Source organism: Urocampus carinirostris, chromosome 18, assembly GCF_059441175.1.
Source record: "Urocampus carinirostris isolate Australia breed hairy pipefish chromosome 18, RoL_Ucar_1.0, whole genome shotgun sequence".
Classification (NCBI taxonomy): Eukaryota; Metazoa; Chordata; class Actinopteri; order Syngnathiformes; family Syngnathidae; genus Urocampus; species Urocampus carinirostris.
In genome coordinates, this window is record NC_142366.1 from 15112115 (window position 1) to 15251999 (window position 139885).

The 139885-nt window shown below is 39.6% G+C and overlaps 4 protein-coding genes across 6 annotated transcripts; all 4 read right to left on the minus strand.

Annotated features, from left to right (window-relative positions):
- Positions 1–23606: 23606 nt before the first annotated feature.
- Positions 23607–34281, minus strand: prdm14 (PR domain containing 14). The gene is made up of 7 exons (XM_088322659.1): positions 33771–34281; positions 33185–33232; positions 31903–32406; positions 31638–31840; positions 30449–30550; positions 24520–24742; positions 23607–23749 (listed from the first exon to the last, which is right to left on the minus strand). Exons 1-7 carry the CDS (start codon positions 34279–34281, stop codon positions 23607–23609), a joined length of 1734 nt encoding a protein of 577 aa, XP_088178785.1.
- Positions 34282–43064: 8783 nt separating this feature from the next.
- Positions 43065–107138, minus strand: ncoa2 (nuclear receptor coactivator 2). 3 transcript variants are annotated; one of them, XM_088322204.1, is made up of 22 exons: positions 106805–107138; positions 82022–82100; positions 73827–73928; positions 73355–73527; positions 69199–69302; positions 64435–64612; positions 61262–61453; positions 60454–60555; positions 59388–59528; positions 59164–59311; positions 57931–59089; positions 50387–50585; positions 48591–48791; positions 48355–48525; positions 48156–48288; positions 47910–48084; positions 47534–47836; positions 46663–46740; positions 46121–46595; positions 45354–45534; positions 45133–45283; positions 43065–43566 (listed from the first exon to the last, which is right to left on the minus strand). In XM_088322204.1, exons 3-22 carry the CDS (start codon positions 73913–73915, stop codon positions 43555–43557), a joined length of 4365 nt encoding a protein of 1454 aa, XP_088178330.1. In that variant the 5' UTR covers positions 73916–73928; positions 82022–82100; positions 106805–107138; the 3' UTR covers positions 43065–43554. The 3 variants fall into 3 exon arrangements, with proteins under 3 accessions (XP_088178330.1, XP_088178331.1, XP_088178332.1); XM_088322205.1 differs by having other exon boundaries at positions 46382–46595; positions 106805–107132; XM_088322206.1 differs by having other exon boundaries at positions 46388–46595; positions 106805–107130.
- A 7111-nt stretch (positions 107139–114249) lies between these two features.
- tram1 (translocation associated membrane protein 1) lies at positions 114250–126952 on the minus strand. Its single transcript, XM_088322438.1, has 11 exons — positions 126678–126952; positions 125668–125731; positions 123769–123887; positions 123588–123704; positions 121804–121862; positions 121646–121730; positions 121432–121502; positions 121246–121350; positions 117369–117512; positions 117136–117287; positions 114250–114946 (listed from the first exon to the last, which is right to left on the minus strand). Exons 1-11 carry the CDS (start codon positions 126798–126800, stop codon positions 114876–114878), a joined length of 1110 nt encoding a protein of 369 aa, XP_088178564.1. The 5' UTR covers positions 126801–126952; the 3' UTR covers positions 114250–114875.
- Positions 126953–130186: 3234 nt separating this feature from the next.
- On the minus strand, positions 130187–138311 carry hccsb (holocytochrome c synthase b). The gene is made up of 7 exons (XM_088322220.1): positions 138168–138311; positions 135528–135688; positions 135331–135464; positions 132272–132420; positions 132077–132196; positions 131916–132002; positions 130187–130717 (listed from the first exon to the last, which is right to left on the minus strand). Coding segments are annotated over exons 1-7 (852 nt in total). The 5' UTR covers positions 138170–138311; the 3' UTR covers positions 130187–130518.
- Between the last annotated feature and the right edge of the window lie 1574 nt (positions 138312–139885).

Here is a 139885-nt window from a genome sequence, read left to right on the forward strand (position 1 = left end):
ATGGCTAAATACTAATGATTCTTTTTTTTTTAAATGTGCATTTTTACCTGAAATTTAGACATTTTGAGTTGCGCACCGTGTTGTTTGGAGGCTTTACGGTAGCGCCCCTCCTCTGCTCCGTGTGTGAGCGTGTGTCTGCGCAGCGCCGAGGAGCGGAGGAAAGATCTGTGTATTAACCCAGCCAACTAAACACAGGCGTGCTATAAATAAATAAATCACGTCAGCTCCTCCAGCGAAAAAATGTCGTTCTTTTCAGCCAGCGTGGACAGATGACTGGGGCTTTGTGCAGAAAAAAATCACCGTGCTGTTGGTGCATTATGCCTTGAGAGCGTTGTACCTCGCACATCAAGTTTTAAACATGATTACGAGACAAAACCTAAACATGAATTCAAGGATGAGTCTGACAAGGCGGAGACCTTAAAACGCGCTGTGTCCAGGTACGGCAAACAAACACGGACCCTGAAACCCTTTGTCACTACTAAAAACACCACCACTGAAGCAAGCTATCATATTGCTCATTGCATGGCAAAGCACGGAAAACCATTTAATTATGGCGAGTACTTTAAAGACGTTTTGATATTTTTTGCAATAGAGTTTCATTGATGAATGGTATGGTTAGCTGTCCATATCACTTGTTTTTTGATTGTAGTTCATTGTTGATGAATAATGGTTGATTCTTGTGGTCAAAAGTTGAAGTCATGGATGTCTACAGGCCTTTCCACATGTTGCTCACATTAATTTTTTAGTTTATTAATGAAGAAGAATAGTGGAAGATAAATTGGTCAGTTATACGAATACAGTGTCCATGTTTTATATTTGGAATGGTGAAAAATTACAGCTCTGTCGGATACAAAAAAATTGTTGTGCGAGTCATTAATCTTGGTGTGGCACACTGATTTACAAGGACATTTGAAAGTGGCACTCCGCACCGAAAAGGTTGCTGACCCCTAATCTACACTGTTTGTCTGTCTGTCGGTCTGTCTTTCTGTCTACCCACCCACCAATCTAGAATTTAAACTCAAATATAAAAAAAAAATCAAGTAAAACATGTCACAAAAGCTTTTATCCTAATGCAGCAGGTCTCACAAAAACCTTGCATTATATACACCGTAAATTCAGGCAAAAAAATGAAATTTTAAAATATGCTAAACTAGCTAGAAATATCAACTCTTCTTCTTGCAGCTGCAATTTTTTATCTAGGATGGAGTTTCACAGCGCGTGCACACGCGTGTCCGTGCACAGAACACACATTAATGATTGCCGGGCTTAAACAAAACCCTCTGTGGTTGCTGGCCATCGACCCGCTTATCCACCGTTCACGAGCAGCTCACAGAGGCCAGGCGCCGTAATTGACTCGCTCTTTGGGACTTCACATACACAAGCCGGATTAGCGGCTTCTATTAGCCACGCCTGTGTTGTTCTTTTTTTGTGTTGGGCAATCACGAGTTGCAGATTGCGGTCGTCGGTTGGAATCCCAGAGGAAATCGGGGGCTGCCTTTTGCACTGCCTGCAGAGAAAAGTATTTCTTTTGACAAAAAAAAAAATAATGAACCCCTGCTATTCACACCGATTGCTACTTCAATGCTAACATACAATGGGGAACCTTACAGTTAATTTGCATTGTTCTTTTGTACATGTTTGTGTCGTGTCCGGATCTAGCACACCCTTTCCCTGGGGGGAGTGGCTGGGGAGCACCCACCTGCGCCTAACGCCACACCTGAAGTGCATTTTTTTTTAGACTTTTTATCTTGACTGTGCCCGACAGCAGAGGTTGTCGGATTACTGACATGTTAGGTTGGTTTATTGCTTTTTTTTGTTAGTTTTTTTTTCCTGTTTTGACACAAGGTTTTGAGATGACTTGCTTTGTTACTCCGTACATTGTTTTCGTTATCAAACAATTATGCTTTTTTGAGCCTGCTTCTTCGTGAATTGGGTCCACCCCGAAATGTAATAGATAGCTAGCGGCAGACTAGTATGGATTTTGTACACATTATTCTTTTTCAAGATCAGCTCCTTAAAAAAAAAAAAAAAAAAAAACTAAAAAGGCAGTTATATATCGTCTTTTTAACATTAAGGTTAGCATACAAAAGCAAAAAAAAAAACAGATGCACAAAGTTAGCATCTTGCTATCATGCACGACAGCTTTGGGTGAATCCTTTAACCACTCCTAGGGGCACTACTTCCTGTGGTGTGTCTTGGGCATGCCCATCCCGCTCCAGGCCAACATATGTTTCCACCTAGTCTCAAACCTGCTGATCAATAAAAGAAAGCAAAGACGCTGAACAATGTCATGCTTTTTGATAAAGTCGGGCAATTTCCTGCGGCACACAGTTGAAAAACACTCTTCCGGCTTATTTGTGCGCAGAATATTCTGTTATAATACTTTAAAGGAACTGCTTATGTCAGTTTTATTTTTACCGTCTCACAACAAAATACAAAAAAAGCCCTTCCTTCTTCATTTAGAAGTTAGCTTTCGAGCTAACCGCCACCGTGACCTCTCTGTCATTTCACCCCAAATGAGCTCATCCTCTTTGTCTTTGCCCCATGAAATATGGCCGCCACTCTGAGTTTATTGTCCCATTAAGGAGGAGAAAGAGCGCCTCGTTGTTTATCCAAACGGATGTCCCGTCACGATCTCTCCGATCGGATCGTAATTCCCGACTTAACCCGAGCCAATTAAAAAAAAACGGACGTTCTCTATCTTCCCTTCCCTTCTCCTCGTTCCCTTTTTCGTGATTTTCTCCCCCGTTTTTAATTACCGTCGTCACGGCGACTGACGTCTTGATTAAGGCCCGTTCCAGTCTCTACCTCGCTGATGGATGACTCCCGAGCTTATTAACTCGGCCCCGTCGATCGATAACGTACCGGACCTCGAAAGAAAAAACGTAAAGACGGAGAGACGCATGATTAGCTTGCGTCGCCTATACGGGGAACGGAGTACAGGTGTATTGATCGGGATGGATTAGGCTCAGTTGTAAAGGCTTTAAAAGCTTCCCTCCCCTCCCTTACGTCTTCCTTTGTAATCGGACCTGCGACACCGATACTGTTCCCGTTTGGGTTCAAAACGGCGGGATTTCGATGCCTAGTAGCACAAAAAAACACAAAGGGAAGTAACTGAGATACCATCATTTCCGGACTTTAAGGCGCACTAGAGTATGAATGAATGAATGAATGAAAACTTTATTTGAACATCAAAATAAAAACAGAACAAAAACAATAATTTAACAACCAAAAAACGTTACGTAATACAGTGGAACCTCGGTTTTCGACCGCCTCTCAGTTCGAACAAATCGGAGTCCAAACAAAAATTTTGAGAAATTCTTGCTTCGCTGTTGGGTCAAAAAATCGGAGTTCGAACGCCGGTAATGCGTGAGTGCGTACGCTAGGGTGCGATGCTGAGCGGCGTACGGGTGTGATCGCTCTTTTCCTGACCAACTGTTATCGCGTGCGGACGTACTTCGTTTTGCTTTCGCTTTTAATATAGGTGTACAAAGTGTTTTAGCCCCTAATTATGCCTCCGAAGAAAGTCAGTGCAAGCAGAAAAGTTGCTACAGGTGAAAAAAGAAAAGTAGTGCGTACAACTATTGCATTTAAGAAAGAAATAATAGCTCCACCGTCCACCTGCGCCTTCTGCTGACCACCACAAAGGTAAGAAATCCTATTCATAATTCTTTTCTTTATCCTTTTATTTTTACACGTTCATGTTAGCGTAATCTTTCGTACGGAAGATTACGCTAACGCGAACGTACGATTAGCCTGGGTTAGCTTCATGTTTATGTTAATATTTAGGGTGTTGGAACGGATTAAAACGATTTACATTATTTTTAATGGGAAAAATGATTTCGGTGATCGAACAGGTTTTCGAACAGGGTTCTGGAACGGATTATGGTCGAGAACCGAGGTTCCACTGTATGTTCGAAAAGGGGTAGAAGAAGCAAATGCTTATATTACCTACGCCTTCATCTTCCCCACCAAATATACCAAATATATAACAACAAATGTAATGATATTAATAATAACATTTTTGATATAAGAATAGCAACAATAACGCAAAGTTAACTAGACGCACTATTCCCAATCTCCTGCACCACTCATACCCCATCCTCCTCATCTCTGTATTCCGCCAGGAATGTTCCATTGTATCTAAACCTGTACAAATGAATAGTTGGACACCATTTGATCTTGTCTTGCAATCCGTTCCAAAGCTACACTCCACACACAGACACACACATACTTTTCCTGGTGGTTCTCACCTTTGGGATTATGAATTCACTACAGTATGAACACAGACTTTGGAATTTCTGGCAAATTTTTAGGTGCGCCTTATAGTCCAACAATTTAGTATTTCAGTAATTTTCCATTGTCGTTTTTGCTCTACCAGGCATCAAAATCCTGCCATTTTTAATGCCAACGTAAAAAGTATCTATGTCGCAGGGGTCTGATTACAGAGAGGGGGTTGTTGTATTTGCTCATAGAAGTTTTTTAAATCCAGGAAATAGTTTCATAGAGGTATCAGTCGTCTATATCTGCAAGTACTACACTGAAGAGTTGAGTACTAAAAAATAAATTGTATCAAACTTCTCTTATATTCTTACTATTAAGGATGGGACAAAAAATAATGTATATATATCATGATTTTATTATTGGTGTTTTCTAAAATAGACTTTTCTCCCTGTAATCGATTTTTGTGACATCATATCTGGTACTTAAAAAATGCAGGAAAACAAAAGGAAGTATGAGTGATAGCTTACATTAGTGATGTTATTTCCTTTTTGTCATGGTTATTGATTGCACTCACCTGTGCCTGCTCGTTTGGCACCAGTTACCGCTAGTTACCTGATTGGTTCCCCCTCCTATTTAGGCTCAGTGCTTTCACTCGCCCTTTGTCAGTCCGTCTGCGAACCTCTGTTCGCATTTTTTTACTCTGACTCCAGGCGGTTCCGTTTTGTCACCCGTTTTCCACTCGTCCGTTCCCGATTTCTCCATTTTTCTTCTGCTATAACCCGTTGTTTGACCCAGACCACGTTTTGATCTCCCGTCCCGGCAAACGACCCGTTTTTTTGACCCCGACCACCTTCTGATCTCCCGTCCCGACTTACGACCTGTTTTCCATCTAACTACGCTACGATCTCCCGCTCCGGAAGATCCACTTCCGCATTTCGAACACGATCCGATCCCGTGAGCGGCTTGCTTCCCGGGTCCAGTGAGCACCAGATCGCTGGCGCTGAGTTTCCTCTATATTTCAATAAACTTGTGAGTAAACATTACGCGATTGTGTCTACCTTCTGTTCTGAACGTGACACTTTTAGTGCCTTTATTTTATTTTATCATCTTACAGCGCTAACTGTAAATAAGCTCACCTTTTTCCAGTACATCCTGCTTTCCAAGGTTTGTTTTGTTTGTTTTTGTAGCTCAAAAGAGATGGCATTTAATAACAAAATTGTCACAAGCCAGAAACGGAGACAGGACCCAGTAGCGTTCGTTTACTCAGTTTTATTGATAAAAAGAGAGAGCAGTGCTTGCTTCCACGATCCGATGATCGACGGACACAGGTTGCAGGTGGCAGGAACCCGGAAGTGGCACTTCCGTGTCAAGCGAGGATAATCGTAGGCAGCAGGGATACTGGTCGATAGCCGGGACGGGAGAGCAAGGGCTGTATCGAGTCCGGAAAAGAGGTCGGCAACAGGTATCGGGCAGGAAACAGGGCAAAACAGGTCGATGGTCGGGACGGAAGAGCAGGGCAGAACGGGTCCAGAAAAAGGTCGGCAACAGGTATCAGGCAGGAGAAAACAGGGCAGGAAAATGTCGGAAGGTAAGCTTACCTAGCTGGGAGAATAGGTTCGCAAACGGTCTGACGCCGGTAACAGGGAGCCGGGGGGTTTAAAAAGTGGCAAGGAGCCAATCAGCGACAAGGCCTATTGGCGCCAACGGGGCAGCCATAGGTGCCCCGAATCAGTAATCATGACAAAAATAACAGTCAGAAGCAACAAAAACAAACCTCACAAATCAGGATACCATTGGAAAAAGTGATGGTAGAAAACATGTCAGAAATGAAAATCCCCCAACAATGGGTGCTGTTCAAAATGTCCTTATAAAAGGTCAGGCTATTTAGGGACAGGTGAGGGGTGTCCTATTTACAAATTGATTGGGCGCCCTCTTCTGGACGGAGGTGCTTCAGACCTCAACAAATACAAAAAGCAAAATACGGTAAATATCTTCCATTGATCTAAGTGAAACAAAGATAAAGTGTTGGGAAAATCACAGAAGAGTTTATCACTGGAAAGAAGAGATTTTAATTTAGTCCAGGGGTGTCAAACTCATTTTAACTCCGGGCCACACAATAGAACAAATATCCTGTCGGGGGCCGGACTAGTAGATTAAAGAGAAAGAAAAAGAGATAAAGAAATAAGAGAGAGAGGGAGGGAAAAAGAGAGAGGGCGGGACAAAGAAAGGAAAAAAAGGGAGAGCGGGAGAGAGCGTGAGAAACAAAAGAGATAAAAAGAGTCGTCAGAGAGGGGAAAAGAAAGGGAGAGGAAGAAAGAAATCCAAAGAGAAATGGAAAGACAGAAGGAGAGAAAAGAGAAAAGAAAGCGCGACGGGTGGGAAGAGAAAAAGAGAAAAGAGAGAAAAGGAAAAAAGGAAGTTAGAGCAAATTAAGTTAAAAAGACACAGAGAGAGAAAGAGACAAAGAGTGGGAGAAAAGGGGTGGAAAAAAGAGAGAGAGAGAGAGAGAGAGGTAAATAAATACAAGTGCAGTGTCTTTGTGAGAGCCACCTGGCTTTGGCAACATCAAGTGGACATATTTCAACCTGCAACTTGTTTTTCTCTTGCGCTTCTCTAGGTGTTGTTTCGCGGGCCGTATTCAATCCCTTAGCGGGCCTGATCTGGCCCGCGGGCCACCTGTTTTGCACCTGTGATTTAGTCCTTGGAATTTGCTGAAGTTATGTAGAGGGTTGTCAAATCTGGGGTAGGGGGTTTACTGTATGCAAAAATTTTCAATATTTTAAATATTTTCATCACAAAGTCAGATCTTTTGATGGGATCTCACCAGCTAATGGTCAATATTTACTTTCCATTAGTACAAAGTAATGACTAAAGTTTGCGTCCGATCAAAACAAATGACTTCTGTTCTCCCGGGACCGAAAGAAAAAAAAATCCTTTCAAGGTTTCGGGTCAAACTCCAAAAAAACCCGTCCGTCTCCTTTTACTTGCGAGACCACCAGGCGACGCGGCAGATGAGGAAAGGTCACAAAAAAGCTTTATTCCCCACGGGGCTTTTTTTCTCCGCTCTACTGGGGCTTTTCAGGAATCGGCCCTCATCATTGGAGATCATTTGCCGGCCAATGGGAGCGTTCGGAAGGTGACATCCATGTCATACTACATAAAGTCTCCTCTTAAAACGACACAATATAACACACTATCCCGTTTTTTGTTTCTCTCCAGTTGTGATATTGACGAATCTACTGAGTACATTCATCTTAAACTGGACAGAATTCACATTTGTTCCTGTTTCTTTTGTTTACCGCAATATAAAATGTTTATTAAAGCTTTCTTTTCGCGATTTTATCCCACATGTTGTTGATTCTCTTAAACTATTTTTCTTATCTTTAATGTTTGAAATACAGACACTCCCCTACTTACGACCAATGTTTCCTGTAATTTTCCACGGATCTGAGCGTTCACACAAAGTCGGTGAGCAACGCTTGAAACAACAGTGAGCAACCATAATCCCGAGTGTGGCAAGATAATTAATGATCAAACATGTCCAAAACTTGACATAACGTTACATTTTGCTGAGTTTCTCTTTTGAATGAATTGACTCATGTACTATTGCAAAGGTTGTGCGGCCTACAAATGTCGTTTGTTCTTACAATTCTTTCACAAGATATCCATTTCCTTTTATTTCCTGACATTTTGTCGCATAATATCAACATTTTTGGGGGCTTATTTAGTCGGTTGCACGATACACAACTGTGTTTAATCACATTTTTTAGTGGAAGTAAAATATTGATTGACTTGGTATAATTGGAAATTATTTGAATGCCACACAAAAAAAAATCTTCTTTTTCCCTGTTTTTTTTTCTTTTCTTTTTTTTTATTCCTTTAAAAAAAACTCATTGTGTTTATTTTTTCCCAGCTGTTACTTTTTTCTTTTTGTTCTCTATTTACTTTTCTTCCTTTGTTTCTTTCTTTTCTTTTTTTCTGGCTTTTTTCTGAATTTTCCTTCTTTTTTCTTTTCCTTTTGTTTTTTTTTCTCAGTTGTTCACTACTTTTTCATTCCCTCTTCCTTTAAGTCGTTTTGTGCATAATTTTACATAATATTTGGTCATATAGGTATGAAAGAAGCAAAAACAACCCGAGGAGCCGCTTAGGACCCGAAAGAGCCGGTTCCTTTTAGTGAGCCGAGCCGAAGAAGCCGGTTCTCGAAAAACTCTACTGACTTTACTCAACTTCGTTCTACTTTGACATTGACATCAAAATACCGCAATTAGAACACAGCGTCAGGGAACCCCGTGTATTTTTACCTTCATGCACTGTAACTTTGACTTAATTCGCTTCTTAATTAGCAATTTTGAGCCCTCATTTTTGTGAGCTGGCAAGATTTTCTTGTGCGCGGAAAAGCTCTGGGTAGTGCGCAATTGCGCACATACGCAGCTTAGAGGGAACATTGCGCTGGATAGATTTTCTTGTACGCTGAGAATGTGCGGGGAGTGCGCGATTGCGCACGCACGGAGCTTAGAGGGAACATTTCTTACGACCATTCGAAATACGAAAAACGGTAGGTACAAACATTTTTTTCGGGATGTCGAAAAATATCCGGACATTGCTGTAAGTTAGATATCGTTTTATGTGCACCTTTTTCCGAGTACAGGACATTACTGTAGTGCTTCTTTCCGCCGCTACCAGCGTGTGGCGCTGTGAGAGGTCACCCAGCATCCACCCCGAAGAAGAAATCAGTCTTCTAATTCCTAGTTCGTGTGTAAACATTCTATACTGTATCTCCAGTGCGCTAAGAACTTTGACGTTTTTAATTGTTTAATATCGCGTGCATCCATTCAATATGGTTGGTGTAAAGTGTAAAGAAGAGGCAAGCTGTTTCATTTGAAATCAAAGTGGAATAAGAAAGCTTGATGCGGTTGAGAAAATGCTTGGAGGAACTCTCGAAGCCCATCTTCCAAAAGTAAGTAAAACTTTACTTTATTTATCTTTATAGTCAAGTCAAGTCCTGTCTATTTGTGATGCCCTTAATCACAAGCAGTCTCAAAGGGCTTCAGAGACCACAGAATGTCAATGCCTAATGTGTAGCTTTGTTTTTCAGTACTATGACAATATACCACGATCCACGGGACGCGGGACGCGGGGTGCAAGACGCTCTCGTACTCTGATTGTGATCGGAACACGGAAGTGGATCTTCCGTAGCGAGCAATGGCGATGTCAGGGACGGAAAAACTGGTCGGTAGCCAGGACTGGGAGAGCAAGGCGTTGTCGGGGTCGGAAACGAGTCGTAATCCAGAACGGGAGAGTAGACGTAGTCGGGGACAAAAAGACGTCGTAAGCCGGGACGGGAGAGCAGATGTGGTCTGTATCAAAACAGGTCGTAGCCGGAGACAGAAGGGAGCAAAAACGGGACAGGTGGGAGTCAGGACCGAAAAAGGCTTGCCTAGTATACACTAAGGTTCGCAGACGGACTGACAACAGGGGATTGACAGGACTGGGTTCAAATAGTGACAGGAAGCCAATCATAACCTGCGGCAGTTGGCACCAAATGAGCGGGCACAGCTAAGTGACATCAGTAATCATGACAATTCAATAAATATTAATCCTGTTTGGCCTGCATCCTTTTGTCCATACGTCTGTGAATCTCTGTTTTTACACAGCAAGCCCCTTTTCGCCTGTCCTGTTTTTTTGCTCCTGTTTGTCTCCCGCTACGAACTGTTTTGATCTCGACCACGTCTGCTCTACCGTCCCGAATTACGACCTATTTTGATCTCAACCACGTCTGCTTTTTTGTCTCAAATAACGATCCGTTTTTTATCTCGACCACGTCTACTCTCCTCTCCTGGCTTTCGACTCGTTGCTGATCTCGACCACGTTTTTGGCTCTCCTATCCCGGCTACTGACCCATTTTTTTGTCCCCGACACTGCCAACGCTCGCCACAGGAGTGCCACTTCCGCGTTCAGAGCGACCCACTCCCTGTGACCAGCGATCACCGGATCGTGGGCGCAACCCTTTTTCTTTCTTCCAATAAAACTTGTGAGAAACGCAACGCAAGTGGGTCCTGACACAGAATGTCAACGCCTAATGTGTAGTTTTGTTTTTCAGTACTATGCTTTATCATTCAGTGTGACTTTTAACGTTATAGAGCATATTATTTCATCAACCTTTTTTTTTTGTTTCAAAACAATACAGTGTCTGAATGTCAATAATCAGGGTTGGGTAGGGTTACTTTACCTTGATTACTTTCAATTACTTTTGGATTACTCCAATACCAAATATGCTAATAAAAGACAAAAGAAACTAAATATGAATAAAATGATGACTCACAACACGTGGTAAGCTTTCTCTCCTGGCTTTGATCTCTTTGATCTCCGGCAAAACCAACATAAAATGCGACAGAAACAAAATGAAACAGCTTGCCAACATCATTTTTGCTGTTCCATATATTCCGTCACTCCCCAAGCCTGCACAAAATTTAGTCATTTTATTCATATTTAGTTTCTTTTGTCTTTTATTAGCGTACAATGTCAAAAATTTCTTAGGGGAGAGGGGGCAATACTTTTGCAAGGCACTATACTTTCCCAACTTCCGAAGCCATTAAAATTCAAGGTTACCACACTCCTTATCCCCACTTAGCGGCCCCATTAAATCCTCCGCAAGCCAAACTTGTCTGAAGTGCAGAAAACAAACGCCGACCTCTGCAATTTTTCCCTCTTTTTTCCCCTCTCGTCCGCGACATTATGAGAAATACCGAACGGCTTTTACCGTACTTCGCTTCTATTAGCTCGCCGCTCGATAGCAGCGCTCTCGTCCTTGGATGTATCGTTTCTATTCGCTTCTTTACCTCCCTGCTTTGTTTTAATTAAGAGTGCTGATGGAGTCCTTTTCTCGAGAAAGCGGGGGGTGCAGATGTCAAAACAGCGCTAATGAATTGACGCCATGTCCGGCCGATGAATCGATGCCGACTGTCTGCGTGAATCAGATCCTTAAAAAAAAGAGAAGAAAAAAAAGTAAACAGGTCGATGGCTGAGAAAACTTGAGAACGGAGCGCGTGTGGCCGCTTTGCAACCGGAGCTGTAACGCTAGCGCTTTTAGCATATGGCATCTTTAGCTTCAACTAGCGCTGCACATTAGCGCGCACATGCCACACACTAAGCTTCTTTATGACCCTTTCAAATGGATTGACAAGAATGTAGGTTTGTGGGGAAAAGCCGAGGCTTGTGGGGGATATTCTACGGTAGGGGGTCTTTGTTTTGTTACAGATTAGCACAAAGAGACGTCAGATTGTTCGTACGTTTTCCAGCTATGTTATTTTAATATTCAATTGACAACAAGCGAGAAAATAGTTTTCTTTGATTCATACATGCTCCGATTACTTATCCAAGGCCGCAGGAGTGCTCTACTCAGTGATCAGGAAGATGTTTTATAGCGAATTAGGGTTCACCATCAAGTTGACATATAAGGGACTGCACAATACACAAAGAGGTAAGTATTAGTTTCAGGAGCGAGCAGCAGCAAGTCAACTGAAGGAGAGAGAGTGGGAAAGGTGAGATGGCACAACATTCATTTGGACAGGTAACTTAAAATTAGTTTTACCTGGTTATATCAGTATCAGAAATTATTTTCCCCCCATTTTATTAACACTCCACTTATTGAAACATGAATATTTTGTTTGTTTGTACATGATTCAATTGTTTGTTTGTTTGTACATGATTCAAATTGAATCTTTTCTTCCGGCGCCGTCACGAATGGCAGCCACTCCAGCAGCTCCCGTGTTATTTTCGATTGTTCTCGATTGTTTTCAGCTCAGGGATGCTGCTGGAAATGTGAATTTCCCTTCGGGGATGAACAAAGTATCTATCTATCTATCTATCTATCTATCATCACATCATGATGTTGAGAACTATTCATTTAGTAGTGTTCATTTCATATTTCAATGTATCCTTTCGTTCAGTACTATCCCAGCAATGTTCCTCAGTGGTGTTCTGATGAGTCTGCCCTTGAGCCTGCTTAACCTTATCATACCAGCTGCAGAATTCAGTTAGATCCAGTCTAGAGGTAAGATCTTGGGCCCAGGCCTGAACCCCATCCAAACCCACCCCGAAATTTGGGTTGGGTTCAGGCTTAAAATGTAAATTATAAAAGTCAGGCTGGTCTTGCCATTTTTAATTTTCCTTCCTTCCTTTTTTCTGCCCTTCCTTCCTTCCTTCCTTCCTTCCTTCCTTTTTTCTGCACTTTCTTCATTCCTTCCTTCCTTGCTTTTTTCTGCACATCCTTCCTTCCTTCCTTCCTTCCTTTTTTCTGCACTTTCTTCATTCCTTCCTTCCTTGCTTTTTTCTGCACATCCTTCCTTCCTTCCTTCCTTCCTTCCTTTTTTCTGCACTTCCTTCCTTCCTTCCTTCCTTCCTTTTTTTCTGCACTTCCTTCCTTCCTTTTTTCTTCACTTCCTTCCTTCCTGCACTTCCTTCCTTCCTTTTTTCTTCACTTCCTTCCTTCCTTCCTTTATTTAGATAAAGAAAATTCTTACCACACTTTAACTTCAAGTCCAACTCCAAATCACTAAATCCCCCAAAATGTTCATCCTCAGTGTTGGGGTAAAAGACGCGCGGCTTCCTCCTAACCAAATACAGCCAAATTTATATAGCAGGGGCTAGAAACATACGGTAATTATGATCCACAAAACATTTAAAAATATATATATATATATATATATATATATATATATATATATATAATAAAAAAACAATATTTACTCGACTATACTATTGTATGTGTTAAATACATACATGTGATTAGATAACATTCTAAATAAATATAAGTGTAAAAATTTTTTTTTAATCTGATTTACCTTTGGTGTGACGTGAGTTGAGCTGGTACAGTGGAGTAGCAGGCGGATGCAGATAGGGGCGAGGGACGGCGGATTAAAAATGAAACCGATTTTGAAACTTTCAATTACCCTTAGAGGATTTCTTTGCCCTAAATAGTCTCCTTGTTTTACATTCTAGTCCCACTCCTCGGTCGGTTACGGCCATGCAACTTAACCAGGGTAGCCATTTGGAAGATTTCTTTGTATCCGGCAAACTATAATAAACCAGGCTACGTTTCTTTTAGCTTGGTCAGACACCAGAAAATTGGAAGCTAGCTAGCTAGCTAGCTAGCAGGAGGTGACGACAGCCTCTTAAACAGGCTGTTGGGCTGCATCATGAATTTTTTAGATAAGTAAGGATGGGAAGGGGGTCCTTAAACACATCACGAGCACTTCAGGAGACTCTCAACTTTGACCTCTGCTCTCCCTTGGGTCCGGTGGTCACGGTCAACAGGATCACGCGGGGGTCAAGTGGATCTGTTTTTACTTCCTGGGTCATTAAAAGGGGAGAAATGATTTGACGGATGGGAGCAAGCACAATTACATCATCATTTAAATCCCGGGGATTTTTTTTAACAAATGTTGGATAAAATTGACAGAATTAAGTAAAAAAAAAAAAAAAAAATCTTAATTTAAAAAACATTTTTTGAAAAATATAATTACATATTCAATAAAATCGAGAATTTTTTAAGAAAATACTAAAAATTAGACGAAACAAAATATTAACCTAGCATTAAAAATAGTCAAAAAGTACTAAAAAAGTGTCCATTTTTTTGCTTAAAATGGGCAGCTATTGCATTATTTTACCCTAATCATGAAAACAACAAAAAATACTACAGAAACACAACAAACATACAACAACAGTAATACTACAAAACCAAATACTATTACGGACATATTACAAAAATATCACAAACAATACAACAGAACTAAATAGTCTCAAAGGGCTGCACGGACTAGGGAAATACAAAAAATAATACCACTGAAATAAATACTACAAAAAATACTATTATGATGCTATAATCGTAAAATGTAAAAATACTACTATCGTAATACTATAAAACAAAAATAGAAAAATAATAGTACAGAAATAAATGCTGCAATACTATTACTACAGAAATATAACACAAAATACTACAGAAACACAACAAATATTCTACAACAGTAATACTACAAAACCAAATACGTTTACAGACATATTACAAAAATATCATAAACAATACTACAATACTAAAATCCCAAAGGGCTGCACAGACTACAGAAATACAAAAATAATACTACAGAAATAAATACTAAAAAAAAACTATTATTGAGATACTATAATACCAAAATACTACTACTCTAGTACTATTATTCAAAAATTAAAAAATAATTGTACAGTAATATCGGCTGCAATAATATTACTACAGAAATCCAACACAAAACATTACAGAAAAACAACAATAACACTACAACCTAAATACTATAATATAAAATACTACTACAGACATATTACAAAAATATCACAAACAATTCTGCAAAACTAAAATCCCAAAGGGCTGCACAGACTACAGAAATACAAAAATAATACTACAGAAATAAATACTACAAAAAATACTATTATTGAGATACTATAATACCAAAATACTACTATTGCAGTACTATAATACAATAATAGAAAAATAATTGTACAGTAATATCTGCTGCAATACTATTACTACAGAAATCCAACACAAAATACTACATAACACAAAAAACATAGTACAACAGTAATACTACAAAACCAAATACTATTACAGACGAATTGCAAAAATATCACAAACAATATTAAAAAACTCCCAAAAGTTCCAAAGGGCTGCAGAGACTACAGAAATACCAAAATAATACTACTGGAATAAATACTACAAAAAATACTAAAATTGAGATACTATTATACCAAAATACAGTACTACTATTCTAGTACTATATAATACAAAAATAGATAAATAAAACACAGTAATAAATGCTGCACTACTATTACTACAGGAATGCTACACAAAAGACTACAGAAAACAACAAAAATACTACAACTTAAAGACTACTAATACAGTATTTTACAAAAATATTAAATACTACAAAAATACATTAAAATACAGTAATACAACAAAAACACTTCGGTAAATCTCCAACAGTAATCTTACTAAAATAGAACTACAGAAATATTACAGAAATGTTACCACAGAAATACTACAGAAATATAACCAAAGTAATGTGACAAAAATACTACATTATTTCTTTTTTATTTCAAAATATAATTATAAAAATATCCTTTTAATGTTATAGTTATTCTCTGGATTCATTAAGTATTGTAATTCATTTAAAAACAAGTTTAATTTAAAATGTACTATTATGTAATTTATTTGTTTGTAGTGAAAAGGACTTTTGTCTTTACTTCAAAAGTGTGTATGTTGGAATAATAAACGTTCAAAAAAGTACTCGAAAAATTAAATCAATTTATATTGAATATTAAAACATAATTTAAAAAAAACAAAAAAAACTTTAGCAAATTATTTTTCAAACTCAAAAAACAAAAAATGTTCTTTGTACATCGAGAAAATACACAATACATATATAATTTAAATGAATGGAATAGTTTTCAGGATGCAGACGCAATTGAACTTTGTCCACGTCTACTCTGCTTCCTGGCTTACAACTCGCTTCCGACCCCGACCACGTTTTATTCTCCTGTTCCGGCTACTGACCTGTTTTCCCTTCCCGATACTGCCGTTGCTCACCATGGAAGATCCACTTCCACGTTTAGAGCGACCTGCTTCCCGCCCTCAGCAATCACCGGATCGTGGACGCAATTATTTCTCTTTCTTCCAATAAAACTTGAGAAACGCAACGCGAGTGGGTCCTGTCTCCGTTCTGGTCCTGACAAATTCACCTGAATTATTCTCAGTATGATACGCAACTGGTATTACCGAAAATAGATCTAAAAAAAAAATGTGAAAATAAAACTACATTAGAAAATCAAATAAAAACATGAAATAAAAATAGAAATACATAATAACAATAAAAAATAAAAGAAACTAAAGAATAAGATCACAATACAAAAAACTGAAAGATATATTTTTTGGGGGTATGTATTTAGTTCACCAATATGAACAACTGAGGTGCCCGAGGACCTGTTCTGAAAATATTTCAGTGTTGGGATATTGAGATTTTTGAGAAAAATTATTTTGTTTTAGTGGTTGACTTAATCTATTCAACCTTACTTCCAAAAATTAACCTGGTAATAACATAGTAATAACATGGGAATAAAATGATACATTGGAACAGTGGTACAGACGCTGCACTACTTACAAACGAGTTCCGGACGATCGTTCGTAAGTAAAATTTGTTTGTAAATGGCTTTAGTGCGATATTTTGTATGTTTAAGGCCTGTATAAGTAACCTGTATTGTTTTGTGCTAAAAAAAATAAACATTTCATAAAATAATGTGCTCCATGAAGATAAATAAAGTTAAGTGTAACTTACTTTTGGAAGGTGCGCTTCAAAAGGTCCCCTTACGGAGTAAAAAGTGGCCGAAAAAAAGCGTTCCGACCATTTTCTCAACCGCATCAAGCTTTCTTATTACACTTTCATTTGAAATGAAACAGCTTGCTCTTTCTTTAAACTTTACACCAACCATATTGAGTGGATGCACAAGAGATTAAACAATCAAAAAAAAAGTTCTTAGCACGCTGGAGATATAGTATAGAATGTTTACACACGAACTAGGAAGAGGAAGCCGGATTTCTTCTTCGGGATGCTGGGTGACCTCTCACAGCGCCACCGCACGCTGGTAGCGGCGGAAAGAAGCACTACAGTAAAAAGTACAATACAAAATCTAACTTACAGCAATGTCCGGATATTTTTCGACATCCCGAAGAAAATGTTCGTATCTACCGTTTTGCGTAAGTCGAATGGTCGTAAGTAGGGAAGTGTCAGTACCTCAACTTACGAATTGAATTCGTTCTTGGGTTGGCTTCGTAACCTGAAACATTTGTAAGTAGAGACGCCTTATGAATGTAAATGGGCTTATCTGTTCCAATCCCCGCAAAAGTACGGTATTTTTTTAAATGAATCATAAAAAAGCATCAAAACATGTAACAAATTCGTATTAGAATTAAATTACCGCTCAATAAACATAAAACGAGAGGCATATAATGTAAAACAAAACAAAGAATAAAGAAAATCATAAAAACATTAGTCTACCTTATTACCTGGCCTTTTTTGAAAAACTGATCCAATGACGTCTGCTTTTGCAGGCAGACGTCATCATAATGAGCGATAACCCGACCTGTCAAGACTTTTCTGAGTGATTTCTTGCACCGGGTTGCCAGGTGTTTACAGAGCGGAAACGCGAAGAGCATGCCAGGATTCATGCATACGCACCGAGTCGCCAGGTAGAACTCTGGGAACGGCGAATAGCATCACTGTACTGTATTTTTCATTTTGTATCCTGAAATGCTTTTGTAGAGGCAATATTTTCCCTTTCGGGTACTTTGTAACCTGAAACCTTCGTATATAGAGACATTTGTTGGTAGAGGTATGACAGTATTTTGGAACCTCACATTAAACTGGGTGGCCTTTGCTCTAATTAGCAACAAAAAGTAGCTTTCAGCTTGAAAAAAAACCTAATGATAGGGAAAAACACGGCATGGGGAGGGTATGTTTGTTTTGTGTTTTCTCCTGAAAAGCGTGCGTGAGCACGTGTGTGCAAACAGACTTAGTCAAAAAAGGATTAGCTTTGCTAAGTGTGGCAGACGTGCGCGGTGGGAGTGTCAAAATGCTGAAAAAAAATACAATAAATACCCTCAGGGACACACGCCTGCCCCACTAAACGTTAACTAGCTTAATGCTAACACGTCACATTGACTGTTTTCGGAGTTCGTACGGGTGCGTGAAATCCTTAAAATGCTTGAATTTTAATATTGTTTTCCAAGGTCAGGAAAATACACGAATTTTGGGTGAAGTGCTTGAAAATTTTTAGAATATTTTCCTGTGTTTCCCCATGCTTTTAAATGTTGTAACATTTTAAAAAGTGCATAAAAATGACGCAGATGGTGGCCCTAGTCAGCATTATGGAGTTGCATTACTTCCCCCTATTGTCGCATCGAGGACAGGTTTATCGGACTATTCATAGGAAATCTGGCTCTTTCTTGAGAACTGGCTATTTCGGCTCGGCTCACCGAGAGGAGCCAATTCTTTTGGCTCCCTAACAGCCCCTCAAATTTTTTGATTTTTTTTTGTGATTATCAATAGTTATAATAAAACCTTGTGCACCAAATTATTTAGTAAAAAGTTATTTCATTATAAATATAAAATAAATGTAAATTAGAATATTTACGATCTACAAAAAAAGTGTATGAAACAATTTTAGCTTTTTACACACTGAACAGATTTAAAGTCGTACAACAACACAAAATCCCTGAAAATGAAAAACAATAAAATATAAATGAAAAATATGAAGTATTCGATGCTATAAAGAATTGCTAAAATGAAAAAATAAAATTATTTACTATTCTATTATAACAAATTTAGACTCTTATCTTCTGAAATACATGCAAAAATACACATTAAAACAAGTGAAAATAAAAAGCAAGATTTGCTCAAAGGCCTTCTGACTAACAGAGAGAGAGAGAGAGAGAATGGAGGGATGATGAGAGAGTGAGAGAGAATGGAGGGATAATGAGAGAGAGAGAGAGAGAGAGAATGGAGAGATAATGAGAGAGAGAGAGAGAAAGAGAATGGAGGGATAATGAGAGAGAGAGAGAAAGAGAATGGAGGGATAATGAGAGAGAGAGAGAGAAAGAATGGAGGGATAATGAGAGAGAGAGAGAAAGAGAATGGAGGGATAATGAGAGAGAGAGAGAGAGAAAGAGAATGGAGGGATAATGAGAGACAGAGAAAGAGAATGGAGGGATAATGAGAGAGAGAGAGAGAAAGAATGGAGGGATAATGAGAGAGAGAGAGAAAGAGAATGGAGGGATAATGAGAGAGAGAGAGAGAGAAAGAGAATGGAGGGATAATGAGAGACAGAGAAAGAGAATGGAGGGATAATGAGAGAGAGAGAGAGAGAAAGAGAATGGAGGGATAATGAGAGACAGAGAAAGAGAATGGAGGGATAATGAGAGAGAGAGAGAAAGAGAATGGAGGGATAATGAGAGAGAGAGAGAGAGATTCTCATGCTGCATTCAAGTAAGCTGGGAAGTTGTGACTCTTAGTGGAAAATGTTGTACAGATACTGGAGAGAGAGAGATAGATAGATCGATAGATACTGGAGAGAGAGAGAGAGAGAGAGATACTGGAGAGAGAGAGTGACAAAGAGAGAGAAAGAGAAAAAGAAAGAGAGAGAGATGACCCTTCAGCGGCACGACGAAGGCGCAGGACACAAATTCTTCTCAGCCAGATGCAGAAAGCGCAGAGCAGGTGACCCCTCACAATGCAGTATGAAAGACGCTACGATATGAATTGGCCAATCGGCTTAGTCGAGGGGTGCTGGCAGATAGGCGTGAATTTTGTTGAGGGGGTCTACGTATTTCTGATGAACAATCAATTATTAACTCTTCTGCCCCCGGTGGCCCAAGAGAGCCACTACCACCACCACATTTCTCTCGTGTACCTCAAACCGTTTAGCACAAAAGAGTTTTTGTGAGGCGCATGTGGCACGTCGAATGACAAAAGACAAAAAACAAAACGAGAACAGACCCCACCTCGCATGTGAATGTACCCCCCTATTGTACAAGAGCACAGTGGGTCCCCCGTGGAGCGGCTTGACGCCATCTGCCTCCTCCTCCGGACTCGATCCTACTTTTTTTGAAATTAGCTTTACTGCCGCTACGATTATCAATAGAGACGTAAACTGTAAATGGGCCAATCAGTGACCTGGAGGGGCGGGACAAGCGCGTGGATGATCTCCCTGTGTGATCTTTATTCTCTCTCTTTCCTTTGACTCTTTTTTTGGGGGGTCTTTTTTTCACGGGGACCCTCCAGGGGGTCGTATAGATGGCAGAGTGGGAGGGGCCCCTCCGATCATGTACTTGTTTGAGTCTCCTTGTTGTCTTATTTGCAGGTGACCTTTCACCCCCGGCTTAAGCCCGCCGTCAGGTCGGCCATTTGTCATTAGGTAAAGTGGGTTTACGCTTGTTTATATAATAGACTTTGAGCTTTCAAAATAAGAGACATAAGGTAGATGCAAACTCTACATGCCCTTATTTAAATGAGACTTTCGATAAGTCATAAGGCAAAATCAAGCACACAACTACTTCAAATACCAGATGTCGAGATTTCAAAATAAGAGAAAAAAGCTTGATTCTGAATTCGCACAGACTTTTTCAAATACCACTTTTTTAGATTTCAAAATAAGACACAAAAGGTGGAGGGAAAACGTGCAAATTTTCCTTTCAATACCAGTCTTTGTGATTTCAAAATGAGACCAATAAGATAGATGCAAAAAGAGCAAACTGTTATTCAAATACAAGACTTTGAGCTTTCAAAATAAGAGAAATAAGGTGGATGCAAAACGAACACACCCTTATTCAAATGTGAGACTTTGTGATTTCTGAATAAGACATTTTAAGGCAAAAGTATGCAGACAACCAGTTCAAATACCAGACTTTTTGATTTCAAAATAAGACCCATAATGTAGATGCAAATAGTCTAAACCCTTATTCAAATACAAATCTTTGAGATATCAAAATAAGATTTAAAAAGAAATAGATGCAGAATGTGCACACCCTCGTTCAAATACCACACTTTGTGATTTCAAAATAAGACACATAAGGTAGATGGAAAACGTGGAAACCAGTTTTCAAATACCAGACCTTGTGATTTCAAAATAAGAGCCATGAGGTAAATGCAAAAGTGCAACCATTATTCAAACCAGACTTTGAGATTTCAAATTAAGAGAAAAAAAAATCTTGATAGAAAATGGGCACACCATTGCCCAAACACCACACCTTATGATTTCAAAATAAGACGCTCATATAAAAAGTGGAAACTCTTTTTTTAAATATCAGACTTTTTGATTTCAAAATAATACCTATAAGGTAGATGCAAAATGTGCAAACTCTTATTCAAATACAAGACTTTGAGAATTCAAAATAAGAGAAAAAAAGCGCTAGGGGCCAAATATGCACACCCTTGTGATTTCAAAATAAGACACATAATCTAGATGCAAAAATTGCAAACCCTTATTTAGAAACAAGACTTGATAACAAAAATAGGGGAAAAAGGTTGATGCGAAATGTGGACACCTTATTAAAACACCAGGTTTTGAGATTTCAAAATAAGAGTCCTAAGCTAGATGCAAAATGTGCACACCCTTATACAAATCCCAGACTTTTCAAAATAACAAACATATTTTGGTTGAAAACATAGGCAGACCCTTGTTCTGATACCAGAATTTTTATTTCAAGCGTTGCAAACGTGCACAGCCATGCCTAAATAGTAGACTTTATGATTTCAAAATAAGAGCCATAATGAAGATTCAAAATGTGCAGACCTTTGTTCAAAAACGAGACTTTGTCATTTCAAAATAAGAGCCGTACTGTCGTTGTAAAATGTGCACACCCTCGTTCAAATACTGCATCAGACTTTGTAATTTTAAGACACTTAATCGAGTTGGAAAATTCTGCACGCCTCCCTACCTTTAAAGCGCTCGGCTATTCTGATTGGCTTTCTCTGCCATTTTTTTTTTCAAAATTTGTTTTCCATTTTATCTTTCAGAGTGTTCAGAGAGCATTAGTGTGATTTTATTTGTTTTGGGGTTTTAGGGGGCCGACCCCCATGTGTCCATCAGACAGTGGACATGTGGTGACAGGGCAGGGGCCCAGATGTCATTCAGACCTCCATCATTGTGTGGCGCACACTTTCTCCTCGGGGAGTTGTTGAGTTTACACTCAACTCACCGTTAATAAAAAAAAATGGATTTTTGCGCAAAAACGAGGATAATGGAAACACACATTTCCTCACCGGGTTAGTCTTTGCCTTGCCCTTGTGTTTTTTATTCATTTTTTTACTTCATTTTTTTTTTTATATTGAGAAAACAAACTAGTTATCTGGAAATTTCCACTCTATCTTTTAGTTTTTTTCTGTATAAAAATGATCTTGTTCTTTTTTGAAAACACATTCATGCCCAGAATATTCTGTAAATAAAAGGGGGAAAAAAAGACAACATAAATTTAAAAGTGCTTTTCAAACAAATACAATTAACAAATTGTGATTTATAATTTTTAATGACTTCATAAATATGTTTTCGGCCCATCAATCTCTAGCACAACAAATCATGCTTTAATCCGTTTTAGAAATGTTTTTCAAAGTGATAAAGAAGTGATTTTTATTTGGCCACGCAATATAAATTAGGTGATTTGTTGGCATTAAATAATACAAACAATTATGAGAGGGAAACAGGAACACTTTCAACGGTTACCAATCAAAGTAAGCCAAAGAAACAAGAAATAAAAGAGAAAAAAACAGCCAAGAAACAAGAAAGAAATGACCAAGATGAAAAACGTTAAACGGGTAGAAAAACAACCCCAAAAAAAACAGACAAAAACTGCCGAGAAAATAACAAGATGCACTGAGACAACAACCATAAAACGAGCAAGAAATAACCAAATAGAACAAAAAACGACAGAGGAACTACTAAGAACGACCCCTCAAAAAACAGGAAAAAAGAAGAAAAATAAACACAACAAGACAACAACCAAAAATAAGAACAACCTATAAACGGCCAACTCACACCCAAGAAAGAAAAAAAACAAGAAACAACCACAGAAAAAAAGAAAAAGAAGAAAACAAGAAAAAGAAGACACCCCCCCGAAAAACAAAGAAATTACCCCCCCCAAAAAAAAACAAGAAACAACCGCAAGAAAAACAAAAAAAAACAACAACAAGAAAACAACCCCCCAATAAAACAAAGAAACGACCAAGAAAAAAAAACCAAGAAACAACCAGAAAACAACCAGAACACAACCCCCCAAAAAATAAAAAACAACCAAGAAAAAAAAAATAAACAACCAAGAAACAACCGCGAGAAAAAACAACAACAACAACAACAACCCCCCAATAAAACAAAGAAACGACCAAGAAAAAAACAAGAAACAACCAGATAACAACCCCCAAAAAATAAAAAACAACCAAGAAAAAAAAACAAGAAACAACCAAGACACAACTGCAAGAAAAACAAAAACAACAAGAAAACAACCCCCCCAAACAACAACAAGAAAGCAACCACCTGATGAAACATTGAAACGACTAAAAAAATTACAAAAAGAAAACAACCCCAAAAACAACAAAATAAACGACAAAAAAAACACCCAGGGCACACCCCAGGGGGAAAAAAAGAAGAAGAAAAAAAGAAACAACTGAGAAAAGACCGCAAAAAAAACAAGAATTAAAAAAAAAACAACAAGAAAACAACCCATAAAAAGCAATCAAGTTAACGACCAAGAAACAAGCAAGAAACCAAAACTTTTCAAGATAATATAAATAACATAATAAACACCTTTGACTTTAATTCCACGGACGATAATCCGGATTTAAAAGATTGATCCCAGTATAAGGTTGATAACTTGGATTGTTTGCACCGTCCATATTTGATTCCCCTGTTTGTCTGCATCCCGGAGTCACAATAGGGCTGCCCGGGATTTGCCTGTCTGAAAAACAAAAACAGGAACATTACAAACCTTTCTGAGGAAAAATCATGTCATTGTTGGTGTATTATTTATTATTTTTTACAACTTTCAAACAAAATTCAATTTTAATGTTAGGAATTCTGGCTATTTTTTGACTGCTTTGGCTATTCCGCTTGCATTTGTTTCCTTAATACGCCCATTAAGAATTATTACGTAACACTCTGCACGAAATTGCTTAAAAAGGGGAATACATTTCAAAAAATAAAGAGAAAAATATGATAAAAGTGAGATAAAAGTAAAAAGCTAGAAAAAATGAAATGAGAGAAAAACACAAAAAATAAATAAAAAAAGAAAAGAGAAAAACGAAGAAAAAGAAAGCAAGAAAACGACAAAAAGCTAAAAAAAGACGTTTTTATAATGATTTATTATTATATTACCAATAATAATGTAACATTACGCAAAAAATAATTAATAATTTAAACAAAGCTTTGATTCCACTAAATTATGATAGCATTTATTTTTTCACGATATACTGAACTTTAATCGCTTAAACGTTTTTATAGTAATTGACTTAAAAGTCAAACAACTCAAAATTTTGGAAAATCACATCAAAAACAAAAAACTATACAACAAAATAGAATATCTTATATTCAATCAACAACTTTATTGCAGCAACAACATTGAAGAAATGCATATGAACCAATCACAAGTCTCGAAGGGATCCAACACCGAACGCGTGGGGAGCCGGCCCCCTCCACGTTCACTCAAATAAATAACCGAAATCTCCTTACTTTGATGACTGTTGGCGTGGAATCGAAGCTCGTGTTCGGCGTGGAACGAAGCTCCGCACTTGTCGCAGGGGAAAGCGTTCTTTGGACGGGAGTGGGTTCGCCGCACGTGGCTGTCGTGGGCGGCGTGGGAGGCGAAGGCCTTGCCGCAATGCGCGCACTTGAAGGGCCGCTCGCCCGAATGTTGTCGGATGTGCGTGCGTAAAATGCTCGAGGCGGTAAAAGCCTGGATGGAAAACACAATTCGACGAAAATAACAGTCAAAAACATTCTTACTGGACCCAAAATTCCTTCAAATGTCTCAAAACATGAGAATTAAACACACGGCGGTAATCTATTTCCTTATTCTAAGAGAAATGTGACAAATTCAATTGATGATTCACGGATCCCTTAAAACCTCCTGTGGTGCGTCTTGGGCAAGGAGAGCCTGGCAGTGCCCATCCCTTTCAGGGCTGTTTTTAGGAGTACGGGTTTGCTCCCCCATGAAACAGACAGTACTGGTTTCCATCTGATTAATAGCTTTCTCATCTCATCTCATTAGCCGTACCGCTTATCCTCATTAGGGTCGCGGGGGGGCTAGAGCCCATCCCAGCCATCTTCGGGCAGTGGGCAGGGGACACCCTGAACTGGTTGCCAGCCAGTCGCAGGGCACACGGGGACAGACAACTCATTCGCTCATTCACACCTAGGGACAATTTGGACGGGCCAATTCACCTGAAATGCATGTTTTTGGAACGTGGGAGGAAACCGGAGTGCCCGGAGGAAACCCACGCAAGCACGGGGAGAACATAAAAACTCCGCACAGGAAGTCTGGAGCTGGATTTGAACCCACGACAGGTTCCCATGACATGAACTGTGCCGCACAAGAGCTAACCACTGCGCCGCCGTGCTGCCCTTTCAATCAATTATATTTATACATCAAATTTATCAGGGTTGGGTAGGGTTACTTTAACTGGATTACTTTCAATGACTTTTGGATTACTCCAATACCAAATATGCTAATAAAAGACAAAAGAAACTAAATATGAATAAAATGACTACATTTTGTGCAGACTTGTGGAGTAACGGAATACATGGAACGGCAAAATTGATTGAATTTCTTTTCATTTTGTTTCTGTGGCATTTTATGTTAGTTTTGCCGGAGATCAAAGAGATCAAAGCCAGGAGAGAAAGCTTACCACGTGTTGTGAGTCACCATTTTATTCATATTTAGTTTCTTTTGTCTTTTATTAGCATATTTGATATTGGAGTCATCCAAAAGTAATTAAAAGTAATCGAGTTAAAGTAACCCTACCCAACCCTGAAATGTATATATTATGTAGGACAAAAAACAGTCAAAAATGTCTTGATTGTCATTTTCTTTCGCCCAAACATAATAATTTCACAAAAAGTAGAACACAAATTATTCCCCCACTAACATAGCTATCTGGATACTTGTTTAGCTTTGAAGCTATCTCTCTGCCTAGCTTTTTACATTTTTTGCATGCTATCAAGCAAAGATTTTATCTTTTTTTGCTAGTTATCAAGATAAATTTTAGCCTCCTTTCTGGCTAGCCAACTAGCTTTCCGTCTGGCTATTTAGATCATGCACAGACTTGCTCCCTCATATCTTTCAGATTTCATTTCCCTCTATGTTCATGCTAGGAGCCTTTGCTCGGTAAATGCTGGTCTACTTGGGATCCCAAGAGCCAAGAAGAAATTTGCAGGTTGGAGAGAGTTCTCCATTCGGGCCCCGGTGCTGTGGAATTGCTCTTCTCATGAGATTCGATCTGCAACCCCAGTGGAACTGTTTGAATCTAGGGTTAAAACACACTTCTATTCTATAGTTTATGAATGACCAATAATTTATTTTGGTGAAATATGTGTATTGCAACATCCATTGCAGCCCGGTCATCCTGTAAGGGGGATGACTTCATACCTTCATTTTCCTCATGTTGAGGTTTTTGAGTTTTTCATTTTCCTCATGTAGGTTTTAGATCAGGGGATGGTGTAATAATAGTCTGTAGTTTGCAATAATCTGTGGTCTGTGCAGCCCTTTGAGACACCTCGTGATTAATAATCATGACTTGACCTATTTTTTTATCCTTTTCGTGGTTCAGTATGTTTTTAGATTCGGCATTCTCTCAGGAAGTAGAGCGCTCGTCTTGGGATCAAGAGGTCTCAGGTTCGATCCCAGCTCCTCAGTGTTATGTCAAAGTGTCCTTGGGCAAGACACTGAATCCCTAATTTTCCCAAAGCAGGTAGTTGCCTTGCATGGCTGACACTGCTATCGGTTGGTTAGTGTGTAAAAGGGAAAAGTGTGAAGCACATTTTAAAGCGCTTTGGGAGGTATTCATTGACTTGAAATACGCTACATAAATGCAGACCATTTACTATTGAAACGTGTTCTCAAAACAAATTTGTATTAAACCATGTACAATTTTAGTATTTTGTGTCATACATTGAAACACATTTAACACTAATAGGAGTGAGTATTTAAACAAACAGTTTTGAATAGGTTTTACACTGCACACGTTACTATATTACCTCGTATTAATTCCTCAGGGTGTGACTTTTCGTACAATGCAATTGTGGTGACGCTTATTTGGTCAGTGTGGTGTAAAATAATAAGTCTTATTAGAGTCAAATTAACTCTTCATTTAGTGTTAATTTACAGTCGGGGGGAAATAATATGCATTCACTGGGAAGTTAAATTTATACTGGTTATTTTACTGCGCAATCTATGAAATTCTTTCCAATGATAAGTGCTGAATTTTATCATTAATCATCCATTATATTTAAAAACAAATCATGAACGATTTAAATACAGTAAAAAAAACGACTTTAAAATAATTATAATGTCACCAAATAGCTCATAATATCATATTTAAAACACATAGCGGTAATCTGTTTATTTTACCATTAAGGGCACAATTTTTAATTGCTATTTACCTATCAAATAAAAATATTGATATCCTAAAAGACTGGAAGGTTTTTATTTACAAAGGATAAAATAATTATCATTTTTATGAGGCCCACAAAGTCGCTATAATGTCTCCAAATATCTTACAATAGTATAATGAAACACCCAACAATAATTTGTTTAATTCTCTTTAACGAAAATAGCGAAATGTAATCGTTAATAACCTATTTATCTAAAAACCCTCATTTTTATTCGCCCCTAAAGTCGCAATGATATCTAAAAAATACCTTTTAAGATCACAATGAAACATTTTAAGGTCATTTATCTAATTACTTCAACAAAGTTTCATCGTTAATGATTTATCCGTTAAAAAAAATTTAGTATGTAAACTAAGAAACTCTCAGAATGATTATTATTATTTTAGAAAATAGTTCTGCGTATAAAAATACCACAATGTCAATTAAACACGCAACGGTAATTTGTTTAATTCCGTTAAAAACGAAATACGCCGGTTCAAATTGTTAACTATTTATCACTTAAAATAAATACATCATTATAAACTAAAGAATCTACCTTTAGATTTTTTAAATGAGTTCTGCACAAATAAATATCATGATATCATCATTAAATGCGCAACAATTATCCGTTTAAAACGGTTCAACGAAATGTGCCACAATTAGTTGTTAATTATGAAATCAAATAGATCATGAAAGTCAACGAAACTTCATAATATTCCTGAAATTCTTACTCATTATTATTCAAGAAAGTATTTCCACACAATTATGTAAAAGAGGATGGAACTAGAAATTGATGAATTAAAAAAATAAACAATTTAATGTAGAGTTTTTCCCACCTTAACCGATACCAGTTTAATGTATTATATTGAGTCGGCCCTAATATTCTCAATTAGATAATAAAGTAGTTAGATCCGCTTTGTACAAATATTTATATTATCTTTGAAAAGTATTAGCTATAAAAAATAAGGTCCTTGACACCATTAAATAAGTTATTTGAGTTATTCTGTGTGTTAAATATTTTAAAACCCCGAAAAAATAGTTATTTAACTAAATAGAAGTTTTTCACTCAATATTATTTACTGATAATTAGCTCCCCATTATTCTGATCTTGGGGAAAAAAAAGCAATTTTCATAATTTACTACATAACATTATTTGAATAATTTTGTCAGTGAAATATTTCAGAAACGAAATCCATGTTTTACATTGAAAGTGAATTGAATGATTAAAGAATTGCATAATGAATTATAATTACTTTTTCTAATCCAAAAAAACTGCTAAAGAATTCGTATTTATTTACAATAAAGTCAATTTATTCAAACAACAAAAACAATATTAACCACGATAATATATTAAAATAAAAAAATCAAATGTTTTTAAAGCCTAAATCTTTGTGTGCATTTTTCAATGAAAAGAATAAAAACAAAACACTCTAATTCTGATTTTTTTTAAATGATTAGAAATGATTTACAATATTTGAGGCGAAAATAAGGAATAATAATCACGAATGTGTTTCTTTTAACGGTTTTGTGCATTTTTTAATAAAAGGACTTTAGAAAAAGATAAAATAGATGGAATTTAAAATATTTCGGGAGTTTTTTTTTTTTCATTATTCCTGTAAGATAATGAAATTCTATTTGCAATACGTTTCACTACACTGTTATATAATTTTTTTGTAATAATGAATCATTTTCATGTTCATGTTCAAAATTAACTTAAATATTAACCCCTGAAACATGAATTAATTCGGGCTCCGTCTTAATTCCTATTTTATTGTTTCAAGTCATTTATTTGGATGTTGTGCTGAGAAAAGAAAAACAGGAAAAAAACAAAAGGGCCAAAACAAAAATAAATGAAAGTAGTTCCTCGGATATTACCTTAAACACAACCTAGCGTGTTTGTTAAAAAGAAACGCGTCGTGAAAGAAAAAGAAGAAAAAAAGCACGTTGCGTGATCCTGTCGTTGTAAAGTGGAGGAAACAAAAGAAGAAGGGTCGAGGGGGGCTCTTAGGGGGTGCGGGGGTATACATCTGCCCATCATTAGCATGGAAGTGTGTCGTTGGAGTGCGCCCGCGGAGGGACACAAAAGCCTGGAGCACAATGCGGCTCGCGTGTAGTAAAAACCCAACACGTGTCTACTTCTTGCAATTCCCAATACAGTTAAAATGTATTGCTTTCTTCCTTTTTCAATCTCTTTTCCTCTTATTCTTCCTCTCCTCCTTTCTTTCTCACTACTTTTTTCTATCTTTTTCTCACTTCCTTTCCTTTAATTTCTCTTTTTTTCTCACATTCTCTTGTATTTCTCTTTTTTTCTTGGATTTACTCTTTTCTTTCCCCCTCTCTCTCTTCCGTTCTGTTTCTTTTATTCTCTCTTTTGTTCTTACTGTTTCTCTCATTCTTTCTGCTGTTCTTTCTGTTTCTCTCATTCCGCCATTCTGTTTCACTGTTTTTTTCTCTTATCTTTGTCTCTTTCTTTGGTTCTTTCTGTTTAGCTCACTCTTTCTTTCATTCCTTTCGTTTCCCCCATTCTCTTTCTTTCTTTCTCACTACCCTTTTTCTCACATCCTCTTGTATTTGTCTTTCTCTTATTTACTCTTTTCTTTCTCTCTCTCTCTCTCTCTCTCTCTCTTCTGCTCTTTCTGTTTATTCCATTCTCTCTTTTGCTTTTTATGTTTCTCTCATTTTTAATTTCTTTTGTCCTTTCTGTTTCTCTTATTCTCTCTTTTTCATTCCTTTTGTTTACCCCATTCTCTTTCTTTTTTTTCTGTTTCTCTCATTCGTTCTTTCTGTTACTCCGTGTCTCTCGCTTGTGCTTTCTCCCTCTCTCCCACACACATTCTCTCTCTCTCTCTCATTTTAACTTTATTTCTCCGTCGTGCACCTCTCCCTCTCACTTGTTCTCTCGTTTTCTTTCTTTCCTCTCTCTTTCTCTCCCTTTCTTTTAAAAAAAAATAAAATAAAGTATTTCGGTAGACATTTAACTGAATAAAACATGAAGATTGGCTATTTTTCTGACCTTGTTGCAGTAGACACACTTGTAGGGCCGTTCTCCGGAATGAACTCGCATGTGTTTGTTGAGGCTGGACGACTGAGAAAAACTTTTGCCGCAAACTGTGCACTAAAAAAAATAGCATCACAACAGTTTATTATTTTCCCTGATCGTATAAAAAATGATCTAATTAATACAATAAATAAATAAAATGAATTTGCAATGACGAAGATTCCGATAAACAAGGAATATTCCAGACAAAAGAACACGTGATTACTCTCGTCCATTATCGGCTCTGAAAATGAACATATATTCTGCAAAAAATAGGAAAATAAATACATTTGAAAATGTAGAGAATAATAATTCTAAAAAGATAGAAAAAAATGACAAAAGTACGTCAAAACTAGAAAAGAAAAATCAGAAAAAATAACATTCTCAGGAATTTATAAGGGAAAAATGAAAATATTCTTAAAAACAGAATAAAAATATAAAATATATAAAAATATATAAATAAAAAAAACTGAAAAACAAACTATACTAGAAGAAAATCCAAAAGAGCAGAAGCAAAATCATCCTGAACAACAACAACAAAATATTCTATATATGAAACTATAACTACAAAACAAATAAATCAGAAATAGTAAAAAAATGAATTTTATTTAAAAAAAATAGAAATAACAAAACTAGGGAGAAAACGATCTGAAAAAAACCAAATAGAAAGAATAATCCAAAAAAATACAAAACTACCAAAATTATCCATTATCAAAACAGGAAAATAAAATGTATTTAAAATAACAGGAACAAGAAACAATTATGAAAAAGTAAAAGATATTCCATAAAAGGTAAAAAAAATAAGCAAAACTACCTTAAAAAACAAAAATGAAAAAAATCTGAAAAATTAGGTAAAAGTTACAAAAAATATATAGAAAAACTACTTAAAAACAGCGAAAATATATATATATATATTTTAAAAAAACCTTATATCTTTTTAAAAAACGGAGAAACTAGAAAATACAGCAATAAACATGCTGAAAAACAAAAAATCTGAAAAGAAATTCTCAATAACAGAGAAACTTATTCAATAAAACAGAACACTAAAAATACTACGAAAAAAAACACAGAACTGCTTAAAAAAATAGAGAAAAAAAAAACATTTTTTCCAATCTGCTTCTAAAATGTCATCTTGGTTTCTTAAGTTGATGTATGTGTGAAGTACCTTGTGGGGCCGGTGTTTCTCATGCACGTGTAGTACATGTATGCGCAAGCGGTCTCGCTTTTCGAAAGATCGGCTACAGAGATGGCAGGGGAACTTGCGGTCCCCCCGGTCCACGCAGCGTGTGTACTTTAAGTGCTTGTCTCTGTAGTACTTGTAAGCGAAAACCTTCCCGCAACGGTCACATTTGAAACCTTCTCCGACATCTGCTGGGGGGAAAAAGGTGATCAAGTCTCTCTTGGCAGAGGATCAAGAACATACGCCTCACCTTCGGCAGGGGGCAGTGGATCGTTCTCCCGGTCAGGACCCCTGAGGGCGAGCGGGATGCCCAAAAACTGCACGTATCCCTCCCCGTACCACACCAGGAGCTCCTGCTCGCTTGCGATCTCCTTGCAGGCCTCGTAGAAGATCTGCCCATTGACCTGAACCGCCGCCAGGTTCTGCTCCTCGGCAAAACGGGCACACTTGACCAGGGACATCCAGTTACCCGAACCACCTCGCCCGTCCACGAAGTGGCTCAGGCGCCCGTTCTCAAACACCTTCGAAAAGAACAAAAATGTGATGGTTCTTCTTCGCTGAGGATAAAGAATATATGTTTTTTCCCCTACCTCCCACATGAGGGTGTTGTCGTCGTATGTTTTCATCTCGCTGGTGTTGACCAGTTTTCCCAGGAAGGGTCCGAATCGGGTTCCTTTGGGGACGCTGCTTTTGGCCTGGGTAAAGACGCCACAGTGGGACACGCCCCCCCACCACGCCTGCACGATGCTTAGACCTGTAAGCAAGAACATAGGATTTTTCTTTGAAACAACGAAAAAAATGAAAAAATGAAAACATTCCAAAAAAACTAGAAACAAATATTCCCCAAGAAATCTGAAAGAAAAAAATACTAAAAACTTAAAAAAATATATGAAATACAAAAAAAAATGTAAAAACAGAATTCAGAAAAACAGGGAGAAAATTAAAGAAAAAAATCTGAAAACATACAACATAAATTATGATTAGATGGGGAAAAAAAAAAACCTTTAACCAGAAAAAAAATCTGAAAACAGGGGGAAACATATCCGAAACACTAGGCTCTATTGACTTACTCATGAATGAGTTTAATACTACCCTGGCTAGTGTCCTGGATTCCATACTGCCCCTACGCCTTACCTCATTGTGCGGTCCCTTCTCAAGGTTTCTTCATTTTCCTCATGTTGAGGTTTTTGAGTTTTTCCTTGCCCTCATGTAGGTTTTGGATCAGGGGATGGTTTAATAATAGGCTGTGGTTTGCAATCATCTGTGCAGCCCTTTGAGACTCTCTGTGATTAAGGGCTATCCAAATAAACATGACTTGACTAGAATAAACAATAAAAAACACAGAACAAATAATATTCCCCAAATGGCCGTAAAAATACTCTAAAACTATAAAAAAATAAAGGAAAAAAACACAAAAAATATTACAAGAAACGAGGAAAAATTTGTATACAAAGCATTCAGAAAAAATACAAAAAGTATTCAAAAAACTGAAAAATGGAATAGAATATATTCAATAAATCTTCGTTACTGACCTTCAGGAAGGTCCAGAGTTTCCTTGTCCAGGGGGAGGATGTGACAATCTGAAAGGAAATCAGAATTACAAAAAATATTGTGATAACAGGAGTTTGCATGTTCTCCCCGTGCTTGCGTGAGCTGCATTTCAGGTTGGATTAGAATTACGGTTCAAAAATACAATATCCTGTCAATTATATTCACCATTTCTCTCAAAATATGTCTTTTATATTTTCAAAACATTTCAAAGTAAATGTAAACAACACACTAAAATCGTTAAAAGTTATGATTAAAAATGCTTATTTAAATTAATATGTTGACCATCCCGCGACCCTACTGAGGACAAGCGGTGTAGATAATGGATGGATGGATGTTGACCATTGTATTCGGAATATTCACAATATTATACCTTGTATCTTAAAATGTACAGTATAATTTTAATAAAACATTTTAAAGAAAAATAAAAACGAATTTATCTTGTCAAACTGGAATTCTATACTATATTGACGGAAAAAAATGATTGATTCTTCTTAATGTAACAAAAAAATAATAAAATAGCTCAAATATATATATTTAGAGCTAAATATATGTATATTTCTGTCTTACCTGGTTTATCCGGCAAGGCGACCCCAGAAATGGCGTGTCCACCCCCGCCAGCGGCCGTCGCGTACCCGTACAGCACCGCGCGTAGTTCGGCCTCGCTGAAATAAAAGCGGCCTCCTTTCTCCGGGGATGGCGGCCCGCTCCGGGGCGACCTTTTCGGGGCAGGCGATCCGGAAGCGTCGGAGGAAAAACTTCCAGTGGCGGGGCTGCCGCCAGTTGAATCCGAGAGAGACACTGTCCCTACGGCGGCGACGTGCTCCATCTCCGGCGGGGGTCCCAGGTAAGGCCACCCCCGGCCGGCGAACATATGGTAGGGGGTGAAGCCCGGAGCGGGTGGAGACTTGAGCGGGTGGAGGAGGTTGTGGCTGCGGGGGAAGAGATCCAGGGGCCACGGGTGGTGTGGATGGTGGAGCCCGGCGGGGTAGAAGCCCCGGGCGGGGCTGGCCTTCAGCATGCCCACTTGGGGGTGTCCGGCCTCGGGCACCAGGGGGAGGTTGGACACTGTGAGGAGCATCGGAGGGTCACTTGAAAGAGATGTTTGAGTTATTATATATATATATGTATATATATATATATTTGTCGTTTATGGTTACAAAGTGTTATTTATATATTGTTATATTTTTCTATTTTTAATCAGCGCATTCTAAAAATCGATAGTTTCTTATGCATCATTTTCGGAAAAATAATTTAGAAAGTTAACAATATTTAATTTTTACACTTTATGAAAAAAATGTTGAACAATATTAAGTTTTGTTTAAAAAAATCATGAAATAAATGTAAATCGAACCAAGTTTGACTTAAACATTGACACCTTTACATTTTTTATAAAAAAATAATTGTGAGAAATTGAACAATATTCATGTTTAATTAAACTGCTTAAAAAACCGTTTCTTCACCCATGTTTTTTCCCCTATAATTTGTGACTATTTAACGGTGAGTTAATACTTTTTATGAAGTTTTATGAAAACATATTGTGAATAGGCGAACTTTATTCCGGATTTTAGATAAAAGTAGACAATATTGGAGTTTTCTGAAGAATTGTGGAAAAAAATTGTATTAAAAAAGCCGGCCATCTTTATCCGCATGTTTTTCCTCTCAATAATAACTGCAAGTTGATAGTGATCTGTTTAAGGCCATACCACTCTAAGAACACCCGGTCTCGGAAGCTAAGCGGGGTCCGACCTGGTTAGTACTCGGATGGGAGACCGCCTGGTAAAACTAGCTGTAAATAAGTCATTTTGCGCACGCTCTGCTGCGACAGCACTGAGTGAAAGCTGGTCACTTATTATGTCTGATAAAAGACCAAAATGATAGTGGACCATTCTAGTGTTTTATGACAAACATAACAGTGAAAATAAATGCTAATAAATTTGGTAGAAGAAATATTTTTTTCAATTATTTTTTTTTTTTACATGTTACATTATATCCCCAAAAAACGTTTTCTTTTCTTAATTATTCTTCTTGACTTTTCTTTTTTTCCTTTTTCTTGTGTTCTTGCCAGTTTTTTCCAAGCTCTTTTCTTTTTTTTTTTCCTTTTTCTTTTTTTTTCCTTATTCTTGTTTTTTTCCTGTTGTTTCTTACTTTTTATAGCCTTTTGTTTCTTTTTTCTCTAGCCTTTTACTTCTTTTTTTTCTTCCATTTTCTGTATTTTATCCTTTTTTATTCATTTTGTTCCCTCTTGTTTTTCCTTTTTTGGTGTAATGATAGTCTGTAGTTTGCAATAATCTGTGGTCCGAGCAGCTCCTTGAGACTCCCTGTGATTAAGGGCTATAGAAATAAAGACTTGAAAATCAAATGTTGAAGCACATACAGATTCCATTATTTTAGGAGTTTTAATGTGATTAGCCAAATTATCGTAAAATCAGTCATTGTAAATCAGTGTTTGTGGTCAGTAGTTGATTAAAGTTGTTATTCATATGTTAAGCCTTGTAAAATGGTAAACTGTCACATACATGTACATCTTCTTTCCTTTTGTGTGATTACACATTTTATGGCATCCTAGTTTTAATCTTCGTCCACATTGTACACCGGGGTCGCAGAGAAAATTTCAGTGACATTTTATGTAAATGGCATTAAAGACAATCTTGAATATTGTCGAAAATCTAATAATATATATGCTGTAAAATTAACAAAAATACGGAACTATCAAAGCAGCATTCAGGAAAAAATATAGAAAATCCTCACCTTGAAACTCTTCAAATACAAAAGACTGCATTAAATTATAAACAAAAAAAAAACAATAAGCAAGAAATCTTACCTTGTCTCAATAGCGTCGTTTTTGCATTGAAGCCTTTTTGTCCCAATTCCCCCTCAAGTACAATTCTATTTGAGCATCCGCTAAGAAATGTTTTCTTCCTCCCAATAGGCTGCAAAACATTTCCACGCACCTTCCTTTCTCTCCGGGAACATCCCACCCTATTAACTCACGAGTCATTTACATAATGAACCACCAACCCCAAAACACTTTAGATTCTATCTCCAGTAAGGGCAAAAGCCCCCACCTAATACAAACGGAAGGTTTCCACAGTTAAAGTTGTTTTAACTGACGACCAATAGTTTCATTGGACCCCCAAAAACTTGAAGCGACCCCCAACTTTCCCAAAATTAATTAACCTAAACAATTTACCAATGTGAAACAATACCCTAAAATTGATGCCTAATACTTGCACTAATTCACATTTCACAGAGTCCTGTTTCTGTGTAGCATGCACCTGTGCCCTTGGGTGCAACTCGGGCGATGACCATACAAACTAATGCTAGATGCCGTTAATCATGAGGAAAGAAGAAATGCGGTGGCAAAGTCACCAGAGAGAACTTTCAGTGTCATTTTTAAGCAGACTTGTTGAGAAGCATGGCAACAAATTTGAACACTTTTCAAACCTTGATAGTGCCACTTTGAAATTTGAGCATTAAAGGATTTTAAGCACCCGTACAAACCCTGAGTAATGTATGAAAGATGAAAATAATTTTCACAAAAAGCCAGACTAAAACAATTCGAATTTGTCTGAAATAGATGGTTCCACATATGCTCTAAAAAAGGTGATATTTTTGGCAGTGTTAATTTGGTTCTTTGAAAAACGTAACATTTTTATCACCAAACTGATAATGCTCCATCTCTAAAACACAGGTAATTATATATACAATTAATTTGAAAACAAATAATCACTAAAAAATAAAATCCCACCACATACTTTTCTTTTCCTGTCCTTTCCAGAAGCCTGGTTGGTGGTGAAATGAGGGAGAAGATGAATCTCGACGAATCAGTGGACCAGCGCCTGGACCCGAAGCATGTCAACGTCTGCATGGACCAGCTGGCAAAGATGGGAACCTGCGTCGTTTCTGTCATGGAGTTGTTGGACAATTTTTACATATTACCTATATTTTTTTTTAATTGATGTTCTGTTTTGTGTACAGTTACCCAACGCTAAATCTATTGTACCATGGTCATCCTGGAAGGGGGATTACCACTTGTGAGGCCCCTTCTCAAGGTTTCTTTATTTCCTGAGGTTTTTGAGTTTTTCCTTGCCCGCATGTTGGTTTAAGATCAGGGGATGTGTCATTGTAGCCTGTGCAGTCATTTTAGACATTTTCTGATTAAAGACTATACAACTTGTAAAAAAATATATTAGGAAAAACGTGGATAAAAAAAATACTCTCTCAAAATAAAATATACATACAACTAAAACCTGTTATTCTGAAAGAAAAAAAATACAAAAATTGAGAATAAAAATCGAATTATTTTTTTCTCTGAGTAATATAGAAAAAGGGAAGAAAGACAAAAGAATTTTAATACTCACAAAAATATGTAAAATGTATTTTAAATCTTTTTGTCACGCATATTTCACTTTGTGTAGAACACAAAATAAATCATTATATGTTATTTTTTTATTATTATCAGAATATTGTTTTCAACATAGCGGCCGAGTGGTTAGTGAATCCATGGCACAGTTCTGAGTTCATGGGATCAATTCCAGCTACCAGCCTTCCTGTGCAGAGTTTGCATGTTCTCCGAGCTTGCGTGGGTTTCCTCAGAGCATTCCACTTTCCTCCCACATTCCAAAAACATGCATGTCAGGTTAATTGGCCGGTCCAAATTGTCCCTAGGTGTGAATAAGCGAATGTGCCCTGCGACTGGCTGGCAACCAGTTCAGGGTCTCCCCTGCCCACTGCCCGAAGACTGCTGGAACGGGCTCCAGCACCCCCGCGACCCTGCTGAGGATAAGCGGTGCAGATATTGGATGGATGGATGTTTTCAACATTTGAATTTGCATAGGCCAAATTATTTTAAAAATATATACACACATCATTTTTATAGTTGGATCTCCTTTTGCAATGATGAAAAAGAAAGTTGTGGACAAGACAATAAAAGACATCATGAAAAGTCTCAATAACAGAATTGTTTTTATTTACAAGGCAAAAATAGCATCAAGCGAAGCCATATTAGTTTGACATCTTGCATAACTGTGGGTTGTTGTTTTTTCACATCACTTTGCATAAAACTCACGCTCGGGGGTGGAATAGGGGTGGTTCGGGTGGGTTTCATCATGTGAATTAGGGGTGCAAGAGGGTGGGGTAGGTGTTTTCATCATTGACTTCTCGTGAACAAAACACACACACACTCACTCACTGCAGCTGTGGAAAAGCAGAAAAGCGTCGCCGGGGAAAACAATGTCCGATATTCCGATACGCGGAGTGCTGGCGCCCCCTGGTGGGCGCTAAACGTCACGTCCGCTTTTATACAATTTATAATACAAACGCGCCAGTTAATATACAGTACAAGAGCGGGCAATATCTAAGGCATTTTTTCAATATATATAACCTTTTTATGTTCTATAGCAGGGGTGGGCAACATTTGGAGTCAGGGGCCACGTTGGGTTAGAAAATTTAGCCAAGGGGCCAATGCTGGAGACTTATCCGATTTCACACACAGACATCTACATGTTATATCGCTTTAAATTTGTTTTTAAATAGATTAGTTGAATCAAATAGGGTTTGAAATGCTCATAAGTAAAACAATGCATCAGGTCCCTGTTCAAGCACTAAATTTGGATATTTAATTTTGTCGTATCACTTAAAATTGATTTTATTTAGGATTTTTTGGAGTCATATTTAAGTTGTATTTTTGTTGCATTTCTGTAGAATTTCAATTGTAAAATGTTTGTAGTATATCTGTAGTTGTATTTTTGTATTATTTCTGTTGTACTATTTTTTCACAGTATATGTCTTAATACTTCTGTAGTAGTATTTTTGTATTATAGTTTACTGTAGTGGTATTTTTTGAAGTATTTCCTTTCTAGCATTTTTGTAGCATTTCTATAGTATTTTTCTAATAATACTGTTGTTGTATTTTTTAGTATTTCTTTAGAAGTTATTGAAGTATTTCCACTCTAGTTTTCTGTTATATTTATGTATTTTGGGAATTTAGTATTAATGTGGTATTTTGTTGTATTTCTACCCCATTTTTTGTATTTTTCAGAATGGAAGGAAAATAATACATTAGGTCACTGTTATTAGGCACTAAGTTTGATTTTTAGTTTTGGAGTATGATTTCCGGAGTAGTATTTTTACTGTAGGCGCACAAATGGACAATGTGAGCAAAGATGGCACCCAAATAAAACAATTTATCAGCAGTGCTTTATTTACTAATACATAATTATATATATATATATATATATATATATATATATATATATATATAAAAGTCATTAATTTTTGACCATTTTCCTTTCGCGGGCAAGACAATAAAAGTCTGACGGGCCCCATGTGGCCCGCGAGCTATACTTTACCCACCCCTGCTGTATGGGAAATCAGCAGACGTTACAAAAGGGTAGGAAAAGCTGTTTTGGGGGCGGGGCTTGGGAAGTGACAGGTGCACATGGCTTCTCCACGCCTTCTTTGGAAACAATTTTATTTCTCTCTCGATTATAAATGGCTCCGGAAGGACTCGTTCGATACAATCGGGAAAGGGTGTTGGTAGAGTAAATCGTAAAAAGGATCCTGGGACATAACGCAGTGTCGGATTGGACCCTGTTGACCTGACATCATCGGTGTGATCAGAAAAAAAAAATCAAATATTCAAATTGAAGTTTGATTTAATTTTGAAAGGAAAACGGTGATTAAAAATGTGGTTCGTGTGATCTATACCGTTGTTTGTCTTCACGTGTTGCTGCGGCCGTTGTGTTCCAATAGGCTTAAAGGGCATAGCGACATGGAGGCTTTTTGTTAGCGATAGCTTTTAGCATTGGCCTTATGCTAGTAGGATTTTCCAAGACTATATGCAACGCCGTACACGGCGAAATCGCTTGGGTTGGATTAACACCAAAAAAGGGCGAGTTTGGCAAATGTTACATTAATTTTTGTACATTTTTACACAGCAAAATGAACACTCAGAGTGCTTATATTTACACACCCATTAGTGTTATCATATTCATCACTAGACTGATGTTGCTCCAACTTTATATGTTAAAATCAAGTTTAAAAAAATAACCAAAGAAGTACAGTATTCCAGTATAAAACTAATTTTTAGTGCTCATATTCAGCCACACCAATTAGTGTTTATTTAAAAAATGTTCAAAGTGTTCCCGTTTAAACCACTTAAATTGTGTTACTCTAACTCTGAAATGTTTCATTTTAACACTGTGCAAAACATGTTAGTAAAATATGTTACTGTCTGGTGTTAAAATCAACACTTTTCAGTGTTAAAAAACATTATAGAAAATGTTACATTATGACTCATGGGTGTGGATATAAACTAACTCAAGACTTGCAGATTTGCTGTGCAAAAAACATGTACCGTTCATTGTTAAAAAAAACAGCTGTACTTGAAAGATTTGCTTATTTTCTTGATAAAATCTACACTTCTAAGTGTTAAACGTAAACTGGTGCTAACACACAGTCACACCAATCAGTGTTAATATGTCACTTTGAAAAGTGTTCAATTATTTGTTTCACTTAACCGATGTTTCTCCAACATCCTACCTAGAGTGTAAAATCAATGTTACTCCATCTATGTAGGGTGTTAAAATCCAGACTTTTAAGTGTTACAAAGTTAAGCTAACACTCTTGGGCAAGGACATTAATTCTTTTCTAGTGTCAATCTTAAAATTATCCGTGTTTAGTGTTAAAAAAGAAGCCTGATAAGTGTTAGATTAACACCCATGGGAGCCGTTTTCTATCATTTAACAATTTTTGCAATGTAAAAATGTACAATTTTCAGTGTTGGAAGTATTCTCTCGTTTCAAGGTTTGATTCAAGGCATTAAATATTTGCTATGTGTAAAATAAAACCTCACTTTTAGGTGTTAAAAAAATGAACATTGCAAGAAGCATTAACACTTTTCAGGGGGTTAAAACAACGCGACTGCCATTTCGGCTATAGATGTCGAAGAACCGTTCTCATAAGAGTGAAAATGACTGATTGAAAGCAATTTTTTTTTGCTTATGTTATCAAAATAAGGGGCAAAGTCTTTTTTTCCAATAATAAATATTTCAAAGTTCGTCAAGTCTTCGTTAAAAATATGCAAATACGCCAAATATGCAACGGCGGAAGGCACTGGCGAATACATTTTGAAAAAAGGGGGCGGGGCCAGAACCTCCGACACGTAACAATGCACTTTCAGTTGATTTCCGACTAATCCGACCCAGAAAATGGAACCGATATAAAAAGGTGGGACGTTTTTTTTTTTTTGCTGAGTCACCGCCTGAGGACATTTCAATATGGCTGTCATCTATGGTTTGCCAGTGCTGCATAATTGAAAAATGTGGGTTACAAACACAAAAACAAATTCATCTTTTTACCAAACTGTACAAACATTACAAAATGAAAATTATTGCTCGTTTATTCGACGTCGAAAACGCACCTTGCGGCTAGCATTTTTTTGTCCTTTCAATCTTCACTTCGAGACAACATACAGTGCCTAACTAAAATATTGCCCCCCTCATAAGAACTTTTTGTCATACCGCCACGTAGCAGGGCTTCAAATCTAAAGCCAAAAAGCTAAAAATAGTTTCTAAGAATCAACAACATGTGACACACAATCGTGAGGTCTAACCATATTATTTCAACATTTTACATATTTACTTTGAAAAAAAAAATCAAAAGTAGTGCCCCCTGTTCTCTCAGCTTAGCCAACTGACTCCAGAAGTTCCTTGATGACTTCTGAATGATCCAATGTCGACCTAAATGACTAACAATGATCATCAGAGCTGATACATTAGAATTGTTCTAAACTAACAATATAAAGGTGTTCAAATGGACAATTAGAAGTCCAGACCTAAATCCCATAGAAGAAAAAAAGGAAAGTTGACTGTGAGGGCCGCCACTTTCAGGACAAGAGGGAAATTGAGTCATTTTTCACCGAAATCCAAAACAACTGCTTCTGCCTAATTCGCTAAGATGCACTGCCAGATGAAACGAGTACAAAAAGCTAACTGGAAACGAACACTGTGAAAAGGTGAAGCAACTGGAAGCAGCGCTTTTTCACAAGACCCCGCGAGTTAAATGAAAATACTACAAAGGCGAGCTACAAGGTCACGACACCGATCGCCAAGCACTGCAAACTCTTAACAGAGGGTGAATTTATTAGACTGTTCAAAGAACGTCAGGCTGAACAGTCAGCCTTCACACATTTTCTGCTTACCAAATCTGGACACTCCTAGAGAGCATTTTGTGTAAACATCTGAAAAATACTCTGCACCAACTATTCATCAAACCATAAGGAACTTGACCGGTTTTCTAAAAAATGATAAGCATTTCTGTTTTAAGACGCGCAAAACTTTAAATACATGCCCAAAAAGACTTGTGGCTGTGATCGAAGCAAAAAGAAGTTGCACCAAGTATTAACTCAAAAGGGGGCCTCCATTTTTGCAACACCTACTCTTCAATTTTTTCACGTGTTCGCATAATCTAAAATGTTGATTACACTTGGTTTCTTTTCACGAGTGTGTCTAACATCTAAATTTTCAAAACAATGTTCTCAGTTTTTGATCTTTAAGCTTCAAACGTGAAATATGTCAATCTGTCAAAAAATTCTCAGGGGGTCAATACTTTTGCAAGGCACTGTAGAAAGCACTTTCCCCCCCCAGAAAGGGAAGATTACCGTATGGCTGTGTGGATTTGACGCGTCTCATTTTGGTGCGCTACGCTAAAGGCAAGAGAAGCGAGAAGCTAATAATTTTCTGTACACTCGTATAGGCCCCGCCCACTCCGTACCGGAAAGCATAGGGTGCGCCCCCCACCACACACACACACACACACAAAAACAATTGAATAAATAGAAGAAAAAATAAACACAATTACTTATTGATATATACAATTCATTCAATTTGGACATTATTATTCTTTTTTCCCCCCTCTCAAAATTAAATTAGAGTCTCTGCTGCTACAAGGATAAAGCCATCTACAGGAATTAATTATTCTCGTTAAAACTATACAGAAAAATAAAACTTAATTTAATACACTATATCATTCTTCTCCTCACCCCAAATATCGGCATCCAAAAGGCAAACCGGGCTAAAGTCCGTCAGGTTTTCTTTTCGAGATGAGATTGTAAAGAGCCGCAGTCCGCTGAGAGGATTACATTCGTGGGGAAGGGGTTGAAATGTTTTTTTCTTCCTCACCTCAAGCCCCCAGGTACCCAGGGAGTGGGGGTCTACAGTAAGTCACACTACGGTGAATGCAGACAAAAAAGCCTGGCTTGTATATTTTTTGGGGGGTGGTGGGGGCTCACTTACGTGTTTGTACACTTTTTGTTTTGGTGGCTCCGGTTGAGGTCCCGACTCGGATGGAGTCAACAGTATTTCTGGAGGGAAGTTGCAATAAAAAGGGGTTAATCGTCCACATCATCTAAGTGCCGATATGTTGCTATTGTCTGGTGGCCTGCTGAAATATTGATGAGCTCTTATTGGCCCCTGAAAGCATTGTGGTTAACGGCACCTGCAGGGACAGGGCCACCCGGTGTGTGTGTGTTATTTTACTACTTTCCTATTAAGAGACCAGATAAAACTAGCACAGAAGTGTGTTTTTGTGTTGAAGTGCACAGGGTTCGCACACATGACTCAATTTAAGCACATTTTGAGGAATTTTGAAGCCAATTTTTCCCATTCCTTCTGTGCCATTAAAAAGAAATCCGGTGGTAGTCATGTATTTTTCTGATCCACAATTTTTTCCGTGTTTTACCAGTGTCTGAAATAACGTCTGCCCGGACATTTCGAATCAAACGTTTGCTTTATTCCGATTTCGAAATCTTCGTTCGGTTTGGAAATTTCAGAATTTCGGTTGGTTCGGCAATTTGCATACTCGGCAGCCAATCAGAAGACCGCATCGAATAACTTCGTGCTTCTGGACTTTCCTGAGCGTTATAAGGTCGTGCATTTGCATATCATTTTCCAAAGTGGAGGAAGATGTGTTTAGTGGCGGTTTAATGACGATTTACTTGGATGCTTTTGGGAGGCCACAATGCATGAATTTGTTTCCAATTATTTTGTACCGGGAACATTCGCGTGTTACACGAGGAATTTGGCATGCAAGCACAATCATGGAAGGAATTAAGTTTGTATCTACTTACGAATGTTTCTAGATACGAAAGTTTCAGGTTGCAATGTACTTTATCTGGAAAATATTGCCTCTAGTTACAAAGGTGATTCAGAATACGAAGAATAAAATACAGTACTCTAGGCTCTTCTATTAGCCTTTCCCAAAGGTAAACAAGCTGGCTATCCCCCCAAAACTGCCTGGCAACCCAGTGCGCATGCGTGCTCCCAGCATGCTCTTCGTGTCATTGTCACAGTTTAGAGTTGGCGAGGAGTTCCAGCGGGATAGCGGGGAAGAGGCCGCAGCAATCATTCAATCAGCCCAAATTAAAGCAATTTTAGCAAAATTCCACAAGGTCTCAGAATTTGTGAAAAGGAATCACCTAGGAAAAGTGGAGACGAGTCGTGCTATCGCTACGTCTACCTTGCACATTTCCTACTGATTGTCCAAAGCAGAGGACATTGGATAAGTTTTTTAAGGAACGCAAGGCGAAAAGTTAAATAACTATTTTTATTATGGCCTTTGTTTTTTTTTTAACATTACGTGCCTCACATTTTGTTTTTTAGACAATTGTTGGATTTCAAAATGTATTTGTTCCATGTTCTGGTGCTCTTTTATGATTTTAAAAAATGTATATCATACTGTAGTTTTGCGGGGCTTGGAGCGGATTTGTGCATTTACATTCAAAATGCGTCTCTACTTAAAGTTTTCAGGTTACGAAGCTAATTCTAAAATTATTAAATTCGTAAGCAAACTTACGACTATCCCGATTTTCTATGCGATATTTTGAAGGCGACCACTAATTCTAATGGCTGTGGTGAACAATTTCAATTACCTGCTCTTGTCCCATAGAGGGCAAGCCAGGCGAGGTCATGGAGGCCACACCCATTTGGCCCATTTGTGGCATGCCGTTGTACATGCCTCCATTATTCTGCTGCTGTGTCTGTTGAGTGAACTGAGACGATGCTTGCTGCTGGGAGAACATCCTGCAAAGTGAAGCGTCGTATTTCCTTAAAATGTCTCCCCTTCCAGATTTAACCCGGCTCCTGTGCCTACCCGCTGCCCGCCACGTTGCCCTGCGTCCAGCCGTTGATCTCGGGCGAGCCCTGGAAAGGGCCGGCACCCGGACCCTGCTGCATCATTGACGACGGCTGGGCGTGCGCCACTCGGGGTGACATCAGAGGGCTAGAAGGGGCACCGGGACCCCCGAAGCCCCCTTCCGCCTGCTGGCTCATACCTGTGGCGACAGGTCGGAAAGTGAAGGACATAATATAGCAATAATAGTTTAAAAAAAGAAAAAAAAAAGGAATTCGGGTAGCCATTGTGTATGTTTACTGTAAGCAAGGAAGGAAGCGATGGTGTCATTAGAGAGGAAAAAAAAGTTTGGATATTTTTGATGTGTAATAAAAGAACACATCAAGCTTTACGGATTTCAGTCGTTGTCAAATTCTATTATGATCCTCATTATTAGTAATGGAGCTTGATGTCCGTTCCTAGGACACCCTTCTGGTGGACACAAAGTTAAACTACAAGTTTGAAATACAAAAATTGTTATTTTGCATTTCATTTGTGGTAATAAATTACAATGTTTTACAATTTAAGTCGCTAATGTTTTCTTGGGGATAATATTCTATTGCAATAAACTCAAAAACTGAAAAATAAAGTTCCTTAAAAAATTACCTTCTCCCCATGTTCCCCCTTTTTTGGAATGGAAATAGAATAACCTCAGTGATGGGATGGCGCAGACACACACATGCACAACAGGGATTTGAGGTGGGGTGTGCGTGAGTGCGTTGGGGGCCTAGGGGTGGCGGGGGCAGTACCTGAGTTGGGAAACTGAAAGGCACTGTGCTGCATTTGGGGGCTGAGTACGGCCCCGTACTGTCCGCCCATCATGTTTGTATTTCCCACCATCATCAGCTGGGAGGAGGAGGAGGAAGAGGAGGTGGAGGAGGAAGAGGAGGACGTGCCATGCAAGTGCAGCTGAGGGTTGGTGGGGAGAGACGGCGGCAGGCTGGGGGAGGACAGAGGCGAGGAGGAGGAGAATGGGCTGCTAGGGGGAGGTGGCGAGGCCAGGCCTGTACCGGTACCGTAGCTGGGCGGGTAGGGGAACTGCTGAGGGTTGGCCTGGGGGATCCGTGGGCTGCTCATGCTAGGGGCCATGCTGAGGCCCTGCCCCCGCATGGCCATGCTCCGCTGCTGCTGCTGGACCTGCTGGTGCTGCTGCTGACGCTGCCGCAGGTGGTTGCTGAGAAGCTCGCGCTGGCGCTGGGCAAGCATCTGGGCGTTGATGGTCCCCTGAAGAGAGAGGAGGAATGGCAGTTAGGGGAGTATCTATAGCGGGAGTGCAGGACGGGAGGTTTACCTGATTGGGAGCGTTGGATCGAAGAGGTAGGTTTACATTTGACACGCTACTCATCTGAGTCATCATCGGCTGTCGGTTCTGAGAATGAGAAAGCTTGGCATTATTTTTTAGACCACATGGTGCACCCAAAAACCTAAAAATTACACAGAAATTTAAATGTACACCTTATGCACGGAAAAAAATAGAAATGCATACTAGTATATGCAATTATATTTTTTAATTTATTGATGGGTCGCGAGTTATCACTGCTCACAATTGCAATGGTGGAAACAGGGATTGAACTCGGTTAGCGACGGAAAGGGCGCCGAATCCAACCGCCAGACAACTAGGGGGAGCAATGACATAGGAAAAGGCACTAGGTCGCATACTGTTATCTCACTATTTTTAGTCACAGTACTAAATACAAATGTTTGAGAAATGAGAAAACAGAAAGTGATTAAAATCAGTATTTCTTTTCACTTTTCCTTAGCTCAAACACAGCATTATAAGTTATTGAATACGTGCGGCTATGCGTTTATTTATATCTTTCAAAATGTATGTATCCCTAGTATTCCAGTGGATTTGATCCTGCGCTCTCCCGACAGCGATCCAGGTTTGATTCCCATTACATCCAATTTTGCAATGATAGTCAGCCAGATATGTTGCCTGATCAATCAATGCACAAATATGGTAATTAATTTTAGTCCAACCCTTTCACTTATTGTAGTTTTAATTCCTTGCGCCTTATATACGGAAACAAAATATGACAAAAGACTAATTTTTGGCGATGCGCCTTATAATACAGTGCGCCTTATATTACGGAAAATACATTCCTTTTTTTTTGACATAAATAGCCATCTGTAGCACTAAACGAGTGGATTTATTTTTTAACCTGCTGCGACTGTAGCCTGTGTTGCAGCTGTAGCCGCAGCGTGTTGGGCTGATTGGGCACCACCCCAGTGGGCCGGAGTCCCGCCCGGGTGGGCATCCTCATCATGGGGTACCCAGGCCTTGGCGCCATCTGGCCAGCCATGGGGTGGAAGCCAGGCTCCTGCATGGAGGCGCCGGGGTAGCCCCTCTGCGCCATATGGGATGGGGGCGGCCCGAATTGCTGCTGGCCATACATGGGGGGCTTCTGCTCCAGCATCATAGACGAGGGGTCCTGCGGGAACTGGTCCTGGTCTATCGGCTGGTTCTGGAGAAGACGTTTTGATAAATGCTGCAATTTCACTTTTAGTCACTTTCGCATAGGCCTGAGGGGGATTTACCTGCTCCATCAGCGCAGGAATTCCCAGCGCCCGGTCCAGCTCCTCCAGCCCGTCGAAATCCTTCAGTGCCGTGTAAAGTTGAGACATAAGGGCCCCCTCGTCCACCGGGCCCCCTTCACCACCACCTAGGCCGATGCTACACAGCAAGTCCTCCTGGGTACTCGGATGAAGCGACCTGGACACAAGATAATGATACAAATATGAGGATATCTACCAATAATACAAATGTTTCTTGTATTCGCGCACCTGTTCTGGTTGACGAAAGCAGTCTGCTCAATTGGCATCATGCTGTCCGGCCATGGTGCCGTCTGATTGGGCGGGGCCTGATGCTGTTGCTGGGAGAAGTGGCCCACCATGCCTATGTCCATTTCTGGTTGGGCTGATGGAGAGACCATTAAATGTGACTTCTGACTTCTTTGCACGTTCGGTTATATGCTTTCCTCACCGTTGGGCATCATAGAGGCCTGGAGCATTTGCCGAGGTACCGGCTGTCCTCCGGGTCTCATGGCGGCACCGCCAGCCCCCATCCGAGCCTGGGCAAGCTGTGCAGCAGAGGCTGGGCCGGCCCAGCCTTCCTGCTGCATGCCTGGCCGAGGGCCGCCTGGACCCATGTGTCCTAGGTTAAGATAATAATCAGTTAATATTAATTCTTATAAAAGTCTATAATCATTAAACACTCACCTGAGGTGACCATGTTGGCCTGGCTCGCCATCATGCCTGCGTGTCCTCCCACCATGCTCTGCTGCTGCTGCTGTTGTTGTTGGAGAAGCGCGTACGGGCTGGTGGTCCTAATAGGGTACTGCGGCGATGCGGTCATCTCCAGCGACACACTCCTTGCCGGCCCACTCCTACCCGGCAGCCCTGGTCGCACTCCCCCAAAACCTGTGACGGGAGGGAAATGAATGACAACGCCCAGGACTTTGACTACATAACATATATTACACTCTTGAAATGGCCCTCTTGAAATCTGATTAATTGTCCAGTTCTCACACTTATCACTTACTAGTCTCAGCAAATCATAATGAAAAGTGTCATTACATTTGTCCACTAGATGGCGCTGCAACTTTAATCTTTGCATCCTTGCTGGAGCTTTCGACAAACTGCATTCTTAAATGCACAATAATTACCCCAGATATCCTATCTATTTCGCACATTAATATTTTATATTGAAGGAAAAATTTGAGCAAAACAGTGGGATGTTATATTTTCATATTTTTGTAGAAAGGAAAACAATTTATTGCAACTTTTTTCTTCCGTTTTTGGCTTAGGTTTTCATTCCTACGCATCGAGACGTCCTTTCACATTTATAAATATTACTTTAATTTGAATTTATTCTTTGGTTTTTTGGTTATTCTTCAAATCAAGATTTGGATATTTACATAAATACCTAATTTTGCCATCAATAAATAATCATGTATACTAATTCTGGTTTTATTTAAATAAAAACATAATAGTAAGTATTAATCTGTTGTTTTGTGAATTTTAGCATGAAACAAGAGACAAAAGTTGGTGTCAATGCCCGCAAGCGATAACAATAGTGAAATGGATAGTGGATACACTTGGAGTGGCCGAAAAGAGTGACTACTTGGAGTCAGAGCTCCGGTAAGTGGCTAACTTTTGCAGCTAGCAGGAGAAGTCACTAAAGAGGCTAGTAAAATATTGCAAGAGCAAGCTTTATTTACATGATACGGCTAAATACTGTATATGGGCTAGCCGAGAACCATAGCTTGCAGTCAAAATGGAATTGATATTGCGATGTGATGCAGTTTGATTGTGTAATTGCAAGACACTGCGTTATTTTTCCCAAGGATTTATAGTTCCATGTTTGTGTTTTTTTTCGTTTGTTATTTGAGTGATTGAGTGTTTGGCCAACCAAAATTGTCACAGTTGGTGATTATTATGAAAATTGTGGAGACTATCGATTATTTTAATGAGCTCGAGATGCTATCTATTGCATTTCATAGGTAAATAGGTACTAACATAATTTGAGGAATCAAATAGTAAATAACGGTCAGCAGACAGCAACGATAACATATCTCCTGAGAAGAGAGCGCTGTTTTCTTTAGGTTAAAAGCATGGCACTATGATTTCATGCTGACAAAAACTAGCAAAGTAAATGCGGGTTTCTTTTAAAAAAACGAAAATTGCATCAAAATTGCAATACTAGTCAAAAAATTGCAATTGTTTTTTTATCCAAAACCATGAAACCCTACAAGCCACCTTTGCAAAATGGTCATTCTGGCTTCAGTGGTGGTAAGATAGCGGCCAAACATTTCAGGCTCTTCAAAGGCCATCTCAATTTGTGTAAAACAATTAACAACTTTTAACCCTAAGACAGTGTTTATGAGAAAGTAAAATTGTTTTCCTTCTTAATTGAATCAATAATGTTTTATTGAAATTCACAACCCTAGAAGTCGCTATATAATACACACAAGGCCTTTACCAGCATTTGGAATTGGCTTTTTTATGGTACTCACTGGTTGGGCCCACACCTCCAGGGACATTTTTGTGCTGCGGATGCGGCGTTGCCCCTTGGTTGTTTTCGGACATCTGCAAGATGTCGTTGATGATGTTCTGCTTGTCCATGGGGCTGGGCAGCGAGACGGGCCGCGGCTCGCAGAAAAGTTGCGGCTGAGCATTTTGCAGGTCGTTCAAGATGTCGTCCAGCTCTGAAGACTGCACATGCACAAGAGAAGGAAATGGATGACACTTGAGATATTTGGAAGACGTACAGGCCAGGGAGATACACGAGCACACTCGAGTAAATAAGTTGCGAGCTTTGCTAAAAGCCACAAGAGGGCAGCAACAAATGAAGGCTCACAAAGCAGCGGTTAGAAATGGATGGGTAATGAACAGTGATGGGCAAAAAAAACGTTGGAGTTATGGTTATAAAGTGCTTTTCCCAAAAAGCGTCATTAAATGAGCCCGATTCGAGTATTATTTTCAGGAATTCAGGATTATTTTCACCTTTGTGTTAAAAATGTCTTTTAAAGGCATCAGATTAATGGCAACGTTTTCAACATAAATTTTGGTTACCCTTATTTTCACACTGACCAATTTGTCGGTTGTTTTTTTAAATGTACAATTTTTGACTATTTAATTTTGACTATTTTTTATACATTTCATTATAGTATTATTTATTAACTATACATCTATTTATTTGAGGATTCTTTGACCTAAAAAATATGATATTTAAAAAATAGTTCAGATTATTATAAGCAGGTGGATGGCAGATAATGGAATATTATTGAATTTAAATACAAGAAAAATATTATCTAATACAAAAAGAACTGCTTTTGACAGACTAAAATATAGTTTACAAATCCGCAAAATTAGCACGGATGAGATTTTTTTTCTTTAATTATATATTTTAAATATATTTTTTAATGTACTCTTTCTATATTTATCATTTTTTATTCATTATTTTACAAAATATTTAAACCTACTTCAGCTAATATATTTTTTAATATATTATTTGGAGGCTTTGACATAAATAAGTATTTTTAAAAATGTGATTTTTAATAAGAATATAATGCATAAAATTAGTCCAAGATCTTCCGTGACAAATAAAAAAAATCACATGAAAATAAAAAGTATTGTTGACGCCATAAAAATAATTTATAAAATAAGCAAAATATAAAAGCAAATCAATTTGCCCATTTCGACTAAGATTGATCTTGTTTTACTTGAAGAAAATGGACAAAAATATGGTGAAATAATTTTTAGGAAAAGAAAAAGATCTCCATAATAAACAAAATCTTCTGCCTATGGGGGCACCACTGCAAACACAGGGGGGCATCAAGGTAACCTTATTTTAAACACTTTCAATTGGAGGCGAGTGTAGGGCATACATCGGTACACTACATTCAGTGAGTGTTGAGACAGTGAAAAAGCCCTAATGAGGTCAGGAATGATGTAATGCTCCTGTACACTCTCACTTGCATCCCCCTCCACTTTCTATCCTCCCGGCCACACCGCCTTGCTTTTACACTTAATGGCTTCTCTTTCTATCAATCACTGGACGTTTTTAAGGCAGCGGTGAAACGCGATCCGCATCCTGTGCGGGAACAACGAAGGACAGGGAAAAACAATCATGCTAGGATTTATAATAACGTTGCAGCTGATGTGTGTGCTGACTATGTTTGTTGTTGTTTAAGAATCCTAATGGAAAAAAAATGAGGCCAATAATCATTGATAAGAAATGGAGGTCTTTGCTTTCTTTTGCCGTGAGTGGCACTTCATTCAGTGCCATTGACAATCAGCAATTAAGTACATACTTCTCGGAATTACGGCGTCACTTTACAAGCGCCTTTAAACGCTAACACATCTGATAACTTATCTCTCTCCTGGGTGCTGATAGTATCAATCTGAATGAATCGTTTTCGAAACTAGTGACAATTGAATAGCGTTTGCAAGCAATCCGATTGGAAGGCATTTAAATTTATACTTTATTTATATATATGATGGATGATTTCATTCATGTCACTCACAAAAATTGACAAAGTCCACTGTTTGCTGCAAAAGTCTGCTCCCTTGCTGCATTCTGTCTATTTACAAGTTGTGCTCATACTCTGCTTGGCCGATGTGTGGACTTACTTACACAATATGAATGGACCCAATTGAGGCATATTGCCGTATAGTGCAGAAATTAAAATGGAAATTTCCCATAAAAACCCACTGATACACATGCAACTCTTATACAGAGTCAACTGTAGTTTGTGTCTTTGTACTACAAGTCCAGAGTGCTTTAGGGCATATAAATGTCCTGGACAAGGAAATCTGTACAAAAAAATTGATTATTTTCATTAGGTTATATAATATATATTATATACGATTCCTTCTTTGCGGATACGAGTGGATTAACCGTAAAAATAGAGGCAATACGGTATACAGTGATCCCTCGTTTTATGTTTGGGTTGCGCTCTTAAAACAACCCGTGATAGTCAAAACCTACAAAGTAGAAACCTTTATGTATTACTCAAAAATAAACCCAATATACAGCCTCAAGTATACGTTTAACAAATGAATCAACTGTTTTTTTTAATTCTGTACTGTAAATATATGATTTAAAAAAACAATCTCGTCTCCCACCCACAGTTACTGAAGATCATCGAGGCTCATTTTGACCTTCCTTATTACATTAACAACGATTTCAAAACAAGGTGCAAGCAGAGTTCTTTTGTCAAAATGTTGCAAAAAAATGCTATACAAACGAATGCGGGTTGCAGTTAAGCGAGAGGGAAAAAAAATGCAATGGAAAAGCCAAGCCACCAGAGAGCGGTGTGTCATTTTTACACACTTATTGAGAAACATGGCCAATGTTTTAAGCATTTCTGAACACTTCTCCCAAAATTGAAGTACTTTTCAACCCTTGAAAGGATTTCAAGCACCTTTAAGAACCTTGGGAGAGTCTGTTTAGCAGATCAGAACACCAAAAACAAAGCACGGGGCAAATCAGTGTAGTGGCGTTACAGCGAGGGTAGACTATTATTTTTAAATGACCCAACATGGAGAAATATCTTGATTTATAAAGATGACAAAACAAACACATATTTCGTTTTGATTCAAGATATTAATCAAATTAGATTTTAAAAAAAGAATTTCAGGCATTCAGGCCGTGTCATGGGGAAGAAAAAGGAAGTGCCGTTCTCTCATGTCGGTCAAAGTTGATGACGGCGGAAAATTAGCGCACACACACACACACACACACACACACACACACACACACACACACACACACACACACACACACACACACACACACACACACACACACACACACACACACACACACACACACACACACACACACACACACACACACACACACACACACACACACACACACACACACACACACACACACACACACACACACACACACACACACACACACACACACACACACACACACTACGACCCACAGCTTTTCGCCACAAGTCAACTGTGCTCTGATTTCACATGTAGTCCTGCATCAATAATTCAGCCCTCAAACAATCAGCGCGGTTCATGAGGGAGTGTGTGCATGTTGTGACACAAGTGGGAGAAAGATCAGCGGGCGAGGTTAGACTGATTTTTTTTCCCTCCTGAATCGAGCGGTCATCGTTCACACATGGCAGAGCAGCAATTCACCAGCAACCCACTCCCTAGATAATGAAGTCGTCGCAGCGGCCGTCACGAAAGACTACACGCACACAGCCGGAAATTCTGACTCTTTTAAACAAAGTGTATTATTTAGTGCCACCTGGTGGTAAAATACATAATTTGAGAAAACAAAACCAATATTGATTTGAATAATAAGAAAAACGATATGAACTATAAATGTAAAGATGCACTTTTGAAATACTTGGCAGTCAAGAAATTAGCATTTATTTGACACAAGATGATCCTAACCGAGAGGAAGCCGACATGATTGGCCGACATCTTGATGCCAAGGCTACTCTCAAAACATACCTTTTTTTATGCTTTTCTTTTTTGCAGATATATTCTTTTAACGAAAAAAAAATGGAAAAACAATTATCACGACGTAGTAAGAAATGTTCCACTGTAATTTTTCCTTTTTCATAACTACTTTTCATCTTTTTTCTTCAGTTTTCATATTTTGCTCTTTTTCCCATTTTTTTTTTTTATTTGTAGTTTTTTCTTAGGAAAAGAAAAAGAAAACCTTTTTTTTCTCTTTTATATTTCTGTTCGTAGTAAACATCCAGGCAAAAAGGTGAGGGAAAATATGGCTGTGTTTTGGGCACTTTGAGCTTCCATAGTTTATAGTCATCCCCTTGCACTTAGCTGTTTTCAGTTGCACAACACCATACAGAGACATCTAGTAGTCAAATACTACACACTGTACCTTTAAGACACGAAGAAGAAAAATGATAAATGTCGATTGATCATTGGATATACAACTATTCCCTTCTAAGTAGAACATCAGGTCAAAAATAAAAATAAAAGGGAAAACCAATTTGTATCTTCTTTAAAGATTTTCAATAGGGTAGAGGTCAGGGCAGGAGCAAGTAACCCCCCCCCCCTTCCCATACCCGTCGCAGCATAAAACAAAATCGTGGCCGCCGGCCTTATTTCTAAGTGCTTCCCTCCTTGCTGCTATCACCATGGCAGCGGCGAGCAAACGCGGCAGCATATGGCTCATCGTGTTCACTCCTCCCGCAGAGGCTGGGCTCTCCTGGGGCGATGCACGCTTCCCTGTTACCCTCTTCTCTTTGTTCCTATGCTACCAGTCTAATCCTCATTTTTACACACTGGACATTATAGTGTGATGTGTATAAGATGTAAATGTACAGAAAAATGAATGTGTGCTTTTTGCGGTACACGTTTTGTAACCGCCTTAGAGAGCCTAGGCTTGGAAAGGTGTTATCGGCAAATCTGCATGTGAGTGTGGGCAGTGGCCCACAGTAGAGGGTCATAGTGTCTATGTTTTAGCATCACATTATGTATTGTATTGATTAGAAACATTTTCACTGTATTTTCTGGAATATAAGGCACACTTAAAAACTCAAATTTAAAAACCCCAAAATTTGAAAGTGTCCAGGGTTATACAAAGCAGACAAGATTGAAAATGTATATACATTACCATAGAAAGTTTGGCGATACACTATCGTATTTGAGAAATGATTGTGCAATGATTGATCAACCAATAAACATTAATGACATTGTATGCAACAGGAATCGAACACGAGTAGTGGCAGTGAGAGCACCGCCACTTTACCACGTGACCTCCAGTGGTACAGAAGACATATGGAAAGGCATTGGAACTTCTTATCGTTACACTACTTTAAAAAATGTGCCAAAAACACTGATTTGCAAAGTAGACTTTGATAGGTTAAACACTCACTTATTTACCATTGAATGTTAAGAGAATAGAAAAAATAGGGTCAGCAAAATACTATAAAATTTATTTTACTTAGGTATACGTATTAAAACGAGAGGTTATTGAAAAATAGGTGAAGAAGTGGAAACTGTTTAACCTAACCAGAATGCAGAACAGAATGCTTTAAAGGTAAGATTTTAGGCCGGCCTGAGCTCTACCAATAGTTGGCCAAAAACACCCTTCCTCTGCCCAAGTCCTCACAAATAACGTTTGAAAATTCAGGTTTGCTTTGGGGACACCACCGCGGATGAGTGGTTAGCACATCCGCGGCACAGTTCTGAGGTCCTGAGATCGAACCTTCCTGTGTGGAGTTTGCATGTTCTCCCCGTGCTTGTGTGGGTTTCCTCCGGGCACTCCGGTTTCCTCCCACATTCTAAAAACATGCATGTCAGGTTAATCGACCGGTTCAAATTGTCTGTCTCCCTGTGCCCTGCGACCGGCTGGCAACCAATTCAGGGTGTCCCCCTGCCCAAAGATGGCTGGGATGGGCTCCAGCACCCTTGCGAGCCTACTGAGGATAAGCAGTGCAGATAATGGATGGAAGGACGGGTTTGCTTCGGGCTTTGTCCCTCAAATCAAGTTACTTGGCCGTGTTCAGGCGGGGCTAGGCTTTAATACCCGGGGGTCGGGTCGGGCTGGATTTTTTTGCAAAATCAGCATTTCTGGCACCGTGAGTAATAATAATGTGATAATGAGATAAGCTTTAATGCCTTTTCCTATGTCATCTGTACCACTGATGGTCTTGTAACCTGTCTTCGCTCTCACCGCCACCACTCGGATTTTATTCTTGTAGCATACAAAGTTTTGCGATTGAAGCCAGCGACACATATCGAATGATCAAACATTGCATATAAACTGCAAGTGTATAAAGAGCCCAGTGGTTATACATAAATGGTAATTCTGTTTTAATGCACATTATAGTCCAGTCTATCTTATGCATGAAAAATATATGACAAAAGACTGCTTTTGGGGCGCGGGTGGTATGCGTTTTATAATAAAACGTATTCGTATTTTTTCTTTGGAGTTCTACCTCAAATTTTTGTAGCCCTAGCCGGTTCGTTTTGCTGTGGCGCTTTTAAGCCCGGGGGCTCAAACCAATGGCACTATTTCAGCGCGGCTTTTTCTATCTACTTGGGCTCAATCAATGCGGCGCATGATCTGACCTGATTTTAAGACCCTCCTCCACACATCAGCCACCGGAAAACACTCTGCAAATCTTGTTTGTTCTACTTCTGAACACAATTAAAAATACTATTATTCTTGCATATCAGAGAAATCAAGAGATTTCATGAGTCATTTATATATATATATATATATATATATATATATGTTTATTTTATTCTAAAGGAGTTTTTTTAATAATACTCGTTCACGAAGTAAAACTTTTAAAATGAACACATTTAAAGAAAAAGAAATATTGAAAAAAAATAAACGTCACGCCAGGCCACACTTTGTCCACGTTTGTTGCAGAAGACATCATTTGAAATTTCCTGTCCATCCCGACTCCTCCTCCCTTCCTCTCATTCCTCACTTCTTCCTTTTTTTGCGGTGCCAGCCGTGACCTGAACTGGCTGCCAAAGCCGCAGATTGCCGCGCCAAAACGCGAGCAGGGATCAAATGGCCGGAGCATCGCGGGGGAGCTCCTTCCAAATGTCGCAGTCGTTTGAAGCAAGTACTACGCGGCTTTCCAATGCGGGCGCCGCCAAATAGTCTTTTAAGATATTTTGCTTTTTGGCCAGAGACACCTGTGGCTAAAGAAAAAAAAGTGACAGGAACTGGCAGAAAAGTGTGTTTTTTGCCGTGATTGGCGCACGTCCTTGCCGCTATGGGCATTCAGTCATCTGACTGCCCGGGCTGAGTACTTGCAAACAATGTGAACGGGAATCAGCAGGCTGTGTAGGAAGCACATTTGGAACTTGGCATCCTAACTAAGTAATTAGCTGTGGCCGCTAGTCCAGTTTACAAACAGATTTGACGGTCTTATTTGCTTGACCTTGGGATGACTCAAGTTTTTAATTCAGCTTGTTTTAATTAATTTTGATATTTGAATGATTTATCTATCTATTTTGAACATTTGAACATCGCAATTTTAGGAAAAGAATTGCCATAACATTATCAAGGACACACAAAGTAACTGACCTGTTCAGCGTGATCGTACCCAACGTCCGGCTTCTCCGTTTTGACGAGCGGGTGCTTCCCTCCTTCAGTCTTCACCTCCCCAGGTTCCAGCTTGGGCGCTTTGTCCTTCAGACCGCCATCATCTTTGTCCAGCAGATAGCGCAAGAGAGCGTTTTCCTTCTTTTTGGGGCTGAGGGGCTCCTGCTTGGATCCACCAATCACACCAGCCTGGCCTTGCTCCTGGCCCAGCTCCTTCCCGGTGGCCTCGGCAGTGAGCTTAGCCAGGTCCACTGGAGACGGGTTGTTCTGAAGCAGCTGGTGGAGGATCTTGTGTTTCTCCTTGAGGGACGTGGCGTGCGGCGTAGCCCCGCCGCGGGCCCCGACTCCTTCTTTACAGTCACCCCCCGCGTTGGGAGACAGGGGCGTTTCCAGGGGCTCGGGCTTGGTGGTGAGCAGTTGCAGAAGCTTAGTGTGGCCCTTGTCGTGAAGGCGAGCATGAGCGTCCTCTTCACACTCCTCTTTTGGGTCGTTTTCCGTCGGGCCCGCCGCCTGTCCCTCTTCAAAAGAGTCCGAGGGACCGGCTCCCACTCTCGACATGGGGTGGGGCCCCGCCGACGGGGACCCTAATCTCCGATCCGGAGAGCCCAGCGCATGCCCGTGACCGACTCCATGACACTCGCTGAGCGCCTGCAGAGCTGACAGAGAACTACTGGTGTAGCTGTTGCCACCGCCACCCATCCCCACTGGAGAGGGAGAGTGGAGGCCGACACGCGGGCTGCTGGCACCCCCGGGGCTGCCGCGGTGCCTGGGGGAAAGCATGCAGTTCTGTTGAGGCGGATGCGGGCCGCCCACTGGGCTTGGGCTGGCACGCGACGGGCTGTTCATCCTCCAGTTCTGGCCCTGCTGTGGCGGCTGCATTCCGCCGGCATGACTGTGCGGCGGGGGGCAGCCGTAGCGGTAGCCCTGCATTTGGCCCCCCATGGCTGCAGGCTCCCTTGGTCCAGGCGGAGAGAAAGGTGTGCTGTTGCCGATGTCCTGGCCCTGAGGTCCCGCGCCTGGCAGACTGCCCGGTGTCGGAGGAGTCATGGAGGGGGTTGAGGGGTTCATAGGCTTGGGGGCCATGCCTGTGGCCTGGGCGCCAGGACCCATATCCTGGCCCATGCCACACACAGTCTGCTCCCTGGAGAGCAAACAAAAGACAACAGTGTTTATTCTAGCAGCCATCGGCAGGAAAGTTCTGACTTTCAGACGTACCTCTGGAGAACGTGAAATGACATGTAAAGCTGGGGTTCGTTGGTGGCATGGGAACGCACCAATTTGCTTTTGGTGTGGGCTGACACGATGGTTCCGTCCGAGAGGGAGAAGCGGTAGATCGGACTGAGTGCATGGCCGTGCCGAAGCACTACAACAACAAAAAAGATGAAGACGTGCAACAAACTGGTAAAAAAAAAAAAATCAACAGAAACAGCGTCGCTTACCATCTTGCTGATGTCGCTTCGCAAAGGACATCTCGCCATCGTTTTGCAAGTGAAAGCGTTGTATGCAACGACGCACCAGGTCTTCCCAGCCAGGCTTCATGGACGCCCGCAGCAGGCTGGTGTCAAGGGAGGTTATCTTGCCTTGAAAAGGGCAACAAATATTAAAAGGTTTCTATGTAAACAGAGTCAAAGGAATCAAAAGAAGGGTTTCAATAATGGTGAAGGGATGACAATTTGATTCATCCCGCGACAATGCTAAATGTAAAAAGTCAAATTATAAAACTGAGGGGAAAAAATATGAAGAAAATCAAATGATTTCATCATGATAATTGCCATTTTAGGAAACACTAAGTAAAATAAACAAAAACAATATACATATGTATACATTAGTTAAAATACTTGTAAAATAATATGTCAGATAAATTAACTCATTTTAAGTATTCATTATACGTACTTGTTGTAAAATATTAAAAACATAAAATGAGCAAATTTACTTTATGAAATGCATTTTGACTTAGTGAAGAAACATGAATACTGTGACGACTCAAAAAATGTATTCTTATCCTTATTTTGCACTGAGGATTAAGGCTTACAGTAAGTCAAGGAGTAACTTCATTTACTTATTATTTACAGATTAGAGTAATTAAATCAGGTCAGCTAAAATTAAATAACTAAGGTTATTTTATCAATACAATATGGTAAAATAATATATTTGTGTCATGTCAGAAATTGCTTGTATTTGCAATATCATTTAGCTTTCCTGAAGGCACGATGGATATCCAATTTAAGTGTTTTATAGTTCATGGAAGGATATTTATGAGGCTACGCGTTCCCGCTTTATTATTTCCTGAAATGGCAACAAGACTTTCAAGCTTTCACAACACAAGACACACCTGGTTGGTACTAATATGCCTAAAGTAAGAAACAAGGTCAGGCCATCTGTCAGGCTAATGGATCTCGTTAAAACAGCGCCTGCATACCCGCTGCAGCCGTAATTGGACTAGTGCGTTAGGGTAGCTTGGGCAGTCCAGAATGGATTCGGTACCACGTTGCTCTCTTTCAGTACCTTGTAGATCTTGGCGTGTGGTGAAGCTCTCATGCGTGGGCATCACAGGCCTCTCCTTCATGGGGACCCGGCGGGCCACACAGATCAGGCACGATTGGAAGTCTGGTGGAGGGAAGCCAGGGATGTGGATGATGGAGGGCAGGAAAATGATATGCACGTTATTCCCAGGCAGGATCATTAATAGGGTTATTAATGAGGACGGGGAGCATGGAGCAACCCCCCAACCCCACTCCTCGCCATCCTTCGTCTTTCATGTAGAGGAGCTTTAGTGATGACCTTTGAGCATGTGTGCGTGTGAACTTGCAGCTTTTTATCTCACATGTTTCACCTTCAAAAGGTATTCCCAAATTCTAAAACTAACAAAATGTGAGGCTGGCCGACTAAAAACACACTTTTTTTTGCTCTTGATTCCCTATTAAACGTCTTAGTTTTGTTTTCATTCTCCATCGGTCTCCAAACGGTCAACAGGCACGTACTTACATGCATCATAAAAGTGCTGACTGAGACTGCAATGATGACACACGCCAAAGGTGGCAGCCGTGAGAAAAACAAGTTTCAAATTTTGTACAGCTATTTTAAGGTATTGTGATAAAATCAAGATTGTAGTTTTGTCTTTAAAAGATTAGATGTTATTTTCACCGTTTCAGACACCTTTAGCTCCAAAGTTAATTTAGCAAGCAGGAATAAACCATTACAAGACTTCAAACTAATTTCTTATCATTGCAAATTCCAATTAACCAATTACATTCTCTCTGCAACATTAATCACATTTGCTCATCATTGATTCATCAGGTGTGCACCATCGTACCGTCGCCTTCCTCCTTGATGGACTTGGGCTCCGACACAGCGAAGCACTGCATCGTTTCGTACTTCTGTTGCTGTTGCGGTTCGTGCTCGTGGGCCTGCTCCGGGCTCTCGCTGTGCGGGTTGACCAGCATCCGGCAGTTGAAGGTGTGGCTGTTGCGTCTCTGGCCTTCACTGGACCACGGCACGCCGTTCACTGGAGGCACAGAGAAATCAATTCATGAGTGGAAAACACATGCATGAGTTTTTTTGTTGTCATCCATACATTCTACAGTGTATTATAAGAGCTGGGGAATATTACTTTTGGTTTTAGGTAGGTCATAAAGTGGATCCCGGAGATAAAGCAGCATGACAAGTTTCACAAATTGAGGTTCTAAAATCTGAATTTTTTCAATCCGACGTCTCCTACCCTAATCTGCATCCACCTACTACTTCAATGGACAAGCTCGAAATGTGTAGCTCCAAAGGTAATTTTTTTCATTTTCTTTACATGTATATTTATTTAAAATGTTAATTAATCATACGCATGGATATTGCACAGGGTATAGAGTAAGTAATACTTCTTATTTTACGTGGGCTTAGGAGCTAATTGCTTTGACTTAGTTTTTATCCCCCACTACACCGCAATTTCACTTAGAAATTCCCACCGAAGTATGCAGCTTCTGTGAATTACTACTTATGGCTTTAGCAGTTAGCCATTTAGCAGTGGCAGTCTACACTAAGGTGTTAATTTTTGGTGATGACAAAGTCCAGCCTGGATCCACAAAACTTAACACGTGTAGCTCCTGGAAAATGCACTCCTACACGAGCAAACCCGACTTGTTTCTCTCCAGCAAAGTCGCATCCCACTCCATCTGCTGATCTCGTTCGCTGCATTGATGATAATCTCCCAGTTATCTGGGACACAGCCCTGCGCTTGATGCTTTTTTTCTCCCCCTTTCCTTCCCGGGTGCTGCTTCTTCTCCTCCTCAACACTCGCTTTCCCGCCCAGATGGCCAGGCACTCGTCAGACCTCAATCCTGAGCGTCCAAGAGGGGGGAAGGGACTGACATAGATTAAAGAAGCAACCTCTTGATTAGCAGCGAAAAGCAGAGGATGTTGATTCATTAATAAGAATTGTTTTTCTGTTCAAGTTATGGAAACTTCTGACATACATCAATATAAGATCAATTTTACCAGGGCTCTGCCCGACAAAGCAGAGGTCTGGCTCATCTCTGAAGAGCAGGAGGACGCTTTACACCAACAACGGTAACCAGAAAATGAAGGTGCTATATCTGAGTCAAATCAAAGGTTTCGTCTGCAACTGGTTAACCATGAAAACAGTACTATCTGTTTCATCCGGGGAAACAAACCACTTCCCCCAAAAACGGCCTGAAGATTGATGGGCAACACCAGGCTGTACTTGCCCAAGACACCACAGGAAGTGGTGCCCCAGCAACCAAGAGATCCATGAATGTGAGCATTATTATTTCAACTGCTTTGGTAAGAGCATTAGCAAAGCCAATGAAGCTGCTAGCATTAGCGGCTTCAATTAAGAGTTAATAAAATGCGGTCATTTATTTATTTTTGTATTCCACTAAAAATCTAAAATAGGTTTTGTGTCTCCTGAATTTAAAAGTTACTAATAGATATCTAAATTAAAAATATTGTATACAAATTATATATATATATATATATATATATATATATATGTATGTGTGTGTGAGAGGACTCTTTATATAAATTGTTTACTTTTAAAAGTAGATTGTAATTGTGGTTCAATTATAAAACATTGCGAAAGTTTTATATGAATTCTTTCCGAACCATAAAACACAAAATTGTTGTCTTGTTCCTTTGGAAAATGAAAAGATGAGATTATATATATATATATATATATATATATATATATATATATATAGATTTTTTTTCCATTGCCTTTTTTCTCAATAAAATGCCAGTTTTCTTTACAAGTTTTAAATAATCTTCTAATAAACCTAGAAGATACATTATTCTGCCAATTTTTTTGCTTTATTTTTGGATTGTTCTCAGCGAAGGGATGCTGCTGGAAATGTGAATTTCCCTGCGGGGATGAATAAAGTATCTATCTATCTATCTATCTATCTAGTACTTGAAAAGCAAAGTCATTTTTTTCTTCCCACGACATGAACAAAATAAAAAAGAAATGGCAGAAATAATAAAGTAACACCCTTGACATGACAGAAGGACAGGAATACAGGAAGGGAGCGTAGCTGACAGGGGAGAGAACCTAAAAAGAAATCTAATTAGCTGAGAATAGGGGGTTGGCAAATGAACGTTCATGGTGGGGCAGAGAAGAAAATTAAAAATTGTATACTTTATGACCTTAAAAAGTGCAACACCATCATCATGCCTGTTAAATGATCCTTGATGGCTGGGTTCGGGGGCGTATGGCTCAAAAGCAAAGTATGTCTCATTTCATTAGTAAATCTGTCTCGGAGATAATATAATGGACATGGTGATCTTCTCTGTACCTTTCCTATTTTAATGTTTGCGAAACTGAAGCAGCACAAAAAACTGTTCAGTCCAACATATACAGGTCAAAGTATCAACTACAGTTTACACTCACAATGTTACACCTAAAAACCCTGTTTTGGCTGTACGTCTCTATGGAATCCCATTTAAGGAAGCTCATTAAACGATGTTGTGACATTTTATGATGAAAAAACTGTAAACACCTGAAAGTGCCAGCCAAGCACTCAGAGCCATTTGATTGAGTGAGCAGATCTCTGTACACATAGCACACTCACCGAAATACTATTCTCTGACATTTTTACAAAAACTCACACCTCGTTTTGAAAACCATTATTCACGACAAAAATGACGGCAAAAATGGGGGTGAACAAGCTTACGTAACAGCATGAGAGACACAATTTTAAGTGGTATATTTGTTAAAATGGGACACAGCCTCTAGCAATATTAAATTTAATATTTTAGGTCACGTAGTGAAAATAAATGTGCTGAAGAATAAGCTTTTGTCTAGAGAGGGTCGAGCAGTGTGTGGCCAAAATAAAATTTAATTTAAAACAAAATCTTTTTAAAGAATCGGAATATTTTGCTTACTAGGCTTTTTGAATCAAAAAGGTTCCCCACCCCTGCTCTGCATAATAGATAAAACAAAATTGAAATCAGAACCAATAGAGAAGAAGTGAAGCGAGTCACCGAGGGACTTAGGCAGCAGATTCTTGATGAACTCGGCATGGTCTCCAACGTGCAGCACGCTGTAGACGCTGGTGTTCATCAGTTCCTCCTGGTTGTAGTGCAGGTACTGTGTCACGTTCTCCGATACAAAGACGATGTTGCCCTCCATGTTCACCACGAAGAAGAAGCCGTCCAGGGCCTGTGCCGAACAAGATTAGAATGACAAAGGCTGTTTAAATTTCCCAACAGGAAAATAAAAAGCATCTCAATATCGTTTCGTACATCCCTATATTTGTTTGAAATTGGTTGTGAATCGAAACAAGAGCATGCAGCCACAAATGCGTCTCAACCCTGGAGAACCCAAGAACCTTTAAGGGGGGGAGGGGGGATTATAACCCAGGGGTTCTCCAGGGTTTTAAGTGGAAAGAATAGTGTAAATTTTTAGTCATTTATTTGCATAATTATTGATGATAATTACTGTTAGTACTACTAAGCGGTGCAAATAATGGATGGATGGACTACTATCCTTGAAATTGTGACACCTGCTAAATGTTATTGTATAAATAAGTCTTTTTTGACTCAAATTATTAACAACAAATTCATATTGTTTTACTCATGTGATGAATAGGGATGTTTTTCTGATGAAATTTAGAATTCAACAGTCTTTGTCGTCATTTATTACAACGTAGTGTACAATGTACACATCAATTAGAAGTGGCGCTCCAGGATGAACTAAACATACAATTTTCAAAGAATTAAAACAAACAAAAATATAACAATAAGAGTATTAACAATGTAGTTATATTTCTTATGTGCTTGAAATTGTGAATACATGCCCTGAAATTACGATTTTAGTTTCAAATACATTATTTTTGGGGGGCTCAAATGATTAACACTGATTTAATAATAGAAGAATAATAGAACGGTCTTTATTGTCATCAATATCAACGTGGTGAAATATCCTATGCAACTATATTAGACATGGCACTCCAGGCTAAACATGTAGTAAAGACTAAAGAGGAAAAAAGACTGCCAATGAAATACGCAAAATATTTACAACGTATTCTTAGAGACTGGCCCAAGTTATAATAACAGAGCAATGAAAACTAGAGCAAGATCACTAGCACAACAAAAAATAAATCGCAAGATATACATATTGTTTTTCTTATGTAACAAATAGGGCTGTTGAAATTGTGAGAAAGTGGATTAGTACATGTGTGTCTTAGTTATTGATAGAACAAAGCAATAACATCAATACAAAACAGCCCATTGACAGAATAATTTCATTTTAAGGGATATTCTCATCAAGTATATTTTTCTTGCCCCTTTATCTAGTAAAAAATATTTTTAAAAAAAGTAAAAAAAATTAAATGAGCAGATTTTTCAGAGATCTGCATTATCAGACCATTTTAAGTATTCTTTTCCATTTTTTAACTAGTTGAAACAAATAGTAAAAAAAAGCAATACCTAATATCAGCAAAATTATATGCTGACGGGGAAAGATCTATTTTAGCAGTGTATGAAAAAGAAAAACACAAAATTACTCCCCTCAAAGAGCTTTTCATGAAAATCCAATTTCAACTAATGGCTGGATGACTTTGTTTAATACAATGCAAAAAAATAAACGAAAGTCTGTGTCATATGCTTCACATTATAGATTGATTTTGATTTTCTCCGTCCGCAGTATTTACCGAGCAATTCCATTTGTTACGTGCGCATGTTCAGTAATTATCTACAGTATTGACAAAGCACAAGCTGTACCAACACGGCCAAACAATTACGCAATATTGCTCCGGCCATCCGCCCGTCAGTCGCTCGTCCTCCACAAGAGCATGAGAGCAACCGATGAACTAGGAAGAGCGTTTAATTGAAAGGATACAGCCCCAGGTCAGCCATTACGCACAAGATGGTGGCAATTAGGCCAGCAAATCACCTGCAGCCCAGAAGGGGGAAGGGAAGGATTCTGCTGCTCGTCAATGTGAGAAGGTGTTTCCTTTCCCGAGATGAGGATAATCGTCATTAGACTAATTGCTTTGCACCGGCGCGCGTTCATTTTTAATGCACGGGAATACGGGCGGTCGTTTTCCCAAAGTCGAACCCGTCTGAAAATAGAGCGGTGGCGGCTCTCATCAATCGCGGCGGCGCATTCCGTGTGTAGGAAGGCCACGTCTCAGACAAGTAGGGCAGGCAGAAACGGAGCCAGCATCCTCTCAGACAGGGCTAGCGGCAAGTCGCTAGGTCGATGCGCTCCAGTGTCAAATTTCACAATTCAATACAGAGACCCCTCGCTACTTCGCGCTTCAGTTAACGCTGGTTTACTGCTTCGCAGATTTTAAATTGAATTGTCTTGTCGTGTAATCGATATTAATGTATCCAACTTTCATTGTGGTCAACAGAGCACATAGTAAATGCTACGCAGGGCAGATTATGTGGGTGTGTCTTGGGTGGGCGTAGCTGTGTGCGCGACTGTGATTGAAGGATTGCATACAACAGCCTAACAGGTGGGCTGGCGCACACCTGGCCACCAAAACAAAGAGCGAGCATTGCGACAGGTAATAGCCTTAGCGCAGACCTGGGCACTCCGGTCCTGGAGGGCCGTATGTTCTGCATGATTTTTGAGGTTTCTCTGATCTAATACAGGTGATTCCAATCACCAGTATCGTTAACAAGCACTTGCTAGCTTGCTAACAAGGTTATAATTTGTATCACCTGAGTTAAAGAAGAGCAAACTTCAAAATCTGGCAGGACGTATGGCCCTCCAAGACCGGAGAGCTCAGGTCTGCCTTAGCGGCTCTTTACATTCAAAAGAAATTCATCAATTAAAAAGACTCCGAGGAGAGTCAGAAGAGCGCGAAGAAATGTTGATCACCAGCAGGTTCTCTGAGGATTGCTATCGTGTCCGGGAATCGAGTGATGCAGCGTCAGGAGAGAAAGCAATAGCGAGACTGCAGGTCCGGCCTACTACTGAGGCTAGGCTTACCAACTTTTACAAGACACCCTAATGCCCCCGATAAGCAGGTAGGCACCTTGCATGGCTGACTCCTGTATTGGGAAGTGAGTGTGTGTTCGAATGGGCAAATTGTAAAGTCTACTGTAAAGTGTTTTGGAGGTCCCAGAGACTTGTAAAGCGCTATATAAATGGAGTCCATTTAACACTGCCAAGCCTATATCTAATGAATGCCAGATCCATTGCCCATAAAACAGATGACCAGGAGCTAAAACTCGGGGGAAACAGCAATGGACCCAGAGAATAAAATGTTACTGTATTACAAAAGGCGCACGCCCCAAAAAAGTTTTTGGTAGAATAGTTTTTTATACATAAGGCGCATGAAACTACACTACACTAACATCTACAGTGTTTATTGGTGTATAAAAGTGCAAAAATCGATCAGGTAAAGTCGCTGATTAATATTGCAAAACATTGTTTAAAATTGAATGGAATATTCGTTCTAATACAAAAAAGCTACAAAAATTCTGGGGAAACAAAGAAGAAAATGTACGCTATATCAATAGGCACAATTTGATACCTGATATCGTTATTAGTTTTCCATGCCCACTGGTGGCTCTTTCAAAATTAGGAGGTAAAAAAATGATTAAATTACCATGATGTGATATTAGGGAAATATTATATTGTATGTATCTTTTAGGTATAGCAGTCTTTTTGAGGGGATGAAACGTCTGGAGGTATCGGTGCTACAAGTGTCGGTGTCTGGTGTGAGTATTATCTTAGTAGTACTATATTAATATAATCAGGATTATTATAGTCAAGTCATGTTTATTTGTAAAGCTCTTAGTTGCAAGAAGTCTCAAAAGGCTGGACAGATTGTTAGTATTAGTATGAAAAGAGTGTTCGTGAACATCCCCAATTACAAGCGATAAACAAAAAGTTTTGTTGCGAGAAGAGACCGTTATCCTCGACAATGGTGGGTGAACTATCGAAAGAAAAAAGCAGTTTAAGAAACTGTATGCATGTTGTGATAAAAAACAGTCACAATTAAAACATAAAAATACTTTTACTGCCTTCAAAACGTTTTTCTCCAATGGCACTAAAAATGACTACTTCCATCCCTATATAAACTGCAAAAAAATCAGGTAAGAAATTGAACAAAATGAATAAAAGTTTGAGTAAAAATTATATTTCTAGAATGAAAATAAATCAGGATGTAAAAAAACAAAAGGAAAATAATACTAGTGGAATAAGACTTTACTTTTTGCTGTCTGCAGATTAATTGAAATATATTCTGAAAAATATTGTCCGGACCAAATTGCCATACGTGGCTGAAAAAAGTCATCATGACATCAGAGCCGGTATACAGTTTCACAGCGCAGTTAAGTATGTCAAGCACGACAGGAGGGGCCCAGTTACTTTTCTCGCCTATACGCTCCTCTCTACGCGCATCCTCTAAACCAACACAAGCTAAATTTAGTCCCCGCGAGTCAGTATGTCGATTCGGTGACGCCGGATCGGGAGAGCTATAAATAGCCCTGGACGGGACATATCTGAAGGCCGCATGAGAGAAAAAGTAAAACGAAGAGAGAGATGGCGAGAGGTTGACGGAATAGGGAATGATTCACCGCAGCCGGCTGTTGCTTGCTTTTGCCATTGTGCAAGTGAGCGTTTTATTGCTGTCGCATGAAGCCGTTTGAATGACGGCCAATCGGGGGGCGCACACCGCAACATTTGAGCTCGGCCTATTCATGTTTAAGAATCCTGGATTGAAGTCCATTTACAAAAACTTTTAACATGCACCTCGAGAACAAAGAACACACATTCGGTACACTCACCTCCAGCATCATGGGTCCCAAGGCATCCTTGTCAATCACGCTCTGGCCCGTGGAGGAAATGTCGGCCTTCTGCACCTCCTCCTCGTTGGCTGCGGCCGCTTTCTCTGAGTGTCGACAAAGTTGCAATGTTGCAATCAAATAAATGAAAGTAAATGTTGAAATATGAGAAAAGTTGTTAATATGATTATATTAAAGTGTGTTAAAATAGAGGTGACGCGCGTGCACACCACAGAAGTCAAAGGATACCATTAAGCAACATTAGGAAGGCTACTGAGCATGGACAAAGTAGGAGCAGATAATAAAAACAATAGCGGCTACCCATAGCCTACAGTAGCTTACATTATGAATATAGAAGTAAACATTAGGAAAAAAACGTCCAAAATACTTTAATAACAGACCTCTGTGACTATTATATGCATTTTTGTCCCCAATGTATCCATCAATCCATTATCTGCACAGCTTATCCTCAGTAGGGTCATGGTGGTGCTGGAGCCCAATCCCAGCTATCCTTGGGCAGTGGACACACAGAGACAGACAACACACCCGTCCATTCACACCTATGGACAATCAAATTAACCTGAAATGCATTTTTTGGGGAATGTGGAAGGAAATCCAAGGGGAGAACATGCAAACTCTGTCCAGGAAGGCTGGGAGATGGATTTGGACCCATGACTTTAGAACTGTGCATCCCTGACCGCAAACAGATTAAGATTTTTGAGGAGTTTTTGTGGTTCTTTAGCATGAGAAAGTTGACAAATTGTGCCACAAAAAATGCATTAGGCCTATTTGTCATTACAAAAATCTTTATTTAGGTATGGATATTTTTATGTGTGAAAATGTCAAAAACGTCTAATTTTGTATATCATAGAAAAGTCAATATATAGAAAAACCAAAAGCCATGTTTTGATGATTAGGTAACTTATCATAATTATTTTTTAAGGTATTTTCACATGTCCAAAACTATCATTTTAAAAAAAGGTGTTGCCTGAAAATAATAAAGTAAATTCGTACACAATTACTTTTCAGCATTTCATCCGCATAAAGTCATACTAAAGATCAAATGTATCCTCAAATCATAGTGTGACTAGAACATAAATAATAAGGGAAATTAATAAAATGCATAAAAGAAAACTTTTTGTAGGATAAGAGTACAGTTCCTTTATTAAGAAAATGACATTTTGTGGGTGGTGATGGTCAGGATTAGGTATTAATCCTCAGACTATTCAGAATATTTTTATATACTTAACGATAAAGTGCATTTAATAGTGAATGCTTTTACCATTTTACAGAAGATTAACAGGCTTAGAAAGTTTATTCCCAAGGGTCATTACCACCCTAAACATCGTGAAAATGTATATCATGCAACTTATTTGGGAATCTTTTTCTTTTTCTAAATGTTACTACACTTCTTTTCATTGCGCAACTGCTACGATGCACTATTCTTTAATTTCACAATTATTATAAAGATCAAAGGACATGTATAAATTAAACCATTCTCTAAGCACTACCTTTTAAATATGTTTGCCTTTATTACACGTTTACACTGGAGTGCCATGTCTAATCTCTTTGCATACAATGTATTTCAACGTTGAAATCAATGACAAAATAAAAAATTGTTTATTCTTTCATTAATCATTTGCATTTGTGACTATTTGCAGTCTATTTTATATTTTTGAATATAAAAGTGTTACAATGCTCTGTTTTTATGACAGCCTAAAAGACTTTTTTTTTTAATAGTTTTCGTTCACACTGGTGCCGCTTGTCGGTCCCAACACTCGCCACCTTCATTAAGCCGCCCTGTTTACGGATGATTTTTATCCGTCCCGAGAGGCAGCTCTTTCGATCGCTTCCTCCCTCCGTCTGAGGAGCGCTTCTTCTTGTGAGGGGCCTCACAGACATTGAGTGATGGCTCTGTATAGCTAAGGCGGGGGGCATTTGGCCCGGAGAGGTCCCCGCTGATTGCAAACATCATAAAAAGCAGACTAAATGAATTCACCGGTCTGTGCGCTGTTGCACAAATTTCAAGCAGGTGAATTGCAGAGTTTTTCTCCTCTAATTGTGTCTAGCTCAAAAAGTAGGTGAGGACACCTACAAAAACATATTTTTTTTTTATTTACTATCCATCTATCTATCCATCTACCCTGGTCATATCCCTCGAGAGGGGTGACAAAAATAAAAAAGGGGAAAAGTAGCAAAACACACACAAAAATTTGGGCCCATGGCCAACTCAAATGCACAAACAAGTTAAGCACCTCGGCACCCAAGTTGGTCTTGCTTTCGTCCCTCCAGATGAACAGGACACGAGAAAGCGGTCATGTCACTCGGGTCAGGGTGACACAACACACTCTTCTGTTCAACAGCATGGCCCGACAGCTTTCACTGCTTTACCCCTGCCGCATCATACGGGTGCCCTGCCCATCCCTTAGAAGATGTCTAAACATCCCACTATCCTTTGACAACACCTCTCCACTCATTCCTATCACCAACAAGAGCTCTAGCTTCCACTATATCTAGACTTCTTTCATGCAGTGCACTCATAACACCTTTTTCTATTTTAAAACCACAAATTCACATAATAGCTACAGCCAATACCAGGCAACGATACTCTTTGCGATTTAATGAAAAATAAACTTTTTTTAACTTCATTCTTATATTTCTTGCTCCAAATTGTATATATCGTTAATATTATATCTTACTTCAGGGTTTCCATAGGTGCTTCATGAGCCTGGCGGTCTCACAGGATTTCATTACCTAAAATTTCACCCAGTAAAATTTCCAAGAAGCCCTCCTTTTATATGAAATTATTTGTAGTAACACTGACGCTTTTTATCTTCTTAAGATTTTCCTTCAGGCACTCCGGTTTCTGCCTACATTCCAAAAACATGGATGTCGGGTTTATTGTCCCGTCCAAATTGTCCCTAGGTGAGAACGAGCAAGTGAGTTGTCTGTCCCTGTGTACCCGAGGATAGCTGGGATGGGGACAAGCAACCGCGCGACCTTAGTGAGGATAAGCGACGCAGAAAATGGATGGAAATGGATGTTTTTCTTATTTCATATATAAAAACATTGCTTACGACCTGTTGTATAAATCAATAGTACTTAATAAAACAATATTCTAAATTTTAACAAACTTCAACACTAAAAGGATTTCTTAACAATGTTGCCATTGCCAAATTTTTGTCAAATATGCTATATGCACAACATACAGCACAAATGAAATTACTTCTTTTGACCCAGGAAAACGCAATAAATGAGACACAAAATACAAATAACAGAGGTTAAAGGAGTACGCAGATAAATATATATAAAGTTTAGAATCAAAGGTTTCAATGTATAATTCAGAATCCTAATAGTGCAGAACTGCAATGATTTGGCAGAAAAAAAGGAGCAGGAGGGGAATGGCAGGGATCAAGTTCAGAGTCCTGACAGCCTGATGCAATATTAGCCTATGCTAATAAAAAAACCTCAGTTTAGGTTCTTAGATAGAGTTGAAAAAAATCCAAATAAAGACGTTTAATTCCATCAATAGATGACAATGAAGTCAAAATAAAAATTCTACAGGTGCTAAAACTATGATAAGATCTTGATAATGGTTTGAAAAGAGTGGTGCAAAATGATTAAGGTACATTCAAAAGTGATAAACAAATCCTCAAAATGTATCGTAATTCATCATTTTATCTAAAATCCTTTGGGTTGACTTTAACTTTAAAACCGCCTGGAGATGCAGTCTTATTTTCTTTATATTAAACTGTTCATCTTCCGTAACAGAGCCTCTCACATAAAACAAGATGAAATCCACGTTAACGTATATAATTAGAGAGCACCGCATCAAGCTCGGTCTAAAGTTCCTCAAACCATCCAAAACAAATTCAAAGTACATTTGGAATAAAAGACTTACTATTAGTTTGGATTAGTGGATAGGAAAAGCACTTTTACGGGTGATTTAACAAGTAAGGTAAAGAAAACAGAACCCCCATAAAAGGGCTTTAAGAGTGAACATCTGCAAACAATTGGTCAGTTCTGATTTCAGTGCCTGATGTTTTGGCCCGGGACAGTGATCATTGGGGATTATGCTCGTGAGATGACGACGTAATGGGAGGAACTTTAATAAATTGTCCTTCCCGTAATGATCTTTTTGAAAAACGTAAGCGCGTACCTTGCTCCTTGATCTGCCTGATCTGCTTGACCGTTTCCTTCAGGATGGCGCATTTGTCTGGCTTGACGTTGAAGTTGTCGATGTCATTGAAGTTGGCGAAAATCAGCTCGGCGAGCTCCTCGATGTACTTATTCTCGTGCTCGCGGTTGCGCTTCTCGTTGCTGCGCTTGGGGCTGTGACATTTTGGGGGGGAGAAAAAAAACAAAAAATTAAATCATAATATACCAACTCTTTGCCAAAGATCCATTTATGTCGTTCCATTATTTTATTTTTCCTGATCTCAGATGAGGATTACTCTCGTTTTCCCAGGTGAAAGTTGAATTTATTGCATCATGGAAATTGTTAAAATTCTCGACTGGTGCGACATGTCTTTTAAAATATGTAGTGAATGAGTTAATTAGCAATTCCAGAAATGTAGATGCTTCCAATACAATAGCCGCGGAGCTGACTGGTTTACATTAAGAAGCCTTACCTGGGTCCAAGAAGTTCAGCAGAACATTCTTTACGTTTTCGAGCCTCTGCCCAGGCAGGGTCCGATGAGTTTTCCCCGATGCCGCTCATCCTCAATGCATATCTGCAAATGCAAAAAAAAAAGTGGTAGGAGTGGGTGAAATGATGATTAGATTGAGATGGACTTAAAGATCTCAAAAAGCGTAAAAGACTGTTACATTGTCTATTCGATTGCGGGAATCCTTGGTCTGGATTTAGGGTATACTAACACGTTAGCAAATAGCCACTTTGGCGGCTAGTTTTATTCAAGTCAAGTTGTTTTTATTCGTATGGCCCTTAAACACAGTCTCCAAGGGGTGAACAGACCACCATTACAACATCCCTTGATCTGAAACCTGCATGATGGCAAGGAAAAACTCAACCCCAGAATGAGGAAGAAGACACCTTGAGAAAGGGTAGATAGATAGATAGATACTTTATTCATCCCCGTACGGAAATTCACACTCCAGCAGTCTACCCTGTTGTTTATTAACAGATGAACATGATGCCCTAGGGGTGCTTGTAGCGGAGTGGATGACGTCACACACCAGTCTAAAAGTTCGACATCCCTGCGGCAGATGGAAATCTCTTCTTTGTGAAAAATCCAGGGATACACCACCTCGTGTTAGCGAGTCCGCCTCCTCTCCGATTCCCGTAGGCTTTCGTGTCTCTGTATAGCGGCGCTGAAGCCGGATAGCTCCGGGTGGCTACAGGTTAGCGTCCGGGGTGCTAAACGTGAGCCACATTTCCGCAAAACACAGCAACTGCGCTCCCTGTGCGCTTCGATGTTTTCCACCAGCACTCATTGGTCTTATTTGGTAGTGAGTTCACATTTACCATGATTACGGACAGTACCGAAGACTTATAACGCCGCTAGCCGCTTAGCTAGCTCCGGCTCTTCTTCCACAATAGCTAAACATATAACGCTAAACAATTAAATAGCTAATGTTAGTGTCACAGCCCTTTACTACAAATACTAGCAATGTACACGCAATAAATAGCTGCCAATAAGAGTATTTGCATTTATTCCTTAACCCGACAAAAATTTGAAAAATGTCAATTCAGCCCTGTCCAGAAACTAGATACATTTACTAAGCTCTCAGATATTTTCTTTTAGTAAAACATAGGGGAAAAAAAGGTCAGAAAAGTGCTCGTGAACGAAGGAGTTTCAAGCATGAGAAGCTCCGAGCAAATATTCCATATGTATAAACGAAAAACTCAGAGTTGCAACAAATCACAGTGCAGCTGGAATGTTTGAGCAGAACTAACCGACCATGCCTTGACAAAACTGGATCACATATTCCATGCAAATAAGTTCATATTGATCCTTTGCTCGTAAATTGAATTTTAACAAAAAAAACCTAATCACTTCCAAAGAAAGCAATCCTGAGTACCGAGATCCAGTTCAGGAAACATGACAACCGCACATGCTTACTTGCCGATGACTCCTTTATTACATAAGGAGCGACCGGCACAGGAGCAGTGGCTGCGAGTAGCTAAGGAAAGCAGGGAAAAACATACACAGGCTTCTGGCCCGGAATGACCCACTTAGGAGGCAGGAAAAGGTGATTAGACACTCAATGCAAAAATGTGCATGACATACGACTTCATTTTCAGCGCCTTCTTATGGTGTTGTTCATTCCCCTCAACAGAATCCACAGAAAGACCAGCAGATCTCAGATTTAAGTGGCACAAGTAATTCCTAGTGGTTGCCCTAGTTACCGAGGGGATCTTGGCCGCTGATTGGCCGCGTCCTGTCCCGCCGTATCCCAGGGATACGATTGGGCTCCTCGTCGTTTCTCCTTGACACGGCGGGTCACTGTATGTTAGAGAGCCGATACGAGAGGGGCGTACCAGCCTGGCACGTCTCAATGACAAAATGTCCAGACTGTCTGCAACGAGGGAGGGGGTCGAGTCCTGACGATCGCTAGAAAATCCGGCCAGATTGACTATAAGGCCTTCAAAGACAGGTTCTGTCGTCCTCGGTTCTGAACGGCAAATACATTTTATCAGTTAACCTTCTTTTGACAGACCACAGCCTCTGAAAGCAGGATGGGATGACAGGGAACACTTGAACCGGCGCTCAGGACACAACTTGAGCCGTCCCGTCTAGCGATAGAGAGGCCACGAGGAGCGAAAGATAAGGAGCTTGGATTTTAACGCAGTCTTTTGGATTGTTAGGCAGTACACAAGGAGTTTGAGGGACATATGACTGATCACCATAAGCGAGCATCATTAGTTGATTTAATGAACAACTATCATAATTGGCTGCCACGTCAATCAAAACTAAATTCCCTTATTGTGTTTTCCAGTTGCATTTTTTGGGGAGATTTCAGTCTTCGGTGTATTTGACATTTTTGTGCAAGTGCAAAAGTTGTGTTCTGATAGGTTGGTCGTTTTGGTTGTAACATTTCTCAGAATTCACTGTGTGAATAAAACTTGTTTTTATATTCCTAAATATAAAAACAATCTTTCACACACACACATGAAGTAACGTTTCAATAATCAGTCTAATTGCATCACTTGTACGTTTATCAGTCTTGTACTCTTTTATTTTGAAGTCACATTTCCGGTGTATTTTTCTGTTTCCTGTGTGAATAAAGTTAACTACACACACGGGAGGGGCCAGTGCTGCCGAGGTCGTGGCGAGTACGGGCCACTGGACAGTGCTCTTCCGCTTGGAAATTTATTTACCTTAATGCTTGTTTTTATTTGAGTAATTCTGCCAACATAGAGTTTAAGTTTTAACTTTAACAGTTCAAAACTGGAAGCAACCATTTAAATGTGTAATAATTCAATCTTCACTGCCTCATTGTTTTAGAGTTTGTGTTTCTGTTTTTTTGTCCAGTTGTCTTTTCTTTTAAATATGATTGATAAAAACTGGTTGGGAGGAATTTCATTATAAGACTTAGCTTTTACCAACCTGGTTTCATTTGGGGTGTAACAACTGTATTTAAGGGTTGCAGTAATGCTAAAGGGAGAAGAAAAAAAAACAACCATGGAAAGGAAGCTTGTGGTTATTAAGAAATACAAAGAAGGCATGCGGACGGCTACCAGTGCCAAGTTGCATGCCTTGACCAGTTGACAATCGGGACTATTATTAAATACAAGAAATAAGCCAGGATTAGCTCAAGAGGTAGAGCGCTCATCTTGGGATCAAGAGATCAGAGGTTCGATTCCCGGCTCCTCCGTGTTACATGTCGAAGTGTCCTTGGGCAAGACACTGAATCCCTAATGCCCCCAATAAGCAGGTAGGCGCCTTGACTCCCTATTGGTGTGTGAGTGTGTGTGTGAATGGGTGAGTGTGAAGCACATTGTAAAGCTGACTTGAAAAGAGCTATATAAATGCAAACCATTTACCATTTATATCTTCTGAGAGAACACTTTCTGCAAGTGGAGGTCTTAAAATCAGTTTCTTTGTAATCTGCCCCAGACACCTATTGGCATTAACCCTTTTACTCCCCTGGACTAGCTCAAGTTATGTCGCAATACAATTTTCTTCCCTTTAAATGTGTATCTACTTGTAATCAGGGTTCTTACACCTTTTCAAGGTTAATTCGAGCACATTTAAGGGGACATTCAAAGCCAATTTTCCAATTCCTCCAGTACTGTTAAAAGATGAATCCCAGTGTGAATCTTGAATTTTGCAGAGACACAAATGTATCAGGTACCAATGTTTGGAAACGTACCGGTTCAAATGCAAATTGTACCGGTCTCTGCCGAGAGACACAGTGACGATTCATCCATTCTTGTGTTTTAATAGCTCGGGGGAAACTCTCGTTTCACACGGACTGAAACAACTTCAATTGTCAACCGATGGAAAATGGCGGCAATTGTGTCTCGTTGCATCCGTTTCTGAATGTGCCACTGTGCTTGAGCCAGATAAGATTTCCATCAGCTTATGCAACCTTCTGAGAAAGTCGTCAAGAGGGTAATGTTTATTAATAATAGAGGATATTGATTGAGCGCCGCGGAGGAACACTCAATGGGTTCACTGGTTTCGGCCAAGCGTCATTCGATGCGTTTTGGAGTTTAAAAAAATTCAGCTGATACGACCGCACTAATTAGTATCAGTAGCATGCGAAGCGAGCTCACCCATAGTAAAGAATAGGAGGAAACCTCAGGCATGGGAGAGAAAGGGGAGGGGGGTAGGAGTTCCAGCTCTACAATTAAGTGGGCGAGCCTGGCTTTTATCATAAAGACATGTCCTCTCTCTGATGCTTTAAAAGCTACACGATCATCATCAGGCATTAAAATGGGTCGGTGGTTAAAAAGGTGAGAAGAGTGTGGAGGAGATATGCTCTGGTACACTATAGGACCCCCCCAAAATTTTGATATGTTCATTATCTGAATTTAGCCTCAAGTCAGTTGCATAGAAGTAGGTTAAATATAGCTCAGCGGTGGTGATTTATTCTCTACAGCTAGCCTGCTCTTGACTAGGCTAACAACCAGGCTAAGATTATCCCCAGAGTTACACCTGGCATTTCTACAGTCCATCATGTGAACAATTACTGGGTCTTATAGGATTTCCATGGACTTTCTTGATATGTTGATACCCTGCATTCAAAATTTTACATGTAACCCATTTTGTCATTTCACTAACCTCTTTTGACTGTATTATTGCAACAGCAGTCCGACAGCCAAAGATGCAGGAAATGTATGCCAATTACGGCTCATTTTGTCCAGGAAGGAACACTAGGGAAGGACCAAAGGACTCCAGCTTCTAGCTTACATCCAAATATTTTTATGGCGATACGAGAAGAAAGGTGCGAGGAACCAGAACACACAGAAACCATGTCTGAAAGGGAGTCAATGGGAGGGGGTGGGCCAGGGTCTTAAAAGCAACTTGAGTACAAGTCCAAAACTCTACTGCTGCAGTTACCTTGAAGCAGATGTTTTCAATTTAAGGTTGAAGATGAAGGATACAAAAACAACTACTTGAAGGTGAATAACATTAGTCTTCCTCTACACCCTCATGTGCGAACAGTAAGTATTGATAGTTGCAGGATTAACAGTAATTAACCATTGTGGCATGAGTTTCTTTGGGTGACACGATGCTTGTCAGTGTACATTGTTTGGACGTGAACTTAAGAGTGCAATAACTCATCAATGTATGAATATTTTTTGGACTTCCAACATCTCAAAATGTTAAGTAGCAAAAACCCCATCATACATATGTGTAGAAGACCGGCAATCACTGTCAAGCGTCATGGAGCCGTAGTAAGACTTCATTCCTGCAGTCAGTGGTTAGCAGGCAACATTATAATTTGGGTCCTGTGCGCCACCAATAGGTGCATTGTTGTAAACACTCAACAAAATGTTTTATCTTTCAGATTTATTTCCCCCGATGTTCCGGTCTGGAGCCTTTGTTCTAAAAATGCTGGTCTACTAGTGATCCCAAGAGCCAAGAAGAGAACCACAGAATCGAGAGCATTCTCTATTCGGACCGCGGGGTTTGTGGAATGCTCTGGCCCCTGATATTCGATCTGCAACCTCATTGGAACGGTTTAAAACTAGATCTAAAACACAATTATATTCTATAGCTTACAAATGACCTATATTTCATGTCTACAATATTTGTGTATTATTTGTTTTTGCAACATCCATTGCAGCCCGGTCATCTGGAAAGAAGTTTACCTCTTTTGCGGTCCCTTCACTTTTGTCATGTTGAGGTTTTTGAGTTTTTCCTTGCCCTCATGTAGGTTTTAGATGAGGAGATGGTGTAATAATAGGCCGTGTTTTGCAATAATGTGTGGTCTGTGCAGCCCTTTGAGACTTTGTGATTAAGGGCTATAAAAATAAACATTACTTGACTTGGCATAGGGCAGCACGGCGGCGCAGTGGTTAGCACGTGTGTGGTTCTGAGGTCATGAGATCAAACCTCCGGTGCGGAGTTTGCATGTTCTCCCCATGCTTGCGTGGGTTTCCTCCGGGCACGCCAATTTCCTCCCACATTCCAAAAAAATGCATGTTAGGTTAATTGGCCGGTCCAAATTGTCCCTAGGTGTGAATGAGCGAGCGAATTGTCTACCTCTGTGTGCCCTGAGACTGGCTGGTAACCAGTTTAGGGTGTCCCCTGCCCACTGCCCGAAGATAGCTGGGATGGGCTCCAGCACCCCCGTGACCCTGCTGAGGATAAACGGTGCAGATAATGGATGAATGGATGGATGACTTGGCATACAATTGACTCCACGGCACAGAATTAAAAAAAAAACACCTAAATTCGATGAAAATGCATTGAAGTACACCGGGTTTATGATGCACCAAAGATTACAAATTACAAAAAAATGTCTATACGTTCACACATTGTACATAGCATGTTTTGTGTAGAGTATGTGGTTGGCTTCCAAATACAATAACATGGAAATCACACCACCATGCCATTTTGAACAGCTGCACACTTTCACAACCCGGGGCAAATTCGGGCTCTCAAGCATTTACTTTTCAATGCTGGCCTTTTGATTAAAAATACAAAAAAACATGAAATGTACATAATATGTACCTGCATGTGGGTTAAAGTAACAGTATGTAATATTTCTCCACTAGAGGTCATTGTAGCTTAGAATGGAGCTGAAGCGTGCATGTTCAAAAAAGACACTATTGAAGCCTGAAAGATAATACTTGGAAAAATTATGAAGCCTACTTCCATATTTACTAGCGAGGACAATGATGAATATCAGCCAGCGCCTGGACATGAAATTTCAAACAAATAGAGAGCGGCTGTTAAGAGATAATAGCTGGAGTGGGTCAGAGCTGGTCCAAGTGGCCTGTATGACCAGCTCACAATAGAAGCAAGCTAGTGGCGAGTTATGGCCTGCAGCCAGGTGGCTAACACCAGTGGCTGAAGAAGAAAACAATGGAAACGAAGCAGAATTTGCCCGAGTCACAGTTCTTGGCGCACATCGCATGCAGGGCTAAGCTGTTGAAGGTGAGTGCTAAGGGCACCGGCGGGACAAGCTACCATCACAAGATGTTCATTATGGTTTCTGTACTAGTAAGATGGCTGCCAAATACGTCAATTTCTTCAAAGGGTATCTCAAGCGGTGTTATACAATTACAAATTGCTAAACCTTTGAGTTTTGTTTTTTATATAGTATCAATTTGTTATGCATATTATTTGAATCAATAGTGTTTTATTTTTAAATCAGGGGTATCAAACTTAATTGAGTTGAGGGTCTCTGAAGTTAGGATTGGGCCAAATGGGGTTTTCCACAAAAGCAGCGCTGATAAAAACATTACTGATCTGAAAGGAAAAGTGTTTATTTTTTGTCCACTAGATGTCGCTGTAATGTGCAGTAAAGCGACAGCAGCCCTTATCTTCCAAACTTTACCCAGCCTTTCACAAATAACGAAAAGGATTGGAAATGTTTTTTTAAAAGAAACGAAAAGTAGAAAGAATGTGAAAAAATAGGCAAAAAAGGAAATGGGAATAAATATAAAATTAGGGGAATAGAAGAAAAATTGATTCAAGATAAAAAAAAGACCAAAAAAAGACATTTTCTCTGTTGCTTTTTATATTTTATTTTTATTTATTTTTTCTTGAATAACTTTTTGTCTTTTGCTTCTTATATTTTATTTTTCTGGGTTTTTTTCTTGAATAACTATTTGTCTTCTTTTTTTTTATTTTTCTATTATTTTGTCCTCTTTTCTTAATTTTCTTTTCAAAAGTAAAACGCATCTTGGTCACTCCGAATCTCCGTAGTTTGTCTCCTTCCAATTGTGGTTTTAGCATACGTTTACAGTGGCACAACAGAATACAGTGACATCCGATGGGAAAACAATACAGGCCGACCCTTACAATTTCATATTGAGGTGGGGGCCTGAAATGATTATCCTGGGAGCCGCAATTGGCCCATGAGCTGTGAGTTTAAGACCCCTGATTTAAAACAAAACTGGGTGTTGCCATATATTGCATACTGGGGCTTTGAGCCTTCACAGGAGAAAAAAACCTATACAGCTCATTTGCTAAACACAGCATGAAAACAATTCAGAGAATCTTCTCGTCCTCACGTTAACTTTGAATCGGGAAACAACAACAAAATAATGTCAAGCGAAGCAAAAGAAGAAACAGAGCAGGCGTTATACGTTTTAAAGACACAAATGAGTAAAAATTAGCGATAAGCACAAGTTCTTCTTGCCTCTCTTTTTTGCCCTAGTTTTACCCCTTCCCTTTCTTACCTTGGTTTCAGTGCGCAGGGTCCTTCAGGCCATCACCGCAAGTCCACAACATCGGGAACGCTCCAGTCGTCGTCCAATTCTGCAAGAGGAATTAGGATGATCACCTTTGGGTATTGCCTGTTTTCTTACCCCATCATTTATTTAGCAAGCATTTATGTTATTTGATGTCATTGAGTCAGAAGAAAATAACAAGGAAAAACAGCACAGACAATTCTAATTGGTTTGGATTTGATATGATCTAATATTTAAACCCTTCAAACAATAACAGCTGCCGCGGTTAGTTATTCATATAACAATTAGCGTTAAAATGCATTATAAATACAGAAGATTCAAAACAACACATCTACTTGAGAACAAAAACAGTCTGGGTATTGGTTTTAGATAACAGACACTGATGCTAGCTCATATGTCACCAGCTGCTAATGTTAAAAGGAAAAAAGCAAATCGGGTGTGCAAAATTGGAAGTGTTTTAGGCTATATTCACACAGCAGAGCTTAATGTTCAATTCCCATTTTTTGGTACGATCCGATGTTTTTGTGAGATCGTTCACATTACCAAGTAAATGTGACTTGATATTTCCATGTGCACGCGCCACAACTATCACGCATATAGGGCATGTGACGTCAAACGCAATGCCCTCATGTTTGCGGGGGTATAGATGTTAACAGCGGAGCGTTGTACCCCAAATAATAACTATACCAAAACCTCACTTTCTCTCATTAAATGCTGTCTGTATGGTGGGATTTGAATGTAAATATTGTTAACCAACACGAAAAGATACTATCGATTTATGAATAAACTCGAGTGACATGTGAATCCACCAAGCGAATAAACAAGTGTTCATCTTTCATGACGCTCTGTGTTTTCGTCCGCCGTGGTTGTTTATTACTCCTTTTCCCCCCACCTGGTTGAAGACAGAATAGTGACATCTGCAACTCATGGATGATGTGCCATGTCAAAATTAGGACCACAGATGTAAGTGGCCTGGGGCTGCTGTGAAAAAAGCGGATTTGTTCTGTTCTGACAGACTTCAACAGATCGGATAAGGGACGCGCGCCTGTGCAATAAATCTAATTTCCCTGCGATGTGAACATATATTCATTTTTCTGTAGCATAAAAAATGAATTATTTAGAACAAAAAAAGGATATGTTACCCAAGTTGACACATTGCACCACCAAATAAATTAACTCATTCATGCCAAAACATAAAAATATTTTTTGGGGTTTTATTTCAAAAAAAACAAAGGCTTTGGCGCTGCTCATCATCAAATATCAAGTCACTGGGAAAGATTTTAGTATGATAAATCACATTTATGTGGCAGGAGTGGCTGTAATCGGACATTTGTCCACACATAGAGGAGCCCTCACTTCGTTGTGTTGCCGCCTGTATCCAGTGATTGAGAGTGTGCAGGCAACTTTAGTCCCTGAAAATGTTTGACCACGTCACCAGAAAAATCTGGGGCTGAAAAGTTCTCGCATCCCTAAATTCTAAGTTCTGGATTCTTTCAATAAAATGTTATTTTGTAGATAAAGTGCCCATGTGTGTATGGAAAGCATTGTTTAGATTTGAGGTATAACAAATGCAAAAAAAAAAATCACAGAACTGAAAGTTCTGTTTGAAATACATCCTTTCTCAAAATCCATTTTCATCTGAATTTTTCTTGGAAGCGAGTATTTTCAATCAACGTAGCCATGTTCAACTGTTGTTAATTAAAAATAATAAAAACAAGAAACATCCTTTTTTTTTTAATGAAAATGAGCGTTAAAGCTTTCTTTTATGTCCTGTGTCTTTATAGCTAAAAAACTAAAATTTCGGAAGGCTTTCAAAAATAAAAAGGCAAAAATTGGCTGCCAGTCACACTTTTTTTTAATTAGAGAGAAACCTCTGGCATTGAATGCGTTATCAAAATACATCACTAACCAAGTTAATAGTATTTTTTTCATTAATCGAGTATATTTTGAGACAAAGGCAAGTGTCTGCAGCGATATAGCGAGATTCGTGCACAATCAGGATGATGTCAGGCAGATATAAAGCCAGAAAACTTGGCTCTGCGTTTTCACAGCCATCTCCTGTCTGGTTTTACTAGCGTGTTAACGTCAAAATGTCTACAGGCTCTTGTCTTCTCCCAAGAGGGCTGGAAAAATTACATTGCTTGTGCCTTTCTAATCACCGGGCACAATTAATTAGACACATGGAGAAGTCATGTTCCCCTTTAGATAATTAGAAAATACAACTTAACAACCGGTAAGAGCTCCGCGGGAGCTCTCGGATGCCATTATCGCACGGGCTAATTAAGCAACGGCCTCTCGTATAATTCTGCATTTCTCTGACTTCTTTTTTTTTTTTAATTTTGCAACTTTTCTGCTGGGTGCTAAAGTTCTCATCCTGCAGAGGAATTTCCTCTGAGCTCTAAGGCTGTCACATGCTAGCGCCCGATCGGCGGATCGAGTGACAGGACAAAGAGGGTGTGAAAAAAGGAAAGGGGAGGCTAGCTCAACTTAGCAATTTTCCTTCTCAGGAATTGTATTGGAGTTTTAAAAAGGCGGGAACGGACTTGTGTTGCTTTGGATGAAATTACACTTTGTGGAAATGAAAACTGGGGATGCAACGGCATGTTTGAAAGAAATAATCGAAAATGATAAATTGATAACTCAGGGTCTGTACAATTTTTCTTTGCCAAATTCAAGCACTCCAAGAACTTTCAAAGCCTATTTCTCCAGGACCAATAAGAGGAAAAAAATCTTTCCACATATAGGTTTTGGGTAAAATGAATAATAAGTAGCTTACATTTACAGTTGCAGGAAGTTCTTCACAACACAATGTACCAATGGGAAACGCTACTTTAATTTTTTCATCGCCCGTAAGAAATGTCCATGGTGCCCTGTTTAGGTGTATTATGCACCTGTCCCGCAGGGGACGATGACGCTTGCCGTTTTGATCTTTCAAAATGAAAAATATGTCCACCTGATGTTGCCATAGCTAGGTGCCTTTCACAAACGCTGTACTAGTATGTATTTATTTCTCTCTCTCTCTCCCTCTCTCCAACTCGCTCTCTGTCTTTTTTCCTTCTTTTTCGCTCTTATTTATCCCTCTCGCTTTCTCCTGTCTTTCTCCCCTTCTCTCTTTTTGTACTTCTTGAATTTTGCTCCTTCTCTCCCTTTCTTTCCCCCTCTCTCACTATTACTCTTTTTATCTCTATTGTTTCTCACACTCTCTTTATCTCCCTTTTTGTCCCACCCTCTCTACTTTTCTCTCCCTCTCTTTCTCTTATTTCTTTCCTTCTCATCTACTAGTCTGGCCCCAGAGAGAATGTTTGTTCAATCGTGTGGCCCTGGACTTAAAATGAGTTTGACACCCCTACTTTAGACCAAATTTTGACTTGAGATTATTTAGGCTCAGATACAGCAGAATCTTTCTCTCCATCTCTCCTGCCTTCGGTCTCACACGCTACCCCAAGCACCATCCAATTGGATAAGCGACAGGGATGAAGCCACTGAAGCAGGAAGAATAACGTTAGAGCAAAGTAAACAGCGGCAGCTCTGCTAAGTCCCAACACGCCTGTAAATTAAGAGAGCTGATAAAGTTGAGATTTTAAAAGTCTGTGGCAGAAAAGCGTGTGTGTGTGATCAAGAGATAGCGTAAAGAGTGTAATTAACTTGTTTTAGGAAAGCAGTTCAGCAGGAGGCTGATATTATTTCTTATCATAACATTAGATCGTCAATCAAGCGTTTGTGTTTGTGATTGAGAGAGAGAATAAATTGCACGCTAAAGTGGAAAGCTAAGTGATAAGCAGTTACCACAACATTAGTTTGTCAATCTGGCTCCAAAACCCCCACTTTTCAATTCTCAAGCTCCGTTAAAGTTTTAATGCATTTCTAGTTTAATTTAAGTCATGTGGGTTGCACTATTTTCATTTTTATACTGTAAAAAGATTCAGGAAGCTATTCAAGTTTTTAAGTGCCTCTATAAGAGTTGCTACTAGGCAGAAATTCTTATTTACTGTAAAAGGTTTATAGAGCTATTGAAGTTGTATTCAAATCTATAAAATGTATTTGTTTCTTTTAGCATTATTAAAACTGTCTTACGCCAGTTTTTAAGCTTAACAGCAAATAAATATCAGCTCCAAATATCGGTTCCCGGGCCTACTCTTGATACTAATAATCGGTATCAGCACTGAAAATCCCATATTGGTTGATCCTTACTTTCAAGTGACATTACCACAACATCGTTCTTTCCAAAGTTTGTTGACTGCTTTACCATTTCTGTGTCCGAAGCTGAAAATGCAGTTTTGCCCATTTACAGCAGCGAAAGATTAAGGCTGAAATTTCAGTGCACCCCAAAAAAACATTTGTCCATGTTTGACACCCAGTTGGGGATAACAATGTTAATGAGCAAGCTAATCACATTGAGGCGGCACAAAAGAGGGGCGAGAGGATCGTGCTGCAGAAAAAGTGCCGGTCACGGCAAGGCCAAGCGCCAATGGATGCGCTCTGAATTACCCTCAATCCAATAAGGGGAAAAGCGCCCCGTCTAATTGCTCAGGATGAGTCACACTAAAGGTTCGAATTAAGAGCCACAAATGAACAGCCATTTAGGGGAGATTGAATTTAGGCCGGTAACGCGGCAAAGACGCCTGGCGGGGGTCGTTTTGGGGGGTGAATCGATCAATTACGATCAAACAGGGATTTCTTTCTCTATTTTTACCTGTAGCATCTTGTTCAGGTAAAAATAAAAATTAAATGCTAACTAACCATGTAGGGGGGGAATGTTAGGTTTAAAAAAAATGACACCCCCAATTTGATCACTTTTGCAATCATTTTATCATTTTGGGCGGCAGTAGCTCAGGAGGTAGAGCGATCGTTTTAGGATTAAGGGATCCCAGTTCGAATCCCGGCTTGTCCGTGTTACATGCCGAAGTGTCCTTGGGTAAGACACTGAAACCAATAAGCAGGTTAGCGCCTTACATGGCTGCACAGATCACGGCCGCTATTGGGAAATGTGAAGCACAATGTAAAGCGCTTTGGGAAGTCATTGACTTGAAAAGCGCTATATAAAAGCAGATCATTTCATTCATCAGTTATTTTACAATAAAACCGACCTGTTTGGTTTCTACTACACTTCTAAAATATGCCATTACGTGGAAGGGATGTGTTGCATATTACTCAAACTAAAATACTATTAAAAGCATTAAAAATACTATTACAAACGTACTGGGAAAGGAAAGGTGGAGTAAAATAAGTCTTTCAGGTTCATTTTTTTCACTGGCAGATAAGTCCACTCCTTTTAAATATTTTTCTAGAATCATGATCATTTCATTATTAATTTTGGTAAGGGGAGATAATTTGGCTCATTGCTAATATTTTATTGCGTTGCTGAAAATAGTTGGGAAAATGTATCTTATAAGACAGTGCTTTTTGACCTTTTTAGAGCCATGGCACATGTTTTTTTACTTTGGAAAAATTTCGCGGCACACCATCAACCAAAAATGTTCTAAAATGACACTGAACACTATTTTTAATTACAATATAATTTACCATTTTTACAGCACAGACACTTGACAATGACATAATGTTTGCAGAAAATGATTCATATATGTTTTATTAAATTTTAAAAAGTGACAATGGATAATTTCTCATGGCACACCTGACGATCTCTCACGGCACACTCGTGTGCCACGGCACAGTGGTTGAAAATCACTGTTATACGGTATCTTTTTGATTTAACTAGTAGTTAATTTTCCCCTTTTGAAATCAATTTTCATTCATTTTTCTGATAGGAACCCTTTTTAGTAATGTTTTTTTTTATCAAATGATAACCGTCATTTCTGGACTATAACACGCACCTAAAAAAATTGTCTGAAATTACACATAACGCCCTATATTACGGTGCGTCTTATGAATCAGGAATAGAGTAAATAAAATCAGAAATGCATAACAATACGATGAAATGTTTCTAAAAATGGTGATCATTTATGAACGGATCAAGTTAGTTTAATAGATTATATATATGAAATAAATTGCTCACAGGGTAATATTCGAGGGTGTGGCTTATTATTCTGGAAGATATGGTAAGTTTAGTAAACGAAAAATATGATGCTTACAAAAAGCAATATTATCTGCCATCCCTTATATTAAATATGCTTAATTTTAACAACGTTTTTCCTATTTTAGCGATATATTAGCTTGTTGGTTTTTTTTACCTATTCAAAAATAGCGAGATTAAGGAACATCTGTGATAAAGCCTTGCAAATCATTCGTAAATATCCTTTTCTTAAAATTCAAAGTTTATTGATAAAAGATTCACTGTTCGCTCAGGGCTTTGCTCTTCACACACTGACAATAAAATTCCCGTTCCTTCGGAAATGCAAACAAAACAAAAAAGAATAGGCCGGTCTATCTGCAGCTGTGCTAGTCGTGCTGTTATCTGCATGTGTCAACATGGACGCGGAAAAAAAATGTGCAAAAGCTCGATAAACAAGTCTTTCAGCCCTGAATTTGAACCGAACTTTGTCTCCCGGGGGGCCCTGACCGACTCTGCGGCGCGTTCTTGATAACGGCGATATACTGGGAGGTATTTATAAACGCCTTGACAGCTTGCCCGCCGGTTTCAACGGCCGCCTCTGACAGGGATTCCGGCACGTGCCAGGTGCCGCCACATCTGTTGCTCCGAGTGGTGACCGCACCGAAGGCTGGCCGGTCGCGTGCACCGTAGAGCGGAGGGATCGACCGATATGGTTTTTCCAGGGCCGATACAGATACCGATTATCAGTATGAAGAGGAGGCTGATCACAGATATTTAGAGCCGATATTCGTCTGCTGCAAAAGCTTAAAAATTGGCATAAGAAATTTTAATAACGTAAAAATAAACAAGAAAAACATTTGACATAAATTAAAAAAAAAACTTGAATAGCTCTCTGAAACTTTTTGAAGCAAACTAAAAACTAACAGTGCAGGAAATAAATTAGGCTGTGAAGCAACTCAACATAAAAAAGGTAAATAAAACCCTGAAGCGTTTTAGAGTTAATAAAAATTTCAATACAACCAACATGACTTTAACTTAAAACAAAAAGTGCATTGAAATTTCGATGGAGCTTGCAAATTGAAAAGTGTGGGCACTTCTGAGAGAAAGACTTGGCTGTATATGAGCCTAGATAATCGTCCCGTTGAATAGATAAAAATGCAGATACCAATATCTGTCAAATTCCCAATATCGATGCTGCTAATTAACCTACCTGACAATCAGTTGACCTCTAGTACTGGGTCGATGCAATCAAGTACTAGGGCTACCAAAATCTAATCGTTATTGTCATGGATGTAGTGTGATTGTGTAATTGCAAGACACTGCGTTTTTTTAAGGATTTATAGAGTTCCAGGTTTGTGTTTTTTTGAGTGGTAAGTGTTTGACCAACCAGAATTGTCACCGTTCAGGTTGGCGCCAGCCATCAGAGGGAAACAAATGGTGGAGCAACACGACAGCTAGACACTTTAGCGGCTTGTTCCATTGCTGAGGAATTCATCAATTGAATCAAACTCAGAGGAAAGTCAGAAGAGCGCAAAGAAATGCTGCTCACCAGCGGGTGCTCTGGGGATTGTTAGCGACGGAAGCAGTGCCAGGAGAGAAAGCAATAGCAAGATGGCAGGTCCTGACTAACAACTCTCACAATCCACCCCTGCAGAGCCTGGATGGTCACCAAAGCTAGACCCATTAGTCATGAAACGGGAGACCTGGAGCTACAACCTGTGGGAAACTGTTACATTTGTGACTCTTGTACAGTGGTATATATACTTATGACTGACCCATCTTACGAAAGTTTCAGTATCTGAAGTTTACAACTCCAATTCTGCATTTTTGTAAAAGCTATACTTGTTATTCACTTACAGGCATATAATCTCAGTAGGTAATGACCTCATCTTGAGGTAAGTTTGACCCTTGTACTTACTAGGTACTTACATTGATTGAGGAATCAAAAAGTAAATAATGGCCAGCAGATAGCAACCCTAACAAAGCTCCCCAGAACAGAACGCTGTTTTCAAAAGGTCAAAGCATGTCACCATGATTAAGTACTTTTTTTGCAGCTCCAGGCAAATTTGTATTTTTTTTTTTGTCCTATGTGGCTCTTTCAAAATGGTGGTGTGCTGAACCCTTCTCTAGACTGTCCACCCCCAGGATCTTACAAAATAACACAAAGGGAAACTGCCATGGATAAGTTTCTTTTCAAAAGACCTGTTGAAAGTGATAGCTTTGAGAGTCCTGCAATAAGGGCAAAAGAAAGCGCTGAAAATCGTGTGTGTTCACATTCATTTAAAGTTGCAGTATTGCTAATTTCAATAGTACAATAAGTGCTTATGTGAGTCGTGCGCTATCACTCCTCCCACACGAACACCTCTGTACCACACCTTTGTTACAGTGACTCATAATAGACTCATTTTGTTTTGTTAATCTTATTGATCTGATTCATTATTTTTTATGTTTAATCATTATTTGAATGTGTTTTACTGATCAGGAAAATGGGTTTTACAGCTGTTTAGAGTTCTTCTGAGTGATAAGGAACGGGCCAATCAGTTTTTAGTCATTTCGAATTGTGAAAATCTGCAATTCGAACCAAGTACGTGATCCTAAAATGATTTAAGCTCGAATGAGGAGGTGCCAATGTATGAAGTTTCTGAATGAGAAAACCAATCCAAAAAAGATCCAAATACGGGAAGTTAGATCGGCACCTTAGCGCTCTCTCAATGCCTGTCACAGCATGGAATGAGTCACAGTTCGGGCCCCCGGGGCTCTACAGTGGAATTACAGGGGAGGGGTTGGGGAAGGCATCAGCTGACACAACTTTGTCACAGACTCAAGCAACTTTCTGGAGAAGAGAAAAGCGAGATTGTAAACAATTCAGCTGCAGGTAGACGGAGCCTTTACTCTTGTTGGGAAGGACTTCAAAACTAGCGATTAAAACAGACATAGGAAGGTGTAATGGGGCCAGAGAGCCAGATAGTGCAAAAATGAGTTGTCTTTTATTTTTGAAAAGCTTTCCCTCACTTATTAACTCTAAAAAGTTCCATTCTGAAAGGGAGTGACAAGCAGGTCGGGTAGACTCAATGACTAAGACTGTTTAACCTTAACAGGGCATTGTGATCACAGTAAATGTGGAATTTTGTCATTTGTTGCTGGGAGGTCGGGGAATGACCGATTCTCAACAACATCAACGACAAGGCTTCATTCAAATATCTTATGTATGGTTTCCAATTAAGCTGCGCTAAATGAGGACTCAGAGGCAAGAGATACTTCACTTTGAATGCCAATACAGTTGCATTTTTAACAATGTTTATTTATGGACTTTTTTATTGTTATAGCTTTGGTGTGCAATGCATTATTTAACAATTCCTTACATTAATACTCTATATTTCAAGAACAAGCCCTTAGTCAAGGTATGGGCAAACAGAGTTACAACCGATGTTTGATCTTACATTACATTACTGTTTGATCTTACATTACACATAGTCCAGCGTTTTTCCGAATTGCTCAGTCCACAATTGAATGGATTTGGGAGTCCACAATTGAATGGATTTGAGAGTACAGTCAATAAACATGCCCGATTAAAGTCGCCGTCGACGATAAAGCTCCGTTGGGGTAGTGCAAGCTGCTGTTTAGCAGCGGGCAGGAGATTTAGCGCTATGCTAACGTTAGCATCTGGTGAAACTGTTAGCGGTGGAAAGTATACAGCAAACACAAAGACCACATATATTTTACAACTTCTGAACAATAAAGTATATTTTGGAAAATATATAGATTGATATTTTTCTCATGTCACAGACCAAAACAGTTACAGAAAAGCCAATGTATTGATTAAAATAAATCGATAAAACAATTACGATATTTAAGTTTTTGAATCATTTTGAAGAATAGTTTCTAAAACTTCAAACAGAGAGCCTTGTTTTAAATTTGTTTTTCAATAACATTTCTAAAGGTACTGTCCGGAATTTGAAAATTATCTATATGCCAATGCCATCTTCTGGCTTAAACAGTCATTGCAGCCTCTGTCAAGCTGCTTGTAAGGCGAGTCCAAATACGTGACTCTAAGACACGATCAAATGAACAGTTTTATTTTTATTTTTGGGGGGTTTGGGTTAGCGTTTGGACTTTATTTGAAACGGTCCTTTTCTTATTTTCACCATTTTCATCCCACACCAACAAAAAGCCACAAGCACGAGTGTGTAATCAACCGCCATCCATTGTCCCCCCTTTCTTGGTTCCTAACTAAGACAGGAAAGTTTGATCACACTATCCCAATTTTAGGTAACCTACATTGGCTCACTGTCAGTTTAAGATGTGATTTTAAGATTCTGTTGGTATTACACAAAATCATGCATAGACTTGCTCCCTCTTTTTCCAGATTTAATTTCCCCCTATTGTCCTGTCTGGAGCCTTTGCTCTAAAAATGATGGTCTACTAGTGATCCCAAGAGGCAAGAAGAGATCCGCAGACTCGAGAGCGTTCTCCATTAGGGCCCCCGTATTGTAGAACGCTCTGCCCTCTGAGATTTGATCTACAATCTCAGGGGAACCGTTTAAATCTAAGCCTAAAACACACTTATATTATATAACTTATGAATGACCTATGCTACATGTTGACAAAACGTGTGAACGGACGCAATGAGTTAGAATTTATATTGTTTTTCGGAGTACAGGACATTACTGTCGTGCTTCTTTCCGCCGCTACCAGCGTGTGGCGCTGTGAGAGGTCACCCTGAATCCACCAAGAAGAAGAAATCCAGCTTCCTCTTCCTAATTTGTGTGTAAACATTCTATACTGTATGTCCACCGCGTTAAGAATTTTGACATTATTACTGTTAATATATCGTGCATCCATTCAATATGGTTGTTGTAAAGTGTGAGGAAGAGGCGAGGCACTTCATTTGAAATGAAAGTGGAATATGGAAGCTTGATGCGGTTGAGAAAATGGTTGGATCGTTTTTTTTTCGTCCACTTTTTACCACGAGGAGGAAGTAGCCTTACTGTTGAAGACCATGTCAAAGTTCAAAAGTATGTTAAACTTAACTTTGTTTATCTTTATAGAGCATATTCTTTTATGAAATGTTTATTTATTAGTACAAAACAATACAGGTCACTTATACAAGCCTCAAACATACAAAATATAGCACTGAAGCAACTTACGAAAATTCAACTTACTAACGATTGTCAAGGACCTATCTTGTTCGTAAGTAGGGCAGCGTCTGTAGTTTCTTAATGCTGCATCGATTGCAACTTGGTCATCCTTTTCACTTCATTTTTTATTTTATACTTTAATTATTTTGTATTGGACCAGTACCCCCGTGACACTAGTGAGGATAAGCAGTGCAGATAATGGACGGATGTTTGTGAATGCAACATCCATTGCAGCCTAGTCATCCTGGAAGGGGGATTACCTCAAATGCGGTCCCTTCTCAAAGCTGAGGTTTGAGTTTTCCCTTGCCCTCATGTAGGTTTTAGGTCAAGGGATAGTGTAATAATAGTCTGTAATTTGCAATATTCTAAGTGCTCTACAACTAAACATGACTGTACCTGTACTTAACCTAATGTTTTGTGAGTCACAAATAAATCTGATAATGGATAAAGGCAGAAAGGCGCAAAGGGAAAAAACTATACAGGCTCTTTGAACACCATTGGGCATTGCTAACACGTAGCTAAGAGAGAAAATATTATACTTTCAACTTTTTACGGACACCTCAACCAACGCACACCACCTTTAATTTTACCAATTCAATTTTTCAAACAATCAAAAATATTTTTTAAATCAATGATTGTGTTTATTAGAACACACTTACCCACTTCCAACTATCAATTAGCCTTTTTTCTCCAAGAATGTATAAAAACGTTTTAATAGCCTTCAAGCTTAGTAAACAAGTTGAGACGTGTAAATCATAAAGGCCGTCGGGAACATTTTTCATCAAGACTGGAATAGGACATGAGCAGACGGCGTGTTGATTTATGGATCATATTCACATAGAGCTATATCTCATTAGTGCAGTATGGACAGAACCACCAAGAACGCCGTTTGCTTCAGAAGACCCCATGCAGTGGCTGGAGAGAAGAAAAACACCAAATAAAAAAAATAAAAAAATAAAAAAAAACTGAAATTACGTGGGTCAGTGGAAGAAGGCTGCAAAAAACTGGAGAGTTTCAAATGGGCAAGAGAAGGGAAAGGTGAATGTACACAAAGCAAACACGCCCCCCAAAAACATTACGGCAGCTTCATGGCGACCGGGTGAGAAAACGGCCGCTTGTCATGTACTCCGCCAGGTTGTTCTTTTGCACGAGTTGAATCTTAACGGGAGTAGTTTTCCCTTTTTTTCCTGCTAGCTCGCTTGCTGACCCTCTGTCTGGTGCCAAGGATTCCTCCCTGTGCCAAGCACATGCTCGCACCCACCCAGTGCCACAAAAACAACCACAGACGGAAGCCGCTCCGAAGACAGTCACGACTTCAACAAAACCGCAATATTCTTGTTTAACACTGCTTTGTTTGACTTGGATGTGAAAAGCTTCGAGATAACAAATATTGGCCACGTGTGGAAATCATATGGATTTCTTGGTTGACCAAGAAGTATGGATTTCTTGATAGACCAAAGTGTGGGGCATATTCAGTTCGATCAGTTCAATTGACTGTAATAGACACATCTACCTTTATTCATCTTTTTTGTGCTTTTTTTTAGCAATGTGTACAATGTAATGCAAACAAAATGCAAAAAAAAACATTATCATGGATTACCAACCTTTCTGAAACTGGGAGCTACTTTCTTGGTTACTGATTACTTGAAGAGCTACCAATTTGATAAGCATTCTTAAAATAGAAAATTATGTTATTACTATGTTGCTACTATGTTATTACCTGGCTGTCAATACTAGCAGTAGGGTTAAATAAGCTCGGTCAACCAGGATTTTTTTTTTTTTTAAATCGCCCTAGTGTAAGGACGCCGAGGGATTTACGTATACATTTTAATAGGAATTAGGAACGAATGGTTGATGCATTTATAGGGACAGTATATAATATTTAGTGCCTCCTAATGGTACAGAAAAACCTTCATTCAGGATGAAAAAAATATATATTTATTTCTATAATGGGCTAAAATACATGAACTATCATACCATTGTTAATTTTTATGAATATTCATAGGTCGAGAAATTTGTAATTCTTTTACATAGAGGAGACCATAACTAGCAGTCACCATGTTTGTCAGACATTTGGCTGCTACGCTGTGCTCATTTGCACTGGTTTATGTTCACACTAGACAATACAGTGCCATCTAGTGGTCAGATATTACACAATGTACGTCGATGATTTCTCATGGCAGTTTACTAGAAAATCACAATGACCCATCTCTGGTGAGCTGTTTTCAGAACAAGTTCACTGACTACTTAGGGGTTCTTACAAAGGATACCTGGTCCTGTTGTAAATAAAGTACGCTACGTTGTCATAAATTAAAAGAATGACCATTTTATTCAGTTCTATTGTAATCATAATTTCATTAATTATTTGAAGTAATTTTACTTTATTTTTGTTTTATTAATAGTTTGATTAAAAATATACAGATTTTATTTTTTTTACTTAATGAAAGAAACTCTGGTTGCTTGACAACACCCGAGAGTCTAGCTAAGATTTTGAACTTAAGGGCAAAAATTACACACAATGACTGAAAAAAAGAAAAAAGATAAAATTCAACCCACTCCTTATTTTTTGTGCGTTTGAACCATAACATGACCTCAAAATACAAAACTAGTAGTGTTACATTAAGGACTGATTACGGTTCCATTTTGGGTACACTTGTAATTAGGATAAAAATATCAGAAGCATGACAAAAAAAAATCTATATATAAGCTTTGATATTTTTATGGTCACAGCAAGTTGCTGTTCAAGTGCACCACTTAAGCACTCCATTCCCGCTGATTAGCTCTTTGACATTTACGGTCGCAATCACAATTCTCACGGCTGCTCTCAGTGTGATAGCCACCCATCCAGAAACGACTAGGGATGCAACAATTAGTTGACGTTGAATATGTGGTGTCAACATAAACTACGCGTAGCAAAAAAAATAAGAAAGTTTGGAAGCATTTTAGCATAAATAACAAAAGAGTTTTCAAAGATGACCTCACATAAAAAAGCAGTAGCTTGGTGACACACATTTAAATAGCACAATGGACAGTTGAATGAAAGGGAGTCTGACTCGCATCGGTAAAATCTAAGTAATGTTCGAGCCTATACACTTTTGATGACATGATTGTAAATTGTATACGAGTATATTTCGCAAAAGAAGAGAGCTTGAGTGTTATGCCAGACTGTACCTGACAAACGAATTAGAAATAAAATGCATCCAGTCCGGAAAGAGCATATATCAGTTATTAAAACGTTAAAAAAAAACTAACGTCACTTGTTAAATTTTGAACTGTTGAGAATCGTTACGTTCTTTAGTTAGTCTGTGCAGTTGACCACTGAATGGATTTCACAAAATGCACTAACTATTTGTTGTATTGGAGGCTGATCTTGGTTTACAGGGTTTGTGCACCTTTTTTCATGGCCAAAAATCAAGAATAAACTAAGGACTTTTAAAAACAATTCCTCCAGTACCAATAAAAAAATCCACTGTTAACCATGTATTTTGCAAAGCCACAAATATATCTGCGTTTTACATACGCAACTTTTAATCTTGAGTGTGAATTTATCAAGACATATCATTTTTAGATCTTGAGTCAGTTAAAAATGTTGTTCTCTATTACAATTTACCACTGGGAAACACTACCTTAAATTTTTGCATGGCCTATAATCAATAAAGATTTCTTACACTAATGCACATTTTACATTACCCGTTTGGGTGTAGCATGCACTGGTCGTCTCAGGCACGACCCGTAGGGGGCAATAACGCTTCATGGGACAATGCCACACAAACTAATGCCAGCTGTTGTTAATCACAGGGGAAGAAAGGCAAAAGCAAAGCAAAGCTACCAGAGAGCAGTGTGGCTGTCATTTTTAGGTAGACTGGTAGAGAACCATGGCAACAAAAGAACTTTTCAATCCTTGAAAACACAAAATGAAAGTTCTTGTCCAGGATTTCTAGCACCCATGCGAACCCCGGGTTTAATAGGAATAAAAAAATTGTTTACTTGATGTTAATTTATCAGTTATTTGCCTTTCCCTAAAAATGGACCGGGACTAATGGATCTGTGTCCTTACTGACTGAGCGCAGTGCCTAATTGGGTTTAGATGTGCATTTTCTAATTGATATTTGTCCGCAGTATGTTCAATAAAAGATGTCATTTTCACTGTACCCATTTTATTGTGTTTATCATTTAACACATAATCTAGTCAACTTCAAGCTGAATCTAAGGGAGAGAAAAAAATATTTTTTTTATTTGATTAACCGTTTTAATAGTCGTTAACCAGTCGCCTATAAAATTGTCGTAAGTTGCAGCCCTACATACGAGGCCCCTTTGGGACCAGTGTTCTGAAATTCCTTCCTGCCCGTTGAGACGTCCTATCAATGCCCTGGGCGCATGATAGCCTTTTCTCGGGAAATGTGCAAGTTTCCATCCTATTTATTATATGTGCCTTTGAAAACAATGATACACTCAGTTGAAAGCGTTGAATGACACTCTGTTTTTCTCTCGTCTAATCTGACTCCTCACTACTTTAAAATACCTTTTCCTAGGCTATAAAACGATGACGACACTTGTCCTCATATAATAATTGCCACGATAAATGATGAAAACCTTTGATAAAAATCTATGTATTTCAATTGCAATTACAACATCCGAACAGCAGAGAAAATGTGGACGCTAATGTAATGAAAACGCAAGTTCCAGACCGACATTCAGGAGACGCAAAAGGTGACCAGCCAATCATTTTGCAGGAATGGCGATAGTGTGATTCACACATCGTGAAAGGGAAATAAAAACATGGAAAAACGAGCAAAAAAGCACAAATTATAACATCGGCATACCCACTGAATGACTCGAAGACAGGAGAGGCTATTCTTCTTTGTAGGTACTTTTGAAAACGTCCACTAAAAAGAGCAGCAGCTTCTATTGCAAACTTTGCCGACAATTTATGGCCGCCAAGACGATAAGACAAATTTGTTACATCATTTTAAACAATATCACCCACTTAAATATACGGGATTAAAAACAATTCAACCCCAAACGAGTGCTAGCGAGCAAAGCACCGAGCCATGGAGTTTTGAGCCCTCTCATCTCATTAGCTAAACCGCTTATCCTCAGTAGGGTCGCGGGGGTCCTGGAGCCCATCCCAGCAATCATCGGGCAGTGGGCAGGGGACACCCTGAACTGGTTGCCAGCCAATCGCAGGGCACACGGGGATAGACCACTCACTCGCTCGCTCATTCACACCTAGGGACAATTTGGACCAGCCAATTCACCTGAAATGCATGTTTTTGGAATGTGGGAGGAAACCGGAGTGCCCGGAGGAAACCCACGTAAGCACGGGGAGAACATACAAACTCCACACAGGAAGTCTGGAGCTGGATTTTGAGCCCCAACAGCAACAAATGCTCATTACAGCGTTTTCCAGCAACAAGCTTTTTCTTTTCGTCTACATCTTTTGTTAACGTTTGAAGACACTTTCATTCTTATTGCACATAAAAGCTATCACATATTCGTTGCAGAGTGTAAATTTAAACAAGGGGATTGCAGGTTTACCCTAGTTTATGTGCAGTGGTCTGTGTTTTAATTACCTTATTTGGTTAACTTTCAAATTTTGTTTAATGGTCATATTTGTAAAGTCAAGTCACGTTTTTTGTCTGGCCCTTAATCACTAAACGTCTCAAAGGGCTGAACAGACCACAGACTATTGCAAACCACAGACTGTTATGACACCATCCCCTAATCTAAAACCTACATGAGGGCAAGTAAAAACTCAAAAACAAACAAAACAAAAATAAACAAAAGAAAAATAAAATGAAAAATGGGGAAAAAAGGAAAACATATCTCCCAGGACTACTTTTTCCTGACGTAACCTTTAAGCCCAGTGTGCTTTTTTGGTAGTGTTTTAGCAGGGCTGCCAAATTAACCGAAATCAAATTGATGTGTACGTAGTGCGAAGGTGTAATCGCGAGACACTGCTGTTTTTTTTTTTTCAAGAATCTATAGTTCGTGTTTTTTTTCCCATTTGTTATTTGAGTGATGGAGTGTTTGGTGAACCAGAATTGTAGGAGTTCAGGTTTCGACGGCCAATCAGAGGCAGGTTTTAAGGTCTCCGGCCAATAAAGGCAAGGCAAAGTTTGCAAGCAGTACGTTATGCCACAAAGTTTTTGTGCAAGACCGATTGACAGCATAAACCAGCCCAACAGCCAGGGTGGGCAGGCGCACAACTGGCCATCAAAACAAAAGACGGTGCAGCGTGGCAGCTCGTAGCTTTGGTGGCTGGTTACATTGAAAAAACATTAATCAATTAACTCGGACTTTGAGTAAAGTCAAGCGCAAAGAAATGGTGATCTCCAGCATGTCCTCCATAGATGTCATTTTGTCCGGAAATCTTCTGAAGCGCTGTCGGAAGAGAAAGCGAGGCTGCAGATCCGGCCGACTGCAACTGCTAAGCTACGTAACAACTCTCACAAGCAGATCCTGCATCTCATCCACAGCAGATCCATTACCAATGAAACAGATGACTTGGTTACCCGGCCGCTCTCTGAATTGTTTTCTTACTCTGAAAGGGGAAGCCTCCAATTCCGTTGGACTTTTCTATAACGATAAGACCATTTATTAAACTGCAATTCCGTATTCTGTTTTTATATGTGGATCTTTAGTTGTTATTTTGTTACAGTCCTATGCTCTCAATCGGTCATGATGTCATCTTCCAGTAAGTTTGACCCTTGCACCTACTAGGTACTTACAACGATTGAGGAATCAAAAAGTAAATATTTGTCAGCAGGCAGCAACCGTAACAACGCTCCCAAGATGAGGGCGCTGTTTTCTTCAGGTTGAAGCATGTTACTTCGATTAAGTACTCACAAAAACAAAACTAGCACAAAAAACGCACTTCTTTTGAAATTAAAAAAAACACATCGAATTTGCAATATTGGTCTGAAAAATCGCAATTAGGTTTCTTTTTCCAAAATCATACAGCCCTACTTTTTAACATGAAGTTTGTTGATGTTATATATGCATGCTAACCCTCGTTTTATATCATCAGCAAAAGTTCTGTTGGCAATAATTCAGAGTCAGTGTTGCAGGTTTCACTTGATTCTAGACAAGTGCTGTCAGATCAGCTAACAGTCGGACGTCACGGCAGGGTAGGACATTTCGGCAGAACCGGACTACAGCGCAGATTCTCTTCGGATGATGTACATCAACTTCAGCGCACCCTCAATAGCAACAAACCAGATGCACTCAGAGAGCGAAATGGATGGGCGGCAGGCCGATTCCAGGTCAGTTCAAACAACAGAGTGGCGGAACGCCTGGAAGCACTTGGGAGGAGGGGAGAACATCCTCCTCTCTTGCGATGCCCCCTCCATCTCGCTGCTACTGTAAAGCCTGGCCATTACCCCCGCGGCTCATTCCTCACACCCACCCAGGACCTGTCACACGGCTGTTTCCATAGAAACGCCAACGCAGAGACAGCAGGGTGAGGTGCCCGAGCCGATAGCGGCAGGAGGGAGTCGGGAGGAGGGAGGCATCCTGTTGCGAAAAGACTGCGGACTTGACGCAAGGACTGATGGCTGGATAAACCAAATCAATAGGCCGTGCAGCGACTGCTGTTTGTTTGCCGCTAAATAACCATCATGTTACAAATTTAGTGCCGCCACCTACGGGGCTGGACTCGTCATCAACATGTAAATATACAAATGTATCGAGATTATCCATTCATAATACAATGGGGTATGTCCTGCCCTAAACTAAAACAATTAGCTTAGATAAAAAAATTGAGACAAACTGTACAGAGCAGGGGTCTCCAACGTTTCTCAAACTGAGCGCTACTTTTAGAACCAATTAGCGAAAAGAGCACCCTGTTTACATGCATTTCTAAAATAACAACTTCTCATGTTATTGCTGTTGTTTCTTTTGCTTTTTTCCAGGATAATTATTGGAAGAAGAGTTTCAAAAAAGGAGGGGGGGGGGGATCTAACATTTTAAAGGGACAGCGAATAATGTCACTACAAAGTTTCTGGACCATAAAACTTAACTGAAGCATATTTATGCCAAAAAAAACAAAGTACGGTGACTTCTGGACTACAGAGCGCCCCTAATTAATAACCGAATGCGTAAATTTAAGAATGGAACTCAATTTTGTCCTTGTACAAGCCTCGCCGGGTGTTAAGCAGCAGGCTTAAAGTTAGAGAGCATCATTTGAGGTGTCTTTAACAAAGTTGAAGGTTAAATATTTTCTCCATTAAAAAGGTTAAACCTCAGTGGAACTGTTTAAATCTAGGCTTAAAACACGCTTCTATTCTGTACTCATGCCCCCTCTTTCCTCTCCAACTCGGGCCCGCTCCCCTGATGTCATCTCCTCAGCCTCAACAGTCATGCCACAGGATATTCCAGAGATTGCATCCCAGACCCTGCAGCTTCAGCGTAGTCTTGTGCCTACTTTGGATTCCTTAACTCTATCCGCTCTTCAAACCTCTCACCCCCATCATGGACTATTCACTCTGCTAGCCTCTGGGAAGAGGTACTGCAGTGTGCGGTGCAGGACCACCAGGCTCCGCAATAGTCTAGTCCCCCTGGCCATTAGACTGTTAAATGGTCAATCTAACATATAGTTAACTTAAATCTAAACGGCTGCTAATTTGACTTTTGCACTAGTGGCAGTTTTTTTATAGCTTGCCACTCCTTGCACATTTGATCTCTGCACTATTGTTACTTACAGTGTTATTACTTACAGTGTTATTGTTTACAATATAATGGTACTGTGTACCTGACTTGTTAACCTGACTGCCCATCTTGCACATCTGGTTAGCGTCTCTTCTTGCACTATCGGCACTATGGTAAATAACACAATACAGCTTTATTTATATCTGTACACTGAAGGACACTGAGGGAAACTGTGGGAGTCAGATCCATCGACATTTCGTTCTGTATACACGTGTACTAGAATGACAATAAAGTAGATCTGAATCTGAATCTGAATCTGAATCTGAATTATGTTGTGTATTATCTGTTATTGCAGCCTGGTGGTCATCCTGGAAGGGGGATTACCTCATGTGTGGTCCCTTCTCAAGGTTTCTTCAATTTCCTCATGTTGAGGTTTTTGAGTTTTTCCTTGCCCACATGTAAGTTTTAGATCAGGGAATGGTGTAATAATAGTCTGTGGTTTACAATAATCTGGTCTGTGCAGCCCTTAGAGGCTCTTTGTGATGAAGGGCTATACAAATAAACATGACTTGACTCAATTAAAAAAGGTTGAGTGCATCATTTGAGGTGACCTAAAAAAGGTTGAAAGTTAAATATTCTCTCTATTAGGTATGTGTCAACAATGCTGGACTGAGTTCAAAGAGCCTCTATGTTTTATTTTCCACTGTGCCCATTTGCTTTTATATTACTTTTAGCAAAGCTGTTCAGGGCAGAACACATTAAGTAGAAGGAATGGGGGGTGGGGGAGTGTTGGAGAGTGACGGCATGCTCATCCCGGCGGATTCCTATTTGGTTTTTATTTGTTAGACAACATGAAAATGGTGAAATTAAGAATAGGCATGCTTGAGCACAAGTCCAAGTTACGCTAAACCCGACCTCAAGAAAGATAAAAAAAAAGTTGATTTGAGCCAGTCTAAGAAATGCACGTACTTGCACGCACTTGCACGCACTTCCTGAATAAGCTGACAAGGGTGCAATGATTACATAGCTAGAAGATGGTGACAAATAGTGAGAGAGTTCCAATATCCGTACAACTGAATTAATTGAACGAGAAAGTCCGCAGCATGGAATGGCTAGGGACTGCAAGACTATTTTTAATGCAAAAGATACATTTATTTGACGTTAAGTTTGACTCTAAACAAACTAGGAAAACGATGTGCAAAGTGTCAGCTCGCGCTGGAGAACAAGGGTCATATGATTACAATATCAGTCAGGTGATGCAACAAAGAACTACTAATCGCGGGTCAAAGAACATAGACTACTTATGGGTCATAACAAGCGCGTTTGTTTCGAATTATCCGGGGCATGAAAGCGAGTGCTAATTATTCATCCATGCTGCGGCGTTGCCAGCCCTAGACTTTACTGTACTCTGGTAGCGCTTGCATCCGCTATTTTGCAAGCTTAGCAGAACACCCCCTCCCCTAAAGTAGGCCCCGATTTATATGCCGCCTTCGCTGTCCGTCTCCTCAAAGTCGGCCGACAGGAGGCCGCGACTCCTTTACATGCCGGCAGCTGCGCAACATGTCACGTCGAGGACCCCGATGTGACAGCGGAACCGGCGTGTCGTCAGGTGGGCGCAGGGAAAAGAGCTTAACCGGTTGCGCCGGATGCATTCCGCCAGCGCTATCGACCGCTCGCTGCAAAAGACAACTCTGTGCGCGTCTGTAGCCTAAAACCAGTCAAGCGGGAGGCCCTCGAGTACAGTAGGCAATTGCATATTCAGTTTACTACTGTATTTGCAAACGCATCCAGGGCATGGTTTTGTACTCGGAAAGAGTCTGGTCTCATTGCTTAGATGCAAGCATTAATGTGTTTGAAAAAGGAAATTTGCCAGTGTTTCACTTATGTAAAGCAATGTAAACGCCAACAATAACGACTGCAATAGGGTTAACATTGCAAAACTTATTTTTCTTCTCCCGCGTGCTCGTTTGATTCAGCATGGGGAGAAGGTATGTTAGCAAAATAACGTCTTATTCGAAGAATATTCCAGGCACAAATGTGAATTGCTTTAGCCTTTGTCTGTATTTCAAGTGTTCAGACAAAGGCTTACCACCTTCTTCTTCAAAGAAAAAGGAAACAAAACTGAAAAGATAAGACTTTCTCACTAAACGAGACCGAAAGTATGGATATGGTGGCGATCAAGGTCACTAGTGTCTACGAAAGGAGAAACTGAAAAAAATGGAAAAGCGAGACAATCACAACTGAACTAAAGAATAAATGAAGAAGTCACATAAGTACGACCAACATAAACTAAACAATAGAGGTTATAAAATAAATTATGATTAGATAGGCAGTGACACAGTAAAGTCATGTCAAGTCATGTTTATTTGTATAGCCCTTGATCACAAAGAGTCTCCCAAAGGGCTGCATAGACCACAGATTATTGCACCATCCCCTGATCTAAAACAGACATGAGGGCAAGGAAAAACTCAAAAACCTCAACATGAGGAAAATGAAGAAACCTTGAGAAGGGACGGCACATGAGGTAATCCCCCTTACAGGATGACCGGGCTGCAATGGATGTTGCAATAACAAATAATACACATATATTGTCAACGTAAAATATAGGTTATTCATATGCTATAAAATAGAAGTGTATTTTAAGCCTAGATTTAAACATTTCCACTGAGGTTGCAGATCGATTTTCAGGGGAAAGAGGATTCCACAGCACTGGGGCCAGAATGGAGAACACTTTTGAACCTGCGGATCTCTTCTTGGCTCTTGGGATCACTAGCAGACCACTATTTTCAGAGCAAAGGCTCCGGACCATTCAATATTATTACTTTCATTTTGCGATAACTTGAATATATGTACATGCACAAGTTATCAGATTGCTCGTTCGCAAGCACAATTTGTCTATCTGGGATAGTATTGTACCCCAAAGTACTGTGGGACTTGTGGTGCGGTAACAATAGCTACTCGCAAATGCCGCTTACTCGAATAATAAGAATAATAGTACTTGCCCAAGACACACCACAGGAAATGGTGCCCCTATGACCTTAGTGGTTATGGGATCTGACCAACCAACCAACAAACAATAATAATTATAATAAATGTTTTTTAAAACTTGTTGTGTTGGTTGATTTGTCAGTTTTATTTTCTGTCTCAACGGCGAATCTACCACCGGTGCATCCATCTTTACATAGCGGATGTTACAGTTAGTCTGGAAAGCCACATACGAGCAAAGCACGGACCAATGGAGCACACTTTTGGAGCAAGGAGCTAACAAGTACGATTCATTGTTTTTGGTGACTGACATGAATGAAATCATGTATCGAGAGGGTCAGTGTGCAGTATTTAACACGATTAATATCTATCTATCCATCCATCTACCCTGGTCATACCCCTCGAGAGGGGTGACCGACAGCAAGACAAACATACACAAAAACAAAGAAAATAAAAAAGGGGAAAAAGTAGCAACAAAAAAAAAAGACACTAAACTATTTTGGGACCATGGCCAACCCAAATGCCCAAACACCCAAACAAGTTAAGCACCTCGGCAACCAAGTCGGTCATGCTTTCGTCCCTTTACATGAAATGGGACACAAGAAAGCGGCCATGTCGCTCGGGTCAGGGTGACACAACACACTCTTCTGTTCAACAGCAGGGCCCGAGATTTTTCACTGGTTTACCCCTGCCGCATCATAGAGGTGCCCTGCCCATCCCTTAGAAAACGTCTATACATGCCACTATCCTTTCACAACACCTCTCCACTCATTCTTATCACCAACAAGAGCTCTAGCTTCCACTAGATTTAGACCTATTTCCTGCAGAGCACTCATAACACCATCCATCCACGTCAATATATATCAATTTGAATTGAAATGTGCTTATACTCTACATAACATGAGTCACACCTAGAGGGAACTGACAATCTTGCTGCTTCGGGTGCCCATACCTCTCAACCTCCACGGCTCCATGCCCGTACAAACTGTCGTATTTTCCCGTACAAAATACAAAAGAATCGTACACCATATATTTTTTTTTTCTGAATGATGCATGATGGCTTTTTCCGTTCAGATTTCCTTGTACATCGTACTCGTCTTAAAATGCATAAAAAACGTACTTTGTACGGCAAAACCGTACAGGTTGACAGGTATGCGTACCAGATACGAAAAACCTTGTAAAAGGCTTGGCAAAAATAGAAAAATATGTAGTTCGATCACTTTGTGTCTTTGTAGTTTTTATTCTTTACTTTTTGATGTTTCACGACTCAATACACTGACATTTAGTACAGTAGTCGAATAATAAACGCTGTCCTTTTAATGTCAAAAGTTAAATGCAAAAAAAAGCATCCATTTACACAACGACATTACTCTCGCAAGGAGCGTTAACTACGATACCCCGCGATCAACGGCGTTAACGACGCACGCCCCCAATCGAACTCTCAACAACAAAGCGATTTCCACAGCGACACTCGCATGACATTTCATCGCACTTTTGCACCAAAACGCCAATCTCTCCCCTAAACATGAACGCCAAACTGAAAAACGCCACGCTACCAAACAGTTTGACTCCCGTGGCGTAATTCGGCTTTGATTTCATCGAGTTTGTCTTTACGGGGAATAAATTAAAAAGAGGGGAGGTTTATATTTTGATAGACAGAACATGGAGCTCGTTAGCATGCTAACAACGTTCGCACTGACCCAACTTGGGTCTCGCTGATCGAAAGAGAAACAAGAAAACTCATAGAAAAACAACAATAAAGTTGATATTACTCGTCGTGGGGGAGGGAATGTGTGAGTGGGGGTTTTAATAAGAGGCCGTCGAAAAGAAGCGTTTTTTAGGTTCACCGGAGAGGAAAAATGACTACAGTATTGACACTAATGCTAACCGAGAAGCTAACCAGATGGCCGAGATTGACCGGGGGAGAAGGTGGAGGGGGTGTTGTACTGGTACCGGGACCCGAAGGAGAAAACAAAAATGTCCGCTTACGTGCAAAAGCTCAATCCGTCCGTCGTCCAAGGAGTATTGTTTTTTAATTCCAGTGCGTCACACGCCGAGCTGACCTTCTTGGTGGCGGCGGTGGAGGAACGAAGCTGGCTAACTGTGCCGCCGCCATGTTACTGCTGCGAGTCCGCGAGCAACCACTGAGTGTTTATCTGACTGCTAGCTAGTTAGCTAAGCTAGCTTCTTCCTTTTTTTTTTCCTCGCCACATCCTCCCCCACACTTAAAGCGCATCACGGGACGATTCTCCGCCCCTCACTTCCCTTTTAAACTCGTATTTTGTTTTTATTCTACTATTTTATGATACTGTTTAAGAGTAAATGTCACGGAAATACGTTTGAAGAAAATTAAAGGGTTTGTTTTAAACATATTCGCTTAAGTGGGCGGCGTGACTTATTTCGCGCCTCCTAGTGGTATAAAATAGAACGGCGTTCATTAAAAACATTGAATAATAAGAAAAATACTTTTTTTAAAAATATTTTATGCAAGTATTTTTGATACTGATAAGTCGAGAAACAGGTGTTTATTTTACATAACACAAGGCCAGGGTTGGGTAGCGTTACTCTAACTTGATTACTTTCAATACCACCCTGACTAGTGTGCTGGATTCAATAGCGCCCATAAAACTAAAATCACGTCCTAAAAGACGCACACCTTGGTTTACTGATGAAACTAGAACCCTTAAAAAAGAATGCAGGAAATGGGAGAGAAAATGGCGCGCTACCAAGCTTGAGGTTTTCCATCAAACCTGGTGTGACAGCTTGTTAAAGTATAAAGCGGCCCTTGCCTCTGCAAAATCGGCCTACCTTTCGAAGGTGATTGCGTCTCAAAAGAACAACCCCAAAGCCCTTTTTGACACTGTAGCATCGCTTACAAGGCAACAGCCTATCGCAGACAGTTCGACACACTCTGCTCAGGACTTAATGGTCTTCTTCACTAAGAAGATTCAATGCATACAGGAAGAAATTGCAAAAGATATTGTTAGTACCACACGTATTAAAGGACTGAAATTTACAGATGCACGACAGGGTGGCTGCCCTGGGAAAATGGCCGGTTTTAGTGAACTGTCACTTGATGATCTCAAACAAGTGGTGAATGCGGCCAAACCGACAACTTGCCAGTTCGACCCGCTCCCAGGTTCACTTATTAAAAGTCTTTTTAGCGTCCTTGGGCCTTCAGTTCTAAATATTATAAATACATCACTCTCCTCAGGTGTAGTTCCAGCAGCTTTTAAGTCCGCCGTTATTAAACCCACACTGAAACGACCCAACCTTGATCCAGAAATATTAAGTAATTACAGACCTGTGTCAAACCTACCTTTCCTCTCTAAAGTACTCGAAAGAGTAGTGGCACAGCAGCTGAATGCTTTCATATCGGAGAATAACCTTTTTGAATCCATGCAATCAGGATTCAGGGCTAACCACTCTACTGAGACAGCTCTGATCAAGGTAACAAATGATCTCCTAATGTCAATGGATTCTGGCGCTTCATCACTTTTGCTGCTGCTGGATCTTAGTGCTGCTTTTGACACAGTGCGCCACAATATCCTACTAGAACGGTTGGAAAAATGGATTGGTCTCTCAGGAGCTGTCCTCTCGTGGTTCAAATCCTACCTCTCAGATAGGACACACTGTGTTAAATATGGTGAAACGACATCTGAGCCCTTTAATGTTACCTGCGGTGTTCCGCAGGGTTCAGTGCTCGGCCCCCTACTTTTCAACATTTACATGCTTCCGTTAGGTGATATTATTCGCAAGTACAATATCAGCTTCCATTGCTATGCAGACGACACTCAACTATATCTTCCGTTGGAGGAATCTTCCACACTAAACTGTGGAAATTTGGAGGCCTGTCTCACTGAGATAAAAGAGTGGATGTCACTCAACTTCTTGCGTCTTAACTCTGAAAAGACTGAAATGTTAGTCATTGGTCCTTCTAAATGCCGGGACTTATTCTCAAAAACTGCTGTGAACATTGACAAATGTCACATCACACAGAGTGACTCAGTTAAAAATTTAGGTGTCATATTTGACCCTGAACTATCCTTTGAGATGCATGTAAAACAAATTACTAGAACTGCCTTCTTCCATCTTCGCAACATTGCTAAAATCCGTTCAATACTGTCTCAGTCTGATGCGGAAACAATAATTCATGCATTTGTTACCTCCCGTCTCGATTACTGCAATGCACTACTCTCCGGTCTCCCGAAGTCCAGAATCAAGTCTCTTCAGCTAGTACAAAATGCCGCAGCGAGGCTCTTAACCAGGACAAAAAAGTACGATCACATAACACCGATTTTGGCTAACCTGCATTGGCTCCCAGTTAGCCAAAGATGTGACTTCAAAGTTCTCTTAGTATTGTACAAAATCATACATGGACTTGCTCCCTCTTATCTTTCAGATCTGATCTGCCACTATGTCCCGGGCCGAAGCCTACGATCTGAGAGTGCTGGTCTTCTGATGATCCCGAGAGCAAAGAAGTCTTCTGCTGGTTCGAGAGCGTTCTCCATCCGGGCACCGGTGCTGTGGAATGCTCTTCCCCCTGAGATTCGATCTGCAACCTCAGTGGAAATGTTTAAATCTAAACTTAAAACTCACTTCTACTCCATTGCATACGAATAACCTACTCCTCTTGTCGGTTGAAAATAGTTTGTGTAATATAGTGTAACAATCTGTGAAGCCCTTTGAGACTCTTCGTGATTTAGGGCTATACAAATAAAAATGACTTGACTTGACTTGACTTGACTTTTGGATTACTCCAATACCAAATATGCTAATAAAAGAAACTAAATATGAATAAAATGACTAAATTTTGTGCAGGCTTGGGGAGTAACGGAATACATGGAACGGCAAAAATGATGTTGGCAAGCTGTTTGGATTTATTATCATTTTGTTTCTGTCGCATTTTATGTTAGTTTTGAATAGAATAGAATAGAATAGAATAGAATATCAAAGAGATCAAAGCCAGGAGAGAAAGCTTACCACGTGTTGTGAGTCATCATTTTATTCATATTTAGTTTCTTTTGTCTTTTATTAGCATATTTGTTATTGGAGTAATCCAAAAGTAATTGAAAGTAATCAAATTAAAGTAACCCTACCCAACCCTGCACAAGGCTCGCTTAAAGGGAGCTGACACCATTTTTAGGGTTAGAGTCTTATTTTTGCTTTTTTCATTTTTTCCGAACTTTTTCTTTCCTTTTTCTTTTTGGTTCCTTTTTTTATTTTGTTTTTATTTTGGGTTCCTTATTTTCTTTCTTTTTTTCATTGGTTTTCTTGCTTTTCCCGCCCCTTTAAGTCAAGTCATGTTTATTTGTGACGTCCTTTATCACAAGGAGTCTCAAAGGGCTACACAGACCACATTCTATTATGACACCATCCCCTGATCTAAAACCTACATGAGGGCAAGGAAAAACTCAAAAAACATTTCTACCCTGTGTTAAGGGCTATACAAATAAACATGACTTGACCCTTTATTTTCTTCTTTAGTCTTTATTTTTCTTTCTTTTTTTTAACATGTTTTTGCTTTTTTTTCTACCATTTTTCCCTTTTAAGTCAAGTCAAGTCATATTTATTTGTATAGGCCTTTATCACAAAAAGTCTCAAAGGGCTGTACAGAACACAACAACTACAACAAAATAACTAGTAAAATATAACAGAAAGGAGGAGGAACAGAAATATGTTAAGCAAAATATGGAAAAATCAAATGTGTAACTTGGTTTACATAGAATCCAAATGCCAAATATGATAGTACATCCATCCATCATCTGCACCGCTTATCCTCAGTAGGGCCGCGGGGGTGCTGGAGCCCATCCCAGCTATCTTCGGGCAGTGGGCAGGGGACACCCTGAACTGGTTGCCAGCCAGTCGCAGAAATATGATTATATAAATGATATTATTGTAATGTAAAGTTCATACTCAGGTAAAAAACTATTTTGAGTTAGATAGCTAGCCAAAATAGTAAAAAAAAAATCAAATGTTAGCTCGATAGCATGCAAAAAATGTAAAAAGCTAGGCAGACAGCTTGCTAAATAGCTAAAAATGTACGAAGCTAGCTAGCTACAAAGCTTAAAAAGTAGCTAGATAGCTAGCTAAAAAAACTGCACATTTTTTGCTCATTCGCTTTACGAAACGCAATTACTGGATTAAAGTTTTTTGTAACACTAGGAGGCAGTAAATATTACACACGGTCCCTTTAAAGACTAACACTGCTCCAAATTTGACACTTTAAGCACTCACCTCCACGACATTAAGGTTGATTGTGTCCAAGGATCTCCTGAAGACTTCGTCATTTTCCTTTCTTTAGATATTTGATTTCCTTTTCCCCTTTTTTGCCCTTTGAGACTCCTTGTGATTAAGGACGTCACAAATAAACATGTCTTGACTTGTCTAGTAGTGCGGTTTGGTCACTTTGAGTCTAGATAGTTTGTACTCTTCCTTGGGCTTTGTAGCACTCTTTTTCACTACACAATATAGCCACATCTAGTGCTTAAAATATTACTCACTGTCCCTTTAATGAGGCGGTGTGTGTTATTGAAAACCCCATAGCACAGGGGTGCCACATGCTAGAAAAAAAATCTGACGGGGGGCCGGACTTGACGGTTTAAGAGAAAGGCAGAAAGGAAGAGAAAGGAAGAAAAAGAGAAGGAAAGGTAGAGATAAGAACAGAGGGAGAACAAGGGAGACAGAGAAAGAGAGAGAAAAAGAGAGTGACAGAGAGAGGGGGGAAATGGAGACAGAAAGGGGTGAAAGAGTGAGAGAAATAGAGAAAACGCAATGGAGAGAGAGAGAGAGAGAGAGAGAGAGAGAGAGAGAGAGAGAGAGAGAGAGAGAGAGAATGAAAAAGTGTGAGAGAGAGCACAATAGAGAGAAAGGGAGAAGAAAGATCAGAAGAATGGGAAAAGAGAATGAGACTGAGAGAGAAAGAGTGAGCATGAGAAGAAGAGGTAGAAAGAAAGGGAGTGAAAAGTAGAAAGAGAAAGTTAAAAAAGAAGGAAAGAGAGAAGGAGAAAAAGACTGGGAGAGAATAGAAACGAGGGAGGGAAAGCGAAAGGGGGTGAGAAACAAAAGGGAAAAAGAAAGAAAGATAAAAAGAAGGACAGTTAGAGTGGGATTTAAAGAGAAAGAAACAGGAAAACTGAGCAGGAGAGGGAGAAAGAGAGAGAAAATGAAAGGGGAGAGAGAAGGGAAAGGAAAGAGAGAACAAGAGAGAGAGGAAGAGAGAATGGGGGAAAGAGAAGTAAAAGAAATAAAGAACGAGAGAGAGAGGGAGAAAAAAAGAAAAGAGAGTAAATGAGAGACAAACATAAATACAGTACAGTAAGAGTGTCTGTGTGAGTGTCGCCCGGCTTAGGTAAAATCCAGTAGACATATTTCAAACTAGCTCATTTTTCTCTTTCAGTGTACACTAATACTGTTTAGTATACAGTGTACAGTATACAGTCAAGTACTGTAGTTGTTGTCCTCAATTCGATGGAAATATTATCTATCGAGCAACACTGCCCTCAAGTGACCATAATAAGAACAGCAGGGATATAGTCAATTACTGCATTGCAGACGACATGCAATTAACTATTTTCAAGCCACTTAAAATACAAATTAAGGATTTTAAATACATTTGAATATAATAATAAATACTGGAGAAAATACGAACTGAATTGAAAGTCAACCCTCAACTTGAGAAGTTAAAAAATGTGTATAGTGTTTGGGAAAATTCGCAGGGTGGATTAGGACCCAAAAGTGGGTCGCAAACCTGTTTTCTCTGGGTGGTGGGGTTTTTCTTGGCAAAATAAGAAGGGCCGATTACACTCCTCAACAGTAGATGGCGATCACACCCTGCTTGATATTTTCTGTTTGAGAGGAACCACATCTCATTTTAATGCGATTTTGTTGGTTTTAGTTCCCTTTTCTGCCCATAGTAATGGGTTACCAAGAAAGTTAGTGATAAGGAGAAGGAAAGGTGGAAAACAGTGGACAAGACAATTGAGTAGAATGTATTATTAAGAAATATGAAATTGGTGTATGAGTGTCTGCCATCAAAGCAGCAGCTAGAAGGTAAATGGTTTAAAAATGTTATATTTCTATCGGTATATTAATATTTAATCTTTAGGTTCATGCCTTATTAATATCTTGAAGTTTTTTTAGCATGTGGCTATTTTAAACCCGTTTTCGGGAGTCGATGTGTGATGTAGGATTATATGTAGGTATTTACAGTACTTGAAGATGTGTTAGTAAGGCTGGTCTTGGTGAATATATATTTTACTGTGTAGGCGTTAAACTTAAAAATCCTTTCACTGGATAAATATAAGAATTGGACACATTTTCCTAATTTGGATGAGTCTTGAAGTCATACCAAATAAGAATCAGTGATTTTAAGTACCAGTACGTTTTTATTTAAGACTTTTATCAAGTAGAGAATGAATGCTATAAGTAGGGCTGCAACAAACGATTAATTTCATCATCGATAAATCGGTTGATTATTTTTCGATGAATCAGTTTTCTAATTTCCCTCCAATTGATTCAAATAGTGACGATTTGGACAGATGGACGATAGTGCACAAAAGAATATATTCTATGATATAAAACATGTCTATTTTGTTTGTAAATGATGCAGTGTTCTTAATGTACTATATAAAAAAATGTAACAGCTTTTTTTTTATAAAAACTGTCTTAGCGCCCTCTGCCGGACCAAAGCGGTACTGCAATTCCCAGCCTTTCAACGAAATTGTGTGCACTCTTAATTTGCATTGATAGAACGTTCTTGGTGGCTCATAAATCACGCGATACCACGAATCGATAATCTAATTAGTTTTCAATGCTTTTAATATTCGATTTTAATCGATTTTATCGATTCGTTGTTGCAGCACTAGCTTTGAGTTGCAAGGCAAGACACCTTCAGTAGGGCTGCAACAAATGATTAATTTCATAATGAATCAGTTGATTATTTTTCAATTAATCGTTTTTCTAATTTCTCTCCTGTTGATTCAAATATTTACGTTTTGGACAGATGGACGATAGTGCACTAAAGAATGTATTCTATGATAGAAAATATGTCCATTGTTTGTAAATGATGCAATGTTCTTAATGTACCAGATAAAAACTGTCTTGGCGCCCTCTGCTGGACCAAAGCGGTACTGCACTTCCCAGTCTTACAACGGAATTGTGTGCACTCTAATTTGCATTGATAGAACGTTCTTGGTGGCTCATAAATCACGCGATACAACGAATCGATAATCTAATTAGTTTTCAATGCTTTTAATATCAGATTTTAATCGATTTTATCGATTCGTTGTTGCAGCGCTAGCTTCGAGTTGCAAGGCAAGGCACCTTCGGTGACTTAAAGACATTTATCTTTTCAAGCATACTCTTCAACCAAATGACGCATTGCCAAGGTAACCAATTCTGTTCAACAGTTACATAAAAAAGGCCATCACATCAACAGTCGATCGGATTTATTTGGCACAATCGAAACGAAGACAAAAGACGTCCAATGTTTACAAACAAATCTCTCTTCTCCGAGTAATAGAAATGCAGCGGAAAGCTTTGTTCCCTCTCCCCCTTCCAGCATCATTTAAAAGTCCTTAAGAGTCCACATACAGCACTGACCGATAGGGTATTACGATTTACGGAAAACGAAAAATGGAAACACATCTACCAGCATGTTCCATCTTTAAATGGAGTCACAATCGCTAAGCTACAAAAAGGTCATCTGAATTGCTGGCTGGTTAGGAAACAACATTGAAAAGGAAAGAAAAATCATAGAAAAATATATAGACGTACGGATTTTCTTATGGGGCGGGGTGAAATAAAACAGACTTGTGGGGAGCATCGTGACACGTTTAAAAAAAGAAAAGAAAAGACACCCTGTACAAAACAATCTGTATCAATAGGCACTTCATCTTAAATATTGTTTTTTCTTCCTTTGTAATAGTTTATCCCGCAATTTGTTGGTTTATCCCCCTAACGGCACGGGGGCCTTTCCGACCAGGCGTGAAATCCATCGGGAGTCCGCGTGGGACGCTTCGAGAAGCGAAGGGGTGGGGGTGCTCTGAGGGAGGGTCTTTTAGGAGGACTTCACTTTCCCGGACTTTGGCGAGTCGGTAGCTTGAGAGTGGACGCCGTTGACACCGTTTGCTAAATGCAAAAGTAAACAAAAACAAATCAAACTCAGACTTGATTTTTTGTTATTATATTTTGAAATTTCTCACTCCCAAGCACAACCACTCCCCTTCTCTAGCATGTCCACCCGTAACTCCAGACCTTCTACCATACATACCTCCAAGCTGTAATTCACCCTTCCTTTCATTCAAAGCTAACACATCAACCTTTCTTTTAGTCATCACCCTTCCGTTCGCCTTTCTTCCACTCAATCGCTTTACTTCCACATCCTCTCACATCTAGTGACCCTATAACTAGGGTTTGCGAGACCTTTCGGTCTTCCGCCCTCCCTAAGAGACACCAAAGCAAAGAAAGTGGGAGAGAGAGAGAGAGAAGAGGATCTCCAGGCCCCTTGCTCCCTCCACTTGAGTCGCCTCTTACGACACGCAGCGGACCACGGTGGGAGAATTGAGTATGGATGTCAAGAGGACTGTATGGGAGAGTGAGTGTGCCGACTGTGTTGTATGGTGCAGAGACTCGGAGCCTGAGAACGAAATTAAATGTTTTTGAGATGAAGTGTTTGATGAGTATGTTAGGTGTGACAAGATTGGATAGATTGAGAAATGAAATTGTGAGAGACAGACCTGGAGTAGTAGTGGAACTGAGCAAGCGTGTGGATAAGAGAGTACTCTGTTGGTTTGGACACATGGAGAGGATGGATGAGAAGCGAATGTTGAAGAGGATCTACAGAGCAGAAGTCAATGGAAGGAGACCAAGAGGAAGGCCGCGATTGACGTGGATGGATGGTGTTATGAGTGCACTGCAGGCAAGAGGTCGAAATATGGTGGAAGCTAGAGCTCTTGTTGGTGATAGGAATGCGTGGAGAGGAGTTGTAAAAGGATTGATGGATGGTTATACATGTTCTAAGGGATGGGCAAGGCACCTGTATGATGCGGCAGGGGTAAACCAGTGAAAGCTGTCGGGCCCTGCTGTTCAACAAAAGAGTGTGTCGTGTCACCCTGACCCGAGTGACATGGCCGCTTTCTTGTGTCCCGTTTCATCTGCAGGGACGAAAGCATGACCAACTTGGGTACTGAGGTGCCTAAATTTTTTGGGGAATTGGGTTGGCCATGGTCACATTTTCTGTGTTTTTGCTACTTTTTCCTTTTTTTTTTTTTATACACGTTTGTCTTGCTGTCGGTCACCCCTCTGGAGGGATATGACCTGGGTAGATAGATATTTTGAAATGCAATAAGGGTCGACTCCATGGCTCAATTTATTTTTTCTTTTCTTTTTTTTTTCCTTTTCTCTCTCTCTTTTGGGCTTTCTTTTTCTCTTCTGTGATTGTTTTTCTCTATCCCTCAATTTCTTTATCTTTCACTCTTTATTTCTCTATTTGTTTAGCTTAGTTTTTCTTCTTTTGTTCTTTTTCTTTCTTTAATGCAGGTAGGATGAGTACTTCCGGCCTGCTGTAGATTTCAGAGTACCGATATTTCCCCGAAAAATATAGTAATAAAAAAATAAAAAGCAAGTCGAGCTCAAGGGTACTCGTACATTTTCAGCATGCGAGCTCTTGACAAAATGACCTATTCAAAATCTACCCACTTAAAAATAAATTGAAGATTCAAGAGCAGTCTTGCATTCAAAAAAAGCCTTCCAATTAGTGGAATTGAATGCTCAAAATATTTCTCAATGCGCGTCTAAATCAAATAAATAAGGAATACAATAGTCGAATTGTAATAAGGGTCGACTCCATGGCTCAATTCAAGTCGGTCTTTTTTTCGTTGCCAATGTTACTTATTTCTCACAAGAGTAACACTGTACTGCTGCAGTGCAGATCGATTAATCGGAAAAGATTAAATACCCTGACTCAATCTAGGAAAATGGTTAATAATCAAAATCGACATATACTTAGTCAATTACTGAAAATGTGTTTCTTCCTTCATTGATTTTCCGTTTCATTTGTAAGGCATTTCGATAAGCATTTAAGGATTTCAAGCACCCGTACAAACCACGATCGCCAAAAAATGTGTCATGCTTTGGAAAGATCCCCGTTCCACCGTGATTATCAAGATAGGGTAGGTTGCAATGTAAGCGGAATGTATTGAAAAGCAAAGCTTAATATTAGGCATTGACATTTTTTCTACTGATCCGGTCCACCTGAGAACAAAGACTGGCATAAAAAGTGACAACCCTGCTGTAAGGTAATACGTGTGATAAGTCACCTTTATCTTTCTTGGATTTGCTTTTGGAAGGTCCCTGTTTCTTCTTGAGTGTCTGCACGGACGAGTGCTCCCTCCAGCGGCGCAATTGGAAGTTGATAAACTTCCACATCATGAAGGCCTGCGTCAAACACACGCCGGCGAGCACGGTGATCCTGGAGAGACGAACAAAGATATTTAAAAAAAAAAAAAAAAAGACAGGAAAAAGGTTGCTCGCTACACTCGACGTGACTCACCTCACGAAAAGGACGTTGAAGTTTCCCGTTGCTAAATCGAAGCCTTGGTTGTCGGCGTTAGCCAAGCCGAAACCAACAACGAGGACGGTGAGGGACAGCGTCAGGAGACGGCCCAGGACGAAAAGGACGGCCCACACCCTGAAGCTAGAAACAAAATGAAAAATTAAGAACGGGAAATCCTAAATTTTAGGAGAAAATAAGGGACAGAAGACCCCCAGGATAAAGCGACCCCACCATACGATGTTTTCCCTTTACTGCATGGAATAAAATGTCTTTAGTCCACTCTTTAAGCCATTCTCCCCACTATGAAACATGAACAACAAAAAAATATTTTGCGTGTCCAATGACTTTGCGGAGTTCCAGCAAGTTACATCTCTCTACTATTGTTTGACTTAATGCAAAATGCCGGTGTGCTGTTGGTCTGTGTCACGGCATTGTGAAAATTCTGAAACGCTATGAGCCGAACTACCTCCCAGGATGCCTTTTTTTTCAGTTCATAATCTCGTCTGCTCTGTAAAGACGTTGCCAGGCGGCGATATTATACTGTATTTTTCACATTGTTCATTCGCTATGGGTTCCAAGGCTTGCAGTGATGCTAAAGGGAGAAGTTAAAAAGATGATAACCACCAAAAAAAAAAAAAAAAAAAAAAAAAAAAGCTTGCAATGATTGAGAAACACGAACAGGGCACCTCAATCGCTACTTTCACCTAGTTGTATGGCCATAACCGGTTGATGATTAGGACTACTTTTAAGAATGAGGACACATCCGATTCAAGACACCATAGCAGCCCCACCCCCCTAACTCAGCCCCGTGCATCCACCTGCCACTCCACTTGACCAGTTAGTCATATCACACCAAATGTAAATCAGTAATTTCCTTTGCAAGTATTTATAAAGTTATTCAATCATATACATGAATATTACATGCATGTAGCACCTACTGCATACTATACAAACCTAACTATTGTAGTTTTGATGTTCTAATAGTGCAGTGGTTAGCTGACATGCGAAAAGATCTCCGGTTCGAGACCGGGTGAAAACATTTTGTTTGCCTGGAGAGGGATGGGCGCCACCAGGCTGTACTTTCCCAAGACGCACCACAGGACATGGTGCCGCTCTCACCCTAGTGGTTAAGGGATCCAACAAAACATATCTGCTATTATGCCAATTTCACCTTGAGATCATTACCTAAGAACAGATTATTGTAATATCCAGAGTTCTACTGTACTCATGATTTGCATATCCTCCGTTTTGCCGAAAAGTTGGTTCACTTCCAAATATTTCCTTTTCAGCTTCTGTTCAAGTCGCTGCCCGTCATTTTCTAGGTCCATAATACTCCAGAGCTACCTTTAAGTGCCATTCAAGCTTTTGCTTTGCCTTTTTAAAAAGGTCTATTCTCACTTTTTTATCTTGCTTTAAGGAACCTTCAAGATCATCCACTTGCTGCTCTAATTTTGACTTGGCCTTAGAGTGTTGACTTTATGTTCTTCACTGTAAAGGCAATCTAGCGTTTGCTGAGGAGCTTCTTGTAAGGCTTTTTTCTCATTGGTCAGCTTAGCAAGGATTTCCTCCAAAGCAGGTTCTTCACCTTATTCTCAGTGGCATGATTATCCTTCTCCACCTCAACAAAGGTTAATTCTTAGTTACGTAACGGCGTTATTTTTTCAGTAACGGGATAATCCAACCATTTTTTCCCTTTGCTACAGTTACCGATGGTCAAAAGTGAGGCATTACGCTCGCTCTCGTGCACGATTGTCATTTTATTATACTGTATTTTTGTTGCACTTCCAAGTGTAGGAGAAATTTGTTGCTAGTGACGTGCAATCAAGATTACAAGGTTCTCTAACACAACTTCCTGTCTGGTCTCTATTCAACCAACTTGAATACTGCTCATAATATTTCAAATTCCTTGACATACACCAAAAATAGTTACTTTCCCTGGTAACTAGTTACTATTACTATAAAGTAATTACGGCCAGGCCATGTTTATTTGTATAGTCCTTAATCACAAGAAGTCTCAAAGGGCTGTGCAGTACATAAACAATACGAAATATATAGGTATTAACAGAATGTCTGGTTGACAGGTTCCTGAGGTCAACATATTTAAGCTATTGAATATAAGTGTCTTAAGCCTAGATTCAAACACTTTCATGTTGTAGAACGAATCACAGAGGACAGACCATTCCTCAGCACCGGGACCTGAATGGAAAATGCTCTTGAATTTGCAGATTTCCTCTTGGCTCATTTTCTGAGCGAAGGCTCGGAGCAGAAACATAGGAGGGGAATTAAATCTAAGACCAAACATGTCTCAGGATTGCCTCACTTGTCTTGCTGTTTACAGACTTTATCAAATAATCAGTTAAATAAAATGTGAAGAATTATCTTTTGGCTGGAGAGCAGGTTTGGGAGTTTTGTCTCAAAATATATTGTGTGGCTCTCTCAAAAGATCTGCAGTGGGACCTCGCTACTTCGCGGTTCCACGTTCGCGGGTCTAAAAAATAATAATAAAATAAAATAATACATATATATATATATTTTTTTTTTTTTAAAGTATTTTTGAAGGGGCGTCGCTACTTCGCGGATTTTCACTTTTTGCGGGTGGTTTTGGTCCCAATTAACCGCGATAACAGAGGGATTATTGTATATCCATCTATCCCTCGAGAGGGATGACCGACAGAAAGACAAACACATACACAAAAACAAAGAAAAGAAAAAGAAAAAAACAAAAACACAAAAAATTTGAACATGGCCAACCCAAATGCCCTAACACCCAAACAAGTTAAGCACCTCGGCACCCGACTTGGTCATGCTTTCGTCCCTCAAGATGAAACGGGACACAAGAAAACGGCCATGTCACTCGGGTCAGGGTGACAACACACTCAACAGCACGGCCCGTTAGCTTTAACTGGTTTACCCCTGCCGCACCATACAGGTGCCCTGCCCATCCCTTCCAAACATCCCACTATCCTTTCATAACAGCTCTCCACTCATTCCTATCACCAACAAGAGCTCGAGCATCCACTACATTTTGAACTCTTTCATGCAATGCACTCAGAACACCAGCAATTGCGGCCTTCCTCTTGGTCTCCTTCCATTGACTTCTGCTCTGTAGATCCTCTTCAACATTCGCTCCTCATCCATCCTCTCCATGTTTCTGAACCAACCAAGTAATCTCTTATCCACACGCTTGTTTAGTTCCACTACTCCTCCAGTTCTGTCTCTCACAATTTCATTTCTCAATCTATCCAATCTTGTCACTCCTAACATACTCCTCAACCACTTCATCTCAAAAACATTTAATTTCCTTCTCCAGTCTGCATTCAGGCTCCAAGTCTCTGCACCATATAACAGTCGGCACAATTACACTCTCATACAGTCCCCTCTTAACATACCCATACTCTTGTTGCTCATCACTCTCCTCAGAGCACCCAAAACCTTGCTTCCTTGATTCACTCTGTGCAATACCCCGCACTCCATTCAACCAACTGCAGCCACATCACAATTCAAGTAGCAAAAGCTTTCAACTTCTTCCAGCACCTGTCCATTTACCGTTATTTCCAAAAATCTCTCCCTCTCTGAAATCAAAATATGTTTTGCTTTCATGGCTGAAAAAGGTTCCCAACCGCTGCTCTAAGCACTACATTGTTTTTGCTTGGTTATCTTGACAGACTATTATCTTATTTCTCTTTTGCTAATAACTCCGTTACATTTCTGAAGTACTAGTAAGTTTAAGGAATTACTTTTTGAAAGTAACATGCCCGACACTAATTTGAAGTCTTCCGTTAGCAGAGAATCTGTCAGTTCAGCATTCATCTCCTGATTGAATGAAAGCTAAGATTTGAAAAAGAATAAAAATAATAATGCCTTATGCTCTTACCCAAGCTGTCGGTTCTCGTTACTGAAATAAACCAGGCGGGAAACATGGAAGAGGAACTCCACAAAGTAGTGCAGCACCATCAGGACCAGACCCAAACGATTCAGACTGGAAACAGAATAACAGCATGACTAAACAGCCATGAAAGAAAGCTCACAGGATCTGCTTTAAATAAGATCTACTTCTTACTTGAGGATGTAAGCGCCTGCAATGTGGACCAGGTAGAGGGAAATGTAAACCAGCTGACGTGGAATGTCTTCCTAGAAGTTGCAAACAAGGGAACAGTAAATATTGACACCATTATGAAGGATGTAGCTCTTTGGAATCAATGGGGGCCAACCCCGAGGAAGCATAGCAGGAAATAAACAGCATGGGGGAAGAGTCCAAGCCATTATGCATTTACCTTTTTTGTCTTCTGGAAGTAGAGCTCAGGGAGTCCGTGAAGCCAGTAGCTGATCTGGCAGATGTAGTAAAATTTCATCTGAAGCCTGGAAGGAAACATTCAAATTACGTTCGAGTCTTAATCGTTTGGTAGCATCGTTCAGTAGGCTGTCTGCTTACGGCATCAGCATGTGGGGGTAACCTTCCCACAGTAAACTGGGATTGGACAGGAAGTTCTCCTGCAGGAGACAGAAAAGACGTACGTATGCAAGATAAAGCAATGCTATAGTGATAATATATATACTTTTTTTGAATTGAGGTTAAAATCTAAGTAAAATGTTCAAGAGTCCCAATATTATTAGAAGAGTTTTGCTAATCAGACTAAAAATATCACAAGCCCCGATATAAGAGCATGAAATCATGAACTCTTACAGTAAAAAAATAAGCATATAACTTTGAAAAACTCAGACATTAGCCAAATAAAATAGAAAAAACGAGTGTGATTACTGAGGGAAAAAATGTGATGAGGTGGAGATGCATGGAGTGGAAAAAGGACAAAAGAAGTAAAACAAAATTAAGCAACAAAAAAATAGGAAGAAACAATCAAGTAATATGTATTAGTTAATCACAATAAGCCTCAAAGGGTTGCACAGACTACTGTATTATATTTAACAAAATAATAAAAATGCAGTTCAAAAAGTAAGGAGGCTAAAATATTCTAAAGAAAAAAAATGCATTAAAAAACGCGAGGTTAAGAATTAATGGAAATTATGAAAATGTTAAAATTGCATTATTAATAGTTAAAGCAAAAGCACTGTTAAAGAGTAAATGAGAAAATTTAAGAAAACATATTTTCACTGATAATGTTTAAATAAGAATGTACAGACGCTGCCCTACTTATGAACGAGGGCGATCGTTTGTAAGTTGAATTTGTTCCTAAGTTGAATTTGTTCCTAAGTGGCTTCAGCGCTATATTTTGTATGTTTAAGGTTTATATAAATATGTTTCAGGCTTGTATAAGTAACCTGTATTGTTTCGTACTAAAAAAATATATATATATGCTCTACAAAGATAAAGTTGAGTTTCACTTACTTTTGGAAGATAGCCTAACTCTTGAAGCCTACTTCCTCCTCTCTGATAGAAAGTGGACAAAAAAAGCAATCCAACCATTTTCTCAACCGCATCAAGCTTTCTTATTCCACTTTCATTAAAAAAAAAAAAAAAACTTCTCGCCTCTTCTTTACACCAACCATATTGAATGGATGCACGAGACATTAAACAATAAAAATGTCAAAGTTCTTAGCATGCTAGAGATACAGTATAGAATTTTACACACAAACTAGGAAGTGAATTTCTTCTAGGGGTTGGATGCTGGGTGACCTCTCACAGCGCCACACGCCAGTAGCGGCAGAAGGGAGCACTACAGTACTGTCCTGTACTCGGAAAAAGGTGCACAGTACAAAATCTAACTTAAAGCAATACTTGGATATTTTCCGACATCCCGGAAAAAATGTTCTTGTAAGTCGAATGGTCGTAAGTGGGGGAGCGTCTGTATGCAGATTTGAAAAATTAGCAAAAATATAACTCCCCCCAAAAAATGTATTTAAAAAAATGAATAAATCCCGTGCAAAAACAGAAAAATGATTTACCAAACATTTAGACAAAAAAAAAAAGAAATAACAAAAAACATAAAAATTCAAATCACGCATTGTTCCAACTTCAAAAAATAAATATTTCAGAAAACAACCAAAATATTTACCCTAAAAAAAAAATATCTGCCATAGCAAAAAAAGTCCTGCTCCCCCTCAAAAAAGAACATCTATGTTAAGAAAGAAATATATACCGGTCGATGAAAAAAAAAAAAAAAAAAAAAAAAAAAAATGGACGAAGCATAAAGTCACATATACCACATTTTGGAGAGCAAATACACAAATTGAGGCAAACATAATAAAGCGTGTACTCACAGAGAGCAGGATGCTGCCACCCCAGCCGAATGAAAAGAGGTAGAAAGCGCTGAGCTGGCCCGACTCGTTGAACTTGCTGTGTTTGGTTTTGGAGAAGTGCTTCTTGCGGATGATTTTCTGCAACCGTCACAAAAAAAAATTAAACGACGTTGAGGCTCCGCGGCGTCGGTGGCACACTTACGTCCAAAACGTACTCCTGGATGATGGCGTGCATGATGATGGCCACCAGCATGTAGAAAAAGACCGTGGCCAGGTCTTTGATTCCGTTGTGGAAGTGATTGATGGGCGCCTCCTCTGGGCCTTTTTACCACAACAAAAAAAAACCACACATCAGGATATTGACAATATTTTGAGGAGAAATTCAAGGTGGTATCCGTAACTTCAAAATATTCTACTCGCTGACGCTATCTTCTTGCTGAAATCATCATTGCAGCCTCTGTTAAGCTGCTTGTATGACAAGCGCACGGACATGTATCTTAAACGCGATGGAATAGACTCTCCTTTTCTTACTTTCACCATTTTCATCTTAGAATAAAAGAAAACCGCAACCACGCGCGAATAAATGATAAAATTACTCTCCACAGATATAACTTACATATGGAAATTTTAATATGCATGAGCATTTATCAAGACTAATGTTTTTTAGAAATTGGTGGATCTGAAACAATACGTGCGTGAATGTTTTTGAGACTAATCTCTCCCGATATAGGCAGGTGTTGGATAAAATGGCGGTATTATATAGCTTACATTTTCATATGCAGGAAGTTCTTCCTATTACAATTTACCACTGGGAAACTTTCTGCATGGCCCATAATAAATGTCCATAGTTGATACATAATCCTTGCACCAATACACATTTCACAGGTTTAGGTCTTGAATGCATTGGTCTTCTTCAGCGCACCCTGTAGGGGGTGACGATGCTTCATAGGACAATGCTATACAAACTAATGCCAGCTGCCGTAAATCACGAGAGAAGAAATGCAACTGCAAAGCAGTGTCTGCATCAATTTAGTATATTATTAGTACTTCAATACTCCAACTCAATACATTTTATTTATATCTGTACATTCAAGGAAACTGTGCGGGTCAGATTAATCGACATTTTGTTCTGTACACACGTGTAAAAGAATGACAATAAAGTATATCTGAATCACTTTTAAGCAGAGATGTTGTGAAACATAACAATATCAAGTACTTTTTAATCTGAGAACATTTAAATGTAAGCATTTTCAAGGATTGCAAGCACCATTCCAAACCCTGCAACTCCCTGCCTGTCTGCTTGAATTCAACATTTTCAAGTAGCATTTAGTAAATAAGTTACAGCACTGCTAGATAAAGGGTGAACGACACCCTAATGCTGACTGGACGCTTGCTATCTTTTTCAAATAAACCAACAGGAGTTAGGTAACGTTGAATAAATCTGCAGTTTTAGTCAACAATGCACCAATATTTAAAGGGACAGTGTGTAATATGTGACCACTAGATGCCGCTTTAGTGTGAAATGAAACAAAACCAAAGAACGTGGAAAAATACAGACCATGTCGACTCAAAGTGACCAAAGCGCATGTTTTTTCCCTTTATTTTTTGCCTAGCCCTTTTGAGAATGAAAGAGAAAAGAAGAAATATACAAGGAAGAAAAAAAAGATAATGAAAGTAACAGTAAAATTGGAAAACATAAATGGAGAAAGAAGGAAAAAAATAAAAGGGAGAAAAATGCAAAAGAAAAAAAAAGAGGGGGTTATGCTAAAAGAAAAATGAAACAAAACAGAAAAACGGTAAGAAAACAGCAAAAAAAGAAAAGAAAGACAGATTTTCTTCTTTTAAGGGGTAACCTTAGTAACAAGATTACCTAAAAATAAGCTAACTTACTGTAGGTGATCCTCAATTTAAGCCAAATAAATACAAAGTTATCCACCTACGAGTATCTAAAAATGCACATTAATATTATAGTTGATGTACTTTTGCTTAGGACTCAAATCAATACTTTTTCTTTTAAATTATATTGTTTACCACTAGTGGGCGCTAAATAATACACCCTGTCTCTTTTAAATACATATATTTGTGAATGAATACATCTTACCATTTGCTGGGATGGTGACGTTGTATTGGACAGTGATGAATAACACTGCAAATTTGGACGTGACCTGGGAAATGGATACAAAAAATTAAATGAAGATTATTTAGGGAAAAAAATACGAATTTTAATGAACATTGGAAGACGTCCTAGTTAAATGTTGCATTCAAGGCCCGATAGGAGTTTGGAGCTTTAGAATTATCAATTGTCTTCATTGACAATGATCACAACGTAGTGAACATATTTTGCAATAAAATTGGTTTAACAAGACGACGTTTTGGCTTTTGTTTACATTTTGGTCATGATGAAGAGAGTAAAGCACGTTCAAGCAGTGAAAAGTTGCTTGTTTTTACGACAGTGGCTCTTCACTTTACGACACCCGCGTCAGACAACTCGAAACCGTTTCAAACCAAGATGTTTAAAAGAAGATTAAAAGAACGCATGAGATAAAAAAAGAAACTTAAATAAAATACATTAAATTTTTTGTTGTAATTTTTCTCAAAAATAAATGAAAACTAAGAATTTGTCGTTCGTCGTGAAACTCAATGACGGCAGCTCATCCTGCAGAATGCCACGTAAGACATTCGGCGTTTAACGTAAACTTAACCAGAAGCTAAGTTAAACCCGAAATAACGACTATATATATTATAATATAAAGAAAAGTGAATATAAATAAGATTTAGCATTTGTATTCAGTTAGGGGAACTTAAAACAATTTGTGACGAAAGTGCGCCTGTTGATTCTAAATGTTCACAAACTACTAAAACAAGATAAAAATCGTAATATGATTTAATGCATTTAATTTTCTAGTTTCAGCGGTTTATTTGAAAATAGAACAATTGGTGTAAAAAAGCAAACTTTAGCTTCCAAAGAGGAAGTCACACCGCGAAAAATGCCAGCAAGAGAACCGCGCTCCGCTCGCTAGCTGGCAGCCAAAGAAGAACCGAACCGAGAGGAACCTCCGGCTCCTTCCTCTCATCGGAACCGTCCGCCGAACCGGCGTGATGGGGATTTACCTCAAACATGAGTCCGAGGAGGAAAACCAGAGAGACGCAGGACACAATATCGGCATGGTTCTGGATGACGAATTCGTGGCTCATCACAGGCGGGCTCTTGTTGCTCTTTTTACGGATACCCATTTTGTCGGCGCGGGCTCCTTTCCACGGCGGCGAGTTTGATGAAATTTGGGGGTAATTTTCCACGCGAAGAGCGCTTCAAGTGTTTCGTCCAAGGCCAGACAGCGATTAAATGGCGTGTCACTCTCCTACTCGAGTGGGCGGGTCCACGCCAGAGAGAGTTTAGGGTGCCGCGCTTGAGTCCAAACCGGAAGTAGTTGTATTGCGAAAGCGACATCTAGAGGGTTGGCGTAGAACTGTGCTTTAGTAAATACACGGTTTGTACGGGTGCTTGAAATCTTCAAAAATCGCTTGAATTTTAATGGTATGTTTTCAAGGATCAAAAAGTGCTCAGACTTTGGGAGAATTGATTGTAAATGTCTGATAGTGTTGCCATGTTTCTAAATAGTCCGCATAAAAATTACGTTAGACACTGCTCTCTGGTGGCCCCGCTTACCAACCAACCACCGACTGCAACCAACTTCTATCTATCCATCCATCCATCCATCCATTATCTGCACCGCTTATCCTCTGTAGGGCCGTGGGGGTGCTGGAGCCCATCCCAGTTGTCTTCAATGGGCAGGGACACCCTGGACTGGTTACCAGCCAGTCGCAGGGCACATAGAGACAGACGGCTCACTCGCTCATTCACACCTAGGGACAATTTGGACTGCCCAATTAACCTAACATGCATGTTTTTGGAATGTGGGAGGAAACCGGAGTGCCCGGAGGAAACCCACGCAAGCACGGGGAGAACATGCAAACCCCACACAGGAGGTTCGATCTCATGACCTCAGAACTGTGCCGCACACGCGCTAACCACTGCTCCGCCATGCTGCCCTCTATCTATCTATCTATCTAAATATCTATCTGAAAATAGTTCACAACTGCTGGATCAATGTAATTCTCTTGTTTGTTTGTTTTTGTCGTTGGCCAAGTCTAAATAAGCCTACCCCCAATAGTTACCACAGTAATAACATAGTAATAACATGATAAGTTTAGAAATCCATATAACACAAAATAGCTGTCATATTAAAACAGGTTGGACACCCCTTCTTTAAAACAACCTTCTTGAAGCTGAGGGATATTTTTTATACTGATTACTGCAAAGAGATACCAGTTTTATATACATTTATGAAGTAACAACTTATCACATTACTATCATATCATTACTTTGTTATTACCAGGTTGTTATTAATACAAGTAGAGGTCGAATAGGCTTGTTAAACCAATAAAACATCTCATTTGTATAAGGGCTGTCAGGTCTATCACCTTACATATCTGAATAAAACCAGAGACCATTTAAGCTCATGAGGAGATGTATTAAGTTCAGGGCCTGATTCTCAAGACCAAAACTTCAACGAAAAAAATTAAACGATATCCATCATTTTATCTCAGTGGGGCAGGCTTACAAATTTCCACAATTTAGTGGGGTAGATTCCTCCATTGGAAGATATAGTTGAGTGTCATCTGGATAGCAATGAAAGCTGATATTATACTTGCAAATAATATCACCTAACGGAAGCATATAAATGCTGAAAACAAAGGGGACCGAGAACTGAGCCCTGTGGAACACCACAGGGAACACTTAATGGCTTAGAGGTCATATCACTGTATCCAACAAAATTTGTCCTGTCTGAGGGGTGGGATCTGAACCATAAGGACAGTTCTTTTGAGACCAATCCATTTTCCAGTCTATTTGGAAAGTTATTATTGATCTAGTAAGATGCGTAAGTGTTGTTAGGAAATAATTATTCAAATGTATATCGTTTACCAAATTGTTCGAATTAGTTATCTGACTCCATTAACCAAACACAACCTACATTCTCCTAACAATGCACGCTCGTTTCTTGAAAATGAACAAGAGACCGGCATTTCCACACGGGGGCAGATTTAATTTAGTAAAAAATTTAACTAAGTGAACTCCATCGAATTAATGGCCGAATTAGCTGAATTAGTGTCGCTGGAGTCTCTGTCAAGCCTCCTCTCACGATCTTCTGCCTTTCTTCCTCTGCCCATGTTTTTCCCGCAAGCTGGTGTGCCGGCTCCTCCCATGGGCGTGCCAATGAAAGCCCCCACGTGGGGTCCACCCCCTCGCCTCGATGTCTGGAGAAACTCAAAACAATACCGAGCGTTTATCAAAACAATGCCTGACGTTACCATACGTTATGCATCCATTAGATCACTTCCAAATAGAATAAACAGCAATTTTATAATTTTCTCCGAGGTAAAGCATCAGTATTTTCATGACACATCTTTCAACTATCCTTTTTAACATTTTTTTTCCCGTACTTGCGAGACCTGTCGCGACTCAATATCGATCCATATATAAGGCATAGAAGATGTTTTTTTTAATCATCTTCCTTGTCCCTGCTGACGAAAAGCAGGCCCAAACCATGATGCTCCCACCACCATGTTTGACTTTGGGGATGGTGTGTTGAGGGTGATGAGCTGTGCCATTTTTACGCCAAACGTAACGTCTTGCATTGTTGCCAAAAAGTCTCATCTGACCAGAGCACCTTCTTCCACATGTTTGCTGTGTCTCCCAGGTGGCTTGTGACAAGCTTTAAATGACACTTTTTATGGATATCTTGAAAAAGTGACCTTCTTCTTGACACTCTTCCATAAAGGCCAGATTTGTGCAGTATACGACTGATGGACAGATTTTCCCACCTCAGCTGTAGACCTCTGCAGTTCATCCAGTGATCATGGGACTCTTGGCTGCACCTCTGATCAGTTTTCTCCTTATGAGCTGGAAGTTTAGGGGGACGGCCAGATCTAGGTAGATTTGCAGTGGTCTGATACTCCTTCTATTTCAATATTATTGCTTGCACAGTGCTCCTTGGGATGTTTAAAGCTTGTGAAATCTTTTTGCATCCAAATCCAGCTTCAAACTTCTCCAAAACAGTATTTCGGACATGCCTGGTGTGTTCCTCGCTCTTCATGTTGCTCTCTGTGTTTTAAACAGACCTCTGAGACTATCACAGTGCAGGTGCATTTATACAGAAACTTGATTACACACAGGTGGATGCCATTTATCATCGTTAGTCATTTAAATCAACATTGAATCATTCAGAGATCCTTACTGAACCTCTGGACAGCGGTTGCTGCACTGAAAGTATATGGGCTGAATACGTTTTGCACACCCACTTTTTTGTTTTTTTATTTGTTAAAAAAGTTTAAAATATCCAATAGTGTTCTACTTCATGATTGTGTCCCACCTTTTGTTGATGCTTCACCAAAAATTAGTTTCATATCTTGATGATTGAAGTCTGAAATGTGGCAAAAGGTCACAAAGTTTAAGGGGACCAAATTCGACAGCCACTGTATTTGTAATCCTGACTGCCTCACTGCACATCACTTACTTGGGTACCTATGATGTGTTGCCGTCCTAAAATAAACACAAATCGATTTATTGCACTAATTTCTTCATTTTTTTGCAGATATTTTTATTTAGATGCAGTAATACAGTATGATCTTGGAAAGCAGCGGCCTCACACAATACACTATCATTTAAATATATAACAGTTAAGTTCCACATTGTTGGATTCAGTACTGAATGTTTCACGTGATTTCCTGATACCATCGAAAAAAGAATAAAACTGTTCAAACAAGACAGTAAACTACTCAGGAAGTGTAGTTTTATACAAGCCATGATTATGCCCCAAATGTTCGTTTTTTTCCACACAGCATCACAAAGATTAAAGATCTGAAATGAGCTAGGAGTTCATGCAAGTGTCCTTCAGGAAGTCCATCGCCACCAGGTGACTTTCATGCGATCCCAAACAGCGTCCAAAGAGTCGATGGCCGGGCGGACGTCCAGGATGGAGAACTTGTACGTTTCTTTGTTGATTTGGCCGTCGTAATAATCGATAACGTAGCGGACTTCCTTTCCGCAACGGTCCACAATCCAGTCGTGTCGGTCGAATGGAAGCTCGTAGCTAAGGGAAAGAAACAAGAGGCCTTAGATGTAGTTAGATTTCTTTTTTCTACACCTTTTTCATTGCCAATTTCAAGCACTTTTTGTGGAACTTCAAAGCTGATTTTCCAATTTCTCTGGTACCATTCAAAACTGTGATATTACAATATTATGCTGATCATTGATTGTCATTATGATTATTATCAATCCTACCAACAATGTATTTACGGTGTGTGCAAGTCATTTCTTTTCGAGTTAAACTGTAAATATAAACTGGTCATTCGAGCCCCTATTTTCATCCATTTAATTAATGGCATCAAAAGAGATGCTATGGTTCACATCCTACCTCTCAGATGGGACGCACTGCGTTAAATATGGTGAAATGACATCTGAGCCCTTTAGTGTTACCCGTGGTGTTCCGCAGGGTTCAGTACTTGGTCCCCATCTTTTCAGCATTACATGCTTTCATTAGGTGATATTATTCGCAAGTATAATATCAGTTTCCATTGCTACGCTGATGACACTCAACTATATCTTCCGGTGGTGGAATCTGCCACACTAAACTATGGAACATTGGAGGCCTGCCTCACTGAGATAAAAGAATGGATGTCACTCGACTTCTTGCGCCTTAACTCTGAAAAGACCGAAATGCCGTGATTTGTTCTCCTATTTGACCCTAATCTGTCCTGATCTGCCCCTATGTCCCGGTCCGAAGCCTACGATCTGAGAGTGCCGGTCTTCTGGTGATCCCGAGAGCAAAGAAGTGTTCTGCTGGTTCGAGAGCGTTCTCCATCCGGGCACCGGTGCTGTGGAATGCTCTTCCCCCTGAGATCCGATCTGCAACCTCAGTGGAAATGTTTAAATCTAAACTTAAAACTCACTTCTACTCCATTGCATATGAATAATAACCTACTCTTCTTGTCGGCTGAAAAATAGTCTGTGTAACATAGTGTACTAATCTGTGAAGCCCTTAGAGACTTATTGTGATTAAGGGCTATACAAATAAAAATGACTTGACTTGACTTGACTAGTGTCAAAATAACATTTGAAATTTATACAGTACCGGGAATAAAAATGTAAGACTCAAAGATATAATAATGTGTTAATAATCTCATATATAAATCTCACCGGAGTATAAGTCGTGCCAAACTCTAAAAAAAATTGCGACCCATAGTCCGGAAAATACAATATAATATAATTCACAATTAGGATCGGCTTACCCCATCCAATGGCGGATGCGCGCCCTCGGGGAATACTCTTTAGCTTTACCCCCAAACCTCTTCAAGGTGGGACCGCAAGGACATTCACTGCAGGAATAATTTGCAGTGAACGTAGGAAGATACAAATACATGAGAAAAATCTTCTATTTTCATCTACTCACCCCGCATGGAGCGCTTCCCACTTGAGGATCTCCTCCCAGGCCTGCTCATTATTCTTATTGTGGATTTTGATGATGTTGCTCATGTCGTCAGCAGCTAGGTCATCCTCGCGCCAGCGCCACCTGAGTGAGAATCGTAAAAGTATAAGACACTAGAAAACTTTGTTGCGGCGACTTCAATGTCTTTCCCACACGTACCCCTTCCTCAGCATGGCGTTCCAGAACATCTGCTCGGATGGGTACACCCAGTGCTTTTCCGAGTCGTGGCGGGGAATCGTAGATTCCTCTCTGGAGAGGGATAACTTGAAAGGTTGGTCTGGAGCTGGCTTTTGGTTGGGAGGCGGCATCTGAGGGATACGGGTTGAAAAGTCAATTCATGTTTATTTATATAGCCCCTAATCACAAAAAGTCTCGAGAGGCTGCACACACCACCATTACAACATCTTGTGATCTGAAACCTAAATGAGGGTAAGGAAAAACTCAAAAAAACTTGTAATAAGGAAAATGGAAAAAACAACTCAAGAAGGGGCTGCACATGAGGTAATACATCCATCTATCCATCCATTATCTGCACCGTTTATCCTCAGTAGGGTCGCGGGGGTGCTGGAGCCCATCCCAGCTATCTTCGGGCAGTGGGCAGGGGACACCCTGAATTGGTTGCCAGCCAGTTGCAGGGGACACAGAGACAGACAATTCGCTCGCTCATTCACACCGAGGGACAATTTGGACCGGCCAATCAACCTGACATGCATGTTTTTGGAATGTGGGAGGAAACCGGAGTGCCCGGAGGAGACCCACACGAGCACGGGGAGAACATGCAAACTCCACACAGGAGGTCCTATTTCATGACCTCAGAACCGTGCCGCACACGTGCTAACCACTGTTCCGCCGTGCTGCCCTGGGGTAATACAATACATTTTAAATTGGCTGGGAAAATGGATTGGTCAGAAACTGTCCCCTCTTGGATTAAATCCCGCTTCCCAGATAGGGGTGAACAAAGTCAGTTAAGGTCAAAAGCTATGTATTAAATTGCTGAAGAGTAGACCTACCGGATAGAGCGTCCCTACCTAACGACGTTCTTTTCATTTGACTGTGTGGAATAAGAGATTTTTAGGCCCCCCCTGACTCATTAACTCCACAAAGGGTTCGTACATCGTTTTCCTGGCCAAATTCAAGCACTTTTCAAGCATTTTAAAGGCCATCTTTTTATTTTTTACACTACCTCTGAAGGAAGAAATCCAGCACCAATCAAAATAACGTATTTTTGTCGACTTTGATGACATTTTCAAAATCGCTATCCTGCTGCTAGCACATACTTTGTGACTATTTTGAGCTGTTTTTATCAATAATATACAATCACTTTATGTCAGTGGGCTGCTATAAACCGACATAAATTCTGCCGTTCTGCTTCAACAAGCTTAGCTACGTCACACTTGTTTACAAACACGTAAAGAGCTCTATAAGAGTTGGGTGATAATTGAGTTCAATATGGGAAAAAAAAGAGAAAAAAAGAAAAGGTTCTGTATGTATAGATAGCAGAAAAACTAGCCAAATTTGGACTCATTAACAGGGTTGGGTAGGGTTACTTTAACTGGATTATATTCAATTACTTTTGGATTACTCCAATACCAAATATGCTAATAAAAGACAAAAGAAACTAAATATGAATAAAATGACTCAATTTTGTGCAGGCTCGGGGAGTAACGGAATACATGGAACGGCAAAAATGATGCTGGCAAGCTGTTTGGATTTATTTTCATTTTGTTTATGTCGCATTTTATGTTAGTTTTGCCGGAGATCAAAGCCAGGAGAGAAAGCCTACCACGTGTTGTGAGTCATCATTTTATTCATATTTACTTTCTTTTGTCTTTTATTAGAATATTTGGTATTGGAGTAATCCAAAAGTAATTGAAAGTAATCCAGTTAAAGTAACCCTACCCAACCCTGCTCATTAATGATATTGAAGCGGAGTGCATTCAAACTTTCATTCCTCGAAACTGCTGATCTTTTGATTGTTGTATTGAATATTGTAATCTATACTGTTGGCATGTTTTTTAGAGGATTTGTGTCTTAGTAGGTTCAAATAGAATTGAAAATATTTTATTTGTTTGCATTTTCAGGGATTTTGTGTTGTTGTTGGACTTTAAATGTGTTCAGTGTGCAAAAAGCTAAAATTGTTTAGACATTTACATTTTTTGTCGAGCTGTGAACATTTTAGTTTATATTTAATCTCAGAGATTCCCTGCAAAACATACAAAATAACTAATTACAACATTTTTTGTTGCGTAATATTTTATTATTATCGATAGTATAGCATGAAAAAAGAAATCTGAGGAGCCGTAAGAGCAGGCTCTTCTCAGTGAGCCAAGCTAAAAGAGCCGGTTTTCTAAATAGAGTGGTCCTCCTGGGTGCGACCAGTAGGAGGCGGACATGACACATGATAACGTAAAAAAGACAAGCTACCGTAGCATATTTGTTGCGTGGTCTTTAGAGTCAGACTGCCAGGGAACATTGCAATAGCAACAATTGCAAGCACTTTATCCAAAATTGAAGTCTGACCTTGAAAGCTCTATAACCAAATTCAATCATTTTTAAGGACTAAGTACCCGTACAAACCCTATCCACAGTACCAGCTCAAGTCATACCAAACAATAATATTATTATTAATATTTTTAAAAATGTTTATTTAATGTATGTTACATGTGAGGGTAGCACGGCAGCGCTTTGGTTCGCGTGAGTGGAGCACAGTTCTGAGGTCATGAGATTGAACCTTCCCTGTGTGGAGTTTGCATGTTCTCCCCGTGCTTGCGTGGGTTTCCTGCAGGCACTCGGATTTTCTCCCACAGTCCAAAAGCATGCATGTCAGGTTAATCGGCCGGTCCAAAATGTCCCTAGGTGTGAATGAGCAAGTGAGTTGTCTGTCTCTGTGTGCCTTGCGACTGGCTGGCCACAAGTTCAGGGTGTCCCCTGCCCACTGCCCGCAGAAAGCTGGGATGGGCTCCAGCACCCCTGCAACCCTACTGAGGATAAGCGGTGCAGATAATGAATGGATGGATGTATGTATTTACTCGAGTTGCAACTATTAGTTTATAGGTGGCGCCGCTACAAACAGGATAATTTGTTATTTTACAAATACATATTAAACTGGGTGCCCTTTGCGCTACATAGTAACAAAAAGTAGCTCTTAGCTTGAAAAAGGTTGTAGACCACTTATCTAATCACGGTCTCAACGAATAAAATGAAGAGCTTTCTCTTACCATATTCCTTGGGTCGATGTCGCTGTTCAAGCCTGCTGCAGCTTTCATGGGACACTCGACAAATTCATAAGCCCGATCCTGGTGAACCGGCCCGGCTTCGGCTTTGTCCATCGGACACTCGGAAGGAGGAGACACTACGACCACCCCAGACCATCAATAAGATTCTTTATAGCTTTTTTTTTTTTTTTTAAACTTACCTTTAACTGGCTGAGCTTGATGCATGGGACACTCTGAAGGGGGGGAAATTACTTTAACTGGTTGATTTTCTTTGTGCATTGGACAGCCTTGAGGAGGAGCAGCAATTATTGCCTCTGCCCGGACCGTAGGTGCGGCGGGTGTTGACGTTGAGGCCCCCATCCTACAATAAAGAAAAAATAAAATAAAACAAAGCCTAAAATAATGCAGTCTTTGGTTTGTCTCCTTATATGCAGAGCGAGCATTGTACTCACAATGTTAAGCCTAAGTACTACACTACTTTCCAGTGAGGTGTTTATATCACCAAGGATCACTGCCACAAAGTAAACAACATAAATTTGTATCATTTATGGCATGGATCACCTACCTTTTTTGTAGCTTGCTTTTCGTAGAATTTTTTTTTAACGCATATTGAACAAAAGACAACAAAGTTGACAACATAGAAATGTTGGGGAATATCAATGATGCCTAAGGCTTTTTGAAAGCACAGTCTTCATTGCTCGGAAGTGGTGTCCTTTGTTTTTCAATAGTCCATCGATTCTTGAATTGGGTCTACGGTGTTCTTCTTCGAAATGTCATCTTCTCCATAGAAAATAATTCTTCCAAAGTGCACACCCACTGCGGGCAGCACTTATTTATACCATAGTCTTATTTTAGACTTTTTACCTGCTCGCAGAACCAGGTACTCATCCTTTTTCTGCAATATTTCTCCTGTTAGATCTCCTACCTTTTTGAAGCTAAGAGCTACTTTTTGTCACTGATTAGTGCATAGGGCAGCCAGTTTAATACGTATTTCTAAAATAACAAGTTATCGTGTAATTACTATGTTACTACCAGGTTGTAATAATTAGAAGTAAGGTCGAAATTGGCTCAAACAACCACTGATACATGACACCAGTTAGAAATCAGATTTCCTAGAAAATCACAATAAACCATCACTTGTGAGCTATTTTCAGGGGCTACTCAGGCGTTCTTAGAGGATACCTGCTGCCCACGACATCACGTTTTAGTCCCCACAGTTTAGGGTGATTAAAACGCGCACTAAACGCGGCTGAAGCTCTCTGCTCCTTGCTTTTTAAAGGATTTTGGTTATGAATGGTCAGTTGAAGAAGCAGTTTTGTGGGCTGAGGGGGACAATACTGGTGAAAAGCAAGAAATGTATAATAGCTGAGATGAGGGGAAGAAGAGGCAGGATTTGACCAGAGATGAGGGAATAGGGTCCAAGAGACATGTGAGGGGGTTGGTAAATGGATTAGGTTGGATAATTTGGTGGCACTGGGGAGATGAAAGGAGAAGAATTTACTGTAGGGGAACAGTTTAGGTGTCGAAAGAGAAGTGTGGGAACAGAAGAGCTGGTGGAGGGGTGGCTGGAGGATCTTGTTGACTATATTGACTATGTTTTGTGTATCGTTACCCAATGCAACATCTATTGCAGCCTGGTCATCCTAGAAGGGGGATTACCACTTGTGTGCCCCCTTCTCAAGGTTTTTTATTTTCTCTCATTTTGAGGTTTTCAGTTTTCCCCTGCCTGCATGTCGGTTTCAGATCAGGGGGTGGTGTAATTGTTGCCATGTGCAGTCATTTGAGGCATTATGATTAAGAGCTGTACAAATAAATGTGACTTGACTTAAAGAGAAAAGTGACTTGGTGTTGCCTTTTTGGGAGCAGATGTGTCCAGAATAATAGGTGGAGTTACTTCGTGCAATGGAGTCTTTATAAAAAAACGAATGTGAGTGTTGTATGTTTTTTGTATTGTGAGTTTCTTTTATAAAGGCGTTCCATTTGGCGTCCTTCAGTTACCAGAGATCAGATGTTGGAAAGAAGACAGAGAGGGATTTCACTGAAGTTTTCATAAACTGGTGAGGAAAGCGGACTCTGTTGTGGGCACAGAGCTGGACAGCCTGACAACTGTAGCTGAGAGACGGGCCCTGAAAAAGCTGCGGTCAATCATGGACAATTCATCACATCCACTACACAGCATCATCTCCAAACGGAAGAGCAGCTTCAGCAAGGATCTTGTTGACGGACAGACTGAGGAGATAATTTCTTCCTCATGCCATGAGGCTCTTTAACTCCACCCGGGGGAGTAAAAGTCAAGTCATTTTTATTTGTATAGCCCTTAATCACAAAGAGTCTCAAAGGGCTGCACAGGTTATTGCACAGACTATTATTTCAGACTAATATTACACCACATTAAAAAAAAGCCCAGATTAAACACACCCCCACATTGCATATTACCCTATTTTCATTACAGTGTGTATTCTATGTAGCACCATTTAAATACTCTATATCAACACGTTACATTTGGTATTTATGTGTTATATTCCCTTTACCTTTTTATTGTTTGATTTTCAACACAAGGATACTGCTGGAAGTGGGAATTTCCCCAAGGAGATGAATAAAGTATCTATCTATCTATTGTCTATATAAATACATTTACAATATTGTTTGCTTCAATCGTCAAAACAAAGCAAAGTTTCGTTAGCAAATTAAAAACGGAAATCCAGTTTTTGTCACAAAAATAAGAGTTTAATGTTAATAGGCTAGCTAGCTAGTTAGCAATACTGTCTAAAGTTCTGAACAGAAATAAGTATGGCAAGCAAAAAATATAGAGGAAAAAGCCTGATAGAAGATTTACTCACATAGAAGGTGAAATGTAACAAAAAGACAAATCCAAACAGCCACTTGTTTATTGTACTTCTTCCCACGTTCTGATTCAATGTCAACGAGCAGGGGAGCTACATAACACGGTTATGTGAGGAGAGGGGACGTCTGGCTACGTCAAAAACGACGTCATGACGCAGAAAGACGTAATCCGCCATTTCTTCTTCTACTTCTCGCGTGACACGTGAACAGTGTTTATTTACAGTACCGCCATCTTCTGTTGGAGAGTAAAACTTGTAAAACGGCGTATCCTTTTGGTAGAACTTTATGAACACTGTTATTCAACAGCTCTATAAAATGTGATTTATTATATAAAAGACAAAGCACAAACATTATAGTCTCTGTTTTATTTTTTTAGGAAATGGCATTTCAGGAAGAAAGGGGGAGAGAAAGAAAGAGAGAGAGAGAGCGTATTTTATCATTTACTTCTTTATTTTAAGTAATATCGTTTTAGTGTTTATTTTTTTTTTTTCCGATTTTTTTTTTTTTAAATCTAGAAATTCAATTTTCACATTTTAACAGGAAATAGGTAGAGATAAAGCGGGAGAAAGGGTGCATTTCCATTTTTATTATTTATTCATTATTAGCACGGCGGCGCACTGGTTAGCGAGTGTGCGGCACAGTTCTAAGGTCTTGGGAACCTCCTGTGTGGGTTCAAATCCAGCTACCGAACTTCCTGTGCGGAGTTCGTATGTTCTCCCCGTGTTTGCGTGGGTTTCCTCCGGGCACTCTGGTTTCCTCCCACATTCCAAAGACATGCATTCAGGTGAATTGGCCGGTCCAAATTGTCCCTAGGTGTGAATGAGCGAGCGAGTTGTCTGTCCCTGTGTGCCCTGCGATTGGCTGGCAACCAGTTCAGGGTGTCCCCTGCCCACTGCTCGATGATTGCTGGGATGGGCTCCAGCACCCCCGCGACCCTACTGAGGATAAGCGGTGCAGCTAATGAGATGGAAGGTGCAGCTAATGAGATTGAAGAACAAAGTGTGATCGTGGATGGATACAAGTCAGGTAGCCGGGACGGGAGAATGAAGCATGGTCCAGGATTGATACACGAAACAGGGGACGGAATCAGGCAGGTTACAGGTAGCCGGGACAGAAGAACAGAGCGTGGATCGGGGATCAATACAGGAAACAGGGGACGGAATTAGGCAGGATACGGGTAGTCGGGACAGGAGAACGGAGCATGGATCGGGGATCGATACAGGAAAAGTTCGAGAACAGAATGGGAGCCAGAGTCAAAAATGCCTGCCTTGCATGTGCGGATGTTCGCTGACGGACTGACCAGGAGTGTACGAGAATGACATGCTTAAATAGGGAGCAGGACTAATCAGGGAATGAGTGGCAGCTGGGGCTGAAAGAGTGAGCGCAGGTGAGGGCATTTGACAAATGATGACACATAGAACGTCTTCCAGAAAATAAAAAATAAAATAATGATTCTGAAATTGCCGCATGATTACTACTAGTGTTGTGTAGATGTCCTCAAGTAGTAAATAAGTCAAATCAAGTGAAGGTATATATATTTGTGACGCCCTTATCACAAAAAGTCTCAAAGGGCTGCAGAGAGCACAACAACAACTAAAAAAATATAACATGAGCTATATCAAATATTTTTGTGGGAACAGGAATATTTCCAAAGTAAATATGGAACAAGTAAATATGTAATTTGGTTTAAATAAAATCAAAATGCCAAATATGA

What these genes read in the sequence shown, in the direction of transcription:
- prdm14 (XM_088322659.1), bottom strand. Translation starts at nt 34,281, where the DNA reads ATGCTCCTCACAGTGTCCAACCTCCCCCTGGTGCCCGAGGCCGGACAC. An exon ending in AGAAACACCGGCCCCACAAG is followed by an intron (nt 30,551 to 31,637) that starts GTACTTCACACA and finishes TATTTTTTTTAG; the next exon opens with TGCACAGTTTGCGGCAAAAG. An exon ending in CCACGCCAACAGTCATCAAA is followed by an intron (nt 23,750 to 24,519) that starts GTAAGGAGATTT and finishes TTTGTTTTTCAG; the next exon opens with ACAGGCAAATCCCGGGCAGC.
- ncoa2 (XM_088322204.1), bottom strand. Translation starts at nt 73,915, where the DNA reads ATGAGCGGCATCGGGGAAAACTCATCGGACCCTGCCTGGGCAGAGGCT. An exon ending in GGTACGATCACGCTGAACAG is followed by an intron (nt 50,586 to 57,930) that starts GTCAGTTACTTT and finishes GTGCATGTGCAG; the next exon opens with TCTTCAGAGCTGGACGACAT. An exon ending in GATCCAACGCTCCCAATCAG is followed by an intron (nt 46,596 to 46,662) that starts GTAAACCTCCCG and finishes CTCTCTCTTCAG; the next exon opens with GGGACCATCAACGCCCAGAT.
- tram1 (XM_088322438.1), bottom strand. Translation starts at nt 126,800, where the DNA reads ATGGGTATCCGTAAAAAGAGCAACAAGAGCCCGCCTGTGATGAGCCAC. An exon ending in CGTCACCATCCCAGCAAATG is followed by an intron (nt 123,888 to 125,667) that starts GTAAGATGTATT and finishes TGTGGTAAAAAG; the next exon opens with GCCCAGAGGAGGCGCCCATC. An exon ending in GCAGGCGCTTACATCCTCAA is followed by an intron (nt 121,351 to 121,431) that starts GTAAGAAGTAGA and finishes TTCTGTTTCCAG; the next exon opens with TCTGAATCGTTTGGGTCTGG.
- hccsb (XM_088322220.1), bottom strand. An exon ending in TCAAGCTCAGCCAGTTAAAG is followed by an intron (nt 135,465 to 135,527) that starts GTAAGTTTAAAA and finishes GGGTGGTCGTAG; the next exon opens with TGTCTCCTCCTTCCGAGTGT. An exon ending in TGGGAAGCGCTCCATGCGGG is followed by an intron (nt 132,003 to 132,076) that starts GTGAGTAGATGA and finishes TTATTCCTGCAG; the next exon opens with TGAATGTCCTTGCGGTCCCA.